Source organism: Oryx dammah, unplaced genomic scaffold (assembly GCF_014754425.2).
Source record: "Oryx dammah isolate SB20612 unplaced genomic scaffold, SCBI_Odam_1.1 HiC_scaffold_11056, whole genome shotgun sequence".
Lineage (NCBI taxonomy): Eukaryota > Metazoa > Chordata > Mammalia > Artiodactyla > Bovidae > Oryx > Oryx dammah.
This window is the reverse complement of record NW_024080450.1, coordinates 1846607-1989336: the sequence shown is the minus strand read 5'-3', so window position 1 is coordinate 1989336 and position 142730 is coordinate 1846607. Positions and strand designations below refer to the sequence as shown.

The 142730-nt window shown below is 43.9% G+C and overlaps 4 protein-coding genes and 1 long non-coding RNA gene across 13 annotated transcripts; 3 read left to right on the top strand and 2 right to left on the bottom strand.

The window, feature by feature from the left end:
• Positions 1 to 17710: 17710 nt before the first annotated feature.
• On the top strand, positions 17711 to 24450 carry LOC120860340 (serine protease inhibitor Kazal-type 4-like). The gene is made up of 4 exons (XM_040236149.1): positions 17711 to 17820; positions 21776 to 21816; positions 22627 to 22739; positions 24311 to 24450. The coding sequence occupies exons 1-4, from the start codon at positions 17760 to 17762 to the stop codon at positions 24354 to 24356; spliced, it is 261 nt and encodes an 86-aa protein (XP_040092083.1). The 5' UTR covers positions 17711 to 17759; the 3' UTR covers positions 24357 to 24450.
• Positions 24451 to 32858: 8408 nt separating this feature from the next.
• On the bottom strand, positions 32859 to 43784 carry LOC120860339 (BAG family molecular chaperone regulator 1). 2 transcript variants are annotated; one of them, XM_040236148.1, is made up of 8 exons: positions 43333 to 43729; positions 43206 to 43260; positions 41176 to 41304; positions 39827 to 39909; positions 38192 to 38305; positions 35503 to 35610; positions 34379 to 34441; positions 33609 to 33869 (listed from the first exon to the last, which is right to left on the bottom strand). In XM_040236148.1, exons 2-8 carry the CDS (start codon positions 43240 to 43242, stop codon positions 33780 to 33782), a joined length of 624 nt encoding a protein of 207 aa, XP_040092082.1. In that variant the 5' UTR covers positions 43243 to 43260; positions 43333 to 43729; the 3' UTR covers positions 33609 to 33779. The 2 variants fall into 2 exon arrangements, with proteins under 2 accessions (XP_040092081.1, XP_040092082.1); XM_040236147.1 differs by having other exon boundaries at positions 32859 to 33869; positions 43206 to 43784.
• Positions 43785 to 43912: 128 nt separating this feature from the next.
• LOC120860337 (charged multivesicular body protein 5) lies at positions 43913 to 57726 on the top strand. The gene is made up of 8 exons (XM_040236146.1): positions 43913 to 44144; positions 44952 to 45056; positions 46462 to 46508; positions 48832 to 48925; positions 49060 to 49131; positions 53895 to 54003; positions 55792 to 55904; positions 57033 to 57726. The coding sequence occupies exons 1-8, from the start codon at positions 44076 to 44078 to the stop codon at positions 57081 to 57083; spliced, it is 660 nt and encodes a 219-aa protein (XP_040092080.1). The 5' UTR covers positions 43913 to 44075; the 3' UTR covers positions 57084 to 57726.
• On the bottom strand, positions 53331 to 61925 carry LOC120860338. 2 transcript variants are annotated; one of them, XR_005720302.1, is made up of 2 exons: positions 61719 to 61925; positions 53331 to 53465 (listed from the first exon to the last, which is right to left on the bottom strand). It is a non-coding gene; the product is annotated as an uncharacterized LOC120860338 (long non-coding RNA). The 2 variants fall into 2 exon arrangements; XR_005720301.1 differs by lacking the exon at positions 61719 to 61925 and adding an exon at positions 55760 to 55847.
• A 5621-nt stretch (positions 61926 to 67546) lies between these two features.
• On the top strand, positions 67547 to 133040 carry LOC120860335 (transcriptional repressor NF-X1-like). Of its 7 annotated transcripts, none has more exons than XR_005720300.1 (24): positions 67547 to 67873; positions 70618 to 70698; positions 71374 to 72372; positions 82810 to 82968; positions 84320 to 84397; positions 88045 to 88150; positions 90871 to 90942; positions 92516 to 92655; positions 96222 to 96321; positions 96405 to 96622; positions 102017 to 102114; positions 105604 to 105676; positions 110017 to 110099; positions 111114 to 111222; positions 115818 to 115937; positions 118173 to 118252; positions 120481 to 121653; positions 122448 to 122549; positions 123253 to 123294; positions 128597 to 128695; positions 129288 to 129354; positions 130778 to 130923; positions 131608 to 131709; positions 132762 to 133040. XR_005720300.1 is itself a non-coding variant. In XM_040236145.1 (24 exons), the coding sequence occupies exons 1-24, from the start codon at positions 67849 to 67851 to the stop codon at positions 132832 to 132834; spliced, it is 3351 nt and encodes a 1116-aa protein (XP_040092079.1). In that variant the 5' UTR covers positions 67735 to 67848; the 3' UTR covers positions 132835 to 133040. The 7 variants fall into 7 exon arrangements, 5 of the variants coding, with proteins under 5 accessions (XP_040092078.1, XP_040092077.1, XP_040092079.1 ...); XR_005720299.1 differs by having other exon boundaries at positions 67690 to 67873; positions 120481 to 120711; positions 121580 to 121653; positions 129288 to 130923; XM_040236145.1 differs by lacking the exon at positions 70618 to 70698 and having other exon boundaries at positions 67735 to 67873; positions 105604 to 105634; positions 110020 to 110099; positions 120481 to 120711; positions 121580 to 121653.
• Positions 133041 to 142730: the final 9690 nt, after the last annotated feature.

The following is a 142730-nucleotide window of genomic DNA, read 5'->3' as shown; positions in this document are numbered from 1 at the left end:
CTTTCCTTTTTTAAGTTTGTTTTATTAAAGTATAGTCATATAGAATGTTGTTTTACCTTCTGGTGAACAGCAAAGTGATACATAATAGTTAGCATTTGCTAATCTCAGACTCCAATCCATCCTTTCCCCAGCTCTCTGTAGCTCAAAGCATCTCCATCACAATAGTTTATCAAAAGGATGGTGAGGTGCACCCTCTTAGGTTGGTTTCCCTTGTAACCAATGAGCCAATCTGTCTTCAATTCCCCCTCTAACTGGTAATCTCTCTCTCTTTCCTGGCGTGAAGACTGCTTGGTGACATGTCTTGCCCACTGTCTGCCACATTCACATTTGGGGTGTTGCTCCAGGACTTGGCTTCAGACATATAAGCTCTCCCTGTCCCTTAAACCATTGACATCTCTGTCACTGACTCCAGACTCTTTCCTCAGTCTTGATGCTGTAGGAAGATGGGATGTGAGAGGATGGTCACATCCCAGATCTTGGGTGAGTCCGCCAAGTGAGGATCCTTGGCTTCACACAGGAAAAATTTCAAGAGTGAGCCATAGTAAAGTGAAAGCAGGTTTATTTAGGAAGATACACAATCCATAGATGGAGTGTGGGCCTTCTCAGAAGACGAGAGGCAGCCCTGGGTTATGGGGTCAGCTTGGAAAGTGAGAACAGCCCCCAAATATGGGGTGGTTAGTTTTTATGGGTTGGGTAATTTCATATGCTAATGAGAGGGAGGGATATTCTAACTATCTTAGAGGAGGGTGGGGATTTCCAGGAGTTTGAGCACCACCAACTTTTTGTCCTTTGTGGTCAGCCTCAGAACTGTCATGGTGTCCATGGGTGTATCATTTAGCAGATGCTAATGTACTACAATGAGCGTATAATGAGACTCAAGGTCTACTGGAAGTCAAATCTTCTGCCACCTTGGGCCTAGTAGGTTTTAGCCAGTTTTTTTTTTTTTTTAATTGGAGTATAGTTGATTTGCAGTGTTGTGTTAGTTTCAGGTGTAGAGCAAAGTAAATCAGTTATACACATACATATGCCTACTCTTTTTTAGATTCTTTACCCATAAAGTCCATTACAGAGTTCCCTGTGCTATACAATAGGTCCTTATTAGTTATCTGCTTTTTTTTTCTTATGTAGACCATCTATTTGTCCTTATTGAATTTGTTACAATATTGCTTCTGTTTTATGGGGTTTTTTTTGCCCTGAAGCATTTAGCCCCCTGACCAAGGATTAAACCCTTACCCTCTGCATTGGAAAAATGAAATCTTAACCACTGGACTGCCAGGGAAGACCCTGATCATCTATTTTATGTACAGTAATGTGTATATGTCAATCCCAATCTTCCAGTTTATCTCTCCCTAAACTTAACCCCTGGTAACAAGAAGTTTGTTTCCTACATCTGTAGAAATAGAGATGTCTATTTCTGTTTTGTGTTTGTATCTTAATATAGATAAGTTTATTGGTACCTTTTTTTAGATTCCATATAGAAGCAATATAATATAATATTTGTCCTCTGTCTGACTTCACTCAGTATGACAATCTCTGGGTGCATCTATGTTGCTGCAAATGGAATTGTTTCATTCCTTTTTATGCCTGAGTAATACTCCATTGTGTATATATACCACATCTTTTTAATCCACTCCTCTGTTGATGGACATTTAGGTTTCTTCTGTGTCTTGGCTATTGTAAATGGTGCTGCAGTGAATATTAGGGTACAAGTATCTTTTTGAATTATGGTTTTCTCTGGCTGTATGCCCAGGAGTGGGATTGCTGGATCATATAGTAGCTCTATTTTTAGCCTTTTAAAGAACTTCCATACTGTTCTCCATGGTGGCTGCACCAACTTACATTATCACCAACAATAAGAGAGGATTCCTTTTCTCTACACCCTCTCTAGCATTTATTGTTTGTAGATTTTTTTGATGATGCCATTCCAGCCCATGTGAAGTGATGATATTTCACTATAGTTTTGAATTGCATTTCTGTAATAGTTACTGATGTTAAGCGTCTTTTCATGTGCTTTTTAGCTATCTGTATGTCTTCTTTGGAGAAAAGTCTATTTAGATCTCCCACCCATTTTTTTGATTGAGTTTTTTTTTTTTTAATTAAGCTGCATGTTGCTGCTGCTACTGCTAAGTCGCTTCAGTCGTGTCCGACTCTGTGCGACCCCATAGATGGCAGCCCACCAGGCTCCCCCGTCCCTGGGATTCTCCAGGCAAGAACACTGGAGTGGGTTGCCATTTCCTTCTCCAATGCATGAAAGTGAAATGTGAAAGTGAAGTCGCTCAGTCGTGGCTGAGTCTTAGTGATCCCATGGACTGCAGGCTACCAGGCTCCTCCATCCATGGAATTTTCCAGGCAAGAGTACTGGAGTGGGTTGCCATTGCCTTCTCCGTAAGCTGCACGAACTGTTTGTAATATTTTGGAGATTAATTCCTTGTCAGTTGGTTTATTTGCCAATATGTTCTCCCACTCTGAGAGTTGTCTTTTCATTCTGTTTATGATTTCCTTTGTTGTGCAAAAACTTTTCAGTTTAATCAGATCCCATTTGTTTATTTTTGTGTTTTATTTTCATTACTCTAGGAGATGGATTAGAGTTGACTCATTGGAAAAGACTCTGATGCTGGGAGGGATTGGGGGCAGGAGGAGAAGGGGACGACAGAGGATGAGATGGCTGGATGGCATCACCAACTCTATGGATGTGAGTCTGAGTGAACTCCGAGGGTTGGTGATGGACAGGGAGGCCTGGCGTGCTGAGATTCATGGGGTCACAAAGAGTTGGACATGACTGAGCGACTGAACTGAACTGAACTGAACTGAGGAGATGGATTGAAAAAGAGCTTGCTGTGGTTGGTATCAAAGAGTGTTCTGCCTGTGTTTTCCTCTAAGAGTTTTTTAGTTTCTGGTCTTACACTTAGGTCTTCAATCTGTTTTGAGTTTATTTTTGTGTACGATGTTAGGGAATATTCTAATTTCATTCTTTTACATGTAGCTGTCCAGTTTTCGCAGCACTACTTATTGAAGAGACTATCTTTTCTCCATTGTTATATTCTTGCCTACTTTGTCATAAGTCAGGTGACCATAGGTTTGTCTCTGGACTTTTTGTGCTGTTCCATTGATCTATATTTCTGTGTTTGTCTTGATTATCGTAGCTTCATAGTATAGTCTGAAGTCAGTTAGCCTAATTCCTCCAGCTCCATTTTTCTTTTTCAAGACTACTTTGGCTGTTTGGGATCTTTTGTGTTTCCATACAGATTGTAGAATTTTTGTCCTAATTCTGTGAAAAATGCAATTCATAATTTCATAAGGATTGCATTGAATCTATAGATTGCTTTAGATAGTATAGTCATTTTCACAATATTTATTCTTCCTGTCCAAGAACAAGGTAATTAGTTTGTCATATCCCATTCTCCTTAATGGCTATGTCATTTAATGGTTGTGCCCTGCCCACTTCCTTCCTGTCTCATCAAGGCTGGGTAAGTACAGGGCTTGCAGGCCTGTGGGGTACAGCCCAACACAGCTCCTGACTAGAAGTGAGCACACTGCCTCCAGAGGGTGTGCACCATCACCAGGGCCACTGGACATGGAAGATAAGGTCTCTCAAAGGAAAGGATTCCCAGGGGTCCCAGGATCCACATTGAGGACTTTAGCCATTTGGACTCAGCTCCTGGTGTTTTGCCAGGCCAAAAGATCTATTGCTAATGACTTTATCCCACTCCTTTGGCAAAAACCCAGTGCATGTGACCCCAGCCTGGACAATCTAAGAAGCCCAACCCCCTGGCTGCATTGATTGGTCCAAGAAAAAAGCTCATGACTTGTCCAGTCCAGTCAGAGTCTTCTCTTGGGTTTTTATAGATTAAAGGAGACTGTGCAGAGAGGCCCTCTCAATATTTTTAGTCCACAAAGTTGGATGATGTAAATTCACTGAAGTCTGACTATGTAAAGTAAGCCTGTCTATAGCAGGAGAGTATATGAATTTATATCTGGGGGTGAATGTAACCTCAGGAGAGCACGATTACAGCCCCCAAGTAGAAACATGGCAGTAGGAGATTGTAAGTGAAGCTCTGGAGTGCCCCAGCACGCTCCAGGGTCCTGGAGCTCCCTCCCCCTTCAGTGAGAATAACTGAGATGTGGGCCACACACTGTCCCAGCCATCCTGGGAGGATTGAGGCCTGGTTTCCCACGATGGAACCTCACCAGTGCACATTGCTGATTCCCTTCCTTATCATACCTTGCATATGCTCACACCCCTAACAGTGATTTCTAAGATCACCTCCCAGCTAACAACTTGGAATCTACAATCTCAGGGTGATAAACTTCTGAGTCCAACCTAAGACTCATGCTGTCTGGAAAATCCTTATTTTCTGGTCTGTTTCTGTGGCTTGCAACCCATGGACACTGTCAGAATTAATAGTGATCTGGAGTGGTCACATTGCACCTGGCCATAATAACCTGTGGTCTTCTTTCTAAAGATAATCAGAGCTCTGGAAGGGGAGGAGAGTCTCCTGAACCTTTGTTCTAAGTTCTTCTATATGTAAGCTCACAGGACTTGAGCTATGCCTGTGAATGGAACTGCTTGAAGTGACACCTGATCCCAGAACATCAGTCTCTTGTGACCCCCGGTCATCTTAGGGTGAGGCCTGGCCTAAAATTTATTCTAGGTGATGATGATCAAGCCAGGATTCCACATACCAGGAGAGAAGACACATACTGAAGCTGCTGTCTGTGAGCCCTGAAGATGAAGTTAGGAAGGCTTTTGAAATGAAGCACCACATCTCAGAATGGAGGAGATTCTGAGTTCTTAGGGGTCCAACTACCTGAGCCAAGAAGGAGAAAAATGTGGACCTTGGAATAGAGTGACACTTCAGTTCCCATATGGACATAGCATAGGGTGATCAGTGGCTAGAACCACTGGGCCAACTAGCGTTCAGCCTGGTCCTCAGAGCTCTCTGAAGCCCTCAAGTCCAGCTGATTGAGAATCTGGAGTTGGGATCCTTGTTGTCCTGAAGTTGTATATTCAGTCCTGGATGTATTCATATAGTCACATATGACATATTCATATGTCAGACCCCATACAGGGCATTGAGGATAGGAGGCAAATTAGATATCCTCTATTCCTAATATCTTAGGAGTTGTTGGAGACAGTCACATAAGCAAGAAAGGGCCAGGGAACATTACAAGTGCTACTGGGACAAATGTATAGATGAGGGGCCCAAGTTGGGGAGGGCTGTGAGCTTGGGTGTGAGGGGCCCAAGCTTGGGAGAGGTATCACAAGGGAGGTGATAGAGGGGCATCTGGGCAGAGGGTGCCGCATGAGCAAAGGCTTGGAGGCATTAAAAACTTGGTGGGTGGTTCTGTCTGATGCATAAAGGATTAAGTGGCCAGAGATGAAGTTGGAGAGGCCAGTAAACCTCAGTCATAGAGGAACATACATGCTATGCCAAAGGGTCTGGTTTCCATCCTCAAGTCAATAGAGATTGAATCATTTAAATTGAACTAACAATAATAATTGAATAATATCAAGAAAGAGATCATGTGCTCAATTTTGCATTTCAGAAAGATTGCTCAGGAAGCAGACTGGAGGGTGAGCTGAAGGAGGTAAGAATGGAAGCAGGGAGACAATATGAGTCATGAAGGCAAAATGTAGAGGAGGAAATGGATATGAGTGATGAGGAGGAGATAAAACTGGTAAGACCTGATTCCCTGATTTCAGAGGCAAGGAAACAGTTCAGGGTGATGCCCAGGTCTGCCTGGGGCACCTGGATGTTGTTGGTGCCCTCTACCCAGATTGGGGAAACTGGAGGTAGGACATCTCTGGATAGAGAGGAGATGGTAAGCGGACTTTTGGACAGATTGAGTGAGAGGTCCATGACATATCTCTCTCACTATTTTTATCAACGCCCTAACCACAGAATTTTATAAATACATGCTCTGGTGTCTACAGGTCCATTCCACTTATCCCCACTTTTGAATTGCAAGCCTTCTGAGCATAGCCAGCTATGTCCCACTTATCTCTGTGGCTCCAGGACCAGGCACAGCAACTGGTACCCAAACATAGGTGCTCAATAAGTATCCATTAAATGGCAGATTGGGTGTTCCCATGGAGAGATGAGTTCAGCCATTTCCCATCACTGAGTTCTCCTTGGAGTCAGATCCCAAACAAGTAGATGAAATACCTCCTTAAAGAATTAGAGGGGTCAGACTTTCCTGGCAGTCCAGTGGTTAAGACTCTGCACTCCCAATGCAGAGAGCATGGGTTTGATTCCTGGTTGGGCAACATCCTACATGTCTCATGATATGGCCAAAAATTGTTTTGAAATAAATAAAGGTAAAGAATCTGCCTGCAACGTGGGAGACATTGGTTCTATCCCTGGGCTGGGAAGATCCCCTGGAGGAGGACATGGCAACCCACCCCAGTATTCTTGCCTGAAGAACCCCCATGGGCAGAGGAGCCTGGAGGGCTACACTCCATGGGGTCACAAAGAGACTAACACTTTCGCTTTCAGAGGGGTTTGCTTTCCTCCCACTGCTGTCGTGTGAAGGCCCTGCAACTTTAGACCAGGCAAATGGGAAGTGGCCAGGCATGGAACAAGTTGGGTGGCTGAGGAGCCCATGATAAGACAGGCTGTGGAGCTAGCTGTGTGCTGACTGGGCCTCCCTGGAATACCTGCCCACACCCATTCCTGCTGCTCACAACAGCTAGATGGGCTGGTAGAGGCACTTGAGGTTGGTGAAGGGTGGAGCAGGATGTGGGCTGAGGGGCCAGGTAAGATGGCCCAGGGAAAGCTGGGTGGGTTAGCCATGCCATCTGGCAGGCCCAAGGCCTGACTGAGTTCGGTTTATTCACCTGAAGCCAAGCAAGGCATCTGTCCCCTCCACCCATGATCAGGGCTCATAACTCAGACCTAATGGATCCTGTGTCACCATCATCAAGGACAGGTTGTTGTCCTAGAAGAGCTGGGCGCCAGTCCATGTCTCATAGTTGGGGTGAAGTCTGCTGGGTGAGGCTGGGGAGTGTCTGTTGGCTCAGCCAGTGGACACATCCCAGGCCTTCACCCCGCCCTGGAGCAGGTGTTGGAGGAGTCACCAGCTCCCTGACCTGAGCCCAGATCTGTCCTTACCATGTCATTCCCAGCGCTTGTGTAGGTGCCTAGGTTTGAGGATTTGGGCTCTGTTCTGCTCCCAGGAATCCCCACTCAAGGTGCTTCCATGGCATCACAGTGGCCATACACATCTCAACTCACACTTTCCTCCTTGGGGCCCTCACAGCTGCACTGGGAGTCAGGCTGGTGGCAGTACATATCAGCGGGCCCATTTCTCAGATGGGAACACGTGCAAGCCCAAAGAGAAGAAGTGAGGCACCCAAGTTCACCCAACAAGTTAGTGGCTGGGCTGAGCCCCAAGTACAAGCTGGCCCTCGCCTCCGGGCACTCACTTCCTTGTTCACTCCTCTCCTGCCACAGTGTACTCCTGGGACTTCCTGAGTGTGCCAAGCTTATTCCCAGGACCTTTGCACTTGCTGCCGCTCCTCTTGGCAGGTTCTTCCCCCAGATCTGTACAGGACTCATTCTTTCTTGCTCACACGTCATTATCTCAAAGAGCTGCCTCCTTTCCTTCTGTCACTTTCTCCCCTCACACCATAATTTCTCTTCTATATAGCGTATCATGTGCTTATTGTGTATTTCTTTGTTTTCTGTCACTCCATTAATGTAAGCACCTGGAAGGCAGGGACTTTCTCCACCTTATTCACAGCTGAATCCCTAGTGGCGAGAATAGTGCATAAAATATACTAGGCACTTAATACATATTTGTTGAAGGAATGAACATTCTCAGATCACCTCCTTTCTAGTCCAGAACTTTCTCCTTGTACATCTCTGCACCCCAGAGAAGCCAGAACAGTGGACAATGAAGGAGGGGTTGGCTCAGGCTGGAGGGAGGCAGTATTGCCCCATTGCCAGAGACACACAAGAGCACTCTGACCCACCCAGGCTGTGCCTCCTGGGGTCTGACGTGTGTCAGCAGGCTTTCTAGAGTCCTCATGACCTCCCAGAAGCATGGAGGGACCAGTGGGGATAGCAATTGCCTTCACTGAAAACTGCTCCCTCTTTCTCAAACCTTGGACCATCTTAGTCCTTGGACCCACTGTCCTCTGCCCCTCTTGGAAGTGCCATTCAGTATTTACTGGGCACCTACTGTGTGTTGGGCTCAGGATTGGGCATTCAGAGAGCTTTATGAGTAAAATAGACAAGCAAAAGCAAACTTCACCAGAGCACCGAGCGGAGACTGATGAAGATGGGAGGAGCGGTGAGAGTAGGGTGTTCAGGGAGGATGGCAATGACCTTGCCTAGGCTGGTAGAGGGCAGCAGGAAAGTTTCAGAAGAGGGGGTATTTGAGCTGGTTTTTATAGGATGGGGGTGACAGGGATAGAGACAGGAGACCCGGCGTTGCTGGTAGAGAGGATAACCTGTGCAAAGGGTTCAGAAGATCTGAAGAAGTGTGGGTCCAGAGTGGGGCTGGGCAATGGTGAGGCTGAAAAGGTGGGCTGGAATCACATGTTGAAGGGCCTTGAACAGCAGGTGGAGGAGCTGGCTTCATCCTGCTGGCAGTGGGCACCATTACAGCATTTTGGGCAGGGATGACTTAGTGTGAGATGAGTGCAATGTGGGAGACCTGGGTTCGATCCTTGGGTTGGGTCTCACATGCTAGCAAACTAATGCTCAACATTCTCCAAGCCAGGCTTCAACAGTACTTGAACCAAGAACTTCCAGATGTTAAAGCTGGATTTAGAAAAGGTAGAAGAACCAGAGATCAAATTGCCAACATCCGTTGGATCACGGAAAAAGCAAGAGAGTTCCAGAGAAACATCTACATCTGCTTTATTGATTACACCAAAGCCTTTGACTATAGATAACAACAAACTGTGGAAAATTCTTAAACAGATGGGAATACCAGACCACCTGACCTGCCGCCTAGTATTCTGTATGCAGGTCAAGAAGCAACAGTTAGAACCGGCCATGGAACAATGGACTAATTCCAAACCAGGAAAGCAGTACATCAAGGCTGTATATTGTCACCCTGTTCATTTATGAAAAAGCTGGCTTAAAACTCAACATTCAAAAAACTAAGATCATGGCATCCGGTCCCATCACTTCATGGCAAATAGATAGGGAAACAATGGAAACAGTGACAGACTTTATTTTGTATATTTTTTAATATATTAAAAGAGATTTAATTATATATATTTAATATATTAAAAGAGACATTACTTTGCCAAAAAAGGTCCGTCTAGTCAAAGCTATGGTTTTTCCATTAGTCATGTATGGATGTGAGAGTTGGACTATAAAGAAAGCTGAGTGCCGAAGAATTGATGCTTGTGAACTGTGGTGTTGGAGAAGACTGTGAAAGTCCCTTGGACTGCATGGAGATCGAACCAGTCCATCCTAAAGGAAATCAGTCCTGAATATTCATTGGAAGGACTGATGCTGAAGCTGAAACTTCAATACTTTGGCCACCTGATGTGAAGAACTGACTCACTGGAAAAAACCCTGATGCTGGGAAAGATTGAAGTCAGGAGGAGAAGGAGATGGCAGAAAAGATGAGATGGTTGGATGGTATCACCAACTCAATGGACATGAGTTTGAGCAAGCTCCGGATGTTGGTGATGGCAGCCTGGTGTGCTGCACTCCATGGGGTCGCAAAGAGTCGGACACAAATGAGCAACTGAACTGAACTGACTTAGTCCAGTTTGCCTTTTAGGAAGCTTGTCCAGCTGCTATGTGCAGTGGTCTGGAGACAGACGAGGAGCCAGCGATGTGAGCTGGGAGAACGCTTGAAGTGGCCATAGATAGTCTAGGTGAGAGATGAGGGTGGTCCGAGTGTGGCAGGGGCAGAGAGGGACAGAGTCAAGAGCTGTTTGGGAGGGGACTCCCCTGGTAGTCCACTGCACTAACACTTTTTAGTGCAGGGGATGCAGGTTCAATCCCTGGTCAGGGAACTAAGATCCCACAAGCCTCAGAACTAAGCCTGTGAGTCACAACTAGAGAAAGCTGTGCATTACAATGAAGACCCAGCACAGCCCCACCTCCAAAAATTTTTTTAATTAAAAAAATTAGAGCTGTTTGGGAAGCTGAATCTATACACTCAGTGGGAAGGCAAAGAAGGCCACAGGCTTGGCTTCCAGAATCCACAGCTGGGAGGCTGTGGGATGTGGGATGGGGGGCAGTCTCAGGTGTGGGGTAGGGGGCAGTCATTTGCCCCCTGGTTCATTCTGGGCTGATCTCAGGCCCCTCTCTACTCACTGACCCCACCGTGACTGCACTAGCCTCTATGTTCCCTGCTAGTGCCAAGCTTCTTCCTGCCTCAGGGCTCTTTCACGTTCTGTTTCCTCTGCCTCCAACACTGCTCCAGTCTGTTACATCCTGCCCCACCCACTCACCCATGACCTCCTCTGACTTTCCAGAAGGATAGGTTAGTCTTGCTACTGCTGCTGCTGCTAAGTCGCTTCAGTCGTGTCCGACTCTGTGCGACCTCATAGACGGCAGCCCACCAGGCTCCCCTGTCCCTGGGATTCTCCAGGCAAAACACTGGAGTGGGTTGCCATTTCCTTCTCCAATGCATGAAAGTGAAAAGTGTTAAGTGAAGTCACTGAGTCATGTCCAACTCTCAGCAACCCCATGGACTGCAGCCTACCAGGCTCCTCCGTCCATGGCATTTTCCAGGCAAGATTACTGGAGGTTAGTCTTGGATCCCCGTAAAACACTGAGCATGTTTCATTCATGGGACTCCCCCCAATGGTGATAATACAGTTCTATTGCTCCGTTAGTACCAATCACTCACTCAATCACAAGCTGCTTGCAGCCATTCCTGCCCCATTCATAAAGGTCTAAGGTCCAAAACAAGGGAGGTGAGAAGCTCCTTTGCTCCATTCTGTCCCCTTTCCATTCTAACCTGGGACACTGGCAGACAGACCTAGGGACCAGGTGAGAAATGAAGAGAGGCCCAGGAGCTTCACCATATGCAAGGGTCGGGGGCAGGCAAGGAACTGGCCCTGCTCAGCCTGGAGATTCATTTGGGGTTCAGGCAGGTGCAGGAGGCTGGAGACAGGGAAGCACTCCTTCTGTGTGACAAAGGGCTCTGTTCAAAACCAAATGATGACAAATACTGTATGATTTCATTTATATGTGGAATCTAAAAAGTAAAAGAAGCTAATGAATATAACAAAACAGAAACAGACTCACAGATATAGAGAACAAACTAATGGTTATCAGTGGAGAGAGAGAAAGTGGGGGTAGGGGATTAAGGGGTACAAACCACTTGGATAAAATAAATAGGCTGTGAGGATATATTGTATAACACAGGGAAGATAGCCAACATTTTATAATAACTGTCAGTGAAGTATAGACTAAAAATTATGAATCACTATGTTTTACACCTGCAACTTATATAACATTCTACATCATCTATACCTCAATAAAAAAATAAATTTAAAAAATCAAACCTTAAAAAAAATCCAACAGTGAAACTTCTCCCCATCACTGGAGGATGAATGACTTCTTTGTAGGGCTGCTGAAGGAAGGCCTGAGTGGAAAAGGGGAGAGGACTCAGATGACCTTTAAAGTTTCCCTATTTTTACGAGATGACGTTCTTACATTAGGACAGGAAATCGTGGTTAAATATTTGCTCTGCCCAGCTAGTGATGGAAGGACAGCTGCCACCTGTCCCTCCATCTCCAAGAAATACCTGAGAAGGGACAGTAGGAGCTCAAAGCTGAGTTATGGACCTCGGGTTGGGCTTAGTTGCAGATGGAGGCTTCCATCAGTCTGTAGAGGTGACTCTCTGGCTGCCTGTGACGCCCAAAGGGGCTATTCTTGAACAAGAGTCCTTCGCATTGGTTCACGTAACTATTTTTTTCATCAGATTGGGTTAATTTTAATAGAAATACAATTAATAATACAAGAGTAGCCATTTTGAATTCATTTCTGAATTTATAGTACTACTATGTTAAGATGAAAATGAAAGACTATGGGCATAATAAATATGTTTGAAGCATCCCTACCATATCAGGCTTACTATGGGGAAATATTTCTTTACATTTGGATTCCTTCTTGGTATCTTCTCTCACAGGACTTGTTCTTTCATTGGAGTTACTTGCTCTAATTGAGAATTATAAGACAACACAGTGGGTATCATCACACTGAGATGAAAATGACTGAAGTTTTTATAGGCTTTTGTGTGGTAGGATGATGATGGCAGTTCAGTCACTCAGTCGTGTCCGACTCTTTGCGACCCCATGGATTGTAGCATGCCAGGCCTCCTTGTCCATCATCAACTCCCGAGTTCACTCAGACTCACGTCCATCGAGTCAGTGATGCCATCCAGCCATCTCATTCTTGGTCGTCCCCTTCTCCTCCTGCCCCCAATCCCTCCGGCCCCCAATCCCTCCCAGCATCAGAGTCTTTTCCAATGAGTCAACTCTTCTCATGAGGTGGCCAAAGTACTGGAGTTTCAGCTTTAGCATCATTCCTTCCAAAGAAATCCCAGAGCTGATCTCCTTCAGAATGGACTGGTTGGATCTCCTTGCTGTCCAAGGGACTCTCAAGAGTCTTCTCCAACACCACAGTTCAAAAGCATCAATTCTTCGGCGCTCAGCCTTCTTCACAGTCCAACTCTCACATCCATACATGACCACAGGAAAAACCATAGCCTTGACTAGATGGACCTTAGTTGGCAAAGTAATGTCTCTGCTTTTGAATATACTATCTAGGTTGGTCATAACTTTTCTTCCAAGGAGTAAGTGTCTTTTAATTTCCTGGCTGCAGTCACCATCTGCAGTGATTTTGGAGCCCAAAAAAATAAAGTCTGACACTGTTTCCACTGTTTCCCCATCTATTTCCCATGAAGTGATGGGACCAGATGCCATGATCTTCGTTTTCTGAATGTTGAGCTTTAGGCCAACTTTTTCACTCTCCACTTTCACTTTCATCAAGAGGCTTTTTAGTTCCTCTTCACTTTCTGCCATAAGGGTGGTGTCATCTGCATCAGTTCAGTTCAGTCGCTCAGTGGTGTCCAACACTTTGCGACCCCATGAATCGCAGCATGCTGGGCCTCCCTGTCCATCACCATCTCCCAGAGTTCACCCAGACTCACGTCCATCGAGTCCGTGATGCCACCTAGCCATCTCATCCTCGGTCGTCCCCTTCTCCTCCTGCCCCCAATCCCTCCCAGCATCAGAGTCTTTTCCAATGAGTCAACTCTTCTCATGAGGTGGCCAAAGTACTGGAGTTTCAGCTTTAGCATCATTCCCTCCAAAGAAATCCCAGGGTTGATCTCTTTCAGAATGGACTGGTTGGATCTCCTTGCAGTCCAAGGGACTCTCAAGAGTCTTCTCCAACACCACAGTTCAAAAGCATCAATTCTTCGGTGCTCAGCCTTCTTCAGAGTCCAACTCTCACATCCATACATGACCACAGGAAAAACCATAGCCTTGACTAGATGGACCTTAGTCGGCAAAGTAATGTCTCTGCTTTTGAATATGCTATCTAGGTTGATCATGACTTTTCTTCCAAGGAGTATGCGTCTTTTAATTTCATGGCTGCAGTCACCATCAGCAGTGATTCTGGGGTCCAAAAAAATAAAGTCTGACACTGTTTCCACTGTTTCCCCATCTATTGCCCATATCTGAGGTTATTGAAATTTCTCCTGGCAATCTTGATTCCAGCTTGTGCTTCTTCCAGTCCAGCATTTCTCATGATGTACGCTGCATAGAAGTTAAATAAGCAGAGTGACAATATACAGCCTTGGCATACTCCTTTTCCTATTTGGAACCAGTCTGTTGTTCCATGTCCAGTTCAACTGTTGCTTCCTCACCTGCATACAGATTTCTCAAGCTCTAGCTTAATTTAATAGATAAAACAGTTCTATTTCTTCATCATTTAATTTTTTGCAGCCTATCTGTAGGATTGAAACCATTCAAAGTAAAAGATCTTTAAAAAAAGAAAAAAAACACCTAAAACTTTGATTCATACATTTCAGGTTGGGGCTCCACATGCATAGTTTAAAGTTCTCCCCAGGGAAATTTATCTGGCAGATGGAGCTGAAATCACTGATCTAAATGAATTAGAGGAATGTATATGTAAATGAAATTCAGTTATTCTTTTTATAAATCAGAAATTCCTTGAAAACAGATAACCAAATATCTTATTCATATATCCTGTATTGGGCTGGCCAACAAGTCCCTTTGGTTTTTAAGTAAAAACAAAAGACACATTGTTCATTTCACCAAGAACTTTATCGAACAACATATTCACCATTTTGTTCCACTAGGTTCTGTCATTTTTTAGGCAACTTCATAATTCCATCTTCCCAAAACTTTTATCTTTTTGATCAAAGAACTGTTGCAGGTGCCTTTTACAATCTTTCAAGAAATTGACATTTTTTTCTATTAAAAGAATTTTGTAAAGACCAAAATAAATAGAAATTCAAAGTTGCAATGTCTGGTGAATATGGCAGATAAACCAGAACTTCTCCACCAGGCTGTAACAGTTTTTGCCTGGTCATCAAAGAGATGCAATCTTGCGGTACCCTGATGGAAGATTATGCTTTTTCTCCTGACGAATTGCAGATGCTTTCCATCCAGGGCTGCTTTCAGTTGGTCTAATTGTATGTGCTCAGTCTCTCAGTCGTGTCCAACTCTCTGTGCCCCTGTGGACTGTAGCCCACCAGGCTCCTCTGTCCATGGAATTTTCCAGGTAAGAAGACTGGAGTGGGGTGCCACTTCCTACTCCAGGGGATCTCCTTGACTCAGGGATCAAACCTGAGTCTCTTGCGTCTTCTGCAGTTGTTGGAATTAATCATTTGGTTTTCCGGAAGAAGCTCATTATAGAGGACTCCCTTCCAATCCCACCATATATACAACATCACCTGCTTTGAATGAAGACAGGCCTTTGGTGTGGTTGTTGGTGGTTCATTTCGCTTGCTGAATGGTCTCTTCCATTCCACATTATTGTACAGTATCCACTTTTAATTGCCTGTCACAATTTGTTTTAAAAACAGAACGTTTTCCTGATGTTTAAGTAAAGAGAGCTGCATGGAGAAATACTGTCAAGGTTTCTTCTCTTAACTAACGTATGTGGAACCCAAACATCAAAGCAGTTAACATAACCAAGCTGGTGCAAATTATTTTCATCACTTGATTTGGATATTTTGAGTATACTGGCTATCTCCCTTGTGGCACAAGATGACTTCAATTAATGTCTCGATTTAATTGCTATCAACTTCTACCCTTACTGTGGAGGTGTAAATTTCCAGTGGGAAATCTCCAGCATGGAACTTCCCAAACTACTTTTGTTTGATAAGTCAGAACACCCTCTCCATACAAATCTTTTTTGCATTTCAGTTGCATTTTTATCTTTCTTGAAATAATAAAGCAAATAGTATGCCAAAAATGTTCCTGTTTTTCTCCATCTTCAATATTAAAATGGCTGCACAAAAACTCACCTATTTGATGTTACTTTTTTAATGCAGGTTGATATGACAGCTGTCACAATACAATCTAACAAAATTGTTTTCAATGAAATTAAAGACAACTAGGCACTACTAAAGCTGGCTGGTGACTCAAGACGGTAAAGAATCTGCCTGCAATGCAGGAGACCCAGGTTCAATTCCTGGGTTGGGAAGATCCCCTGGAGAAGGGAATGGCAACCCACTCCAGTATTCTTGTCTGGAGAATTCAATGGACAGAAAAGCCTGGCAGGTTACAATCCATGCATGGGTCACGGAGAGTTGGACATGACTGAGTGACTAGCAGTGAAGTGAATGAAAGCCAGCTTAAGAGAAAACTGGAACAAATGTTTTGGCCAACCCAATATAAGTATGGAGAACTTATAGGGGAATTCCCTGGTGGCCCATTGGTTAGAAATGGGCTTCCTGGGAAGAATTCTCAGTGGTAAAGAATCTGCCTGCCAATGCAGAAGGCTTGGGTTTGATTCCTAGTCTGGGAAGATCCCCTGGGGAAAGAAATGCCAACCCACTCCGGTATTCTTGCTTGGGAAATCCCATGGACAGAGGAGGCTGGCAGGCTACATACAGTCCACGGGGTCACAAAAGCCTTAGCAACATGGACAACAACAACCAGTGGTTAGGACTCTGTGCTTTCACTGCCCAGGGTCTGGGTTCCATCCCAGGTTGGGGAACTAACATTCCATGGGTCACAGTCACACAGCCAAAGGAAAAAAGTATGGGGAACTTTTAGATATTGATTTTTCTTGAACAGAAGCTTATCTGATTTAAATGTAAATGTATGTAGACTACATGAGAAGCGTGAGGTCATTTTCCTTATGTTTTATTTTGTCTTTACCCCCCTGTCGGTTGTGCCCTCTTTATGGTGCAAAATAAATAAATAAAAAGAATAATTTCTATTTACATTTATTCCCCATTTCATACTCTACAAAATGGTTCCCCATCTGCTATCTCCAGTCTCATCTTCACAGCAGCCTGGGGAGGGAGACAGAGCCAGACTTATCATCCCCATTTTGCGGTGTGGCCCAGTTTAAGGAAAGTGTCTTTTCTGAGCTCACAAAGCTGGTTAGTGTTGACACTGGTGAAGGAACCCCTGACTCCAGCCCCTTTTCTCTGCCTCTGACCAACTTCCAGTTGCTGCTTTTTTTTTCATTAATTAACTTATTCATTTAGCTTCCCTGATAGCTCAGTTGGTAAAGAATCCGCCTGCAATGAAGGAGATCTCAGTTCAATCCCTGTGTCAGGAAGATCCTCTGGAGAAGGGATAGGCTACCCACTCCAGGATTCTTGGGCTTCCCTGGTGGCTCAGCTGGTAAAGAATCCACCTGCAATGTGGGAGACCTGGGTTCAATCTCTGGGTTGGGAAGATCTCCTGGAGAAAGGAAAGGCTACCCACTCCAGTATTCTGGCCTGGAGAATTCCATGAACTGTATAGTCCATGGGGTCACAAAGAGTCACACACGACTGAGCGACTTTCACAACTTATTTATTTGACTGCAACGCGTTTTAGTTGCAGCCATCGGGATCTTCAGTCTTCGTTGGGGCATACAGGATCTTTAGTTTAGACATATGGGACCTAGTTCTTGACCAGGGATTGAACCTGGACCCCCTGCACTGGGAATACAGACATTTAGCCACTGGACCTCCAGGGAAGTCCTGAGGATTTTTCATTCTCTTTTTTTGTTTTTTAAACAAATGAAATTTTTTTTTTTTTTGGCTGTTCTGAGTCTTCATTGCAGCACTTCTCTCATTGTGACACATAGACTTAGCTGCCCTGTGGCACGTGGGGTCTTAATTCCAAGACCAGGGATGGAACCTAGGCCCGCTGCATTGGGCACTCGGAGTCTCAGCCACTGGACCACTTTGGAAAGTCCCAAAGTTGCAGCTTTTTGTTTTCATTTTGATCTCTCTCTCTTTCAGTATTTCTGAATTAGTCTCTCTGTTTTCCTCTATTTCAATTTTCCTCTCCCTCTTGCCTCAGACTATAGTCAGCTTTGCAAGTCCAAACTTTTTCTCACTTCTAAAATCCACCATCAATAGCCCAACCCCTGCCCCAGGCCACTTGGAGCTCAGCGTCTCTGCAGAAAACAAACCCTTTCTTGATGCCAGAGTACAGATTACCTCCGGGTGACACCTCCAGCTCTCCACCTGGCCTCAGATAAGATAAGGGTGGGGATCGGCACTATAAACAGGCCCCCATCAATCCCTGGCCCAGGCCCCAGCTCCCTCAGGCCACACAGCCCAGGATCAGCATGGCTGCCCGCCTGTGGATAGTTGCCCTGGCCTTGGCTGTTCTCTTCCTTGTGGACAGGGGTGAGTAGACAGAGCCTGGATTCTCTGTGGCTTGGTGTTGGTAGGTGAGCTTGGAGTAGGGCAGAGGCAGGACTTGGGTCACCTTGTGAGGCCTTGGCTTTCTGCATAAACCTTCTTTCTGCACCCTGGGCTAGGAGAAAAGAAACCCGAGTTCCAATCTTACCTCTGGCTCAGGATTGCGAAAGTCCTCTCCCCTCATGGCTCAGATGGTAAAGAATCCACTTGCAATATGGGAAACCTGGGTTCCATCCCTGGATTGGGAAGGTCTCCTGGAGGAGGGCATGGCAACCCACTCCAGTATTCTTGATGGGAGACTCCCATGGACAGAGGAGCCTGGAGGGCTACAGCCCATAAAATTGCAAAGAGTTGGACATAACTGAGCAACTAAGCACACACAGACACACACCCCTCCTCACTTGGGACCTCTGTTTCTCCAGTTGTGACATAGGAGGTTGTTCTAGTTCAAAGCGACCCTGAGCAGCTACTAGGCTAGAGATTGGGGAGGCAGAGGGAGACAGCCTGTCTCTAGGGAGATTGACAAGTCTACTGGCTGCAGGGTGCTGGGTGCTGAAGGAAGCCTGGCCAGGTCGTCTGGGCTCTCATCTACTCTGATAGGCTGTGGCTGTGGGGCTGAGGCAGTCATGTGAGCACAAGGGAGCCCTCGCTCTGGGCTGAACATATGCTGCTGGAGTGGGGCCTGCTCAGAGGCTGGGTACCTCTGCAGTCTCACTTCTGCTGGGTATCAGGCCTTGTTCTGGGCCCTTAAAACTTATCAGCAAGCAAAACAGAAAAAGAGCTGCCCTGATAGATATTAAGTTTAATGGGGTAGGATGGGGAGAATCAACAACCAATAAGATAGGTGCAATGTATGTTAAACAATATATATTAAACAGTATTTAGATGGTGATAAAGGCTAAGAAAAAAAATATTGGGCAGGGTGATAGGGATTGAGAGGGGGTTGAAATGTTAATGCAGGGGACTTCTCTCTGAGAGGCTGATGTCTGAGCAATACTTGAAGGAGGTGGAGGTGTGAGCCATGGGTATATCTGAGAGAAGTGGTTTCCAGGCAGAGGCAAGAGGCAGTGCAAAGGCCCTGAGGTAGAAGCATGTGTGGAATATGTGGAGTATGGCAAGGAAGCCAGTGGGACTCGAAAGGAGTGAGGTGCAGAGAGGGCAAGGTGCAGAGAGACAGGAGATGAGATGATACAGGCAACTGTGAACTGTAATGGATAAAGCCTTGAAAGTCAATGTAAGAACTTGGATTTTCCTGTGAGTGAAATGGGAGGTACTAAAGGGTGATGAGCAGGGTCACATGTTAAAAGGATTGCTCAGGTTGCTACCCTGAGAACAGAGTCAAAGGAGAAGCAGGGAGACTCCTTAGGACATACCCAGACAAAGTCATGATGTTACAGGGTGGGTCTGAGCAGAACATCAGGAACACTGACATCAGAGTCAGTCTCACAACCACTTCCCTGGCTGGGGACATAGGCTAGAGACTGAAGCAATAGAGAATGGATCTGGAGACTCTGGCCCAGCAACAGCCAGGTTACTCCCAGCCTGGCATCAGTTCCCTGAGCAGTTCTGTTGTTGGGAACACTGAAGAGGCTGCCCTAAAGGGAGTCCTTTTGCCCATTTCAGATTCCTGCCTGGGCTATGAGGAAGGGAGAAGGAAACTTGGGCCAAGGTCAAGGGCAGTTGGGGGTAAATGCAACTTCCCACATCATCCAGAAAGAAACTGACACCACAGAGGGACCAGCATAAGCTGAGAGAGCCTGTTCCAGAAGAGTGAGCAGAGAGGAATGGCGGGGGCAGAGGGACAGAACAGGAGGTGGATGAGGAAGTGGCCCAGGGGAAGTTTGGGATCATCTCACACAGTGCCCGCAACATAAGATGAAGAGTCTTAGTGGTCATGACACGGAGCCCTGGAAGGGCTTTATTCATTTTTTTTAATGCTTTCCCCCACCAACAATTACATACCATGAAATGCACACATCTTATCACTCAGCAAATCCTATTCAATGAGTTTTGATGAGGCATATACCTGTGTAACCCAGACCCCTATCAACAAACAGAACATTTCCATCACTCCAGAAATTTCCCTCATGCCAGTTCATCCCTGCCCCCACCCCACTCCCACCCCAGAGGCAACCCTGGCTCTGACATTTTTCCACCATAGATTAGTTTGCCTCCTCTAGAATGTCGCACAGATGAAACCATACAGGATGCTGTCTTTTGTGTCTGGCTTCTTTGGCTCAGCGAGTTGTTGAGATTCAGCCATGTTGTTGCATGTTATCAGTTATTGCTTTGTTTTTACTGTTGAGTTGAGTCACACTGTATGTGTATATCAGGGTTCATTCACTCACCTGTTGGAGGACATTTGGACAATTTCCAGATTGGGTAATTATGACCTGGAGGCTTTTGAGCAGTGTGATGACAAGACTGGATTTGGATGTTGATGCCTAAACAGTGTACCAGTGGTCAATCTTGGTTCCCTTCTTCCTCTCCACCTTGGAAATCTCTTGTAATAGCATCTCCAGAAAAACCTAAAACCAAGGGATGGTCACCCACCTCCAGGGATGGAGAACTCTCCACTTCTGGAGACAGCTTCTTTCATTAATGCACAGCTCCCATTGAGAGAACATTCTGGAATCCACACCTGCCTCTTTGCAGCCTCTTAGTGCAGATGGGCTCTGCCTTGTGAAGTTAAGAAGAGTTCTCTCTCCTTGGGCCTCAGGACAGCCCTTTAGAGACTTCAGGAAGCAGCCTGCCCTTCTTGAGTTTTTATAGACTCTTTCCCTACACCTGTGGCCTTAGATCCAGCTCCATTCCATTCCCTCCTCCACCCGTCACGCTCACCAGTCACATCGAAATTTGCTGAGGTCTTGTAAACAGTTCATCCAGACCTCAAAGGGCTGTGGGGCACAACTGCATGTGTGGAGTGATAGAGCCATGGGAAAATCCCAGCTCTGCCCTTAACAAACTGTGTTGCCTTACCTATGAACCTTTTTCACAGATTGGCCGAGTTCTCCGGGAAGCAGACTCTGGGATCTGTGTGTAGTCTGCTGGAGAGTGCTCGGTGTGTGTGTGGGGGGGGGGGGGCCAACACCTGGGAGGGGAGAGGGACAGTGACTGCCCTGCAGAGGACCTGGGGTGGCCCTGGAGCATTGTTCTGAGACGAGGACTTCAGACCATTGTACCCAAATCACCCTGACATTGGATGTGGGTTGTTCCTGGGTAGGAAGGCCACTTTGGGCAAGGCAGCTCCATTCTCTGAGGGTAATTCCTAGGAAAGCACTCACTGTGAGCAGCCCATGCTCTTGGCAGCTGAGGAAATGTGTGCCTCAGTCCTGTGGTGGGATCCAGGTCATAGACCTCGGCCTCCTCTCCTCCCTGTTCCACAGCAGTGAGAAAGCTCTGAACAGTAGTCAAGATCATGTATTATCAAGGCCTGGTACATAGTAACTGAATTATTTTCTTTTTCTTCTTTTCAATATTTGTCCTTCGGTTAATTTATTTTTGGCTGTGCTGGGTTTTCATTGCTGTGCGTGGGTTTTCTCTAGGGAGGCCACCCTTCGTTGTGGTGGGCAGGCTTCTTGTTGCAGTAGCTTCTCTTGTTGCAGAGCACAGGCTCTAGGTGCGGAGCTCATTAGCATCAGCTTGCAGACTCTAGGGTGCACGGGCTTCAGTAGTTATGGTCCTCGGACAAGCCCATTGGGATCTTACTAATGAGAAACAGACTAGACTTTAATCTCCCTAATTCTAGGCTTTCTGTCCCAGTTCTGACAATGTCATGTGAGCTTTCTGGGAGCCCTGTCTGTGACTCACTCACTACCTTTCGCTGAGGAATTCCAGACTGGGTGGTGGCTGGGATAGGTCCCTGAAGAAAGTGTCCTCAGACTCTGGTACCTGGGGCCTAGAGCCAACATCCCCTAATTCTTGCTTCTTTGCCTTTCAGAGGTGTCCGTGTCGGCAGAAAAGTTGGTTTTCTGGAGAATGGTAAGGCAGCTGCTCTTTCTGGCCTCAGGGCTGCTGTCCCGGCCTTCCTTCTCAAAGGGGAGCCCTCTCATTCATACTGGGAGACAAGGGATTTTCTTCTTTACGCTCCTTCTCAGACACCTTCAATGGTGCCACAGTGGCCAGGGCGGCCTCCTGAGGCTGCATGCTCCCTAGCTTAGCTCTTCCAGGCTGAGCAGGCCCAGCCAAAGTCTACACAGCTAATCAGTGCAGAATGCACGTCTCTCGGGCCTGGGGCCTTCACTGCTGCACAGCACTGCCCCCCTCACTCCCCACCCCTACCCAGGCCCCCATCCTAGTCCTGACCCTCAGGGCTGGCCTGAAACCCTTTTAGACAGAGCCTCAATTAGGCCTCCAGCCTCCTCATACCAGGGGCCTGATAGTCATGCAGGCCAGGGTGAGTTCAGGAGCCTCCAGGGAGGCAGGCTTCCTAGGAATGATGGCTGGTTCTCTTCTCAGGTCCTCAATAAGACCAGAATTTCTGTTAGACCCTGTGAAGAGTTGTGAGCCCATGAAGACAGGTATTCACCTGGCAGCCTGCATACTTGGGCTCAGCAGATACAGGTACATCCTTATGCACACAGCCACAGGCACACATGATCAGGCACACACACACATACACACACAAGCAAGCATGCCATGGGGCCCTGCATGCTTGGTTTCATGTTCTTTGGACCCATACTGGGGCCTTCTTGAATCTGGCTCCTCCCTGGAGCCCCCTCAGCCCTGTTCCAAGCAGAACCCCTTGGTACTTCCTGCCTCCGAATCCCTGAGTGTTTCTCTCTCCCACAGCCCATCTGTGAACACATGGCAGAGTCTCCAGCCTGCCCCCAGACATATGACCCGGTCTGTGGCACTGATGGGGTCACGTATGAGAGTGAATGCAAGCTCTGCTTGGCTCGGATGTAAGTCCACCCCTGCATTCCCCTGGGCTATCTTGGGTGGGCTCCATCTGTGGTGCATGCGAGTATGAAAGGAGCAGGACCTGACTTGTCTCCTCCTTTACTCATGCTTGGCCTGGGACAAGTCCTCCAACACTTGCTCGTAACAGAATGAGTGCAAGTAAAATCAAAAGAAGGCACGTGGTTCCAAGCAGAAAGCCCACTAGTGGGGCATTGGGGTAAGGGCGGAAACCCTGGGTCCTTTTCCTTGTTCTGCCCCCTGACTAGGTGACCTCACTTGTTCATTTATTCCTCCAGCCAACAATTATTTATTGAACACTTATTCTGCTCTAGGCACTGGGGATACAATAGGATATAAAAAGCTAGACAGCATTACCAGCTCCTGGGGGCAATGGTCAGTCTAAGGCAGAAGCCAAGCTGACATTCAGCCAATCGCAGCACAGAATGCTAAAGGCTCAGATGGGGGTGCACAGGGTACTGTGGGTGCCAGGCCAAGGGCAGGGAAGACTTCCTAGGACAAGGGACATCTCAGCTTGCCCCTGAGGGATAAGTAGGAACTAGGTTGGAGAAAGAATAAACAAGGAAAGGTAATTCCAAGTAGAAAAATGAGTTTGGAAAGATCTAGAAGAAAGTTTATATTGGAGGAAAAATAAGAAGTTGGATACGCTAGAGTATAAAGTGTAAAGGAGAATGGGGAAGAGATAAGAAATGAGTCTAGAGTGAGAAGGCCAGAACATGACCTTGGTCATCAGATCTCCTATTTGGTTTCATTTCTTCATTCATTGGAGAAGGCAGCAGCAAACTACTCCAATATTCTTGCCTTGAGAATCCCATGGACAAAGCATCCTGGCCAGCTACAGTCCGTGGGGTTGCAAAGAGTCAGACACGACTGAGCGACTAACGCACTTCATTCATAAGATCTTGTGCTGTCCAGCACTAAGTGAGATCACAGAAGAGAAGTTGCTGACAGTTGCAACACTCTAGAGAGATGGGCAGGAGAGCAGCAAGGACACTGTCCTAACTTAGAAAAAGATCATGATAATTAAAGACTCATGCTACCATTGGGAGTAGAACCCACAGGCTGTGAGATTGGATGTGAGGGGTCAGGGTGGGTGGTGGGCAGGAAGGAAGCAAGAGCAACATGCTGGTTTCTAACTTGTAGGCTGGGGCAGCTGGGGATGCTATGTTGGTGGGGGCTGGGGGTGTGCAGCAGGCTTGTGGGGCAATGATGTTTGTGGACAGTGGAGCCTCTGGGACATCCCAGAGGTGATACACAGTCAACAATTGCATGAACAGGCCTGAAGTTGAAGACAGAGGTCCAGGCCAGACAAGATATGCAGTCAGCAGCACGTAGAGGTGGTTGAAAGCCCAGGCAGCTGAAACCTCCCAGGGGGAGGGTTTACAGAGTGAGAAACAGTAGAAGGATATGCCCAGGGAGACCTGGGATCTCCCCTGCACTGTACACTGAGTGGGCAGAGCTCAGCAGGGAGTCGGGACAGACTGGGCCGGGGTTCCTGAAGGGTATGTTACGCGTCCTGAGGAGCTGACCTCATTCTCGTCTGCTGTGACCCTAGAAAAAACAGACAGGACATCCAGATCCTGAAGAATGGGAAATGCTGACCCCTCCAGAGCCTCTTAAGCCGTGAAGCTTCAGGCTAGAGAACCGTGGTGGGTGTGCAGGATGAGACATGAAATAAAGATTCAGTTCAACCCAGCCAATGGCTCAGTGTTTTGGGGGAGTGTTTTGGGGGATTCTGGGGAGGCGGAATTCTGGGGATTCTGGGAAGGCGGATCCTGTCTTCCCTACTCTGAATCTGATGTCCTCTCTATCTCTGATGCTCCTCAACCTTGTCACATGTTCCCCTGGAAGTCCCAGGTATCTTCTGCCTTCTTGAGGGGGTCAGGACGGTGTACAGTGCTCCTGTGAGCCCACTCTGGCCTGTCACTTAGGTCAAGAACCTAACTGAAATCTGTACTCTCTGCCACTGCAAGGCCCAGCCTCAGCCTTTGAGAGGCTCCTACACCCCTCACAGCTTTCTCCCTGGGCTATACCAGCACCCCGAATCTTACTCACACACATACATACCGACCCACACATGTCAACACTACCATGGCTGACATTCAGGTGGTGTTCACCATACACCTGACTGCTTATTACAGTATTGATCTAGGTCTATAACTGATGACAACAGATGCTCCCCAAGCCCTGGAGTGTCCTCCTGCTCCCTGACCACCCACAGCAAGAGGACTTCCAGACCCTGTCTGCTCTCTTGGTCAACACCCACTCTGACTGGTTGTTAAATATGTTGACACTGGACACACTGCACACAGGGCTCACAGGGACACGCAGCTTTCAGGAATCCACCATAGACAGATCCCAGCCAGTGGGACATGTCAGGTACCCCCACTCTCTTGGCCAAAGCTTATAGGAGGAGCCTCTGGTAGAGGTGGTGGTGGTGGAAGAAGGGTCGAAAGGGGCTTGGTCAAGCAGGAGTAGCATCACACAGAACCTGATTCCTGCTCTAGGGTAGGCGGCAAGAGCAGGAAACGCTCAGTGGGAAATCCACACTGCGAGGAGAGTGGGGGCAGGGAAGACGGGACCCATCAATTCCTGGACCACTAAAATGGGCACCTAGGCAGGAATTGTTGATCGGTCTGCAGGGGCCGGGGCCCCAAGAGGCCATCTGTAAGGTCCTTCTACTGCTGGTAACATAAACTTATTTCCTACCTGCACAGGGATGGTATAGGATGAAGTTTGGCTGTGACAGACCAAAAAGCCAAAATAACAGTGGTTTCAACAGAGAGTTTTCTCTCACACACAGACCTAGGTAGTATGCTGATTTCATGTTGCTTGTATACTGTTACTCTGCCATCCGTATCAGTTTCCACCCCACTGCTCCAATTCCAGTAATCATGTCTACACACAGGCTGGAGAGGTGGGGAAGGGCACTCTATGCCTCTGACGATGCTTCCCATAAGATGCATGCTGGGGACTTCCCTGGTGGTCCAGTGGTTAAGACTCCACACTTCCAAAGCAGGCAGAGCAGGTTTGACCCCTGGTTGGCAAAATAAGATCCCTCATGTCAAGTGGTGCAGCCAAAACATCATTAAGAAAAAAAAAAAAAGATGCACACACTGTCTACAACCCACTGGGTCAAATGTACCCTCTTGGCCATACTAGTGCAAAAAAGACTGGGAAATACTATTTTCTCTGGTTGGCCATGTGCTAAGCTGAAAATTAGTTCCCTCAGTGTAGGAAGAGAGTGGATACTGTAAGTCTCTACCCTAAGTGACATGTAAGTCTCTACCCTAAGTGGGAAGCCCCTCTTACACTCAGGTGATGGATCTCAGCCAAGCTTCTCCCTAGTGACCCTCTCCTCCCTTAGGTTTCCACTCACAGGATGAGGAATCACAAAGGTTAAGCAATGTGCCAGGACATCACACAGAAAGACCTAACTCCCCGCTTTCAGTTCAGTTCAGTTCAGTCGCTCAGTCGTGTTTGACTCTTTGTGACCCCATGAATCGCAGCACGCCAGGCCTCCCTGTCCATCACCAACTCCCGGAGTTCACTCAGACTCATGTCCATTGAGTCAGTGATGCCATCCAGCTATCTCATCCTCGGTCGTCCCCTTCTCCTCCTGCCCCCAATCCCTCCCAGCATCAGAGTCTTTTCCAGTGAGTCAACTCTTCGCATGAGGTGGCCAAAGTATTGGAGTTTCAGCTTTAGCATCATTCCTTCCAAAGAAATCCTAGGGCTGATTTCCTTTAGAATGGACTGGTTGGATCTCCTTGCAGTCCAAGGGACTCTCAAGAGTCTTCTCCAACACCACAGTTCAAAAGCATCAGTTCTTCGGCGCTCAGCCTTCTTCACAGTCCAACTCTCACATCCATACATGACCACTGGAAAAACCATAGCCTTGACTAGATGGACCTTTGTTGGCAAAGTAATGTCTCTGTTTTTCAATGTGCCATCTAGGTTGGTCATAACTTTCCTTCCAAGGAGTAAGCGTCTTTTAATTTCATGGCCGCAGTCACCATCTGCAGTGATTTTGGAGCCCCCCAAAATAAAGTCTGACACTGTTTCCACTGTTTCCCCATTTATTTCCCATGAAGTGATGGGACCAGATGCCATGATCTTCGTTTTCTGAATGTTGAGCTTTAAGCCAACTTTTTCACTCTCCTCTTTCACTTTCATCAAGAGGCTTTTTAGTTCCTCTTCACTTTCTGCCATAAGGGTGGTGTCATCTGCATATCTGAGGTTATTGATATTTCTCCCGGCAATCTTGATTCCAGCTTGTGTTTCTTCCAGCCCAGCGTTTCTCATGATGTATTCTGCATATAAGTTAAATAAGCAGGGTGACAATATACAGCCTTGATGTACTCCTTTTCCTATTTGGAACCAGTCTGTTGTTCCATGTCCAGTTCTAACTGTTGCTTCCTGACCTGCATATAGGTTTCTCAAGAGGCAGGTCCGGTGCTCTGGTATTCCCATCTCTTTCAGAATTTTCCACAGTTTATTGTGATCCACACAGTCAAAGGCTTTGGCATAGTCAATAAAGCAGAATAGATGTTTTTCTGGAACTCTCTTGCTTTTTCCATGATCCAGCAGATGTTGGCAATTTGATCTCTGGTTCCTCTGCCTTTTCTAAAACAAGCTTGAACATCTGGAAGTTCATGGTTCACGTATTGCTGAAGTCTGGCTTGGAGAATTTTGAGCATTACTTTACTAGCATGTGAGATGAGTGCAATTGTGCGGTAGTTTGAGCATTCTTTGGCATTGCCTTTCTTTGGGATTGGAATGAAAACTGACCTTTTCCAGTCCTGTGCCCACTGCTGAGTTTTCCAAACTTGCTGGCATATTGAGTGCAGCACTTTCACAGCATCATCTTTCAGGATTTGAAAAATAGCTCAACTGGAATTCCATCACCTCCACTAGCTTTGTTTGTAGTGATGCTTTCTAAGGCCCACTTCACTTCACATTCCAGGATGTCTGGCTCTAGGTGAGTGATCACACCATCGTGAATATCTTGGTCATGAAGATCTTTTTTGTACAGTTCTTCTGTGTATTCTTGCCACCTCTTCTTAATATCTTCTGCTTCTGTTAGGTCCATACCATTTGTCCTTTATTGAGCCCATCTTTGCATGAAATGTTCCCTTGGTATCTCTAATTTTCTTGAAGAGATCTCCAGTCCTTCCCATTCTGTTGTTTTCCTCTATTTCTTTGTATTGATCGCTGAGGAGGGCTTTCTTATCTCTTTTTGCTATTCTCTGGAACTCTGCATTCAGATGCTTATATCTTTCCTTTTCTCCTTGGCTTTTCGCTTCTCTTCTTTTCACAGCTATTTGTAAGGCCTCCTCAGACAGCCGTTTTACTTTTTTTGCATTTCTTTTCCATGGGGACGGTCTTGATCCCTGTCTCCTGTACAATGTCACGAACCTCCATCCATAGTTCATCAGGCACTCTGCCTATCACCCTTAAATCTATTTCTCACTTCCACTGTATAATCATAAGGGATTTGATTTAGATCATACCTGAATGGTCTAGTGTTTTTCCCTACTTTCTTCAATTTAAGTCTGAATTTGGCAATAAGGAGTTCATGAGCTGAGCCACAGTCAGCTCCTGGTCTTGTTTTTGTTGACTGTATAGAGTTTCTCCAGCTTTGGCTGCAAAGAATATAATCAATCTGATTTCGGTGTTGACCATCTGGTGATGTCCATGTGTAGAGTCTTCTCTTGTGTTGTTGGAAGAGGGTGTTTGCTATGACCAGTGCATTTTCTTGGCAAAACTCTATTAGTCTTTGCCCTGCTTCATTCCGTACTCCAAGGCCAAATTTGCCTGTTACTCCAGGTGTTTCTTGATGTCCTACTTTTGCATTCCAGTCCCCTATGATGAAAAGGATATCTTTTGTGGGAGTTAGTTCTAAAAGGTGTTATAGGTCTTCACAGCACCGTTCAACTTCAGCTTCTTCAGTGTTACTGGTTGGGGCATAGACTTGGATAACTGTGATATTGAATGGTTTGCCTTGGAGACGAACAGAGATCATTCTGTCGTTTTTGAGATTGCATCCAAGTACTGCATTTTGGACTCTTTTGTTGACCATGATGGCTACTCCATTTCTTCTAAGGGATTCCTGCCTGCAGTAGTAGATATAATGGTCATCTGAGTTAAATTCACCCATTCCAGTCCATTTTAGTTCGCTGATTCCTAGAACGTCGACGTTCACTCTTGCCATCTCCTGTTTGACCACTGCCAATTTGCCTTGATTCATGGACCTGACATTACAGGTTCCTATGCAATATTGCTCTTTACAGCATTGGGACCTTGCTTCTATCACCAGTCACATCCACACCTGGGTATTGTTTTTGCTTTGGCTCCATCCCTTCATTCTTTCTGGAGTTATTTCTCCACTGATCTCCAGTAGCATATTGGGCACCTACTGACCTGGGGAGTTCCTCTTTCAGTATCCTATCATTTTGCCTTTTCATACTGTTCATGGGGTTCTCAAGGCAAGAGTACTGAAGTGGTTTGCCATTCCCTTCTCCAGTACACCACATTCTGTCAGACCTCTCCACCATGACCCGCCTGTCTTGGGTGGCCCCACATGGCATGGCTTAGTTTCATTGAGTTAGACAAGGCTGTGGTCCTAGTGTGATTAGACTAGTTTTCTGTGATTATGGTTTCAGTATGTCTGGCCTCTGATGCCCTCTTGCAACACCTACAGTCTCACTTCGGTTCCTCTTACCTTGGACGTGGGGTATCTCTTCGTGGCTGCTCCAGCAAAGTGCAGCTGTTGCTCCTTACCTTGGATGAGGGGTATCTCCTCACTGCCACCCCTCCCGACCTTGAAAGTGGAATAGCTCCTCTAGGCCCTCCGGCGCCCTCGCAGCCACTGCTCCTTGGACTGCTCCTTGGACGCTGGGTCGCTCCTCCCAGCCGCCGCCCCTGGCCTCAGGCGTGGGGCAGCTCCTCCTGGCTGCCGCCCCTGGCCTCGGATGAGGGGTATCTCCTCACCGCCCCCCCCCCCAGACCTTGAATGTGGAATAGCTCCTCTAGGCCCTCTGGCGGCCTTGCAGCCACCGCTCCTTGGACGTGGGGTCGCTCCTCCTGGCTGCCACCCTTGGCCTCGGGCGGGGGTAGCTCCTCTCAGCTGCTCCTGCGATGTCGCTGTCGCAGCCTGGCACTCTCGGCCGCCGGCCCTGACCTCGGACGCCGGATAATTCCTCTCAGCTGCTGCCCCTGACCTCGGACGTGGGGTAGCTCCTCTCGGCCGCCACCCCTCGGGCATGGGGTCCTCCTGGCTTCTGCTTTACAGGTGTGGAAACTGTGGGCCCGTCTCTGGGAACCACCCTGCAACCTAAGTGTGGACTCCTAAAGCCCCGTTTGCAGCATGTGACCCTGCTGCCCTGGCCACTGCTCACTGGCCAGATTCTTCTCTAGGTTTTTTAAGTCAGAAATCAGGGAACAGAGGCAGTTCCTCTCTGGTAGCGAAGTTGTAAAATACGCCAAGTGGGGACTGCTGGCAGCCATGTTTCCTACTTTGTGGGAGAAGCAGGACTGAGTGAATGATGCTGACGTGCAGAGAGATACAGACAGGGATTTCAGGCAGCATTTGTATTCCTGACGTCCAGCTGCCCTTGAATTTTCCAAAGTTACATGAGATAACATCCTAGCAACACATTTTCTATTTCGACAATCTCTTTGGAACAGGTTTCTGGTATTTTCAACTATGGCTTCCCTGTGGGCTCAGTCAAGAATCCACCCGCCAATGCCAGAGACCCAGGTTCGATCTCTGCATCGGGAAGATTCCCCTGGAGAAGGAAATGGCAATCCACTTCAGTATTCCCTGGTAGCTCAGTTGGTAAAGAACCCGCCTGCAATGCAGGAGACCCAGGTTCAATTCCTGAGTTGGGAAGATCTACTGGAGAAGGGAAAGACTACTCACTCTAGTATTCTGGCCTAGAGAATTTCATGGACTGTATAGTCCATGGGGTCGCAAAGAGTCGGACATGACTGACTGACTGAACAACAGTTTTCAACTAAAAGAGTCCTGACTACCAGATGAAGGGCTTCTCACAGGGAGTAGCCTTTAAGCTGTGCCTTAAAGGATAAGTAGAAATAACTGACTGAATAATGTACAGGAGAATCCTTCCAACTCTGTGAGGCTGAACAATGTCCATGGGATCACAGAGCTGCATCTGTTTCCCTATAGCAGGACTGATCATGTCCTGGGGAAATGGGCAACTGACAAGTACTCTCCCTGGGCAGCGATGCCCTGCAGATGTGCAGGTCTATGTGAGTGGGCCATGTCAGTACCCTGCATGTCTGCTGGGCAGCTCATCCTCAAAGAATACAAGGACTACCGGATGCTGTAAATCCCTGTGCTGATGGAGCCTCAGTGGGCGAGTGCAGCAGTGGAAATGTCACTATTAATATGTGTGGTTAACATTCATTCAGTCTCCAAATATTTACTGAGCACCTAATATAAGCCTTGGAGAAGTCAATGGCACCCCACTCTAGTACTCTTGCCTGGAAAATCCCATGGATGGAGGAGCCTGGTGGGCTGCAGTCCATGGGGTTGTTAAGAGTCAGACACGACTGAGCGACTTCCCTTTCACTTTTCCCTTTCACGCATTGGAGAAGGAAATGGCAACCCACTCCAGTGTTCTTGCCTGGAGAATCCCAGGGACTGGGGAGCCTGGTGGGCTGCTGTCTATGGGGTCGCACAGAGTCGGACACGACTGAAGCGACTTAGCAGCAATATAAACCTAACAATGTGCTTGAAATACACTGTGAACAAACAAAGAAGTTCCTTAATCCAAGGAACTAGAGTTAAAAGGCAAATATTAATCAAATAATCCCACAAATAAATCATCATAGACCATGATAAATGCTGTTTAAATAAATAGTCACAAGCTGTGAGAGGACATCACCTGGGGGCTTGACATTCTCAGACAGACTATCAGAAACATCAGTAGGTGAGGTTTCTCTATGGAAGAGAGATTTACATTCTGAAGGATAAACAGCAGTCGCCTAGGACAGCGGCAGGGGTAGGGGTAAGGGAAGGATGGTGGGGAAATGTCCAAGCAGAAGAAGAGCGTGTGTGAAGACCCCAGGGCGAGAGAGGGCTCAGAGCACCTGAGGACCTGAACTAGCCCAGAGTGGCTGATGGCACAGAGTGACAGGAGAGCGGGTCAAGATGAAAAGGGCAAGGATCTTGGCCTTTATCCTATGAGAATGGGGGCCACTGAGATTTTTAGGCACAGGACTGACATGACGAGATCATCATCATGATCACTCAGCTGCTCTATGGAGAATGAATAGAGAGGACCAGAGAGGAAGCACACAGGCCAACCCAGGAGATAAACAGAAAGAGAAGAGAAAATGAGAAGGTGTGAGCAACCCCATGTCAGTTGGGACAAAAATCAGTAAAGATTAAGAACATTGGCTTGGAATCAAGCCGCCTAGTTTGTGTCCTGGCTTTGTCACTTACTCTATGATCCTGAGCAAATCACCTAAGCTCATCTCTAAAACAGAGGGAGTATCTATCTACCTCCTGGACTGTGTGAGGATTAAATGACTAACACACCTGAAGAACTTAGAATGGTATCTGGCACACAGGAACTTGCTGTGGCCCAAGACCACACAGCTACTACATATAAACAGGTAAATACTGAACTACTCTGGTTCAAAGTTGGGGGTGGGCCAATGGGACCCTGAGCCTCGGCCACTTGCTACCACTTTGTCCTAGGCCCCATCCACACAGCCCTAAATTACTGGGGTTTCACCGACTCCTTCTCTGCCAGATAAGACGCCTCAGAGTGGCCTTTAGGAGTTATTCTCCTGGGCACTGTGTGAAAAAATGGGGGTAACATCAGCTGACCCATTTAGGAGGCCATTGAAGTACACAGACCACCCCTGACTTCTAGACTAGACTCTCAGAAGGCTTCTGTTTTTCATACTTGATCAACAAAAAAAAGTTTAAACACTCTTCTGGGATATCCCTGGTGGAGCAGTGGTTACAACTCCATGCAGGAGCATGGGTTAGATCCCTGGTCAGGAACTAAGATCCCACATGCTGTATGGTAAGTCCCAAAAAAAAAAAAAAAAAAGTTTTAACACTCTTCTGTTTGCTGATGTGTATATAAACTGCTTTATTTTTTAAATAATAAATGAAGGGGGAAAGGACCACAAAACAGACAAAAACAACCTCAAAGTAACTTGAAGAAAATGTAGATCTCAGAAGGGGATGGCTCGTAACGCCTTTGAAGGAACTCCTGAGAGGTTTATGGCTGCCCTCACTACCTGCCTGCTGCATTTACTCTGGCCCCCTCACTGCCCCTCATAAGCCAGGGTCTGACCTGGTTGCAAGCAGAGACTTAGTCAACTCTGGGTTCTAACCTTCTAGAGGTGTGCTTGGGAGCAAGGCAGTCCATATATCAACCACAGGCCCCACTCCAGGAATGAATCAGAGATCTCATGACCTATGGCTGATCAGGGTCACTGGGAGCTGAGGACAGGGTCATGAACCCACAACCAGCCAGCTGTTTCAGAATCAGGTCACATGAGAGACACTCGGGCTACCTCTTCTGACCCATTCCCGACTTTCCTCACCAGACACAGGCTCCTGGTGATTCTGGTTTACACAGATAGGTTTATGGGATCATAAGCACAAAAAGGCCTCATGGATCTGAAGACCAAAATGGCCGATAAACTCAGAACTACTTCAGGATACATAAGAGCTCTCACCAGCCCAAAGAAAGCATCCAAAGGTCCACAGCTGGGAAGACTTGGTCATGGGGGCTCTCTCCAGACAAGGTGGGCTGCTGGACAGCACAGATCCACAGAGACAGAACGAGAAGCTGACAGGAGGCTAAAGATTGTACGGACGACACTTGTTCATTGAGAGCGGGTTGTAAAGAGAAGGAAAAGGCAATGGGCCGATTGCCCCCAGCAGCCCTGGGGAAGGCAAGTAACTTCTGTTCCAGAGATGGCAGAGCTGGTGGGGCTGTTCTTCAGCGCAGCACGGCCTTCTCCCCCCCACCTCAGTCAGCGAGGGCCAAGTTTGTGGACTGCAGTCGCTCTGTCTCCTGACAGATGTTCTGCTCCACTGTGTCACACTCAGCTAAGAAGTCCTAAAAGATAAATGCAGAGTAGTGAGGGCCACTGGAGGCCAGCCAACCCATGCCAACCTTAGCCACAAGAGGTTCTCTGCCAAGCCACTCTGGGGAACCCCTGGGTGACTGACTCAGGCTAAACGGGTGTGTGGGGATGGAGACAGCTCAGGCCCCAGACTCAGGAGAGGGAAGTGACAGCGCTCTCGGTTAACAACCTCCAAAGGGTGCTGAGAGGAGAGGAAGCCCTGCCACTGAAACGGCACGATTTCAGAGGACCCTGTTCCACAGGAATGGCACCTCCTAGAACTGCATAACATGTCAGCCCTGTCTGCTCCCCAGCAAACTTCTTTCCCGATCAGGTTAATCCAAATTCAATTACAGGGACATGAAAGGAGCTCTTGTGTTCTGGGTTCATACTGAGAAATAACAACTGAACAGAACCCCCACCACACATGTACTCTGCCCTACTTTGAAGAGATACATGCACTTATGCACGACACTTTGTGATGCCCTACCACACAACTCACCTGAATCCTTTTCACCAAACCCTTCCTTTTCATTCTACTGTCTTTGAAATTTTCTGGCAGAATCTATGGAAGAATAAGTTGACATATAAATAATCTGAGTAAGTGAAAATGACATAGGAACACGTCAGAAACACCCATAGCACATCAAGCTGGCCACAGGTCACCAATGTGGATGAAAGGCATTTTCAGGAGTCACTTCCCTGGATCTCTGTCCTACACATCCCTTTCCATGGCTCTCACTCCATAAACTCTCCTTAGCTCTCAAGGTCTGGATCATAGACCTATAGCATGGACTTTGTCCTTTCATCGTTTTCTGTGCATGGATACTGTGTCCTGGCTGGGCCACAAGCTCACTGTGGCATGAAAAGCATAGTGCTTTTCTGCTCTTCTTTACCACCCCCTATACCACCTCCCCTCAAGAATCCCAAGCAAAATAGTTCACCCTAAGAATGAGGTATCAGGGGAGAGACATTATCTCTCAAAGGGAACATGGCATCAGTGATTCCTAACCTTACAGGAAACCTAATAGGAAACATCAATGATTCCTATTCCTAGCCTCCCAAGAGGTGGGTCTGACTGTTTTCTGTACAGGTAATGGGCCCAGTGGAATGTCAGACACAAGAGTGTCAGGAAAGTGACACCCTGTACTTCTCTGACCCTGAGACCATGGATCACTTCGGTCCCTGCTTTGGGAGGATTAGATGCTACTGTACGTGTGTGCTCAGTTATGCCCGGCTCTTTGTGTGCAACCCCATGGATTGTAGTCTACCAGGCTCCTCAGTCCATGGGAATTTCCAGGTAAGAATACTGGCATGGCTTGCTGTTTCCTAGAAAACTTGTCTCCTGCATTGGCAGGCAGATTCTTTACCACTGCACCACTTGGGAAGCCCCTTAGATGCTACTATTACACATAAATAAAAATGACAAAAGCCCCATGTCAGTGAGATAGGGGAAATCAGGAACTGTCTTATCTTTCTGCATATTCATCAAAGACTTAGCAGTGTCTGGTACACTGCCCAATAGGTGCCCAGTACCCTCAGGCAATGAGTGTGATACCGAGACAGTGAAACTGACTAAAAAGCCATCAAAGGAAATTAGCTCTTCTCAGCTGAGTATTTACTTACTAGTGTGTCAATCTCCTCCAAGATCTTCATAAACTGCTCGATCGTGGCTTTTACTCTCCTATCAAGTTTGCAGAGAGCTTCAGCTTGCAAATCCTTGGCCAGAAAACCCTGTGGAGGAATGATGCATTATTCCAAGTGTTTCTTTGAGGCTGACAGAAAACTCCAAGCCCAGGCACTGATGAAGCAGCCACACCCTGAGTCCACGTTCCCCAACAGGCTGGGCCAAATTGCAGGCCCATAACTCTACCTCTTGGGAAAACCGAAAAGCCAGCCCTGGGCCTCCTCAAGCACTGTAATAGGCTGCAGGCCCCTCTATCTCACGTGGCCTACTGGGGCCACAAATGCCTCCAGAGGCCTGGCTCTGCTAAAGCCCCCAGTCACCAGTGAATACCTGTACATAAGAGGCAGATATTAAGAGCACAGGGTTTAGAGTTTGATAGGCCTGGGCTTCAATTCTGACTGCTGTGTACTGGCTGGTAAGCTTGAGCAAGTTCCTTAACCTATCTGTGCCTTGCTGTCCTCATTTTTAAAATGGAGATCAAGGCATTTCCTTGGCAGTCCAGTAGTTAAGATTCCATGCTTCTGTGCAGGGGGCACGGGTTCCATCCCACATTGGGGAATAAGATCCCACATGCTGAGCAGGCTGGCCAAATTAAATAAATAAAATAATACAATGGAAGACTTCCCTGGCGGTCCAATGGTTAAGAATCTGCCTTGGGGAGGAAAAAAAAAAAAAAAAAGAATCCACCTTGGGCTTCCTTATTGGCTCAGTGGTAAAGAATCCACCTGCCAATGCAGGAGACACAGGTTTGATCCCTGATCCCAGAAGATCCCACATGCCAGGGAGCAACGAAGCCCATGGGCTACAACTATTGAGACTGTGCTCTAGAGCTCGGGAGCCACAACTACTGAAGCCTGTGCTCCCTAGAGCCTATGCTCTGCAGCAAGAGAAGCCACTGTAATGAGAAGCCCAAGTACCGCAGCTAGAGAGCCACCTCCAAGCACCCAACTAGACAAAAGCCCACACAGCAACGAAGACCCAGCACAGACAAAAATACATAAAAATAAATGTATATGTATATATAAAAAAGAATCCACCTTGCAATGCAGGGGACGAGGATTCCATTCCTGGTCAGGGAACTAAGATCCCACATGCTGCTGGGCAACAAAGCCCATGTGCTGTAACTACTGAGCCTTTGCACTCCAATTAGAGAGTCCATGCGCCCCAATGATAGATCCCACGTGATACAATGAGGATCCTGCGTGAGGCAACTAAGACCCAAATAAACAAGCAGCCAAATAAACAAAGGCAAAAAGAAAAAAGCAAAAAAAATAAAATAAAATGGAGACCATACATACACATCCCAAAGGGTTACCATGAGGATAAAGGGAAATATAAGACCTTTAATATGAGTCCTGACACAGACATATTGCTAACAAATGGCAGCACTTACTTAATTGTTTTTATTGAATTATCTGTTTATTCCTGTTACTTAGCCTAATGATCAGTTAGCTGGTGACAACAGGTGGACAGCAGGGATCTCTGAGGATGTTTTCATCAAAATCAAAAGCTACAGATGCAGATTTCACAACAAGTAATAAAATAAGCTACTGATTCCAACCGAAAGAATTTACTCTACCAAAAAATGAGAAATGGCCAAAAAAGATTTAAGAGGACATTCAAAGCAGCATTACGCATAATGTTAAATAACATTAGGTGATAAATAATAAATAATTGGTTAGGTAAACCATGATCCACTCATGTGATGCAATATTATACGAGTTTTGAAAAGGATGATCTTTTTTTTTTTCCAGTCAAGACATTTTTTCTTTATTGAAGTATAGTTGATTTATAATACTGTGTTAGTTTCAGGTATACTAAGTATGATCATTTTTAATGACATGGGAAAGTGTTCAATTCCTTAAACCAAAGAAAGAACTATTTACAAAGTATACCTAACATTATACCAATTTTTTTAAGATTAAAAAAAACAGATTCCAGGTTTTAGTAATGGTTATCTTTGAGTTAGAGGTCTTAAAGGTAATTATTATTTTTCATATTGGCGCCCACATGTCTTCTTAAAAATTGTGTACAATCAGTATGCAGTACTTTAGTAATTAAAACACAATCATACATCCATTAATGTTATAAAATGAAGAGATCAAAAATAAATACATGGTTTGAGCCCATAAGTAATTCTAATTTGGTTTCAGTACTATAAGGAATTGAATAGGATGACCCCTCGCCAATATCATGCTCAACTTGGACATGCTATGAATCAGTGTTCTTTGCCTTGCCAAATACATTATAACTGACTAGACTGAGAGAAGATATTTATTCTATTTAAGACAACACATTATCCTAGCATGGCAGGTGTTCTCATAGGAACACAAATGGATGCTGGCTGGGGTTTGTAAATAACAATGATGTGCTTACAAAGCACTTAGAATGTGTCAGCCTTAAACTATGTAATTGAATCCTCATAACAGCCCAAGAGGGAGTTACCATCATCACTCCCTTTTTTACAGAAGAACTTGAGACAAAGGCAAACTTGCCCAGTTACAGAATGGGAAGTCAGGGTCTGAACCCAGCGGGGGCTGAAAACAAAGTTTGCCCTCAAAACCACGCATTTGTGTCTCTAGAGAATTCTTACAGAAGGCAGAAAGTCAAGTCTACCAGGAGAGTTACCTGCTGGATTCCAGCAAGGTCTTTATTCAGTTCTTCCAGCTGGTCAGCTATCTTCTCCACAGATTTCTCCAAATCTTTCAGCTTCTTTAGTTCAGCTTCTTCCTCCAGACTGTTCTAAAATGTTAAGAATAAAAATAAGTGAATAATCACCAAAAATAGTAGCTTCTGTCAGGAAAAAAAAAAAAAAAATCTGACCATAAGTGGCCAAACCACTCCCCTAGGAAAACATCATCTTAAACTTGCTGCTTCTTGGAAAGCAAGCTGGAGGATTATACACTAACGTTTTCTATCTACAAAGACACTAGAGGAGATAGAAGGTACCAGGTACATGTTCTGGTGAGAGAGCCCGACAGCTTGGGTTCAGAGAACAAAGCTGATCCATGAGCCAGATCTGACCTTAGCCTGGGGCTGACTACCAACTGCCTCCAGACTGAAGCCCAGAGTGTTAACTAATTATAGTGAACACCTAGCATGTGAGGAGTCCAGAAAGGTGAGACAGGCGGAATTTTATCCTTTCCTTAAGTGGAATTCCTAAGCTCTCTCATTCAATATGACCATGATGACGATGCATACTCTCATTGAGCATCCTCTTTATGCCGGGCATCATCCTAAGCACTCTACCTGCATTATTATTTAAGCCTTACCACAATCCAATTATGAAATTGAGGTAACTGTAAAGTAACCTAAGGTCACACAGCCCAAAGAGGTAAAGCTGAGACCTGAATGGGATTTGGCTTCTCACACCCCAGGACAACTCCAGCTGAGGGTCCTAAAGTTTCCTCAAACTCAGCCCTTGGGTTGCGCTCATTTTTCCATCACCGTTCTTCCTGGCCCTTGAGCAAGAAATCTATACTATTTCCCCTTCTTTCAGCTTCATTGGTAGCTAGCAGCTTTCTGCTTTTACACTGTCTCCCATTGTTCCTGCTGTCTCGCCTTGGTGGCCATATCCTGAGTGCCAGTCTCCTGGCAGTTCTAAGTCTGCACTAGACTTTCCTTGCCTCCACATTACTAACCTGTGCCTTCTCTCCACTCCTGAATCAGCCACACCTAGCTTGAAGTAAGAGAACTTCATTTGACCAACAACTCCAATGTGTCACAATGTATTGCTGGCCCCAGGGTCTACTGTCAACAACCCTTTTTGTCACCAACTGACTCTTTTTCTCCCTCACTTCTAGTCTGAACCTTTCTTTCCAGCCAAAGAGGATTTAACCTCACGGGAGATTTTAGCAAAAAGAATGGTTAAAGGAAGAGAGGCTCCTGAAATTTGCAGAGTACTTATTTTTAAAATTTACAGGTCTGACAGTCTCTTGCAAATTCCTGTCCAAGTGAGCAGCGACTGCTTCAGACACCATTTTATCCAGACTGAAATTCCACCACCAGCACAAAACCCACATAATTGAGGCAATACAACCACTCCTAATTCCCAGGGTGAAAACCCTAAAGAACAGAAGCTGAAGGAAATGAGAACAATAAAACTGGTAACTCCACTAAACAAACAGTAACTACATTTGTGTGGCAAGCACTACTTCACCAGTGCCAAATCTGAGCCCCCAATTTGGCCTTCTAAACAGACACTCATGTATAACACCTTAGTCATTTGGCTCTGAGGTATTTCTTGTAGAAAAAGCAATCTACCTTTTTCCCAATTAACATAACCCGGCAACCATTTTGTATTCCAAGTGCTGACAATGGCATCTCCATTTCCTTCAGAGATTTTCCTGAAAAAAGAAGACAGTTATGTCAAATGTAACTTGTCTAACAGTGAAAATAGACTTCAGCAAGGGTATAGGAAATAGTATGTTCACTACTGAGAAGAGGATGAGTTGGTGTAACATTTTTAGAAGGTTTCTTGACCCAATAACTTCACTTCAGATATTGATCCTAACAAATAACTGGACATGTGCCTGAACAATAACTGTTACACAATTATTATTATTCATAACAGTGAGAAACTGGAAAGTCAAAAACTCAGGAATAGGGTACTGATTACTATACATCATAACAACGGAAGACTTTGTAGGCACTAAAGCTCATTTTTCAGGAAACTTCAAAGCCACAATATGTGCTGATGACCAAGTGTTATAAGAAGATCACAAGAAATGATCCTAGTTTTATCCACTACAGAGACAAAAAAAAGCCACAAATGAGAACCCACACTTCAGGATGCCAGGACAAACAAACAAAGGCTGGACAGAAATATACTGAATTGTTATGAGGGGTTTTATCCAGGAGAACATTTTCTTTTTTGTGTTTTCCTCTATTTAGAAACATGAATTTCTATTGCCTTTATAATTGTAAAATGAAATGCTTTTAAAAAGAAAAGACAAGGAATTACAATATGAAGTATAAAAGTAAATGCTTCCCATCACTAAATTCTTCATGATTGGTACCAAATGGGATGAATTTAGCTTCATCAGATACAAAATAATGGGTTCTCATGGGAATGAGAAGACCAGAGAATGGGGATGGGAGTAGGTGTGTCCTGGCAGAAATCACCATATTCCACTGGGCCTGCTACATCCAGGTCCTTTAAACTAGTCTGTTCAGTACCTTCTCTGTGTCAGAACTAGGCCAAGCACTGAAAACACAGAAGTATCTCTGCCCTCATGTATTGTACCAGAGAAACCAGATGTTTGGTGACTATGGAAATAATTATTTAATAGTAGTTTCAATACAAGCTATGCAGAAGTGGAGGGAGTGCCACAAGAATATACACTGGGAAGAGGATCTAACTTAGCCAGGGAAGACTGCCCGTGTGCCTCATCAAAAATGGTAAGGTTTCCGCCACCCTCATGTGACTTCAACTCTAATACCTGTGCATGTGTTTACAAGTGTCCACTGCATAGTAGGTACTCAACAAATATTTGTTGAAGGAATGACAGAATTAACAAGCAAATAACTGTCCTAGATTGAAAACCTAACCTTACTGTTAGGTAAGGTTAAATAGTTTTAAATAGGCTCAGAGCTGGAAGAGAAAGGCTTACCCTTAAATATGAGTTTCTGAAAAGGCAGCGGAACCCCTGTAGCCTCTTCAACAACCTGGGCCAGGTCTTGGACAATTGGCTCGCTATTGCCTTCTTGTGGGGTAACTTGAAGATCGTGCTTCTCATTGCCTGGGAAGAGAAAAGTGTTGAAGAAAACACAAACCAATAAACAGAAGCTGACACTTCATTTTCCCAGCCTTTAAGACCTGCTCAAGGATTTTTGTTTCCTTGGGAATTGTTATAGGAACTAACAATATCAGTGATATCAGCTAACATTTTAAGCATTTAACATGTGTAAGGGGCTGACTAGACTTATTTTGGAGAAGGAAATGGCAACCCACTCCAGTATTCTTGCCTAGAGAATCCTGTGGACGGAGGAACCTAGTGGGCTGTTGTCCATAGGGTCGCACAGATTCAGACACAACTGAAGCAACTTAGCGTGCATGCATGCATTGGAAAAGGGAATGGCAACCCACTGCAGTATTCTTGCCTGGAGAATCTCAGGGACAGAGGAGCCTGGTGGGCTCCTGTCTATGGGGTCGCACAGAGTCAGACATGACTGAAAGGACTTAGCAGTAGCAGCAGCAGCAGGCTTATTTTATGCATAATCTTAATTAATCCTCAGAACAACCCCATGAAGTACCCATGAAGCCGGTATTACCTATTATTCCCCATTTCACAAATAAGCAAAATGTGAGATCAGTCCAGTTAAGACTTGCCTAGTGATACCCATCTCTACAATCAGAACTTAACCTCAGATCTATCTGATTTCAAATTCTGTGCTTTTCTTTACAAGCCATCTGCCTCCTCTGACCTGACTGTCCTCCTCTGTGTTGTACTGGGCGAGGAACTGTTTCTATCTCCTTTGCTATAATGGGCAAGGAACTGCTTTTCTTCCAGGTCTCTCCCACTGGGCACACCTGGACACATATGGTTGGTGCCCAGAAAATAAATAAGGGGGACTTCCCTGGTGGTGCTGTGGATAAGAATCTACCTGCCAAGGCAGGGGACACAGGTCCAATCCCCGGTCCTACAGGTCCAATCCCCGGTCCTGGATGATTCCACATGCCATGGAGCAACTAAGCTCATGTCCACAACTACTGAGGCTGTATGCTGCAACTACTGATACCCGCATGCCTAGAGCCACCCCAGTGAGAAGCCCGCACATCTCAAGGAAGAGTAGCCCCTGCACGCTGCAACTAGAAAAAGCCCGAGCAAAGCAATGAAGACCTAGTGTGGCCAATAAATAAACAAATGAGTGAAAAAACTCAAACAGCAGAAATTTCTTTTTGGAGCAGAGGTGCCAACACTTTTCTGGACATGTGGACAGCAAGGGCGTGGCCTGTGTCCAGTGCATCACGCCAAGCCTTAAGCCTACTCAACAGCCATGAAGTCAGCGGGACAGGTGTTACCAACTCTATTTCGCATAGAAGAAACCAGATGCCTAGAAAGAAGACATCCCAAGGTCACCCAAATGTGCAGAATTCTGGTCTCCAGATTCTTGAGGCCCTGGGGTCTCCCCTAGTTGGTCCTGAGGAAACCTTATGGACTCAGCTCCCTGGAGAACCGTCTTTGCCTAGTTCTGTGTCAACTCCAACAGCAGACAGACCCCAGGGGTACCCAGAGTGTACGCTGGAACCCACGCCTCACTCAAACAGCACACATGAGTTTTGACTCCTGCACACAAGTAGATGTCCAGATACACAGCAGTCATAGACAACATGGCTAAATACAAGCCAGGCACAAAGGCCCACAACAACTGTGCAGGCACACCCTAAGACATACAACCAGGACCACGACGTGAAGCATCAAGGATCTAACAAATGGCCTGAGACAAAATACACCTGCCACGTGGAAAGGTGTGTTGACAGGAGACCAGCAAAAAAAAGAAAAAGCCGGTCCCACAAGATCCCACTCTTCTGGACTCCAAATACAAGGACATACACTTCGGGAGGGCACGCGACCAAACCCAGAGACCCCACCGGACTTTCGCGGCCCAGCACGGAGCCCACCCGGCAGCCCACGCTCACTGTGGGTGACGGTCACGCTGAGCCCGGCTGCCGCCATTTCCTCGCTCCGGGCCACCTCTTGGCTCCGGGCCACTTCTTCGCTCAGGACCACCTCTTCGCTCGGGGCCACTTCTTCGCTCAGGACCACCTCTTCGCTCGGGGCCACCTCTTCGCTCCGGGACACCTCTTCGCTCCGGGACACCTCTTCGCTCCGGGCCGAGCGAGGCCGTGCTTTCTTTTTCACCCGCGGCCTGCGAGCGCAGGCGGCGGCGCCTCTGGTGGATCCGGCATGCCCTCTGGTCACGCTCCGGACGGCTGATTTCTGGGAGGGAGGCGGACCTCGCTCGGCTGGGGGCACCGACTGGCGCGGCTCCCGGCCCGGCCGAGGCGCGCGCCGCCGGGGACCCAGCCGCTCCCGGTCGCCTCGCGGTCTTCGCGCGCCGCCGCGCTCCGCCAGACCCGCGCTTGTCGCCCGCCCAGCGATGGTAGCTAGCTTGGGGCCCTCCACCCCAGTTCGGCTACTTCCCCGCCCCTCCCGGGCCTACCGGCTCCGCCCCTTGGAGCAGCCCCGCTGCTGCCGGGCTCTATTCCTCTGAAGCCGCCCCCTACCCCACCCACTCAGCCGAGGCCCCGCCTGGCTTATCTGGGGCCACGCCCACGCCCGCCACCGGAGCCACGCCCCCTGCTGACTCTCTGTCCCTCACCTCCAACTTCCCGGAGCTCCCCTTCCCCGGAAGATCAGGCTGAAAATCCGGAAAAAGGATCGGGAAACGCCGATAGGCACATTGCGCTTGCGCATGGGGGGCCGGAAGTCAAGTCGGAGAGGGAGGTGACTCTGCTTCCGTTTCTGGTTTTGCTCCAGTGTTTAGGTTTTCTTAGTGGCCGCCCAAGATGAACCGATTCTTCGGGAAAGCGAAACCCAAGGCTCCGCCGCCCAGCTTGACTGACTGCATTGGCACGGTGGGCACTTAGACTTGCTAACTAGGCTCAGGAACCCTGACACCCCTTAACCCGTCCACCCCCGACTTCGGCGTCGACTCTTGGCTCCCGGGCCCATTACAGCTTAGCTCTCTCCCCCCGACTTTCGTTCCTGTTACCCAAGTCATTGCTGACGCCACAAACCAGGGACCCCTAACCCATCATTGTTTAACCCTACTTGCGCCCCACCCCCTCTGGTGCTCAGTGCCGCGTCCACTCGGCCTAGACACCCTTCCCACCTCATCCACCCCTACTCCTCCCTCCTCTTCCGTCCCTCATCCTTTTCCGACGTCAGGAATCTCGGCTTGATATCTTAGCTCAGTATATCTGTAACCCAATCCTGGATCTGTTACACAAAATTCAGAACTCTAGCCCCTGTCATTAGGCCACCACCTTCTAGCCAAGTGAATGGCGTTAGCTCTACAGCCCTAGCCGAGGTCCATTGGGCAGTAACTCATTTCACACACTTTCTGATTGAGCCCTCTGCTGGCCTAGTCTCCAATTCTTGGGAAATTGCGACTCAGTCGAGTGATTCTCAAATTCTTTTTCTGCTCAAACACTTGAAGACGCCCCTGGAATATTAGAATCTAGGGGGGTGGAATACAGTTTAAACCCCGCCCCCCCAGGATTTCTGAGAATCTCGCCTCCCCACAATTAGGAATTGCTGTTTTCAACCTTCACCATATGCTCTTTGTTTTTCCTTTCTTCCTCTATTCATTCCTCTCCTACCACTTTTCATGTCAATGTATTGCAATAACTTCCACTGCCTTTGATGTTTTTCCGCTGAAGGTGGACAGCAGAGCAGAATCCATTGACAAGAAGATTTCTCGGCTGGATGCTGAACTAGTGAAGTATAAGGATCAAATCAAGAAGATGAGGGAGGGACCTGCAAAGGTAAGGTAGACAGCTCCTGCAGAAGTTGTGACTCCTTGATTTGAGTACCTGTGGAAGTAGGGCCTGGTGGTAACAGCTGGTGAGAAATATAGAAGAGATGCTCACAGTCTGGTAAAGCGAAAACATATGTGATGGTGTGTCCTTCAGGGAGGAGAGTTTGCAGCCGGATATGAGAAGAAAACTGGGCCTTGACCTGGTGGAGAGATGTTGATCACACATCCAGAAACATGTATGTGGGAATTAGCATATTCTACTGAGAAGGTGGCAATCTGGACAGGACAGGCTGGGCCTGCTCAGGCTAATGAGTTGCTTGGCTGGTCAGGTTAGGTAAATATAATAGACTGGTTAAGGAATAGCATGTTGGGGAAAAGTACTAGTATTCTATTAATACCATCACTACCTACTAGCTGTGACCTTTATAAAGTCACTTAATTCCTTCCTTTCCTCTTCTGTTAGGAAGAAACATAGAGTGGTGTATGTATGTGCATGGATTTGAGCTGCTTTTTTTCTCCCACCCCATCTCTGTAACTTATTAGGCATTTAAGTGAGAGCAAGTTACTTAGCATCACTGAACCTCAGTTTTCCAATCTGTAAAATGATAATATCTACTTTATAGCGTGAGATTAAAGTAATTCATGCGACCTATGTCAAGGTAATTCATAGCACTATGTCTAGTACATAGAAGGAGTCAGTAAATGTTAGGTATTATTATCATCTGTGAAGTAATAATACCTGCTTTTCTGTCTTCATTGGAGGAGACAAAGTGATTTATGAAACAGTATAGAAAGCGAAGTGACCAGAGGATTTTCTCTGCCATCGTAGTTGGATGGCATGGAGTGAAGAGTGACCAGAGGCAGGACAGCCCACCTAGACTTGAGGAGATGAAAGCCTAAACCGTGGTGGTAGTCATGAGAATGACATGAGAGGAATCAATTTGAAAGTGAGTTCTGAAAATCTAACACGATGACAGTGCATGAGGAGACAACAGAGAGAGGAAAGGTAAGGTTGGTATAACAGTTTTCAGCCTAGAGAACTGAGAGACTGGTGGGGCCGTTGTTAGTCGTTTCCAAGGTGATAGCAGGTTGAAGAGATTGGGCATGTAAGTTTGAGTGGAGAGCAGACTGTCCAAATTTGGAATCTCTCTAAGGCACCTGAATATACAAAACTGGCCCTCTTGGAGTAGAAATAATATGCCCTAGAAAAGGAAATGTACTGAGATGTGGGATGAAAAGACAGACGGGCTGGAGCTTAGAGCCCGCTTGGGAGGTAAACCGTCCGGGAGCCACCATGTCTACTGCTTTGAAGATGAGAGGAAGTAGGTATGTGAGTTTGAGGATATGGGAGGTTTCTTTTACCATTTGTATATTTTCTACTTCCTTTCATTAAAATCTATTTTTCTTCCTAGAATATGGTCAAGCAGAAAGCCTTGAGGGTTTTAAAGCAAAAGCGGATGTAAGTTACATAAGTATAATCTCCTTTCCTCTAACAGGTTTAACCAAAAGGGAAATGGTCTTCCATTCCTTTAGATTTTCATACCGTTTTATAAGGGCTTCCCAAGTGGCACAGTAGTAAAGGACCCACCTGCCAGAGAGGTAAACATAAGAGATGGGGGTTCGATCACTGGGTTGCGAAGATCCCCTGGAGGAGGGCACAGCAACTCACTGCGGTATCCTTGTCTGGAGGATCCCAGGTACAGAGGAGCCTGGCAGGCTATAGTCCATAAGGTTGCAAAGAGTTGGACACAGCTGAAGCAACTTAGCACATATGCACCACTTTATAAGCATTCTTCAGTTAATTACAAATTTCATTTACACAGTTAACTAGAATTTCTCCCCCTGCATGTTCAGCAACATCTGTTGCACCACTGTCCATTTAAATAGAACTTTTTGCTGTGATAGGAGATGTTTTCTGTCTGTGCTCATCAGTACAATAGCTGTTAGCCATGTGTGCCTATTGAGCACTTGAAACGTGGCTAGTATGACTAAGGAACTCAAAGTCCAGTTTTATTTAATTTTAACAATTTAAGTAGCCATGTATGTCTAGTGACTTCCGTATAGACTTCCCAGATCTGTAGAGGTTGATTCTCCCATTTATGTAATTAGAATGTGCCTTTTAAAGTTTCATTTGTTTGCCTGTAAAATTGGGAAACTTAAATATTTGTTCCCTCCCTTCAGAAGATTTAGCAGTCCTTAATTTGTTTTAGGTGACTATGTCCCAGTGTTTGAGCAGAAATCCAGCATTATCTTTGGTTCTTAACCTTGTGGGCTCTCCAGCTGATGAGACCTTCTGCAGGAGTGCAGAGGTCAGGTGGAATCAGCTGATAAAGAGCAGAAAGATTGTTGGTATCTCTATTCTTGTTTACAAAATGACTTCATATAAAACATCAGATACCATCTTACTCCTTTCAGATTAGAAAATTATGATGCCTAGAGCAATGAGAGTGTGTAGTAAAACTGTTAACTCCTAAATTGGTAGCATCGCAATTTTTTAATTTAAAAATTTTTATTAAAAAAATAAAATTTATTTATTTTTGGCTGCACCAAAAATAAATAATAAAACAAACACCAGAAGGGTCTTTGTTACTTTGTGTGGGCTTTCTCTAGTTGCGGAGAGTGGGGGCTTCTTTTCCGTGCAGCGCGTGGGCTTCCCATTGCAGTGGCTTCTCTTGTTGTGGAGCACAGGCTCTAGGCATGAAGACTCAGTAGTTTCAGCTCACAGGTTCTATAGCAGTGGCTCAGTACTTGTGATGCATGGGCTTAGCTGCTCCACAGCATGTGGGATCTTCCTGGATCAGAGTTTAAACCCAAGTCCCCTGCATTGGCAGGTGGATTCTTATCCACTGGGCCACCAGGGAAGTCCAGCATTGCAATTTTTAAATAGCTTTTTTTTTTTTAAATAAAAGAATACATGTTCATTGTGGAAATTTGGCAAGTACATAAACCTGAGTAGAAGAGAAAATTCACCAAGATTCCTACTGCCAGAAATAACCACCTTTAAAATGCTAATGTCTTACAATTTCTTTCTCTGCTTGTGCATATAATCTTCTAGAAGAAAACAAATGGCATGTATTACATCAGTTATCCTTTTCTACTTAATGTTGTATCACAAGTATTTTTGTGTTTTTGGAAACAGATTTTTTTAATGGTGTGATAATATTCCACCACCATTTGCCTACATTATTGACCATTTTTCTTCTGGTTGAATGGTTAGATGGTTTTCAAAGATGGTATAAAGACTATTGTGATGTAAGTTTTTGAGACAGTATTATCAGTTGATATAAAACTTCATTAAAAAAAATAGTTGGAGTGCCAAACAACATATTAGTTTTAGATAAATTACCTATTTATGGATACAAGATTAATAAAATACCAGTCCTCAAGCAGTTCAGTCTACTGGAACAAGTTTCACCTTATATACAAAGAACCTTAAATAGAGTCTTGCTCCTTCCCCCTAAGAATTCTACTTCTGAGAATTTAGCATTGAAAATAATCTAAAACATAGAAACATATATTAAGACTTCTTAGCAATGTAGAAAACAGCAGTAATAATGTTAAGTGGAAAATAGTGTTATAGTTACAGTACATTCCAAGGAAGAAGATTGGAGGAACGTCAAATGGTATTTAAGATGGATTAAGTTGTTTTTCTCATTTTTTCTGTATATTTGTTAAGGTTTGTTGTTGTCTTTAAGAAGATTCTTTTATCTAGCATAAAAGATACTTTCTTCCTGAAGAGTTCTATCTGCTTCACATTACTGTTTTCATTTGACTGTGCAAAGGTACGAGCAACAGCGGGACAATCTTGCCCAACAGTCATTTAATATGGAGCAAGCCAACTACACCATCCAGTCATTGAAGGACACCAAGACCACGGTACTCCCAAAGCACTTTTTCCCATGGTTTCATTTTATTTTTGTACTCCTGTGCTCTTTTTCCTATAGTTTTTAAAAGACAGTTAAACTATCATGGCTTCTTAAGAAATGGTATGTTCTCTTTCCTTTTTTTAGGTTGATGCTATGAAATTGGGAGTAAAGGAAATGAAGAAAGCATACAAGCAAGTGAAAATTGACCAGATTGAGGTGAGATGTGTGCTGGTTTCTGTAAGGATGTACACTGGTTTCTCAAAGCATCCAAATGAATATGTATGTGATAGGAAGAGCCCAGGAAAGGGACAGAATCTTGGGCCTCCCGTTTACTAATGGAGCAACTTTGGGAAAGAGCATCAGAGGTCCTCACTGTTAACCTAAGGATCCTAATACCACATGCAGTTATTATGCTGCTGCTGCTAAGTTACTTCAGTCATGTCCAACTCTGTGCGACCCCATAGACGGCAGCCCACCAGGGTCCTCTGTCCCTGGGATTCTCCAGGCAAGAATACTGGAGTGGGTTGCCATTCCCTTCTCCAACGTATGCATGCATGCTAAGTCGCTTCAGTCGTGTCCGACTCTATGCGACCCTGTGGACAGCAGCCCACCAGGCTCCTCTTTCCACAGGATTCTCTAATCATTATGAGAGTGAAATAAATGAGCTGGTGTATCTAAATGCACAATGACTGGCACGTAATAAACACCCAATGAATAAACGCCCAGTTTCCTTTTACTACTAACTCATTTAATGATTTTTAGTCTTGTTGCCTCAATTATAAAGTAGTGATGTTGCTGCTCATCTCCCAGGATTGTCCCCAAGTAACACTTGGGACAATATATATATTGACAATATATGTAAAGTGCTTAGCATGGTTCCTGGTATAGAATTGGTTCCCTTTTCTAGTAATTCTCTCTAGATTCCCTGCCCACCCCCACCCCAAGTTTTATTGAGATACACTTGCTATAGAATATAGTGTAAGTTGAATGTGTACAGTGGGGTGATTTGAAATATATAGTGAAATGGTTACCACTGTAAAATCACCTCACATAATTACTATTACTTTTGTGATGAGAATATTTAAGGTTTACTCTCCTAGCAACTTTCAAGTATTATTAAAGATAGCCACCATACTGTACTTTAGATCCCCAGAACTTAGTCATCTTCTTTTTCAAGGTTATATTTCATTTATAGTTATTATAAAATATTGACTGTGTTCCCTGTGTTGTGCAATATATCCTGATAGCTTATTTATTTTATACATAGTAGTTTGTGCCTCTTGATCACCTCCCCCCAATCTCTTCAGGTTTTTAATAATAATGTCCCTAAAATTAACATTTCTTTTTTGAGATCATGTTTTAGCTGGGGTGGTGAACCCTAGGAGCTCGGCATCTCTTAACTCTGTCAGTTGAGCAGCCCAGATGGCAGACAGGATTAGCAGAGGGAGTGGTGATGGTCAGAGGAGAAGGCGTCTCTGCACATATGATAGTGGTCTTTCCCCCTAAACACTAAGTAGAATGTCTCTTTCTAAGAGGGCAGGGACTCAGTTTTGTTCACTATTCCCAAGTGCCCCAAACAGTACCTGGCCTTCAGTTTATTTAATGATTGGTGAACAAATGAAGGAGAGGCTATTCAGTGCCATAAAGCAGTTCTGCCCCATTTAATCAGGGTTTGTTAGTTGAGTTCTTAGTGTGTCTGCAGCATCTTACTGATTCTGCATGGTGTTCCCTGATAGTTCCTGTCTTCAGTAAGTGAAGGTGTTCTTCCCATCTTGCTGTTTTCCAGCACCCCTCCTTATACTGCTGGGACCCTCTCTAATCCTCCATCAGTTTCTGCTTCCAAGAATTCAGGCTTAGTGATAGAGATTCACTGAGAAAAATGTTCTGAGTATGCTTGCCTTATTTGTATCATATTATTTGATAATCAAACACAATGAACTGGATTTTATTTTCTACTTTCAGGGTTCCTTGTGTTTTAATTAGTGCTGTTTAATGAACAAAACAGAAATTTTGGTATTTCTAGTTTTCTCTATGTTTCTTCATCTTTCACTTGTGGTTGTCTGGCTGTTTTGCCACCTGATTTTCCTTCTCCTGTCCCCTAATACAGCAGTCCCCAACCTTTTTGGCACCAGGGACCGGTTTTGTGGAAGACAGTTTTTCCACAGACTGGGTGGTGGGCAGTGGTTTCAGGATGATACAAGCACATTACATTTATTGTGCACTTTATTTCTATTATTATTACATTGTGATGTATGATGAAATAATTATACAGCTCACCATAATGCAGAATCCATGGGAGCCCTGAGCTTGTTTTCTGCAACTAGATGGTCCCATCTGGGGGTTTTGATATGAGTCTGCAAGCAATTGATTTATTATGGTCTCTGGGCAGTCAAACTTCTCTGCTAATGATACTCTGTATTTGAAGCCACTTGCCAGCCCTAGCATCACCACCTTAGCTCTACCTCAGATCATCAGGCATTAGATTGTCATAAGGAGCATGCAACCTAGATCCCTTGCATGCACGGTTCACAGTAGGGTTCATGCTCCTATGAGAATCTAATGCTGCTGCCACTGATCTGACAGGAGGTGGAGCTCAGGCAATAAAGTGAGTGATGGGGAACAACTAAAAATACAGATGAAACGTCGCTTACTCACAGCTCACCTACTGTGAGGCCCAGTTCCTAACAGGCCATGGACCAGTACTAGTCTGTAGCCTGAGGGTTGGGGACCCCTGCCCTAATAGACTTGCTTGCATAATAGGTGGAGAGCCTATTTCTTTCTTAACTTTTTTGATGTGTATGGGTGTGTGTCTTTGACTGGGCTGGATAGTTTGAATCCCATTTGTTTTCCTAAAATATTTCACTTGAAAAGCATTTTTATTGTTTTCTAGTGCTCATTTTGGAGAAGGAAATGGCAACCCACTCCAGTATTCTTGCCGGGAGAATCCCAGGGATGGAGGAGCCTGGTGGGCTGCTGTCTATGGGGTCGCACAGTCGGACACGACTAACGCGACTTAGCAGCAGCAGCAGCAGTGCTCATTTTAAAACTTTGCCTCTACATGTGTGTTCTCCTATTTCTTTTTTATTTCCCAATTTCTGTGGTCCAGTCTAGTGCTTGTATTTGTTTTGTATTGCTTTTGTTTTTGCAGAATTGAACCTCCTAATTCGTTGTGATGATTTTTTTCCTGTGCCTATCCTGGAGTCTTGCTAGAAATCCTACTCTTTCTAATAGGATTATAAGATCCTATTAGATATAAAAAAATTTCAGATCACTCTGAAATTTTGGGTGACTTATCTCGATATGTAAAAGTCTAAATAAGTTCAACTTGATTAGTTGTGTTATTTTCACCCTCTTAATTATTGTTTCAGCCAGTGCTTCTCTGTGTAGCAGACTGTTAAAGTATATGCAATGTGGTAGTTTGGTACTTGGAAACAGAAAGCATTTTCTTTTTAAAAAAGTATTTTCCTCCATTTTATTTTCTATCCCTTATATGGAAAAACAAACCTCTAATTTGGGGGTGAAGGAGTTTTAAAAATGTTTTGCATTGCTCTGGAAATTCTGAAGAATAAGCAATGTTGATTTAGAACCTCTGCGTTATCAGCAAGAGTCCATTCCCCTCTGTGTGGAATTTTCAGCATATGAAAAAAAGATTGTTCTGCACATCCTAAACATAAGAGACAATATATAATATGAAGTGTTTAGTGTTTGACACATATTATGACATGTTATTACAATAAATCATTACCTATGAAGAATGACTATTAATAACCTCATTTTATAGATGAGCAAATTAAGCCTAAGAGACATTACTTTTTATTGCATATTAAATAAAACTTTTGAATATTGAATAAAACTTTAGCTTGGTTATGTTTAACCACAGTCTGCTCCTCTTACCATTGTACTAATTGTCCTTTATTACGTTGGACCACTTCTCAAATGGGTTTTACATTCTTTGTGGCCCTTTAGTTGGAGAAGGCAATGACACCCCACTCCAGTACTCTTGCCTGGAAAATCCCATGGACGGAGGAGCCTGGAAGGCTGCAGTCCATGGGGTCGCTGAGGGTCGGACATGACTGAGTGACTTCACTTTCACTTTTCACTTTCATGCATTGGAGAAGGAAATGGCAACCCACTCCAGTGTTCTTGCCTGGAGAATCCCAGGGATGGGGGAGCCTGGTGGGCTGCCGTCTCTGGGGTCGCACAGAATCGGACACAACTAAGTGACTTAGCAGCGGCCCTTTAGTAGTTTCCTAGTTAAGTACAGACAGATTATTCCCAGATGATTTATGCCCTCAGTTTTTTTCACCATCCTTGTCTCAGATACCAAGCCTATCCTGGCCCACTTTTGTTTCGCCACGTAGGGTGGGCCCAGCACAACTTGTTGCACTATCCAGTTGTTTCTGCTACTGATTCCCTACCCTCCACAGTGCAGTCAGTTTTTGGCTGACTCGAGAAGCATAATTTGCTTGTCTCAGTTACCTTCTTTTCTTTTAACTTGAAGATTTTTGATAATGTAAATGTGGCTTGATTTCCTGTTTCAAGCAAACTTTCTGTAAAGAGAGAGATGGGCATCTCTTCTTACAATAGCAGTTTGATTTTCCACGAAACATCTTAAATTCAAATGCAAGGTTAGTAATTCTGTTCTTTATTTTTCAAGTTTACACTTTTACCACCAAAAATAGGGGAAGATTATGTGGTCCCTGGCTTGTTTCTAAGATTCAGGGGAGAGAATAGAGACGGGGGTAGTTAGAGAAAAATGGTAATAGCAGTTTGATTTTCCACTAAACATCTTAAATTCAAATGCAAGGTTAGTAATTCTGTTCTTTATTTTTCAAGTTTACATTTTTACCACCAAAAATAGGGGAAGATTATGTGGTCCATGGCTTGTTTCTAAGATTCAGGGGAGAGAATAGAGACAGGGGTAGTTAGAGAAAAATGGTAAGAACTGAATAAAAATCTTGTCATCTATATTTTTGTAGGATCTACAAGACCAGCTAGAGGATATGATGGAAGATGCAAATGAAATCCAAGAAGCACTGAGTCGTAGTTACGGCACCCCAGAATTAGATGAAGATGACCTTGAAGCAGGTAAGTTACAGGAAAAGCAACGTATATGTAGCCTAGCATCTGAAAGGAACAACTGTCAGGGATTTTTTTCTCCCAAGCATTAGAGAAAATTTTTGTGAGGGTTCCCCGGAAGTTTGTCTGTGGTACAGGCTCTGGACACAGAGCTTGGGCGGCAGCCACATCAGACCGGCATACCTCACCAACTCTGAGGTGGACAAGCTCTGAAGGAACATCTGGGCAAAGGCCTCCGCTGACCTGGTGCTTGGTAACCAAACACTGTCATTCCCTGCCATTTTCCTTTTGATCTTTTTCTCTTCATTTTCCTGCTTGAGTCCTCTTCCTCCGAACAGTAAAGCCGATCAAGAAACAGTAGTTGGCAGATACTGATACTTAGTGTGCACCAGTTACTATATGCCAGGCCCTGTGTTAGATGCTGGGGATTCAGCATTGAAGAAAACAAACACCATCCCTGCACTCCTGAACCTTCTCCTCTAGTTTCTAGTAAGAAACTGCATGAGTTACAAGAGCACAGACTGACGGAAAGTAGTAGTATGGGGTACCATAGGAACATAGAGGAATCCAACCTAGTTGGGAGTCAGGGACAGGCATAGGACCCGAAGGATTAGCAGAGGTTAGCAAGATGAAATGGAAGGGGTTGTTAAGAAGTGGCCTCATGGAGAGTTGTTTAGAAACTGTTGCTGTAGTCCATTTAAGACATAATGGTGCCTGAGACTAAGGCGGTGGCAGCAAAGACAGGGAGAGGTGGACATACTGAAGAAATTTTAGAAGGTTGAATGGACCTAATGATTGATTGATTGGATGTGGAGAGAGAGGGAGATGTCAAAGATGTTTGTCAGTTTCTAGCACGAGTAACTGGGTTTTCTGTTGGATGATTGCCTGTCCCATTACTACCAATCTCCGTGTTCGTTTTGACTAGACCTCCCCTGCCCCTTCTCTCCCCCAATCCTGTTTATTTCTGTTTCCTTATTTCTCATCTTGGGTTTCCTCTGATGAGTTTCTGCCTGCTGTTGCTATTCCCCTGGTCACTTCCGACTTTGCCATGGACTTATTTTTAAAGCCTGATCTCATGGCATGGTCACTCCCTTTACAACAGTCTCATGCCTTCTCTCACTGGCTGTTTTCAAGTTCATCAGTAAATGGAAAAGAATTTTTTACATTTGTTATTGTCAGGATTTTCTAATTTGAATTGGCCTACTAATAACTATACAGTCTTCTCATGAATACTAGGGCCTTATAAACCTGTGGGAAATAGTTGTTTTATTTTTGTTTTTCATGGACTTTTACCATCCCAGTTTCCTTGAAATAGCCATCTTTTATTTTGAAAATAGAAATTAATAATCCCTTCTCTGTTTTTCCATTTTCATCTTATTTCCAATCATTTGGCTGACTTTCTTAACATTAACTGCCAATTTTCTTTTTTTCTTAAATTATTTATTTTTTTAATTAAAGAAATTTTTTTTTGGCTGCACTGTGTCTTCATTGCAGTGCACAGGCTCTTCATTGCTGAGCGTGGGCTTTCTCATTGTAGTGAACAGGAGCTACTCTGGTTGTGGTGCACGGGCTTCTCATCATGGGGGCTTCTCATTGCTGGCCACGTGGGCTCAGTGGTTGTGGCGCATTGGCTTAGTTGCCCTGTGGCGTGTGGACTCTTAGTTCTGAGACCAGGGATCAAACCCGCGTCCTCTGCATTGGCAGACGAATTCTTAACCACTGGGCCACCAAGGAAGTCATCCCTAGCCTCCAATTTTTTGCTTACATTTTTTTGAAATGTTGACTGTTTTAACTTAGAGTTGGATGCACTGGGCGATGAGCTTCTGGCTGATGAAGACAGTTCTTATTTGGATGAAGCAGCAGCTGCGCCTGCAATTCCAGAAGGTGTTCCCACTGACACGAAGAACAAGGTGAAAGCTTTTTCTGTTCATATTTTCTATGCAAAATGGTAAAGACCTTATGCTTAACCATCGGCCTGGGAATCTAAAAGGTATTTAGAACAAGGAAAGACTCTGTCATTATTTTGGGAACCCTTTAAAGCCCAGTTTTCTATGTTGGACTGTGGTTAGTCTTACCCTACTTTACCTACCGTTCCTCCTTGAGCCTGGAGTTGTCTTAATTTTTTTCTACTGCCCATGCCATCCACACCACTCTGACCACTTCAAGGTGCCAGGTGCATAGGTTGTTTTTTCTCAGCATTCCTGAAATAGTTTTTATTAACACTACCATAGTTCATTTTTTTAAATCCCTGGTAACAGGTTCCTGAAGCATGTATGTTATTTCCATGTTTAGAAGATCACAGATTCCTGATTTAAATGTGCTATTGAGCTGTGGTTTCTGAATTGATAGTCACTGCCTGTGGGTGCATGCTTAGTCGCTCAGTCATGTTTGATTCTTTGCGACCCCATGGACTATGGCCCACCAGGCTCCTCTGTCCATGGGATTCTCCAGGCAAGAATACTGGAGTGGGTTGCCATTCCCTTCTCCAGAGGATCTTCCTGACCTGGGGTCAAACCTGGGTCTCCTGCACTGTAGGCCGATTCTGTCTGAGCTACCAGGGATGCCCAGTCACTGCCTAGAAGTCTGTAGTAAAGTATGATATGGCAGTGACTCCTGTCCTAGGGCACTACTCCTTCAAGGATTGGTGAGGCTACAAAAGGTATTGGTTCACTTTAGGGACCAGAGTGAAAGTGGGACTCTGGAGGCAAGTGCTCACTCCTCAGGCTTTACTCTGGACACTCCTTAACTCCTGGATACTCGCAGCCCCCTCTCCCCTTTCAAGGTTTACTCTGAAGTTTCTCTCTCTCTTCCCTTACCCTGCAGAGTCATCCCTTTTGATCGCTTCCATTTCTTTTCCTGGTTTATCACTTGCCACTTTACCTCTCTTGAAAAAGAGGTTGTTCTCATCTTCTCAGTGAGATTTTTGTTTTCATTGATTAACCACTTGGAAATGAATTTTGACCACTAAATGTTTAAAATCAATTTTTTTTTAAGTCAGTTGGAAAGTAATGACACTGAACAGTTCTTTCTTTTCACAGGATGGAGTCCTGGTGGATGAATTTGGATTGCCACAGATCCCTGCTTCGTAGACTTGCATCATTCAAGTACATCGTGTAAAATAAACACGTATTCTGGGACTGGGGAATATTTATCTTTCCAAGTTTGCCATAACAGAGTTAGGTTTCTTTCCTTTCCTTGGAAGAAAAGTTAATTATTTTGCCTTTTTTTTTTCCTATAAAAGACTCATTGCTTGGAGGAGGCTTTCTTTATACTAAATTTTTATTCCTTTTCTCTTATGAAAGACTAACTTAAAATTATCATTGGATATGTCCGTCTTAATTCCTTAATAATAATTTTGAAATAAAACCAAGGAAATGGAAATCTTTTAAGTTCTATGACAGCATATCTCCACAATCTCAAACTGACCTGATAAATTGATGGCAAAGATGAGAATGATGGGACTGTCCATATTATGATTCAAAACCATTTTCTCTTGCGGTGTTATAGATTGGTTAAAGTGATGGCCTTTTTGGGTGAGTTTTGTTGTGTCTTGTGAGTAAATCGTTACTGTGTCCAGTATTGGAATGGAATTATCACTACTGTATCATGGGTGGATATTTTGATTCTGTGGTTCCTTCAGTATTACAGCTGACTTGTAATCAATAATGAATATTTCTTGATATTTAATGTATAGGACATTTATTTATACTCAATAAATATTTTTCAAAAGGATATTATTTTAATAATACTACCTTAGCTTGAAACCTCCACTACAGAAACCAAGTTTAATATAATTTTAATGTCAATTCAGCTTAAAAACTACAGAAATCAAATTTAACTGGCAGCATTGTGTTGCTGTGGTTGATCCCCAGCCTTTCTGACTCCAGGGGTTGGTTTGGTGGAAGACAGTTTTCCCATGGGGGCTGGGGTGCTGGGGTGGGGCGGTTTCAGGATGACTCAAGTGCTTTATATTTATTGTGCATGTGTACTCAGTCGTGTCTGACTCTTTGCAACCCCATGAACTGTAGCCCAACAGGTTCCTCTGTACAGAATTTTCCAGGCAAAGAATACTGGAATGAGTTGCCATTTCCTCCTACTCCAGGGGCTCTTCCACACCAGGATTTGAACCCGAGTCTCTAGCATCTCCTGCCTTAGCAGGTGGATTCTTTACCACTGCATCACCATTTATTGTGCCCTTCATTTTTATTATTAGTAAAGCAACTCCAGATCATCAAGCATTGGATCCCAGAGGTTGAGGACCCCTGGTGTAGAGGAAAGAGCAAGGAGCAATCCAGGCTTGGGCCTGGGGTCTGCATCTAATAACTCTAAGTAGCCTACTCACACCTCTCAACTTCTATTTCCTTACTAGTAAAATCATGCTTACTTCATGAGGCTTTTGTGAGTAATAATTTAGGTAATTGTCTTGAGTACTTTGTTAACTGCCAAAGATGTTATTAACAGTATGGGGAATTATTAATAATAATTATTAACATTAAAAAACAGGGGTTGGAAGTTCCCTGGTAGTCCAGTGGTTAGCACTCAGAGCTTTCACTACCACAGCCCTTGATACAGTCCCTGGTCAGAGAACTAAGATCCTGTGCAGCCAAAAAAAAAAAAACAAACCCAGGGGCCTCATTCCTTTTGGGGAGGTGCCTGGAGTGCTGCAGCAAGTCCAAATTCTCACCAGATTTCAGGATCTTAAATGACCCATCCTCCCTTCTGCCAGCCTCCCTGGGGGCCTCACAATGTCACTTGCACCAGCCTTTGGTGTGTCAGCAAATCAATAAACATTTCTTGAACACCAGCTCTGCAGAGTATACCAACCCAAGGGATGCCAAGAACAGTCACAGCTCCTTTCTCACAACTTCACTGTCTTGTTATAGGTGAGAATGAAACACGGATGTAACCTTTCCCACCCCCACCAACCTCACACTTGCAGAAAGCTTCCAGTGGCACAAACATTACACTATTCATCATTACCTTCTTGAAACCTTCCTTGGCTTCCTGACAAGTTCTCACTCAGCCCTTTAGATATTTCTTCCATTGTCGTTCCTGTCTTGGACTTCTTAGTCTTCATAGTTTCCCTGAGATACCTCATGCCCATGATTTTAACTATTACCTATGAACTAATGACTCAGAATAACTCACTAACCCAGACCCCTTTATTTATTCTTATTTTCAATTCCGGGTATTCCTAATTAAATGTCCTACCACTACCTAGAGTCTAACATCCAAGTTAAGCTCATTTCCTTGAGTTCACAGTCAGCATTCCTGCTGTGTTTCATATCTTGGTACTGTTCAATCTCTGACCCATATATTGCCAGTTTTAATAAGTGATATTTAGTCCTCCAGCTAGACTTCTTTAGTACATTGGATACCAGTGAACAATCATTCTATCAAAATCACTCTTCCCTTGGCTTTTGTGATGGTACTCTCTCTGGTTCTCCTGTTCTGACTATTCCACTATTCCTTCTAAGACTGCTGGCTGAAATCCTCATCTCTCCAGCCCTGTAATGTTAGTGTTCCTCAGGAGTCTAGCCTTTATCCACCATACTTCTTTGTTTGCTCACTTATATTTAATAATAATCTCAATTATTCTCATGGCTTTAACTGTGGACTTAGAAGGCTATACAAATCTATACTTGTATCCCTGGTCTTGCCCCAGAGTTTCAGAATCCTATTTATATCCAGCTATCGCCTGACAGTTATTTGGATGTTCTAGAAGCCCACAGACATTTTACATTCAAATAGCCAAGACACCCATTGTCTCTCCCCCCAGACCTGACTCTCCTGTTTTGTGTGCCTCAGCTAATGGAACCATTATTCTCCAGCATTCAAAACAGAAAGCTCTTGAGTTGTCCTTGATGCCTACATTTTGCCTCATCCTCATATTCGATTATAATTATTAAACCCTGCTTTTAACCCCTTAATGTTTCTCAAATCCAACTCCTCCTTTCCTCTCACAGCTGTCTTTGGCTTAGACACCCCTCACATAGTCTTCCCAGATAAATGACCTGCTTTCTCCTCTTGCATGATTTCACTTCCTTGAGTCCATTCATCACACATAGCTGTACTGATCTTTCTAAAATACAAATCTGACCATATCATTCTTACTTAAAGTCATGGTTCCTGACACCTCCAACAAGATGTAAAAAGCTGAGTTGGCCCCCGTCTCTCTGTAATGGTTTATTGCGTAATCTCTTCAGAACAGAATTCTCTTTCATATAGAGCAGCAGTCCCCAACCTTTTTGGCACCAGAAACCAGTTTCATGGAAGACTACATCAGCTCCACGTCAGATCATCAGGTGTTATATCCCAAAGGCTGGGGACCCCTGATTTAAAGAACTGCCTCCCTGATTACAAATGAGTGATTATTGTGAAAATACCAATTAGAGTAGCCCTACTTTTATTTCTCTCCTATGGGAGTGGGCTTGTAACCTATTGAAGTTCATATCCCAAATTTTATAAATGGAAACTAGGGAAAATGCTTCCTTTTAAATGTATATCTATCTACCTACCTACCTATACATATATCAATCTGATAAGTTTGAGATATTGAGTCTAGAGAGTAGCCAAGAGGCAGAATGAAAGAATCCTCATGCCACTGAGCCCTGACGACTTGAGATTCTCAGATGGCTCCAAGTCTCTGCAGCTCTTCCTTTAGCTCTGTGAGCTGAGAATTCTGCCAACAAACCCCCTTTTCTATTTAAACTGATTGGACATGGGTTCCTGTCACTTGCTAGTAAGAGCCCTGAAAATTTTCTCTGTAGCATCTGCTTGTTAGGCTATTAATAACTGTTTCTAGTTCCCCTGCATCTGCCATACAGTCATGATTCTCTGCCTCTTCTCAGTTTCCCCGCCCTGGAGCTGTACGTGAGCAATGGGCTCATGTGCCCTTGGCACAGAAAGTCAAACTGACAGCAGGTATTGGCAGCAAAATCAGGGTTTATTGCAGGGCCAAGCAAGGGAGTGGGAGACAAGTCTCAGATCCACTCCAGCTTGATCTTTGAGTTCCTTTTTAAAGGAGAAGAACAAAGGAGCTGGGGTTAGTCATCATTTTGTGACTTTTTTTGGCTGTGCTGCACAGCATGTGGGATCCAGGAAGCATGATCTTAAGCACTGGACCACCAGGGAAGTCCCTTGTGACAGGTCTTAACTGTAGTTTCAAAAGTCAGGATGCCTATGGTTTATGAGTCTCTGGTCTGGTGGTCCATGACCTGGGGGGTTGGGGCGGTTGGGGTCTATTAGCTCATTTCGCCCTGGAAAAACAACCTGAGTCTGTATGTTAATGATGTTTTCGACAACATCAATTTTAGTCATCTGACTCTGGTTGAATAGTGTTCAGTTAGCACGGGATTGAGGTCAGAGGGAACAATACAGAAATAAGGTTTTGGATAGAGAGGTTAATCATAAACTCAGTAGGAGAACTGGACTCGGTTTCAGAGGTTCCTTAACACCTTTGTCATTCTGCTAATTCTTGCAGTACTGGAAAAGACCAAAAGTGAGGCCCTGGTCTTTGTCAATCCCAGTGAATTTATCTAAGTGGAGAGGATAAATGCTGTGGTGAGAATCCCAGGGACGGGGGAGCCTGGTGGGCTGCCGTCTGTGGGGTCGCACAGAGTTGGACACGCCTGAAGCGACTTAGCAGCAGCAGCAGCAGCAGAGGGCCCTCTGGTGGTCACTGCTGTAGTTCCCACCAATTTGCATCGCTGTCAGTATCTTACCTGTTAACCTTTACAAGCAGAACTGAGGGCAGATGGTCTCCTTACATTGTAATCTAGCAGCTCTGGGAGTTTAACAATGGTGGAGGAGATTGGAAGATCCAATAGAGAGAAGTTTGGCTCTTCTACCTTTATTATCCGTATCCCTTAGTTTTCTTTTTCTACATTCTCGTATCACCTAAGGCAGGCTTCCACGGTGGCTCAGTGGTAAAGGGTCCGCTCAGCAAGCAGGAGACTCGGGTTCAGTCCTTGGGTTGGGAAGATCCCCAGGAGAAGGAAATGGCATCCCGCTCCAGTATTCTTGCCTGGAGAATTCCATGGACAGAGGAGCCTGGTGGGCTATAGTCTGTAGGGGTGCAAAGAATCAGACATAACAGTGAGTAAACAGCAGCAGCAGCATATCACCTACGGCAGCGGTCCCCAACTTTTCTGGCACCAGGGACTGGTTTTATGGGAGACAGTTTTTCTGGGGAGGGGGGTGGGGGGAGGTGGAATAGTTTTGGTTTTAACCTGCTGCTTACCTCCTGCTGTGTGGCCTGGTTCCTGACAGGCCATGGACCAGTGGTGACTGGGGACCCAACCTAGGGAGCTTGTCCGTATGTTTTTATAGAGTCTCATGTAATACATCTTAGATACAGTGTGGGCACCTGAAGTTTTAAAAGCTCCCCAGGTGTTCTCGTGTGTAGTCAGTGAACCACTGCCCAAGGGTGCCTGATTAGGCTGAACCTGTTTTCAGCAGTCTGATGCCATAAATTTCTGCAACAAAGAAAGTGAAGTCACTCAGTTGTGTCTGACTCTTTGAGACCCCCATGGACTGTAGCCTACCAGGCTTCTCGGTCCATCAGATTTTCCAGGCAAGGGTACTGGAGTGGGTTGCCATTTCCTTCTCCCAGGAGATCTTCCCAACCCAGGGATTGAACCCGGGTCTCCTGCATTGTAGGTAGAGGCTTTACCGTCTGAGCCACCAGGGAACTTGTTAACAAAGAGATAGCCAGTAAATGATTGCCTTAAGGCAGAGTTTTCATCCAGAGAATGAGTTGGGAAGTATTACGTTCTCCTCTGTTCTTTGGAAGTTTTTGAAGGATTGGTATCAATTTTTTGAACATTTGGTAGAATTTACCTGTGAAGCCATCCGGGGATAGCTTTTGTGGAACATTTTTAAAATTATTACCAACTCAATCTCTGTGTCTCTTTTGCTGTCTCGCATACAGGGTTATCATTACCATCTTTCTAAATTATATATATATGTGTTAGTATACTGTATTGGTGTTTTTCGTTCTGGCTTACTTCACTCTATAATAGGCTCCAGTTTCATCCACCTCATTAGAACTGATTCAAATGTATTCTTTTTAATGGCTGAGTAATACTCCATTGTGTATATGTACCACAGCTTTCTTATCCATTCATCTGCCGATGGACATCTAGGTTGTTTCCATGTCCTGGCTATTATAAACAGTGCTGTGATGAACACTGGGGTACACGTGTCTCTTTCAGTTCTGGTTTCCTCGGTGTGTATGCCCAGCAGTGGGATTGCTGGGTCATAAAGCAGTTCTATTTGCAATTTTTTAAGGAATCTCCAAGCTGTTCTCCATAGTGGCTGTACTAGTGTGCATTCCCACCAACAGTGTAAGAGGGTTCTATAGGTGTCTTTAGATTTTTTTATTTGAATCTGTTTTGATAGTTTGTGTATTTCTAGGAATTTTTCTGTTTCATCTAGGTGATCTGATTAGCTAGCATGTGTGCGTGTGTGTGTGTGTGTGTGAGTCACTCAAATCATGTTTCTGTCAGTGGGGTTTCCCAGGCAAGAATACTGGAGTGGGTAGCCATTCCCTTCTCCCGGGGTTCTTGCCTACCCAGGGACCAAACCTGGGTCTCCTGCATTGCAGGTGGATTCTTGACCATCTGAGCCACAAGGGAAGCCCATTAGCTAGCATAACACTTGTTCATAGTATTACCTATGCTTCTTTTTACTTTCTTAAGCTGGGGAATAATGTCCCTTCTTTCATGCCTAATTTTAGTAATTTGAATTTTCTTTTTTTGTTTTTCTTGGTCAGTCTAGCTAAAAGTTGATCAATTTCTATGTTTTTGGTTAATGAGTCAACTTTGTTGATTTTTTGCCATTGTTTTTTGTGTTTATTTCATTAATTCCTGCTCTTTTATTCTTTCCTTGTACTTGTTTTGGTTTAGTTTGCTCTTCTTTTTCTAGATCCTTAAGGTAGAAGATTAGGCTTCTGATTTGAGATCTAATTTATTAATAAATTTTTTCAGAGCAGTTTAGGTTCACAACAGAATTGAGCAGGGAGTATGGGCAGTTCCAGTATATGCCCCTGTCCCCCTACACACACAACCCCCCCACTATAGACATCCTGCACCAGAGTGGTTGGTACATTTGTCCACCCATGGACCTACATTGACTCCTCATCACCCTCAGTCCATGGTTTACATTAGAGTTTGCTTTTGGTGTCTACCCTCTGTTGGTTTTGATAACGTATCCACTATTATAGTACCATGCAGAATTATTTCTCTTCCCTAAACATTCTCTGTGCTCTGTCTCTTCATCCTTTCCTGCCCTCTAATCCCTGGAAACCACTGCTTTGTTTTTTTTCACTGTCTCCATAGTTTTGTCTTTTCCAGAATGTCATATGTAGTAGTGGAAAACATACAGTATATGCTTTTTCACATTGCCTTCTTTCACTTATTATTTGCATTTAAGTTTCCTCTATGTGTTTTTCATGGCGTGATTGCTCATTTCTATTTAGTGCAGAATAATTTCCCATTGTTTGGATTTCTTTTTTAATGTAAGTATTTATAGCTATAAATTTCCATCTGAGTACTGCTTTCGTTGCTTGTCCTAACTTTGTATGCTGTGTGAAGCAGTGCCTGTATAGGAAAGGCAAGATAAATGCTTGCTTACTTCCATTTGTTTACGAGTTTGGGGAATAATGAGTGGGTTCTCTAGTATGCCAGTTATGAATTATTGACCTTCAGTTCCAAATTTATCCTTTTTGCCTGCTCTGTGAAATGGATTTGGGCACTTTAAATATTTATCCTTTACCAGCTGGCAGGTATTAAGCTTTGTCAGTAGAGGGCAATAGAGAGATACTGCGGGAGGAAAGGCTTTCCCTTCCTGTTCTAGTGTTTGGGTTGGACAGGCTAAGGTGCTGTGGGCAGCTTCCCCAGCATCTGGTTCCTGTAACTGGTTTCTTCAGTGTATAGTGGCCAAAAGCCAGCAACTTCTCCTGGCACCCTCCTCAAGTGGTTTCTAGGAGAGTGCCTCTTGTGAGACACCTCCCCATGAATGGCTTTCCCCAGCACCATCTAAGGTAGATTTCCGACCACTTCCATGCAGCACCACAGCAGCTTCCCTATGTAGGCATCACAGGCACATCCCTTCTAACAAAGTCCGCACCTCAGCTCCAGGATGATCTTCACTGGACAAAGTCTTCAAAAAAATTAAATAAAACCTTCCCTGTTCAAATTACTGTATGATTCCTTTCTTCTACTTGATTCAGACTAATACAACTGGTAATTTCTGTAGGAGACAGTAAGGTTTTTTGTTTGATGAACTGTCAAAATTAAGGATTTATGTTCAATAAAGGAATAAATGGATGTAAGAGAAGACAACTGAAATGTCTAAAACTGACAAAACATACAAGTCTTGTATATCTACAAAGTACGGAAAACCATCAGCAAGAAAAATCGAGCAACCCCAACAGAGAAATGGCAAAGGATTGTGACTAAGCAACCTAAAAAGAGAAACTCAAAAAGTCACTAAGAAATGTTCGGACTCAGTAATCAGATAAACTCAAATTAACAAAACAATGAGATAGCACGTCATGCCTTTTGGTTTAGAAAACATTTGGAAGCTGGATAAAGGTTGTCTCAAATATATCTTAGATCTGCTCTCTCCTCTCAATCACATTTGCTGTCGCTCTAGTTCAAAGCCACCATCATCTTCCATATTAGCATAATAGAAAAATGTAAATTTTCTCCCCACTTCTATTTTTGCTCCCCTACAATTCACTCTTCCCCTGAGAGTATGAGAAATCTTTAAGGGTAATTTAGATACTGAAACTGAGTGCCCCTAAAACCAAGTTCCCTTACCCAGTTTATGATTAATCTCTCTATCCAAAACTTTAGTTTCTTGTGTCCCCTCTGACCTCAATCCTGTGCTAACTGAACACTAATTAGCCAGAATCAGAGGACTAAAATTGCTGTTATCAATAACATTGTTAATGAACTAAAATTGCTATTATATATCATTAACATACAAACTCAGGACAAGCTGAGCTCCCCAAGCCGTGGACCACCAAGCCAGACACTTGTAAACCACAAATGTCTTTGACTCTGGAAACTACGATTAAGAAATGTCACAAGATGATTAATTCCAGCCTCTCTTATCTTTCCCTTTAAAAAACAAAAACTAACTCAAAGACCAGGTTGGAGTGGGTCTAAGGCTTGTCTCTCACATTCTTGCTTGGCGCCCTGCAGTAAGCACTGTACTTCACCAAAGCCTGGTGTCAGTGGACCGACTTTGCTTTACATTGCATGAGCAGACCTGTGTTCAGTTTGTTAACTACCATTTCTTTGCTTAGAACCTTTTAACTTCCTGTTGCTCTTGGAATAAAATCCATTATCACGTGATCTAATTACCTACCTCCAGTTTCATATTGTGCCACTCTCCTTGCTCATTGCTCTCCAGCAAATATTTCAATAACTTTAACACTTAGAGCCCTTTCCTTCCTCCACAGCTTTCGCACCTGCTTCCTTCTGCTCTTCCCTCTGAATCTTCACATAGTTGATCATTCTCATCTATCCTTCTACTCAAAGAAGGCTGGCCACCTTTTACAGAGCAGATCCTAGTAAGTCACTGTTACCCTGCTTATTTCTTTGACAACTCAAATCACCAGTTTGTAAATAAACTTAGTTTTAAAATAATTTTTAGTTATTTTTGGCCACAGGGCGTCTTTCCTTTCTGCACCTTCCATTGCCACACCTGGGCTTTCTGTTTGGGGGAGGGTGGGGCTGCTCTCTTCATTTGCTTGGGCTTCTCATTGCAGTGGCTTCTCTAGTTGTGGAGCACAGGCGAGTAGGGCACACCAGCTTCAGTGGGTGCCAGCACTCTGGTTCAGTAGTTGTGGTGCATCCGCTTAGTAGCCCAGAAGCATGTGGGATCTTCCTAGACCAGGGATCAAACCCATGTCCCCTGTGTTGGCAGGTGGATACTTAAGCACTGAACCACCAGGGAAGTCCCACCTTACTTAGTTTTAACCTTCCCTACTAGTCAATGCACTTCACTGAAGGCAGGAACCTTGTTTGTCTTTTTCACCTTAACCTCCAGCAGTTAAAGCAATGCCTAAAAGTATGTGAATGAATGACTCTTATTTTGTGTTCTTGGGGAAGTCTGGAGCAGTGAATTACTTTACAAATGCAGATGCTTCACACTTAAGTAGTGTTCTCTTTAGCAGAGCAACAGCAAAACACACAAATGAAAAAATTCCACACACTCAAAACATTTTGTACTTTAAAAATGATCGGTGCCCCCAAACTTACCCCCTCTCACACTGAGTCCCTCTGTATCTACTTTAGTATTATCATCTGCCCTTTCAGGTCCTTTATCATTTCTAATAAATGGGTTTTTGTTTCTAAACTGATTTGTAAGAGCCTTTTATCGTTTGTTTTGCAGACTTTTTTTTTCCCCTTTCTGCCTTTTGACTACTTCGTCTTTGTTTTAATCCTAAATCTGATCCACTCTAGTAAGGAGGTGCGGTCTGACCTGACTCCAGAAAAATCAGGCAAGGCTGGTTGGGTGGGAGGGTTAAAGGACACGGTAGCAGGAGAGAACAGTGACTCTCAAAAAGAAAACAACTATTGATTGTGCAAGACCGAGCATGCTTACCCTCCCGGGATCTTGGCTACCTACAGCTACTAGTACCCTGCTTGAGCCCGCCGCCGGGCGCGTCTGTTTGACGTCACCGACGCTCCGCACAGTTGACTCAGGCCGCGCAAACTCCGTGGCCGTCTACGGCGCGCGCAGAAGCGAATTTTCTCGCGGCGCCGGAAGTCCAGAGCACATGACCGGGTGACAGCGCTCGCTGGCCTGCAGGGCTCGCTTTAGGTGTTGCGGCACGGGATGGCGGAGGCGCCTCCTGTCTCAGGTACTGTACTGGCCCTCGCAGGACTGGGCCCCTCTCGGGGAGCGGAAATTGAGTCAGTGACGAGTCCTAGGGCACTGGCCATTCGTATCGCGAGAGTGGCACGTACAGGGGTTGGGGATAGTGGCTCGGAAGGGCCAAGCCACGCGCGTCGTGCGTACCGAGGTCTTAACCATCCTTGGCTGGTGGCGAAGGCCGGCAGCTGGGTTTCCAAGAAGAGTCGGTTTGTCCCGCTGAGTCGATGCGGGTGTCCCGGCCTTTCCAGGGCTCATCCCGGCCTTTCTGGGGCAGTGATATCCGACAGGCGGGCGTCGGCCCGTGACGGTGGCTCGCTCTCGACGCGCGGCGGGATTGCTCGCTGCGCTTAAGATGTATTCGTGCGTCCTGGGGCAGCAGCGCGGGCGCGAGCCGAACACTCGTGGTTTCCAGTCTCAGCTTGCCATGAGCTCGCAATGTGAAGGCTCGTTTTCCTCATCTGTGACTTGGGAGTAAATAAATCAATTACTGTGAAGGTTCCCGCCGCTACTGTACGTGTTACACAATTGTTAGCTTACTTCCCCTCCCAGAGTTGTCTCTGTGTAGAGACAACTACACATAGAGACAGCCTCATCTGGCTGTTAATGTAACACGATTTCCAGTTACTTCAGGGTAACTTGGATGTTTGTTTTCCCAACTCTTTGGACAATGACGGAAAAGGAGCATTTTACATAGTGATCTCAGCGCACACAAATATAAAAACGAACCAAAAATTTCAGGAAGCAGTGGTTTTCCTTATTATCTCCAATACACTCTATACTACATATTTCGTTTGAAAAAATTCTTGTCACAACCCACTACATAATTTGATTTCATGATCCACTCTTTCTGAAAAACAGGGCAGCAGTTTGCAGCATGAGGTTCATGAACAGTCATTAATTTGAGTCTTAATTCTGCAACCTACCAGCTGTTGGGGCACCAAGAAGCCTATATATATATTTGTGTACTTGGTGGCAGGTAAAATGTATTTGTTACCGTGGATCTTGGTCAAAAACGTTGGCTAACACACTGCATTGGTGTACCCTAGTCCATTTTTTGTTTGTTTACCCTAGTCCTGATTTAGGTATTAATTCATCTTGGAGGGTAGGGACCACATTTTGTTTTTCTCCCACTCACTCTTCCCAGATCCCCTAAATTGGATCCCTTGATCTTCGTATCCTGCATCTGGCCCATTTCTGCACCATTCAGTGTTTGAAGCAGAAATAAGTGGGGCTAGTTGTGAATCTTATTTTTGGCCTCTCGTGTTGCTCTCCAGGTTACAACCTCTTGTCTCATCTATTGAGGCAAAGTCTGGTAATCCAAAGACCTCCCCACTTTGTCTCCTCTGCCTTAGTTTGCTTTGGCCTTAGTTCCTATTCCATGTTCTTATTTCAGCATTCTCTCTAGCCCACACCTCCATCCTCACTCCAGTGGAATTCTCTTACCTGCTGTTTTCGTGAAACACCAAGGGGTATCTTTTTACCCATGGATAGACTCTCCAGTGCCAACTTTGTCTCTGGACTTTATAATCTGCAGTGGGATTTTCCCTTACTCTGCTCCACCCACCTGTAGGTCACCCACCATGGTATTATCTTGGATCTCTAGTACCACTTGCACTATAGCCAAGCCTTGGGGATGAGATATCCTATTTAGTAACTTCAGCTGCTCAAAATAGTGAAAAAATAAAGGTGTCTCAGATTTTTGTGTCCAGTTTCCTGTGCCCTTTTCCCCTTCCTCATATCCCTGAGTGATCTGAGGGCTTTGTCCACTACTTCACATTTGGTGGAACACATACTTTATATGAATAGATGCTGCTCTGTCTAGATTCTCAAGTTGAGTCAACTCTTTGCTGGTTAACATGAAAACACCCTCTTCGTATCCTTTAACCTGGCTATTCTGGACCACTTTACTGACCTTTTTCTGCCCCTCTTACAACCTTGCTTCTTAGAGCAGGAGAAAACTACACAATACCTACTTGGTCTAATTTACCCATTCCCCCCTTAAGTTCTCTCTTACGTATCCGGAACACCTTCTCTGCTACCTTCTGAATTTGTCTAATCTTCTTGCCATTTTTTAAGGCTCTCCAACCCCATCCTCAGAATCCTGCCTGCGTGAAAGCTTTGCGGACAAATCCTGGATTGAGTGAGAGGTTACCTTTATGATCTCGCTCAGTTCTTAAGTATATGTTTCTATGATACCTGCTACCCAACTTCTGTCAATGGAGTGTAATTTAAGAGCGTGGTCTGTAGGGTCACATGGCCTGAATTCTGAATCTGCTCTGGAATACCCCTGTGGCCTTGGGGAAGTTACTCTTTACGAGTCTCAGTTTTCTCATCAGGAATGTAAGGATTAAATGAATTAACGTATGCAGAGTGCTTAGAATAGTGCAAGTACCTAATAAATGTTAGGGCTTATTATTAAACCTGAAACTTGCAGGCTGTGCACTGAAGCCTTTTGCGGTCAGGTCTATTTCAGATAGTCTGTAATCTTAACGGCAATAATAAAGCACTGTTTTAACCACTTTATACTTGTTACTAACCTTGCTTTAATCTTCATAGCAACTCTTTGATGTAGGGATTCTTACTATTCCATAACTGGGATTAAATAACTTGCATAAAAACACAAGTGATGGACAGGGACTTAAATCCATCTCCCAGGCCCTGCTGATTCAGAGAATATTCTATATACTAGGCATAGTCTGACTTTGCTACTATCTGGTTTTGTATCCTTAGGCAAATTGTTTCATCTTTGGACTTCAGGGACAAAATTGACTACAAGGAAGCATGTGGCCAGCGGAGGTGGGGGATGGATGAGTAGGTTGAAGGGGCATAGGCTTAATTTTTGAGACTCTGGGATTCTGACCGTATTAACAGAGGTTATGTATGGAAAACCTAAAATACATTCCAGGGGGGATGAGGTGGGATGTATTCTTCCTGCTAAGTACATCTATGTGAAATCTTCACTTAAATTCCACAATGACCCTTTGAAATAGTATTATCAGCTTTTGTCATGTATGTGGAAACTCAGGCTAAAAGCAAGCAAATGATTTTCCTGAGCTAATACTATATACTGGAGGGTCAGGCTTTAAACTGATTTTGGCTGACTCCAAAGCCTGTTAACTTAATATTATGCAATGCTACCTTAGAGTTTTGAAAGACCACATGGAACCTACCGATTGATGTCTCATCCCTGAACTGTTCGCTGACCTTACATTTCTCAACAGAAATAAACACATTTATAACTAATGCCTGATAGCCCAGGTGAACAGTTTTACTTAGCAGTTCAGCAGTGGCTGTTGGTAAGGCTGCCAATCAGTCTTCCACAAGCAACTTGAACCCACCACCTTCACAGAAAACACAAGCCTTGTGTGGAGACTATTTTATACAAAGTCCTTAGGAAGAGAACTGTTAGGTCTGGCTTTCAGTCTTTGGGGCTTCATGAGTGACCAATTAATTTCTTTACTTACGTGTCTATTTCTTACGTCCTAGGTGCTTTTAAATTCAATACGGATGCTGCTGAGTTCATTCCTCAGGAGAGAAAAAATTCTGGTCTGTACTGTGGGAGTCAAAGGAGACTAGATTCTAATAGAATTGGTAGAAGAAATTACAGTTCACCACCTCCCTGTCACCTTTCCAGGCAAATCTCTTATGATGACATCTCTGCTGTTCATCAGCACAGTTTTCATCCTTCGGGAAGCAAACCTAAGAGTCAGCAGACTTCTTTCCAGCCCTCTGTTACTAACAAATCTCTCAAGAACCATGGCCTTCAGAATCAACCTTGGCAGAAATTGAGGAGTGAAAAGCAGCATATCAGAGTCAAGAGAGCACAGGGCCTCACTGACCAGACCTCAGAGGCACCTGGCCTAGAAAGCGTGGCCAAGTCAGAGAGTGGGACAAACCTCAGAGAACACAGTCCTTCCGAGAGTGAGAAGGAAATTGTCGGTGCAGATCCAAGGGGAGCAAAACCCAAGAAAGCAACCCAATTTATATACAGCTATGGGAGAGGACCAAAAGTCAAGGGGAAACTCAAAAGTGAGTGGGGTCACAGAATGACTCCCAAACCTGAGGAGGCAGGACCTGAAAACACCAAACCAGCAGGGGTTATCCACCCTGAGTCTTCGGATGCTTCCTCTAGAAAAGTAGTAGCGGATGGGGCCAGACGCGGCGAGCAGAGAAGACACCCACAGAAAAGGTCTCCCTGGGAAGTGGAGGGAGCCAGGCCACGACCAGGCAGGAATCCACCAAAACAGGAGAGCCAACGACATACAAACGCAGGGTCCAGAGACAACATGGCCTCCGTTCCAAAGGATGATCTTAATGAAAGGCCAGCAGAGTCCGCCTGTGACAGTGGGAACTTGGCAGTCGTCAGCAGGTCTTCTAGAAGGGCTGACCCAGAGAAATGTGCTGTAAGGAGGCAAGATCCTCAGGTAGCATCTTTTCCCCGAGGCAGACAGAACCACATGCTAAAGAATGTGGAAACACACACAGGTAAGCCTACCTAAATGGGTGGAAATGTGTTCTTTCTTCCTTTTTTTTTTTAATTTTAATTTCTGAATTGGTAATACACTCATACAATTTAGAAACCAGAAAATATAAAAAGGTACACAGTAGAAAGTCTTTCTGTTCTTGTTCATCGTCTGCTTGGGTCCTGCCATCACCTGCTCCTCTTCCCAGGAGATAGCCACTTACTTAGTTTTTATATATCATAAAAGTGAAAGTGTTAGTTACTCCATTGTGTCCAATTCTTTGTGACCCCATGGATTGTAGCCCACCAGACTCCTCTGTCCATGGGATCGCCCAGGCAAGAATACTGGAGTGGATTACCATTTCTTTCTCCATTATATATTATAGCAAATACAAATAAGGAATGTTTTTCTTAATAAATAAGGAAATTAGTAAGGGTTTTAAAAAGCACAGATACGAGTGATATAGATGTTTGGCTACAAGATTTTTTTGAATTGTCAAAAAACACAGGTAGGGATGGTAATGTCTCTACTACTTCTAGTTCCAGCCTGTGCATCATCTCTTGTCTGCTCGGTCGCAACAGTTCCTGACTAATCTTGCCATCTCCAGTTTCTTTTAGTTCACTCTTTACATTAGCATCAGAAAGTGGTATTTCTGGGACTTTCCTGTTGGTCCAATGGCTAAGACTTTGAGTTTCCACTGCAAGGGGCATGGGTTTGCTCCCTGGTTGGGGAACTAAGATCCTGGATGCCATGCTACACAGTACGCCCCCAAAAGTGATATTTCTAAAACACTTACGGAGCTGTGTCACTCCCCTGCTTGATTCTGTTCACTTTTTCTCATCACCTGCAGATTCTGCCTTACACAACAGCCTCATCTGCTGCTGCTTCAGCCCCCACCACATTTTATTCCCTGGACTCTGGTACTATCATCTTTCCACACGGTTACATATGTGGTCCCTTCTGTCTACACTGGCTACTAACTACTCAACTCACTGGTGAATTCATACTCATTATCCCTTTATTTACTTATGGCTGTACTGGGTCTTTGTTGCTGCTCAGGCTTTTCTCTGGTTGTGGAGAGCTGGGGCTGCTCTCTAGTTGCAGTGCTCAGGCTTCTCATTCCGGTAGCTTCTCTTGTTGCAGATCACAGGCTCTAAGGTGTGCAGGCTTCAGTAATTGCAGCTTCTGAGCTCTAGAGCACAGGCTCAACAGTTGTGGCACCTGGGCTTAGTTGTTCCAAGGCATGTGATAGCTTCCCAGACCAGGGATTGAACCCACGTCTCTTGCATTGACAGGCGGATTCTTTACCACTGAGCCATCAGGGAAGCCCCATACTCATTTTTCAAAAGCTATAGTTTAGTCACATGTCCAGAAAACTTTTTCTCACCTCCGCAGATAGCACTGATCTTTGCTTGCCGGGTGACACGTCTTCCCCATCCACATACATGCTTCTGTTGGAGCACTTAGCTTCACCACTGGAAACCATCATTTGTTCACGTGTCAGTGCCCTCCACCAGTTGACATGTTCCTTGAAGGCAAAGACTAGCTTTCCTTTCATTGTTATATCTCTGTTGCCTAACACAGGTCTTAGAACACAGTAGTTACTCAGCTCTGGCTGTTAGAGAGTTCTTCTTTACATTAAATTGAAAACTTCTTTCTGGTAAATCCCCTCGTTCAGCTTCTGTCCTCTGGAGCTACACAGCAACTAGTCTCTCTCCTCTCAGCTTCCCTCCCACTCATGGCAAGTCAGTTCTTTGCAGTATTGAAGACACTTCTCATTTGCCCTGCGTATATATTTTATCCAGGATAAGTAGGTTCATTCCTCCAGCTCTTCCTCACGGACCATGCTGGTCTCCCTCCAGTTTAATGTAACATACAGCCTAACACACGAAGCCGCCACCTGCCCAGGCCTGTTTTTACACAAGCGTAGTGATCTAGTTCTCGTCTGCTTCACCAGGCACTCCTTCTTGGGACTTTGATGAGTGTGAACCAAGACAATATTATACCACATTTGTTTTTGAATTCTCAAGGCTGGTTAGCAGTTTCCTGTTGCTTCATAACGAGTTGCCACAAATGTCATGGCCTAAGGTAACACAACTTTACTGTGTCACAGTATCCATGGACCAGAAGTCTGGATGCAGGTTAGCTGAGTTTCTGCTCAGGGTCTTAGAGGACTGCAGTTTGGCTAGGGATGCAGTGTTTTCTGAAAGATGGGGTCTTCTTTGATGCTCACTGGTTGTTGATAGGATTTAGTTCTTTTCTTTTTAATATATTTTTTTAATTTATTTGACTGCATCATGTCTTGGTTGCAGCACATGGGATCTAGTTCCCTAAACAGGGATCAAACCCCAGACCCCTGCATTGGGAGTGTGGTATCTTAGCCACTGGACCATGAGGGAAGTCCCGATAGGATTTAGTTCTTTATGGGTACAGAATTGAGGTCCCCATTTCTTTTTTTTTTTGGCAGCACCACATGGCATGCAGGATCTTAGTTCCCTGACCAGGGATCAAATCTGTGTGCCCCCTTCAGTGGAAGTACAGAGTTTTAACGCTGGACTGCCAGGGAAGTCCCAAGGTTCCCATTTTCTTGCTGACTGTTGGCTGGGTGTCACTCTCAGCTCTGAGGGCCGACCTGCAGTTCCTTACCACGTGGTTCTTTTCACAACATGGTAGTTTATTTCTTCGGGGCCTGCAGGAAGCCATCTGCTCCAGATTCTTTACATGATTTCTGTCTTTGATCACTAGACTCTTTAAAAAGCACTCAGTTGATGAGATCAGCTCCTCCCGTGCTCAAGGGGAGATTATCCAGGGCACGCACACCAGGGCTGGGGGTCCTGGAGGCCGTGTCAGTTCTGCCTAACGAATCTCTTGTGGCATCACATACCGTCATTTTCTTGAGACCTCTTTATTCTTTTTTTTTTTTTGAGTAAATGCTTTGTGCCAAGCACTGTTCTAGGTACTAGGAATACAGCACTGATGGCATTTACATTCCTGGCAGGGAAGACAGGCAGAAAGCACTTAAATGTTTTAGTCAGTCAGGTGATGATAAGAACTAAAATACAAGGCAGATTAAGAGGACAGAGTAACAGGGGTGCCAGTTTACATAGGTTGGTCTCTTTGATGAGGAGGCATTTGAACAGAGACGGGAAGGAATTGCAGAAGTGTGCCACATGGCTTTCTCGAGAAGAACACTTTAAGTAGAGAGAGAAGCAAGTGTAAATCGGGGTGGGAGGGACAGTGTCATGAGCAGTGAAGAGGTGGGTAGGAGAGGAGGTCAGAGAGACTGCACAGGCAGGGTTGTGTAAGGCTCTTAGATTTGGTTCTGAGTCAGAAGATGAGAAGCAGCTAGGAGGCTGGGAGGCTTTGCGGGAAAGATGATCTAAAATGATCACCCAGCTTGATGTATAGGGAGTAGGCGCTAAGGATGCAAACGGATGAGTTAGGAGGCTTTTGCAGGAATTCAGGTACTTGATGGAGACATGGATTAAGGTAGTAGTGGTAGAAGAGGTAAGAATTGGTTAGAGTCTAGGTGTGTTTGGAAGATGAAGTGGACAGGATTTACAGATAGATTGGATGTTGGATGGAGAAAAACGAGAGGAGTCCAGGATGTTGTGCCTGAGCAGCTCAGAAGGCGAGATACCACTCACTGCAGTGGTAACGCTTGGGGAGAGAAAGCGGTGTTTTGTTTTTAAAGTTTTTAGTTTGGAATAATTATAGACCTACAGAAAGATTGCAAAAGTAGTACAGAGTATTCCCATATAGTCTTCACCTAGCTTCCTCTAATGTTAACATCTTTGTCGAAACAAGAAATTAACACTAGTACCATGGTGTTAACTAAACTTCACACTTTGTGGGTGGTGGGTTTTTTTTTTCTTTTTCTTTGCAAGGCTTGCAGGAGCTTAGTTCCCCAACCAGGGATTGAACCCAAGCCTTGGGCAGTGAAGGCACAGAGTCCTAACCATTGGACTGCCAGGGGTTCCCCCAAACTTTATTTGGATTTCACCAGTTTTTCCTTTAATATCCTTTTTCTGCTCCAGGATCCAATCCAGGATACCACATTGCATTTAATCAGCATGTGTCCTTAGCCTCCTCCAATCTATGACAATTTCTTGTTGGAAAAGGTGTTTTTGCATATCTTTTGCTTTGTCTCCTCCTTGTTCAGGAAAGATAAAGAATTTGGTTAAATTTGTTAGAATTCAGTTGTCTACTGGACAATAGATCTGTTAAGTAGAGAGTTGGATATAAAATTCAGGGAAGAGATATGGACTAGAGACTTAAATTTGGGCATTGTCAGTGTACAGATGGTGTTTAACAGACTAGAGGAGGTCACCTAAGGTGTGAGTGCAGTTAGAAAAAGAGTGAGGGTGGAGCCTACTTCATCCTGGCTGTAAAATGAGCATCCACTAAGGGAAGTGGAAAAAGAGTAAACTGAACTAGGAGGTGAAACGTTCTAAACACCAAAGAAAGAAACTCAGAGGAGGGAGTGATCAGTTGTGCCAAATGCTATTGATCAGCACAGAAGGGTGACTGCATACTGACCGTTGTATTTGGCAATCTGAAGGTTGTTGGTCTTGCTAAGAGCAGTTTTAGTGGAGTAGTAGAGATGAAAGCTTGATTGGAATGGAGAGAGGCTCACCCTAGATATGCCTCCATGGCTCTTTGAGAGCCGCCTTTGTTCACCCTCACTCTGTACTGAGGGACCAGCACTGCCTGGTCCTCCCAGCTGTCTGGATCCCTCATTCTGCGGTAACGAAATCCCCTACGTCCTTAAATTGTTTCAGCTGTGCCCCCTCTTAAATGACCTGTGGCCTCCTCTCGGGTCACCCCTTTCCTTACAACTTTAGAGCCTGCTCTTTTCACTTATCCCACTCACCTTAGTTTCTGGAAGATGGGAAGAGCACACTCCTTCCCCACGGTCATTTCTACACTATTTTTGTTCTACCATTGTGTCATTTGAAGCTAATGCTACAGAACCTTTTCTCTCCATCACCTTCCATGTCTCATCTTTGTCATCTGTTAGCCTCCAAACCTCCCAACCCTCATTTATTAATGCATCTAGCCTCTATCTTTTCTCTGCCCCATTGGTTTTCAGGGTATAGTCCAGATTAGCAGCCGTCAGCAACACCTGGGAACTTGTTAGAAATGCAATTTTTAGGCCTCACCTCAGACTTCATAAACAGAAATTGTGGGTGTGGGGCCCAATAATCTCTTCTCTTAAGAAGCCTCCAGGTGATTCTCATGCAGTTTCAAGTTTGAGAACTACTGATTTACCATAAATCCTGCGGTTGTTCTGGGTGACTGGAATGGTCATGTGGGTTTTTTGATCTTGTCAACTGCAGTGACCTGCACTTCCATTCCTCCACCACATCCACTACCAGGGAAATGACCCTGGGGATGCCCCATCTCTGCAATCCCAACGTCCTGTGTGCTGCCTTCTGACCACAGCCTACTGTCCTTTTGGCTCTCCCAGTCTCTTCTATCCACTGCCAGTTCTGTCAGTCTCTTCTCCTTCCCTTCTTCATTCCCTGCTTCAGGCTGGACCTTGCTGTATGTCATTTGAAGTGTTGACCCTTCTGCCAGGACATTTTGAGGAATCCCAACCCTGGATGGTTGCTGCATCCAGCTTTTCTACCCTGTCTGGGTGACAGAACGCCATTCCAGGAAATTGTGTAACAGTACAGACTCGGTGTTCATTCACCCTCTGAGGGAGGCCTTCCTGATCACCCTATTTCAAACTCTTAATACTTCCCCCACCCACCTCTCACTAATCTCTTTGCCTGGCTTATTTTTCTCCATAGCACTTGTCACTATTTGTTGATACTGCTTATTTTCAATATTTATTTGTTTATTGGCTACCTTCCACCATAAGATGGCAAACTTCCTAAGGGGAGAAGATTCTTTTCTGTTTTGTTCACTGTATATCCTTAGTGTCTAGTATTGGGTTGGCCAAAAAGTTCATTTGGTTTTTTCATAACATGTTACAGAAAAACCCAAGCAAACTTTTTGGCCACCCCAATACATCGTTGGTTCTCAGTGAATATTTTAAAATAGTGGTCTCCAGTTTGGGCTTCCCCCAGTGGCTTGGTGATAAAGAATTCATCTGCAGTGCGGCAGCCACAGGAGATGTGGGTTCCATCGCTGGCTCAGGAAGATCCCCTGTAGGAGGGCACGGCAACCCACTCCAGTATTCTTGCCTCGAGAATCCCATGGACAGAGGAACCTTGCGGGCTACAGTCCATTTGGTTGCAAAGAGTCAGACACCAGTGAAGTGAAGGAACGTGCATGTACGCTTGCTCACTCCATCCAGCTCAGTTGGCTTTCATTGCCCACTTTCCCTTAAATGACCTTGGGCAGCTGTCCTTCCCATTTTCATTTAAGACTACTACAAACCCTTCCCACACTTATTCAGACCTTCTTGACATTCACTGATCTTCCGACCTCAGCAGACCTCCTTGCCTTTTACTTTGCTGAGGAAGGGGAGGTCATCACTTAGAAAGGACATACTTTTCTCAACTTTTTGCAACTTCAGAGACATCTATGCCTGTTCTTCCTTTTCTTTCATTCTGAGATCTCCTTATTTCCTTTCATCAACCTTTTTACATCTGCTCCTCCATGTTCTCTGCCTGAAGCTCTTCCCGAGTCTGGGGAGATTCCCAGGGAATCTTCCTGACCCAGCAATCGAACCCACGTCTCCTGCATTAGCACACAGATTCTTTATCACTGAGCCACTTGGGAAGCCCACCTGTGTGCTGTACTGACTTAAAAACTTTTACCTGCAGCGCCTAAACTCTGCCACAAGCCTTAGACTGACACAAATAAACGTGATGCCTGACATATACCTCAGACTCAGCAAGACCATCGTAAACACATTGATCATGCTTACATTGCTTTTTAAAAACAGCTGCTTTAAATAAGGTGGCTTGCTAAAGTTGATAGGTAAGTAATCTTACCTCTCTTTCCACCATCCAGATGTAATCAGCTTTGACCTTTTAATCTGTTTCCTTAAAGAATTTTTCAGTGCTCAGTTTTACATAGTTGAAATCATATAATAATCATAAGTTTAATCCTTTTTTGCTTATTATAAATATTTCCCACTCATTAAGAAATTTTGGTAAACTTTAATGTATATATGCCATAAATAGATATGCATTAATATTTAAACAGTCTCCCCCCTTTTTTCTGATATATTTTAAATTAAATTCCAGATATCAGATTATTTCACCTTCATGTATTTTAGGTTACATCTGTTTTAATAGTGTGACCATTTTCTTACATAATCACAGTGCCATTATTGTGCTTAACAAAGTTAGTGATAATTCCTTGAAATCATCTAATACCCAGTCTACAACTGAATTTCCCTGTTTGCCTCAAAAAATGTCTTTTTACAATTGGATTTTTCAAGTTAGGATTGTTTTAGGTATTTTGTTTTTAATAATTTATTGGTGTATCTGAAAAGTTTGTAGTCACTTCTACAGAGAGGTCTCTAGTCACTTCTACAGAGAGGTCTCTGTTCTGATTATTTCACTGGGTTGTCCCTTTCTGTACTGGCGTGCTGTCAAAGTGTAAGTATAAAGTAGACAGCAGCCATGACTGAGGAATGGTGGAGGAGCCCTAGTGGGAGAGGGTTTGGGAGTGAAGTGCCAGTGTCAGGATAGGGCTACACCCAGCCCGGACAAGAGTCTTACACCTGAAATGTGATAGTTCACTGGCACAGAGCTATTCTTGGTTAGTGCCCTGTTTTACATATGTTACACATTTTGATAAAACTGAAATGTTGGTGAAAGAATTATACTGTCTCCCTTTCTAGTGTCTTTCTAGAACCTTTTACTGTCATTTATTACTTTCTTTTATTCATACAGCAAGTATTATTGAGTGCCTTCTATGTATAGTTAGGAAATAAGGTAAAATAAGTGAAATATATGATATTAGACCTAAGTGATAGGAAGGAAGACTAGAGAGATATGGAATGCTTAGGGGAGTGGGTTCCAGGTTTTAAAGTGTGGCCAGAGACTGTCCTGTTGAGAAGATCATATTCTGAGTAAACACCTGAAGGGGCTGAGTAGCTGAGTTGTGCAAATATCTAGGCAGAGGGAAGGACAAATTGTAAAAATCTCCATGCAGGAATCTGCCTGCCAGTTTGGGGCTAGGAAGGAGGCTGGTGTTGTCTCAGAGTAGTGGCCTAAGGAAAGAGGAGTCACAGGTGAGGCCTGGAAGATGGTGAAGGGCATTGTAAAGATTTTGGCTTCCAGAGGCACCTGATGGAGGAACCTTTGACAAGTTCTGAACAGAAGAGTGTATCTTCTAATTTTCATTTGATGGGCTCCCTCTGGTGGCTGTGGTGAGAATAGCCTGAAGTGGGCAAGGGCAGAAGTAGACTAGTTGGGAGGCCATTGTAATAATCCAGGTGAGTGGATAGTGGCTTAGACCAGAGTGTTAGCAGCAGAGGTTGGATTCTGGATCTGTTTTGAAGGTAGAACCAGCAGGATTTGTGAACATACTGAACATGGGATGAAAGAGACATGGGAAAGGCTGGAATTTGTAGGATATTCAAAGTTGACAACTGTCACCACTTAACTAAATGTATGTGCATCCTAGTGGTCAGATTTCACTGTGACTGGACTTAGAAGCATCACAGCAGTGATTTCTTAACAAGCAATAAATTTAATGAATAAGAGAAACAGTAAAATAAAAAGACAGTCTTCAGGGTAAAAATTGTAGTGTTCTCAGATATGTTCCATACTTCACTTAACCTTTCTGCGTGCTTTAATTCTAACTCAGTGCTGTTCTGGAATGGTCACTAGGCATTTTCTATAAAAATCACCCCAAGTATAAGTCTTACTGGCCATTCCTCTGCCCCAGTCAGCTTCATATATAAATGTCTCAAACTTAAATCTTGCTCTCTTATGGGCTTTCTCTTACCTCCAGAATCTTTCAGAATCTTCCAAATGTAGCATGGTAACTGGTAGGAAATATAATTAACTTTGTTATTCAGAAATGTTAACCTATGCAAGGTAGAGTATCCCTACTTTTAAGAAAGAATCTGATTCCTTGGTTTTTATAATAGAATTCAGTTTTATAATGTATCCATCTGTGTCTAGAGCAGATCAATTTCCCTTTCATCAGTCACTCGCAGTATTTTCATTCCAGGCTTTCTCCAGAGGAAAAGCACTACCTCAGAAACTTTACTAAAGCCTAAAACTTTGCAAGGAGAGAGGTTATGGAACAGACTGGATGATACTCATTCATTCTCTTGACTCGTTCATTGAGAGATATCCCTGAGCACCTGGCATGGTCCAGGCAGTGGGAGTAGTATAGTCATCAGGGCCCTGGTCCTGCCTCCGGAGCTGACAGCATTGTGTTCTGTATTTCTTTTGACACTGAACTGGACAAACAGAGTACTCTTAGGAAGCTAATATTATGGAATGATTAAAATGTGAACTTTCGAGTTCACATTAATAGTGATGATTTGAATTTTGATTCTTAAATTTCTAGTTATGTGATCTTAGGTAAACGGTTTAACCACTCTGAGCCTTGCTTTCTTCATCTAAAAAATGGTACCTCTGTTATATCTTTGTTAAGAGAATTAAATATGTATAAAGTGCTTTAGCACAATAATCAGCATGATGTATTTAAGGTTAGTTGTTTTACTTTTTTAACTTAATTTGGACCTGATAACAGATAAAGTAGTATTGTGAAATAAATGTTCAAAATAAGGACTTAAAATAAGGAATACACAAACACTATGTACTCTCAGGTCTGGCTACACTTGGGATTTAGAAAGATTTCACTGAAGTCGTGTTTGAGGCAAAAGTCTGGGAGTGGGTGAAGGTATTGAGGAGTAGATCTGGGAGGATTCTTATGACATCATACCCTGGTCTCTCTCATAGATGCTGAGCTTCTGGAACCAGAGACTGTGTCTCCTTCAGTCTAGTAACCCTACCATGAGGCTTGTGGTAGGCACCAAACCTGTCTTTGTTGAGTGAACAACCAAAGACTTCCAGGGTATCTACTAGAACCGTCTCATGACCATGGGTTGTTGAAACCTGTCTAGGCTTAGTTTTCTTGCACCCGACCACTGCAGCTTCACGAGCTCCTCCCTAACGTCAATTCACGGATATGGTAAATTCGAAGAGGGCAAGGCATGGTGCCATGAGTCTCTCCTATGAACTGTCTAGCCATGTGTTAGGAGGAGATACTGGTGGGATCCTGGGCAGTTTCTTGGGAATGTTTCCTCAGATGGGTGAATCCCTTCCTGAGTCCCAGACCTGCTTCCTGAGTCCTCCATCTCAGCATACCCCTGCCCCTTCCCAGCCTGACACTCTGAACAACCACCGTGCTCAGAGCCAGACATCCCTTAAAATCTGTGTGTTTGCATTCTTCTCTCAGATGCCTTGCTGATCCTTGGTTGACTAAGGAATGTTTTTCTGTGTTTGAGTTTCTCTGTTTTGTTTTTAAACAGGTTCTCTGATTGAACAGCTCACCACAGAAAACTACGAGTGCATGGTGTGCTGTGAGTCGGTCCGTGTCACAGCCCCGGTGTGGAGCTGTCAGAGCTGTTACCATGTGTTTCATTTGAGCTGCATAAAGAAATGGGCCCGGTCTCCAGCTTCTCAGGCAGGTCAGTCATTTCTCTCTTCTGAGTAGTTTTCCTCATCCATTTGGTATGTTCAGGTTTAATTCTCCTTGAGTATTTTATCTGCAGGGAGAGTATGGTGTCCTGAGCACATATTTTGGATGACCACTATTAAGCTATAAATCTTAAACCAGCTAAACATAACACATTAAAATATACTTAAGGTACAACATAATTAGTGACTTTTACTGAAAATGGTTGTTTTATCCAAATAGCAACTATAGAGAACAGCTTTTAAAAAATTGAGGTATAGTTTATATACAATGTTACATAACTTTCAGGTGTACAGCATAGCTATTTGCAATTTTTAAAGGTTATATTCCGTTTATAGTTACTATGAAATATTGGCTATATTTCTTGTGTTGTACTGTAGATCCTTGTGTTGTACTATAGATCCTTGTAGCTTATTCATTAGAAAAGATTTCTTGTATAGTTTGCTTTAGAAAATTTATAGAAAGCAATATTTAATTTACTCTTAGGATTTTGAATTTGCTATAGCTTTAAGAGATCTTCTCCATAGTATTTTGTGGGCTTTTCCTGAAGTTATAGTAATATTTAGGGATAATGCAAATATTATCAATTATATATGGTTTCTGAACTTTGGCTCTCCTAATTTAAAACATTTGGATTTTCCTGCATGTATGCAAGTTTTTTTTGGCTTCCCTGGTAGCTCAGCTGGTAAAGAATAACGGGCCATGCAGGAGATCCCAGTTTGATTCCTGGGTCGGGAAGATCCCCTGGAAAAGGGATAGGCTACCCACTCTAGTATTCTTGGGCAGGATAATGTGAGTATTATTAATAATATATGTTTTCTGAACTTTGGTGCTTCTAATTGAAAACATTTGGGTTTTCCTGCATGTACTCAAGTATTTTATCCTACCTTTTTTTTCAAACCAAGGTTCAGATGATTACTTTGATACTGAAAATAATAGAACATTCTCCCGCAGAATAAAAAGTTAATCTCATGAAATGCTGGAAATGTTAACTAAGACCATGGTGATAATCATACTGTAATATATAAATGTGTCACATCAATGCGCTGTGCACCTTAAACTCACACAGTGTTATGTGTTGATTCGATCTCAATTTTTAAAAGTAGGATGAAATGCATACCTACTTTATTCACAGTATTTGAAGTCCTTATAAATGTAAGCCTAAATCCAATATTTAAGCAAAGCATTCAGTATTGTGAATTTTTTCTTTAAAGTCTGATCCTTAACATGGAAACTGCTACCACTGATTAGGTATTAATGACTTTCTATAGATTTAAAATGTTTTAAATTACATGTGCTTTTGTAAGGAAATTATTTTGATTTCCTGTCATTTTTCTTGACAGATGGCCAGAGCGGTTGGAGGTGCCCTGCATGTCAGAATGTTTCTGCACATGTTCCTAATACCTATACTTGCTTCTGTGGTGAGTTTTTTTTTATTTTTTAACATACAGTGATGTGTTTTGCTTTCACTTTGTGCATTGTGCCTTATTTCCCAGCACAGGAGAGGCGGTGTGCTGGGCATGCTTTAGAAGTTACTAATGAGACTTCAGAGCTACGGCATCTATAAGACGTCACATGCATGTGATCTGTACACAGCTAGAGTCACAGGCCTTTGTATTCTTGGCAGACTGTTCTGGAGATAGGCCTTCTCATCATGCCCACCAGATCGCCTTGGTCTTCTCTTTAGATCAGAGCTGATCAGATGGCAGAAGTAGGTACAGGTTGCTTCTCACCTCTAACTGTAACTCACTTTGAAATTCCAGATTTGAATAACATGAGTGAAGAGTAGTGTGAAGTGTACTTTATGTAATCCAAGAAGTCAGTCATTGGCCTTTGTAATAAAGAGAGATTTTCTGTAAACCAGTATTACAAACTCTGTATCCTTTTGCTCTTTCTCTTTATGGAATACTTCTTCCTGTTTTGGAATAGCTTGGTTCTTCCATGTGTTAGGAAAAACACTTTTTGTGATCCAGATGCTTGTATCTGTTGCTAACATATTTCCTACATGTCTTTTCTCTCTCTCTCTTTCCTGCCTGTCTTTTAATGGCTAGACTTTACCACCTGATGGATAGGGAAGCCTGGTGTGCTACAGTCCATGGGGTCGCAAAGAGTCAGACACAACTGAGCGACTGAACTGAACTTACCATCTGGCTGTTGATTTCTCAGATTATATTTCTTAACCATTTTTCTCCCTCCTTAAACTACTTCATTTTTACTTCTGTCCTCATTACCTCTCTGAAACTGTATTCAGAAGTCATCGATGACTCCCTTCCTAATAAAATTCAGGGCTGATTTTATAAATTCTTAAATTTTTTGGCCCTTATTACTTTTGACCATTCGCTTCTTGAAATGACTAGCTCTGTTTCTTTTCTGCTTGCTCTCCTTTTTCTAACTAATTTGCTCACATTTCTCCTTTCTTATTGGTTAACTGCCAGCTTCCACCAAGAGTTGGTCACTGACCATCAACAGTTTTTAACTTCTAGACTCAACCTCTTTGTGAACTCAGCTATCTTCTTTTCTTTAAATCCTCATCCACTGTTTCATTCAAGATCTTACCCCAACCGTCCTCTTCCAAAGAAAACCTCCCTTTCTCATCTCCACTCCTACTTTGGCCACTCTTATCCAAACTCTGCTGGTCTCAATATGTTTCATTGTGAAAATCTGAGGCTCAGTAGATACTGAATTAGTATTAGTTGAAGGAATGAATATTCTTGAATGTACTACCAGAAAGGCAGCAAGAGATCAATTGTAAATTGGACAATTAAGACCAATACCAAGGCTTAATTATTTTAAAGGATTTTTGAACATGAAGCACCAGATGAAATTTAAAATCTTGTTAAAGCCTTCACTGACAAACTGTATATGAGAACCTAAGAAGGTAAAAGAATGTGAGGGTGAAGGTCAAGATGATCTGAGTGAGGTAGAATGATGTGGGAATGCAAATAATGTCCTTGTTGTACCTGAGGACTTTGCCCTACGCTGCTCTTCAGGGAGACCATCGGTTTAATGTACTTTATTGAGAACTTATTAACGTACCAGGCACCATGAAGAAGCAGAGGAATTAGACTATTAATTGACTTCCCAGAGGTTAGAGGCTAAGATTTAAGACACAATTAACTTGCTGTTCTACTTGAAGTACAGAGCCTGTGACTTCTGGCTGGATGATAAAAGGGGCCTTCATGAAGGAGGTGAAATTGAAATGGGCTTGGAAACTAGGTTTAAAACCAACAAGGCTTAGAGTCTGTTGTGAGGAGTCATCCAGTTATGGAGCCCAGGGTCTATGAAGGTGGAGGAGTAAGAGATGACTGGAAAGGTAGGGGTGACTTCTTCATGCCAGGCCTAGATGTTGGGACTTCATTTGTCAGGCTGTGGGAAGCCACTGAGGACATTAAAGTGATTCTTTATGAAGATCAGTCTGGCAGCAATGAGTAAAGTATTTTGGGACCTAAAGAGTTTGGGGACTTATAATAACTCAGGTGAAGAATGGTGAAAGTCTGGAATGGGTTTTAGAGTGGGACAGAAAGGAAAGAGTGTAAAATTTCAAAGGTAAACAGGAATTAATGACAGTGGGAAAGGAAGGAACCCAAATGTGGCTCCAGAGTTTCACGCTTTTGGAAATGGTGATACCAAGAACAGAAATGGGCAGGTCAAGAGAACCAGGTTTGGTGGAGACAAGTGAATTCAATTTAGAAATGTTGAGTTGGAGGAGTAAGACAAGCAGTGAAAGGTGTTCTACAGGAAGTGAGGAATATTTGAAGACAGATCAGCATTTAGGGATGATAGTCACACTTGAGAGCAATAGGTGAGACGCTAGCAGGTGAAAGGGTAACGAGGGAAAAGAAGTTGATAATGCAGAACCCTGGCAGGTGAAGGGGAAAGAACCACCTTTTAGAGTCAGGGAAGGAGGTTGGGGCCAGTGGAAGATGGTAGGAGAAAACCTGGGCACCATGTTGAAGCAAGAAAGCACAGAGTCAGGGAGGTTTTTCTGATGGTGTGGAGATGAGGTTCTGGCCAGTAGAGGAGGAGCGGGAGCTGAGGTGGAGGGAGACGCGGTGTGAGGTACACTGTGTAGGAAAATTGACAAGATTTGGTGATTAAACAGAAAATAGAAGAAAAAGGAGGATGACTCTAGTTTTTGAGTTTGTGAGACTCTTGACCGTGATGGTGTCACTAACAGAAGCAGGGAACCCTGAAGAGGTTGGGGCCTAAGAAGAAAGATGCCAACTTAGTAGATACATAGGCAGTTTGAAGTGACTGAAACCTCAAGCACGGATGTTCAGCAGACAGTTAGACATGTGGGGCTGAAACTGCGGATTCAGGGCAACATAGAAAATAAAGATTTAGGACTCATTGGCCTTGAGGTGTATTGAACCTCACAGAAATGAACAAGATTTCTGAAAGAGACAGGCAAGAGAGAAAAGCAGAGGCCAGGGATCAGGAATTGGCTTCATTTAGGGTGTAAATTGCCCAAGTGAGAATGAATTCCTCAAGGTCGCAGGGCAGTCCCATGCCTCTCAGTTTTACTCTTCCTGCCCATGCACTGAGTTCATGAAAGAGGCTTACTAAAGATTTTTTTGAGTGACTTGATTATAAAACTGTAACCCTTTTATGCCTATATTACAACTTTAGAATAGACAAGTTCCTACTATGCAGGGGAGCCTCCGTCCTTTCCATCACTGCTGCCTCCCCGCCAGTGCTGTCTTCGCCTGTTTCCTCTCTCTGGTTCTTAAAGTAGATACTCCCCTGTCAATTCAAAGACCCATTTATAGAAGGGCTTATTTTACAGGATTATTTTTAAAATCTTAGATTAAATTAGTGAAAGTGACATATTCGTAAGTAAAAATGACTAGTTTGTCTTTTCCAGGTAATCCCAACTTTATCATACTTGGTAAAGCTTTTGACAAGTAACATTACATTCAACTTTTTATTTGAGGATAATGTGTTTATTGAACTAATGAAAACCTCACTTATGTTTCATACTGTCTGGTTATATTGTATGATTTCACTGAAGTCTACAGGATAACAGTTGAAATTAATACCATTAACTCTCTGATCTGATATGTTTTAGGCAAGGTAAAGAATCCTGAATGGAGCAGAAATGAAATTCCACATAGTTGTGGTGAAGTCTGTAGAAAGAAACAGCCTGGCCAGGACTGCCCACATTCCTGTAACCTGTAAGTTGGAACTCTAGACTCCTGGGGATGAGCACTTGCTGTGTGCCAAGTACTCTACAAAAGTTGACTCGCTGAATCCTAACCACAGCCCAGTGATGTATAGATATTTATCATCTCCATTTTACAGATGAGGAAAGAAATGAACCATAATAAACAGTTGATCAGTTACAAATAAATTTCTACAGACTGACTTCAGATGTAGGTTTAATTCCTGTGTTCATCACTTACAGTTATGTGATATTGGACAAATTACTTCTCTGAGCCTCAGTGTCTGAACCTGCAAGGTAATAATGATATGATCAAAACTAATTGCAGAGTTCTACGAATATTAAATTAACACACTTAAGAGACTTGGCCCAGAGCCTGGCACATGGTAAGTGGTCAAAAATGGTAACACTTGCTTTTATTACCCAAACCTAAGAGTAATACAGACACCAGAGTGTTATAGTTGCTTCTGCTGTTATCTAGTTTCTGTTGCAGGAACAGGAGTTGGATCAGAGGTCTTGTGATCACCATGTGGGGGTGGTGCTGGGGACCGTCAGTGGGAGAGCTGTTCAGACTGGTCTAAACAGCATGGTCTGCCATCTGCTGGGCAGTCAGCCCCTCCTCTTCCTTTGACTGCTTTCCTAGATCAGAATCCAGAGACTCATCTATTCCTTCCCTCAATTGGCATTTTGAGTAAATTCAGTAATAAAAAATTAACCCTTGCATGAATTATCTTTCCGAAGCCTTCAATAGAAATGGGCCCCTGTTGTGACTATCAGAGGAGACCAGCTGTGATGCAGACCAGATGGTCAGTCACTGAAGGAGCATTTTAGAACACAAGCGCCCAGTCTCTGCCTCAGAGCAGTTAAATCAGAGTCTCCTGGGGTTGGGTCTAAGCTTTGTAGTGTTTTTTGTTTGTTTTTTTAAAAAATTTATTTAATTGAAGGATAATTGCTTTACAATATTGTGTTGGTTTCTGCCATACATCAACATGCATCAGTCACAGGTACACATATGTCCCCTCCCTCTTGAGCCTCCCTCCTGCCTCCCAACCCATCCGACCTCTCTAGATTGTCACAGAGCACTGGTGTGAGCTCCCTGGGTCATACAGCAAATTCCCGCTGGCTGGCCGTTTCTCTTGTGGTAGGGTAGGTATATATTTCCATGTTACCCTCTCTGTTTGTTCCACCCTCTCCTTCCCCCTCTGTCCACAAGTCTGGTCTCTGTCTGCATCTCCATTGCTGCCCTCTAAATAGGGTCATCAGTACCATCTTTCTAGATTCCATATATGCATTAATATACAGTATTTGTTTCTCTCTTTCTAACTTACTTCACTCTGTGTAATAGGCTCTGGGGTCATCCATCTCACTGGAACTGACTCAAATGCGTTCTAAGCATTGTAGTTGTAAAAGCTTTCCAAGTGATTCTAATACGTAGCAGTGTTGTGAACCATTACTCTTTAAGTCCAGGCCTCGGATGTTTGAAATAACCTGGAATCGTCCACACCTGACCAACAGTTTGTCTCTCAGTCTAAAGTTATGTAAATGTCCAGCCATGAAAATAATTTCATGAAAGTGTTGAGGCATATCATATGGAATGTAGCTATTGAATAATGATACTCATCCTTAAAGAAGCATGCTTAATCTTAGTCTTCTGTGGTTCAGTCTGTCCAAATGGGTCACCTTAGGAGACTGGGCACATGTTTCTAGATTGTTTTCAGTGTTTAAAACTGATTTAGTAATTATTATTACTGATTTAGGAGTTACATAAAAAAATCCACTCAGGCACACCTGATGTTTATAGCAAATTCTGGTACCTACTTGATGAATTCAACTCGTCTCTGATTGGCTTGTAACTCCCAAAGGATTGTGATTTGCCATCACGTAGATGCTACCTCCCCCCACCTCCCCTGCCAAGTTCCCAAAATGTTTTAAATAGTGATATTTCTGTGTAATTACCAGGGGTGTCTGCTTTGAAGAGGGTAGTATTTGTTTAAATATATCTATTTTGTTATTTTTTTCCTTTGGTCTCTTTTTATCATAGCTCCTATAAAAAAAAGTTCTGTTCGGAGGCCTGATTCTGACCTATAGCGTATCATTGAGCCCAGTCCTTTCCACGAGTTCCTCTCCCCTTTGTTACTCACCAGCAGGCCTCCCCTCACCCCCGCCTTCTTTTCACTGTTTGCATTGTTAGCCCATCACCTCTTAGCACTTCACTAGCGGATGAGAACATGTCTGTACTTCTCATGGACCTAGCAGATTTGAGGTCTGAACAGGGAAGCCTGCCATGCTGCAGTCCATGGGGCCGCAAAGAGTTGGACACGACTGAGTGACTAAACTGAATGGAACTGAACATTGATTGAGTTCTGATCTTCTAAAGGACTCTATTGACCATCCTGAGTGGCCACCTCTTTATCCCTACACACTGCACTAAGTGGGCCAAGACCATATTTAGAAATGCTTTCTTTGACTGGTCAGACCCAAATAAGACCAGTATTTTGACCTGGGCTTTTCTTTTCTGTTTAAATATTCTAAAATGGTTCTGCTATCAATCCTTTCTATATAAAAACATTGTTGGTGTCTTTGTTTAAATAGTTCATCAACTTTAGGTAAATACTAAAACATTTCATAGTAAGTTTATTTGCTGCCATATTCATGGTCAGGCTCAGTTGGGGCAGCTTTGTTCAGGGTTGGATACATAAATATGATTTATTCATCAAAACTTTTCTTTTTCAGTCTGTGCCATCCAGGACCTTGCCCACCCTGCCCTGCCTTTATGACTAAAACATGTGAATGTGGACGGACCAGGTAAAGTTAGACTTGTATTCCAAAAGAAGACTTCAGTTTCCACACTGATGGTTTATGTATGAATTTCTAAAATGAAAGATTAGTAGGTAGGTGCAAATAGTATTTATTTACTATCATTAATACATGGTAGGTGTAAATAGTACTTTTCTGTAAATAGTAAATCCTGTGCTGCCTTAATCCTGTTTTGCAGTCTTTTAAGTGATTAAAAAGTTATAAAAAGTGAGATTATCATTTTAAGTGAAATACTATGGGACTTTTTTCTTAATATCTTCAGTGGATGAAAGAACCAAGAGTTGAACCCCAGCCTGCTAAGGTTCAGGAGGCAAGGATCATTTATCTGTGCCTACTGTAGTATCTGGTGTCTAGGGGGTTTTCAGTGAATATTGTTGAAAGAAAGAATAAGTGGCCCCCAGAGCCCACCCTCTTTTCATTACAGTGCAAGTTATGCTCTATCAGAGCAGGGACCATTGGTAGCTGCATAGCTGCGGAGTGCCTCTGAGGTCCAGTGAAGACCAGACAGTGATTCCTGAACCATAAGATGAGATGGAAGAGTGCAGATTTTTCAATGATAAACATAAGTGTTTACTGAACTTACAAGAGTAGCAGTGTAGCCTGAGAGTCACATGCAAGGCCTTCTGGTCAGAAAGCCCAGGTCAGATTTGGGCTCTGCCACTAACTAGTTGTTGACCTGGGCAAGTTGCTTTCTCCTGCTGAGCCTCATTTTTCTTATCTTCTTATGGTAGAAATAATAATGTCTTCCTCAAGGGGTTGATATTAGCTGTGATGCTGAGCACTGGAAACTGACCATCTATGTATGTAACAGTGACTTTTTAAAACAAAATACATAGCTGAAGTGAGAGTAGTGGAATAGAGTAGAACTTTTTGTCGGAGAGTAGATTGCAAGCTCTAAACCATTGCCCTGAAAAGAAACCTGAAGACAATTGTGTAAGAGCAGTGGCCTCATATCCTTCTCTGGCTAATAGGTCAACGAAATCAGGATGTTTATTAGAACAAAGCCAGAATTATTTCCCTTCCTGAATCAGTCACATACAGTATGTTCTTAAGTACAATATTAACAGCTGCTGAAAATGCCAGAGTGCAAGGTCCCAGGAGAAGGCCATTGTGCTTGCATTCCAGGAATATTCGTTAGAACTACATCTTCCAACTTCTCCACCCAGATCTGTAAGATACTGTGGGAGTGCCAGGCTCTTTACCGTCTGCATGCTGCTTCAACTCAGAGGAGAAATCACAGTGTAACAAATACTTAGGCCCTCAATTCCTCTCTGGCCAGAAAATAGGGGACAGAGAAGCAAAGGAGGAAAAAGAAAAGTGGAGAAAGGAAGAGTAATTGAGGGAGTGATTGGAGGAGGGAAACATAGAAGTCGGAGAAATGGGGCCCAGAGAGGTTTAGTAGATTTTGGGGAAGGGTTAGTTTAGCTGTCGAACAGGACCTCAATGTCCAACATTAGGCTGCTGCTGCTGCTAAGTCACTTCAGTCGTGCCCGACTCTGTGCGACCCCATAGACAGCAGCCCACCAGGCTAATGCCGTCTTTATGTTTTCTCTTTTTATAGGCACACAGTTCGCTGTGGTCAGGCTGTCTCAGTTCACTGTTCTAACCCTTGTGACAATATTTTGAATTGTGGTCAGCACCACTGTGCTGAGCTGTGCCATGGGGGTCCATGCCAGCCTTGTCGGGTCATATTGAACCAGGGTAAGTGGTGAGCACACCAGTCAGCCCTACTTAGGGACTTTTTTGGAACCTTATTTACAGTTGTATTGATGACATGGATTTTTCTCAAGCCTGTATTCACAAAGACTCTATTAGGTCTGTTATCTTGGGTAGAAAGAACTGGAGATATATGAATGATTGGATGGTTTTCATTATTTTGGTCACATAATACCAGTATAGGTCATTGTCCTATAGAATTTGGACAGTAGGTTTTTTTTAATGCTGTTTAAAAGTAACTGCTTGGGAAATCTTTTTGCAGTAACTACTTGAAAAGGGCACAGAAAAGGCCAAAGAAATCTTGAAAGAGAACAAATTTGAAAGACCTGATTTTATGGCTGATAAAGTAATAGTAATAATGACATTGTGGTTATTGGTATAAAGGTAGGCTAGTAGATTCTAACAATAGAGTCCAGAAATAGACCTCAGTATATTATAGTCAGTTTATTTCAGCCAAGATATTAAGTTAATTCAGTGGGAAAAGGAGTCTTTTTACAAATGGTCCTAGAACAACTGGATGTTTATATGGGAAAAAAGTGATCCTCAACCCCTGTCTCACTCTTTACACAGACATTAATTCTATATGGATCTTGGACTTAAATGTAAAACCCAGGAACAGTTTCCAGAAGAAACTATAAAAGAATATTTTCATGACTTTGGGATCAGGCAGAGATTTTCTAGAGCAACAAAAAATGTTAAATTGAACTTTATCACATTAAGAAATTTCTGTTCAACAAAAGACAACATTAAGAAAATGAATAGATAAATCACAGATTGTATGCAGAATATTTAAAGTACCCCTTCTAAAGAAAAACAGAAAGATAGTCTCCTACAAATCAACTTGAAGAGGTACTTCACAAAAGAAAATAATTATAAATGGTCAATAAACACATAGAAGATGCTTAACACCTTTAAACACTAGGAAACTGTAAATTAAAGGCACAGTAAGAGTAGAATAGTATAACCACTTTAAAAAACAGTCTAAGGAATCTCCCCAGTGGCCTAGTGGTTAGGATTCTGCGCTTTCACTGCCGTGGCCCAGATTTAGTCCCTGGTCAGGGAACCTAGGTCTCACAAGCTGTGTGGTACAGCCGAAAGGAAAAAGAGAATAGTAGTTCCTTTAAAGGTTAAACATAGAGTTGCCATGTGACTGTAGTTCTACTCTTTGGCATATACCCAAGGGAAATGAAAATATATGTCTATACAAAACTTCTAAATGGATGTTCATAGCAGCATTATTCATAATAGTCAAAATGTGGCAATAACGCAAATACCTATCAACTGATAAATGGAATAATGTGATATATCCATAAAAAGGTGTATTATTCAGCCATGAAAAGGATTGAAATATTGATACATGCTATGAAGTGGATGAACCTCCAAAATATTATACTAAGTGAAAGAAGTGAATCTCAAAAGACCACTTACTCTATGCTTTCTCTGTTTTTATGGCTATCTTAAATCTGCAGAGATCCTGGGTTGCAATGCATTGGTCCTATAGTTTTAGTTCATTATATTTTACTTTGATGTGACGCTGTTGATCAGTGTTGGCACTTAAAATAAGAAACAGCCCTGTGAAATGTTTTGTACATCCCTGTGAAATGTTTTGTGGTATGTACTATAAGGACTTTACATAGGGAATTGTGCTGTATATTATTTAGTGTTTTGCTTATGGGTCCTCTGAGAAGAAGGTCCTGTTTGTTCTTAGTTCCAAGAATAGTTGTTTTTCCTCAAAGATAATATCTTGGGAAGCTGGTAAACTGACCTAATGTCCATCTTTATAAGTGTGTACTTTTTAGCTACGATTCATTCTGTATCTTTACCATTATTTTCCTTTTTACTTTCACATCTTTTATGTTCTCTTCATTTATCTCATATATCCTTATATGCTACATTAAACCTATTTTGAGATAAGGCAGGAGTAAATATATACTGGCAGTTTGGTCTTAGCAGTATAGATTGTCTTTGATCTGGACCATTTTTAGCTCTTGATTCATATTGGACTAAATGACACTTTTTTGTCAGATTTGTATGGATCCCAGTCTCTTCCTTCCTGTTTTTGTGTATGTAGCTGATTTTTTCAAACCCAGTTGAAGACTTTTTGTTTGTCCATATTATATATCTAGCAAAGTATGTAGGCCATCAGCATAGTGGCTGTATCAACTTATATTCCCAGCAACAGTGTAGATGCATTCCATTTTCTCCACACCCTCTCCAGTATTTATTTGTAGACTTTTTGTCTCAAGGTGTTTTTTAGTTTCTGTTTTGTTGAGGTTTAGTTCCCTAGTATTGTCATCAGTCCTAGAGAATGTTCATGTGTGCTTGAAAAGAATTGTCAGTTTTCTGACCCTTGATTCTCCGGTTCATAGCTATCTTATACCTCTGGAAAAAAAGAAGTCTGTTCTATTTGAGCAGACATTTAGCAAAAAAAAAAAAAAGCCTGCTTGCACAGTCTCCCTGTTGCTAGGGTTTTGTTTACCAATTTATTGATTCTGCCAATCTTGATTGCATATCCTGCACCTATAATTCATCTAATAAGTAAATCTTTATTTAATGAGTTTTAGAACAGGGAATGAAACTGCCCATGTATTTACTGGGAGAGTAAATATATATTTTAAAAATCAAGCATCTTGGTTAATATATTTATTGATAAAAAGTTTTCATTATAAACTAAAAATATAAAGTGACCCTTATCAGAAAAATTATATAAATTGATGAAATTTAGTCCTTACCAGACTTTGTTACATATTAGTTAGAAACCAACTCTTTTCTTGTGGTGCTTTGAAAATAACTCCTTAAGTGCAGCACATAAAGCAACCCATTATTTCTTCAACTGACAGAAAAATCTATAGATATTAGGCTGAGTTCTCTGTATAGTCAATAAAAGTCTCAAGTTCTTTGAAACACTTTTTACTCAGTGTCAGGACTCAGACATGATTACTTCAAATTTAACAATAGTAGAATACAGATTAGTAAGGATTTTATATTGTATCTATCTTAAAGTTTCTTTTTAGCAGCAGACACTTTTCCTAAGCACTTTATGTGAACCCCAAGATATGAAGTATTAAATCCATGCTGAAGACAGACTGAAAACCACAATCACAGAAAACTAACAAAAAAAAAAAAGAAAAAAAAAAAAAATCCCGTTGCTTTGGTTAAAAAGGGGGGGGAACCCCGCCATCAGTGCCTCCATAATTACCCCATTTAGCTTCCATCTTCTGTGACATCTCCATAGGACCCCAGGGAGCCTCATGATCCATGGTTTCCAACCATGGCCTTATGGACCAGTCTGTTTCACTTTAATGCTCATGTTGAGGTGTGCTACAGGTGTACCATGAGATGTGTTAAAATTAACAAAACCTTCTAAATTTGTTTCCTATGGTAGAGCTCTTAGATGGGGCTTAGAGCTGCTGTATAAGCCACATTTACTTCTGAGCCAGGTCTGATCAACAGTAGTGAGTAGGATTTTGTGTCTTCTTATAGATTGCTTAGAGTATTTTAAGCACTTGTGCAGATTACTAATCTTTCATTTTTGAAATTGTGTCTTCAAGTATGCTACTGTGGCAGCACCTCCCGAGATGTGTTATGTGGAACAGACATAGGAAAGTCTGATGGATTTGGGGACTTTGGCTGTTTAAAGATATGTGGCAAGTAAGGTTTTACGTTTTTCTCAGTTACAGTAAAGCTGTATTTAATGCAACAGTTCTGTAATAGTGTGTTATTTTTCTTAACAGGGACTTGAAATGTGGGAACCATACGTGTTCTCAAGTGTGTCACCCTCAGCCCTGCCAGCCGTGCCCACGGCTTCCCCACCTGGTGCGCTATTGCCCTTGTGGGCAAACTCCTCTCAGCCAGTTGCTTGAACTTGGAAGTAGTGGTCGGAAGACATGCATGGATCCTGTGCCTTCATGTGGAAAAGTGTGCGGCAAGCCTCTGCCTTGTGGTTCCCTAGGTAACTAGTGGGCGGAAAGTTGTCTTTAAAAATGTAAATGTAAATATTTGGCAGCAATGACTACTTAAAATAGTATTTAATTCCAGTTACAGTATCAGAGGTTTTTCTAAATAATATGATCAGATTTGTGTGGTTACTTTTTCTTTCCTTCTCAAAATATACTTGTGAAAGCTCACATTTGCCCGAATGATCTTTCTATTAATAATTCAGGTATTGCCAACTCAGGACAGTTGTGGTTAGTGACTGTTTTGTTGGGGGGGTGGGAGGGGGAGGTTGGGGTGTTTATGATTTCTCTTAGCAGCCTATATTAGTACGAATGCCAGGTATCCTTTTAGTAATTTAGGGTTCGGCAAGTATTTAGAAGCATTTTCGTATAATAGAAACACTTTAACTGGGTGAGGCGTTTTAAGAACTGAAATTTTAAGTGCACTTAAACTTTATTCATTTGAACCACTCAAGAAACATCTTTCTCTTCAGATAGATTTCCCATCTAACAGAATAACACCTCCTGAAACTCATTTTGAAGAGACATTTTTCTAAAATTTACATTACCTTCTTTCTTTGAATAGAGGTTACCGAAGATAATTTCTTTCCCCTTATTTGACTGAGTCATCATTTCCCTGAACCTCAGTTATTGTATTCTACTGAATACACTGATTCCCTCTGGGCTTGCTGAGTTTTTTCAGGTATTTCCCCATAGCAAGGTGCAGTTTGACTGTTTTACTTAATTGTTAAACCTTTTGGTTGTTTATTTTCTTGTGAATGCTTTCAGTATGCCCATCTGCCTACCGTTAGTGACTCTCCGTTTCTTCTGACTTGTGGGCTTCTGATTACTTGGATATAGAAACCAGAAAAGTTTTGTTGAGATTAGCTATAAAGCAGTAGTCTGAGCTTCTGACTGATACTTTCTGAGGCAGTCCTTGGGATGTCCTTGGGATATGTGCATGTACAGTTTTACAGTGAGTTGGCAAAAAGCTGCGTATTTAGAAAAATGAACCTGAGCCATTGGGTCTGTATAAAAGAGGTGTTCCTGTAACTATCTGTGGTAAAGATAGACTCTTCTAAGTTTGGCTTCCATTTTTCCAAGAAGAAAGATTTCACATTTCTTCCAAGTACCAGTAGGAGCACCCTCCCTAATTCCTTTTCTCAATCTGACTTTAAAATTACGTAGAGAGAAGAAATGCCCTTTTCTCTTATTTTAATACATTTCAACCTCGTCAGGAAAATCGGTTGTCTATTGCTTCTCTGTGCCTACCAGGAAAATGTATCTTCAGATAAGCCCTGTGAAACAGAGATCAAATGACTTGCAAATCCAGAGAGATGGTAAAGATCTTCCCATTTCAGAAAGCACATGGGTCAGTTTCGTAAGAGCTTCATATATGACTAGATATCCTGCCCTGATGCTCAGATAGCTCGTTGGCATGGAGAGAAAGAGGAAATGTGAAATGGGTACTGCAGAGGGCCTTGAGCAAGAGGAAGACGGTAACTGTCAGTATGAGCAGACCTGGGGGTGAGACAAGACCCGCTCATGAGTTTCAAGAGTAACTGCTAAACTTCAGGAGAGTTTTAATCATGGAAAGCTTTTAAGGAGCTAGGTGAGTTGGATTGAGAAGCTCAAAGAAAAGCCTATAACTAGCAGTAACAGTGGATCTCATGTTTATTCAGGCCTGGCTTATCTACAGAAATCTTGTTTAGGTCCATTAGTATCTCACCCAGTAGGAAATTTCCATCCTAGTCACATAGCTTTAGTACAAAAGACTAGGTGGTATTCTGCTTTCGGGATGGTAGCCTGAGGAGCAAAACAAGCAAAGCTGGGGAAAACTATTTTTTAAAAAAGCAAGCAACCATTTAAAGTCTCTGGAAACTGTCCTGCACACATAACTCCAATAAAGAAATTTATATTGAAGAAAACCTACTAAAACTGAGTTAAGAACAGCAAGAGTCTGTGTTGTTTGAATCACAACCTACTCCCTCCTTCCCTCCCCCTTCCCAAATCAGCTCAACTAAAGGATGGGTGTGCCCAAGAAATCAGGGCTTCATCCGCCCTCAGTTCCCAGTCAAGGGTTCCTTGCTAGGAGGAACAGACCATCAGCATTTCTTATCCCCCCAACTCCAAGTTGAAAAGGCTAAACTTCTGGTAAGCACAACTGCCAGGTTTGGGGTTCCCTTCCTCCATACTGGGCAATGGCACCCCACTCCAGTACTCTTGCCTGGAAAATCCCATGGACAGAGGAGCCTGGTAGGCTGCAGTCCATGGGGTCGCGAAGAGTCAGGCATGACTGAGCGACTTCATTTTCACTTTCACTCCTCCATACTGGTCACACATAGATTGGAGGCCCTGTTCCAGTCACAACAGGCAGGAGTACTGGGACCTCAGTCACCGTCACCCCCGTTCATTTGCAGGGCAGAGGTTTCACGAGCCAAGAAAACTAGAGGCTGTTGTCGCACCCAGCACCCAGTGACTGAGTGACCTTTTCCAGCGGGAGAGACAGTCCATAAGGAAAGAGAGCTCCAAAATATCCCCTAAAGGAACTCAGTTTAATTTGAAAGAGAGTGTGGAGAAGTCAGACCTAAAGGCCCTTTAGAAAACAGTAGTTCCTCTTAATTAAGAGCAACAAGCTCAACTATAGGCCACCTAGTTCACCAGAGAGAAGCAGGGAAGGAGGTACCAAGAGGAACCATCCTGGGGTCAGAACAAACTTCAAAGACTTGCCTCAAAGACTACCTCTGCCCAAATTTTATTGGGTCAGACTGGTGAGCAATTTATGCCCCGGGATGCTGCTGTCAGCCAGCAATTAGTGAAGCCTCAGAACTGAATGTGATACTAAGAGAGGCGGCCAGCTTATCAGAAGGATCAGGGAAAGAAATGGTCAAAGAGAGTCCTGCTGACACCATTGTCTTCCCAAGGTGACAGTACACATGCCTAGGATTGTGCCATCAAAAGAATGACACCAGTGTCTTTGTATTGTGATAGACATAGGCTTCACTAAAATAGCCTAGTGAGCAAGCAGACAGGCTGTGAAAAGAGGACGCAGTATCCAGAGTTACTGCAAACAGCAGATTGCCAAAAATGTTCAGTTTCCAACAAAAAAATCACAAAGTATGCAAACAGAAAAAAAAACCCACAGGTAACAGAAACTTTCAGTTTTCTGTGAGAGTGATCAGTGTCAGATTTAAAGCTGTCAGGGTAGCCGTTATGAATACATTCAAAGAACTAAAGGAAACCATGCTTGAAGAGTTAAAGGAAGGTACAAAGGCAGTGTTGCATCAAACAGAGTATCAGTAAAGAGATAGAAATTATAAAAATAGAACCCAAAGGAAAATCTGGAGTTGAAAAGTCCAGTAATTAAAATTAAAAATTCATCAAAGGTACTCAACAGTAAATTTGAGCTGGCAGAAGAAAGGATCAATAAATGTGAAGATAGATCTGTGTTATAGAGATAATATAATCCCAAAAACATAGAGAAAATGAATAAAAATGAATAGTGCCTCGGAGAAACATGGGACACCTTTAAGCACATCAGGAGAATGGTGAAGCACCAGGAGAGGAGAAAGGAGCAGACAGATATTCAAATACTGGTGGGAAACTTTTCACATTTATTGAAAGACATTAATTTGCACATCCAAGAAACTAAAAAACTCCATAGGATAAATTCCAAGGCACACAGTGAAAGTGCTGAAGGTCAAAGACAAGGACAAAAGGGAGGTTTGAAAGCAGCAAGAGAAAAATGACACATTACATACTAGGGAACCACTATAACATTCACAGGTGACTGCTCATCAGAAACAGTGGAGAACACTATCACAAGAGGGAGCCGGTGAGACGCCCCATTCAAAGTGCTGAAAGAAAAAAATTACCAACCAAGAATCTTATATGCAGCAAGTCTTTCAAAAATGAAAAAACCGAGAGTTCTCTGCTAGCAGATCTGCTTTACAGGAAACACTAAAGAGAGGTCTTCAGGCTGATACATGTAAATCCACAAGAAAAAACAAAGAGTAAAGTTAATTACATAATCATAAAAGAAAGTATAAGTGCATATTTCTTCTTTCTCAAGTGATTTTAAAAGCGATAGTATAAAATAATATATATATAATTGTGTCATTAGGCCTATAATGTATAGAAATATATCTGACAATAACAGCACAAAGGGAGTAGGTGGAATTAAGGTTGTATTGCAGTTAAAGAAGTGATATCAGATGGTAACTCAGATCTTCAGGAACAAATAAAACCAGTAGCAGTAAATAAGATAAATAGAACAAATTGTGTTATATACTTGCTCTCCTTTCTTTTTTCAGCTTCTTTAATAGGCATAACATTATAGAAAGCAATAATTTTAATATTGTACTGTTAAATTTGTAGCATATTTAGATGTAATATGTATAGCAGTAATAGCACAAGAGAGAAGAAAAAAGCTATATGGGTATAAGGCTTCTGTATCTCACAGGAATTAGGTTTGTACACATCTGAAGTCCACTCGGATGTGTACCACTGATAAGCTCTAGAGCAACCATTAAGAAGATAACTCAAAATATAGTGGAAAATGCCACTATTGGGGGAAAATGTTACAGTGGAGAATATTCACTTAATGTAAAAGAAAACAATGAAGGAAGATTATATTAACAAACAAGCCATGAGACATAAAACTAAAAGTAAAATGGCAGATATATATCCAACTATATCAATCATAACATTTATGTAAATGATTAAGCAATTAGACAAAAAGCAGAGATTATCAAAATGAATTATAAAAAGAAGCAACTATAATGCCATCTTCAGGAAACAGACTTTAGAATCAGAGATACAGTTAGGCTGAAGGTAAAGAGATGGAAAAAAAGCATCGTGTAAACAGCAGCCATGGAGAGAGACTATGGATGATCCCTGGGGAGTCCACAAAACAGGACTTGTTCTAAAGCCTAGCTTAACAGAACAAGTGGCAGGCCGCCTATCACCAGACATTCATAGAACTTAGTCAGTGAGATTATGGATTATGGTTTCTGGTTATTTATGATCCCTAGATGATTTTGACTCCCTAGAGTCAAGAGTACTTCAGCAAGTCACCCATGGCTACAATTTTAAGGAGATCCAAGTCTAATTTGGAGACTTGAGGCCTCAATAAAGAGTCAGAAGATCTTTTCTTTGACATACACAGAGTACCTTGTGTCCCAAAGCATATTCCTATGACTAATGCTGAGGCCTTTCCTTGCTGGAAAAGGCCGAGCTGGCCAGATGGGGGGAAGATAAGGCAAGAAACATTAACAGCATCCATCTTCCTTCAGCTCTGGTGATGCAGTTACAGGGCACAGAGGTGGAGAACCATTGTGGCTAGTGAATTTGGGAATCTGAAAATGAGCAGTTGCAATTTTCATCCCCAGCTCTTTTCATTTTTATTAAAGATTTCATTCATACCTGTGAAAAGCTCTGTCATGAAGGAGACTGTGGACCATGCTCTCGCACATCAGTTATTTCCTGCAGATGCTCTTTCAGAACAAAGGTAAATCCTACACGATGCTAGAGTTGTTGCCACCAGTGCTTTTTATTAATCAGTTGGTGATGATGGGAGGGAAGGAATCAAAATAACCTCAGGCTTATTCCTGTTACACTGTTTTTGATTCATTCAATCCAACCAGTATATACTGACATCTACTGTGGATCAGTTGTAGAATAGGTATGAAGGGGTCCAGCGTGCAAGACTCAGAGGCCACTGATAGGCTTAGGGCCCATATACAAGTAGCTCGACTAAATATAAGTGTGACAGTGCTAGATGCCAGAAGAGAAGAGCAGTAGCACCACTGAAAGCAATTAGCTCACGAAGAAGTTAGAGGGGACACAGTCCACAAGATCTCCCTCACTTCTGACTCATTGCAGGAGTTTAGACAATTGCCAAATTAGTCCACATGACCACCTTCACCTCTGATACCGGCTGCAGTCCAGTGGTCCCCAAGGCTACCCTCAAGGTTTATTTGCTGCAAGAAGTCACAGAACTCATTGAAAACTGGTATATGCTTGATTACAGTTTACTACAGGGAAAGATTACAGATTAACATCAATCAAAGGAAGAAGTATGTAGGGCTGAATGCAAGACAGCACCAAATATGAAGCTTCCAGTTGTCCTCTCCCTGTGGAGTTGGAACAGTGTTACTTTGTCACCACCAGTGTGTGACTGTATGTGTGGAGTATTGCCAACCAAGGAAGCTCACCCACCCAAGCATGGGTGTTCAGTTTTTATTGGGGCTCCATCGTGTATGTATGGTTGACCGTCCATGTAGCTAGTTTCAGCCTCCAGTCCCTCCAGAAGTCTGCTAACACTGTGTGACCCAAAGCCTACACCTGAAACCACATCATTGGTCTTATGGTATGGCCAGCCTACACCCTAACTCGTATCAGACTTTGTGGTGACCCAAGGCCCCAGGCAAACAGTGAGACTCCTGTCAAGCATGATATTCCAAGATTACCTCCCAGAAGCCAGTAGCAAAAGCCAAACCTCTCTTCAGGTAATGTTAATTCTTCACCATACAACTGTTTTGTCAGTTTCTGCTTTCTGCCTGGGGCAACCTTGATTGGACCATGTGTTATAAAAAAGTCATCTTGCCGTTTTGGAATTGATGGACATTTCTGTTTCTGTAACCAGAAGAGGCAGGAAACTTTCCTGTGGAAGTCTTTGGGTACTTTTACTCATGGAACATACTGAGTGTTGATCTGCCCGGCTCTCTGACATACTTCTGGTCATTTCAGTGCATAATTAGCACCTGTCCCAGCAGAGCACAGGCTGGAGTAGAGACAGAATTCTGAGTCATTGATACCATTTGTTAAATACAGCCCACGGTCTGGATAGCAGCTGACTTGCAAATTGATTCTGAGGATATTGTCCATAAATTAGGAGCTAGCTTAATAAGTAAGTTTCCGAATTAAAGGAAAGAATGTCAGAGTAATTAGTGCCATTTACATGAGACTAAAGTTGTGTGAAGATGCATGGGGTTTTCTTCTGAATGAAATCATATTATATATAGGATAGTAAAGATATGTTGAATGTCAGGTACAGGACCACTTTATGCTTTGTAGATACCAGCTTGAAGGCTGTGAGATACTTTGATTTAGGAATCATACATTTTCTAATGCCTTGAGGTGCTCTTTGTGACCAAGAATTACAAACAGGATGCAGATGCACGACCTAGACGTGACCCCTGTCAGTTTGCTTTTCTCCCAGCAATCTCTTTCTCTGTCTGTGTGCTTTTTAGCTTCTCATTCACTCTGTGACCTCACTCCCTCAAATAGTGGACCCCATGGCAGTGAGTGTACTTTTGAAAGTTATGTGTAAATTAAATTTTTGCAAATAAAAGTCTTATTTTAAAATTACTGGAGGAGCTCATCTGTTAAACAATTTGACAAAGTGAAAGATCTCTTTGAAACACTAATAATCACCTCATTGTTCAGCCAGATTTTTCCTGAAGTGTCTTTTGTAATGGAATGGGCTTTTCCATGGAAGTGAGTTTTCTAGGTAAATAAAAACTTAATTTCTTAAAGCTTCAAAGGTTGTTTTCTTTTAACCCCTTTGGTAGGAGTCTTTAAGAAACGTATGCTGTATCTTACTACCTCTTAAGAAAGAATGCTGTATATAAGTTTTTATTGAAATTCATACATATTATAGGGAATTATGGGAGCTCTGCTTTTCCCTACAGGTGTAGATACCACTCCAGCATATCATTTCTTTTTTTTTTCTCAGCTCTAAAGAGCCTCATATCTTGGGGCGGCTATCATCTGTCAGGGAGAATCCCTTCCCATTCCCTGGAATGAATGAGCTCTGGCAGCTGCTGGGGTCTCAGGGTGGGGGCTACCTCTGGCCAGGGTCATTGCGCACCAGCACAGACTCCTAGGCTGGCTTCACCAAAATTGTTACCAAACACAAATTCACGTACCTGAGGCACAATGAGACCAAACAAATGAAACTTCGCAGTTTGGAGCAGAGGGAGGTTTATTGTAGGGTCAAGCAAGAAGGATGGCCTGTGCTCAAAAATTCCTAGCGTGTCATTTCTTAGCGTTTTTCAGTGTTCATGTTAACTAAAGCACTCGCTCAAGCAGTTTCCTGAGTCATCTTTGCATTATATCTCTAGAGAGCGTATGAGGAGTTTCTTTTTATCTTAGAACCCAGCCAACTCACTAATTTACTGAAAACGTTTTTCTAGCCAAGAAGCTTCAGTTTCTTAGACAGCTTCATGTCTGTTATCAACTCTAGCAGCTGCTCCTTTTTTTCGGGGTCATTTTCACAAAGAAGAAATGTTTTTATCATGTAACTTATTTCTGAGTATATAGCAGCCTGTCCGTGACATCAAAGCCAAATTTGGACAGAGATGCTGGGCAACCAGCCAGACACCGTCTCTCCCAAGTGACTGACTTGCTCTTCACACAGCAGCCTCACCATGCATGTTATTCAGGAACATGCATAAGTAAAATTACATGTGATAGACTTTTGAGGCTGTTCACACATACTTCAAACCAGGGTAATAAAATTTTGAATGGCCAAGGAGTTCTGCGTTCCACTTTGTTACAGTTCAGCAGCATTGCTGTGGTACTCCTGAGTGTGTAGAGCTGTTTGCCCCTGCATCTTATGGTACTGATGGTTACATGTTTTCAATTCTTATATCTTCTTTTTCTGTCGATACCCTTGCCAGACAGTTATTTCTCTTTGCTCTGCATACCCTTAGTAGTTTTTGTTTCCATTCAGATTTTATAATATGTAATCTACTTGTGAGTTTGGAGGTCAGACCACAAAGAATTTTACAATTATATTTTCATGAAAAGTTGTTAGACCTGGGGACTTGTTGTGAGTAAAGAATACAGGGACTGGGCTGACCCAGCTCTAGACAGTGACTGCCGGAGAGGTCCTGGGTATTTGGGATATGCATGTTAGATTCAGCATTGTACTGCAGTTGTGTTGTTTCGTTTATTCCTAAAATAGTTACTATTCCCTTTTCTTTTTCTGTAGGAGCTTCCATGTACCAGTCTCAAAAGTGAAGGTATGACTGGGAAAGGGTGTGATGGAACTTCTTGGGGTGAAGGTAATTTTTGCATCTTGATAGGGAGATGGGTTATCTGTTTGTTAGAATTCAGTGAAGGTACTTTGTACATGTATGTAACTTGTAGTTATTGTTGTTGTTTAGTCACTAAATCTTGTGGGACTCTGCAACTCCATGGACTATAGCCCACCAGGCTTCTCTGTCCATGGGATTTCCCAGGCAAGAATACTGGGTTGAGTTGCCATTTCTTTCTCTAAGAGATCTTCCCAGCCCAGGGATTGAACCTGCATCTCCTGCTTGGCAGGGACATATCTTTGCCACTGAGCCACCAGAGAAGCCCGTAAAACTTAATCTCAAAAAAAACCCAACAACAAACAAACATGAGTTCTAGTTAAAGAAATGCTATAAAATATAAGGGAAATATATTCATGTATGTAGCTTGTTTTGAAAAACATCCAAAATTAAGATAAACTGATAGTTGAATAGAAGAATAAATGTGGAAAACTACGTGTAACTACTGGTAGAATCTAAGTAATAGGCATATATATAGGTGTTCACTATAAATTTGTTTCAACTTTCTTATATGTTTGAAAGTTTTCATAATAAAATGTTGGTATAGGAAGAGAAGGTAAATAGCACCTAATGAAGCAAGCTTTGTAAAAACTGACTCTGATGCTTGATCTTCTTGTGGTTTGATAGGCCTCTTGGATACTTAGAACAGGGTGACTCAGCCAGCAGCCTTCTCAGCCTTCAGACCTAGAATATTGTTTCTTCCTTTGTCTTTGATCCTGATATTCCACTTTATTATGGTTCTACTCTTGTTTTACTAACCATCATGTAATTTTTGTTTAAACCACCTTAGAACTGTTTTGGAAGTGATAGAAGATAAACTTACACAAAATAAAAGCTCTTTTTCTGGTCAAGAAGAAAGCTGTACTGGTTAGGGTGCTCCTGGCTATAGGTATCATAAAATCCAAGGAAAAATGACTTTAGCTCTAAAGAGGTTTTACTGTTTCTCGTAATAGGAAGTGTGGAGGCAGAACAAGTCCAAGGTTGGTTAATTCCAAACCCAATGATTCTAGGACTCTAGTTCAGCTTCTGATGATTTTCTTGGTTTTCCCCTCATAGGTATAAGTGAGCTACGGCAGTTTCACACATTGTGTCCTCTCCCAATGCATCTAAAGGAAAGAAAGAGAGATTCTTAACCTTCTTTTCCTTCTTGAGAGCAAAGAAGACAGCCCCAAAAGACCCTCAGTGTACTTTATCACATGTTTCTGCCTAAACCCTTCTGTCACAAAGGGAATGGAATTACCATGATAGGCTAGACTATTCAGTATAATGGAGGAACACATAGGTGCCTAGTTTCTGAACAAAATTAAGTATCTGTTAGCCTGGGGAAGGTGGGCAAGGGCTGAATATCTGCCTCAAATATCTGAATACTTGAAGTAACCAAAAGTAACTTCCTCAAAACCACAGTCAAAATTTTGGTGATTAAAAGGCATAATTTGAAAACTTACTATATTAGTACACTTTTTAGTAATTTAAAATATTTAATAAGATGTTAAATATATGAAGTCGGAATACACCCTCACCCCCATTTTCCCTTCCTAGTTCTGCTTCCCTGATAAAACTACCTCATTAATTTGTCAAGGATGGGTTCAGATCTTTTCTGTATTCATACCAATGTATACATGTGTTGGTATGGTTTTATTTTTCCCCTAAACTTAAGTTCTTAGTAAACATACTGTCTGGAACTTGCTCTTTTCCCCCTCCACAATATATCAAAGATATTCTTCCATGTCAGTATGTATAGCTCTCCCTCTTGAGGGCATTCTCTATGTGGATATGCCATTTAAAGAGTTGAGCGCCTGCAACATCTTTATTAAGATAAAATTCACAAAGCATACAATGAAACATTTTAAAGCGTATTATACAATTCAGTGGCATTTAGTGCCTTCACAGTGTTGTAAAACCATCACCTCTATCAATTCTAAAGTGTGTTCAGTATCCCAAACGGAAACCCTTTGTTTATTTTCACTCCCCCTTACCCCAACCCCAGCCCCAGGCAACTGCTAATCTGCTTCCTGAATCTGGATTTAATTCTGAATTTTTGATATAATATGTAACCTTTACATATTGTCTCTAGCTTCTTTCACTTAGCATGTTTTTTAGGTTCATCTGCCTTGTAGCGCATATCAATACTTCATTCCTCTTTATGACTGAATAATATTCTGTTGTATGTATATACCATAGTTTGTTTATCCATTCATCTGTTAATGGATGTTTAATTTTGTTTCCTTCTTTTGACTATTGCAACTAGTACTACTTTGCACATTTGTACATAAACTTTTATTTGAGTTGTTATTGTTGTTCAGTTACTAAGTCTTTGCGACCTCATGGACTGCAGCACGCCAGGCTCCTCTGTCCTCCACTCTCTCCCAGAGTTTGCTCAAATTCATGTTCATTGAGTCGGTGATGCTACCTAACCATTCGTTTCTCTGCTGCCCCCTTTACTTGAGTACCTGTTGTAAATTCTTTTGGGTATGTACCTAGGAGTGGAATTGCTGGATTATATGTTGATTAGAGGTAGAATTTTTAGAAGAACTGCCATCACACTATTTCACATTCCCACCAGTAATGTGTGAGGGTTTGTTTCTCCACATCCTCTCCAACACTTGGTATTTTCTGGTTGTTTTTTTTTTACTATTATTACTGTTACTGTCATCCTAAGTGCGTATGAAATGATAAATCATGGTGGTTCTGATTTGCATTCCCTAGTAGCTAATGATGTTGGACATCATTTCATGTATTTGGCCACTGGTATATCTTCTTTGGAAAAGTCTGTTCCTTTATTCCCTTTTTTATTGAGTTGTCTTTTTGTTATTCACTTGAAAGAGTTCTTGATACATTTTGGACCCTAGACCCTTGTGAGATAACTGATTTGCAAATATTTCCTCACATTATATTGTTGTCTTTCCTTGATGGTGTCTTTTGATGCACAGTAGCTTTTAATTTTGGTCACGTTTATTTTTCTTTTGTTGCTTGTGCTTTTGGTGCCCTAGCTACTTTCAGAAGTGTATCTGTAGGGAGGACTCCTTAAAGTGGAATTACCACTTAAATCTTTTTTTGGCTGCACCCAGCGGCCTGTGGGATCTGACCAGGAATTGAACCTGTGGCCCCTGCAGTGGAAGACAGAGTCTTAACCACTGGACCACCAGGGAAGTCCCACCATTTAAATTTTTGATAGATACATATGTAGTCCAAAAGTTTATCCTCCCATCCACTGCATGTACCTATTCTCTACACCTTCACCCAGTCTTCCTATTTCCTTTTTTCTTCCAATTTTATTAAGATATAATTGACATATAGCACTGTATAAATTTTAAGTATACAGCACAATAATTTGACTTACATACATCATGAAGTGATTATTATAATAAGTTTAGTGACTATTCATCATCTCATAGTTGCAAAATGAAAGAAATAGAAAACATTTTTTGTCTATGATGAGAACTCTTAGGATTTACTCTTTAACACCTTTTGTATATAATATACAGCAGTGTTAATTCTGTTTATCATGTTGTACATCACATCCCTAATCCTTAATGTGTCTTGTAACTGGCAGTTTGTACCTTTTGACTCCCTTCATCCAGTTCCACCTCCCTCACCTCCTGCCTCTGATAACCACAAATAGGATCTCTTCTATGAGTTTGTTTTTGAAATATAATTTACCTACAACACTATATTAGTGCCCATTACACACAACGTAGTGTTTTTTCTATACATTTCAAAATGACTGCCGCAAGAAGTTTAGTTTCAGTGTGCCCCCATACAAAGACATTACTTAGTTATTGACCGTATTCCCTACACTATACATTTAATACCCATGAATCATTGGTTTTGAAACTGGAAGTCTCTCTTAACCTCACTTGCCTGGTTTCTTTCTTCCCCCTACCCCTCTCTCGCAACCATCTGCTTTCTCTCTGTATCTAGACTATTCCTGTTTTGTTATGTTTGTCCATTAGTTTCCACATATAAGTGAAGTCATACAGCATTTGTCTTATTTCACTTAGTATAGCTATGTTCTAGAACCATCCATGTTGTCAAAAATGGCAAGATTTTTTTAATGACTGAGTAATATTCCACTGCATATATTCCACATCTTCTTTATCCATTCATCTATCAATGGACTCTTGAATAGTCTTCCTGTTTTCTATTTTTTTGACTGACAAGTGAAAAATTATCTTTTTTAAGTATGCACTTTCACCATAACTAATTGTTTACATTGTTACATTTGTATTTCTTCAGCTTGTAGTCACACAGATACTTGTTGAATGAATGTTCATATCCTTTAACTTTTTTTTATTCTTAATTGTTCATAGCAGATGCTACATTTATGTGCGACAAGAGGTGTAACAAGAAACGGTTATGTGGACGGCATAAATGTAATGAGATATGCTGTGTGGTAAGTGGATCAATCATTAGGTACAGTCAGATTGCATTCATCTAGGGACTGGGCTTCTGGAAGCCTCAGCCGTCTAAGAATGCAGCCCAGATTTGGAAATCACTGGGAGAGGCCCCTGAGCAGCAGTCAGAATGCTGCCAGAGAGACAGGCTGGGCCTTTTTGGTCCTCAGCCAGGTCAGGAAGTCAGCCTGTGGCACCATGGAGGAAGAAGAAGGAGGGCCTCAGGCCCCAGAGCCCAAGACCACTGGATGAGTGTGTAGGCATCTGCAAGAGACTGTGTACTGTTGCCGCACACAGACTCGCCTGGTCTTAGCAACTCAGGATTCAAGTTTTGTCTGTTCCTTGGGTCAGATCAGTGGGCACAATGAGAGTGGCAGTTTTTAAAGGAACAGGTTTCAGTTATCTGAAATATTCACGTCTGTGCAACTAAATAGAGGAAGCATTACCTGGCAGTGGGTGCTGTGTTATTTTGGGTGTGTGAACAAGGTAACACAGTATACTAATAGTAAAGTACATATAGACACACATATGTATATATATGTAATACATAATTGTTATTTTTGGCATTTATATTGACAGTGTAAAGAGTGATAAAGACCTGTTTATAAGCCAGTGTTTGAAAGTTTAAAGACTTCTTATTGAATACTTCAGACATATATAAAAGCTGAGGGAAGTATGTGTCATATATGCCCAACATCTATCTTCAGTAGTGATCAGCTTATGACTAATCTTGTTTCATCCACATCCCCACCTACTACCCCTCCCCTGATTATTTTGAAGCTAATTGCAGACCTCATGCAATCTGTAATTGTGGAGAGCTTCTTTGTTAATCTTGTTTATGGAAAATATAAAATGGAGATAATTTTGTAAGCAAATATAAATAAATCTTTTAGGAATTCCCTGGCAGTCTAGTGGTCAGGACTCCACTTCAGGGGGCACAGGTTCTATCCCTGGTCGAGGAACTAAGATTCCAGCGTGCAAAAAATAATATATGTATAAACCTCTCTTCCTAGGATAAGGAGCACAAGTGTCCTTTGATTTGTGGGAGGAAACTCCGCTGTGGCCTTCATAGATGTGAAGAACCTTGTCATCGTGGAAACTGCCAGACGTGCTGGCAAGCTAGTGAGTGTCTTCACTGTATACTGTATCATGAGAGTTTTCTAGAAAGTCAGGCATGATAGATCCTGGGCAGTTGACTTTCTTAGATTCCTGAATTAATAAGCCTTAGTATTTCAGGACCTTGGTTTTTTTTAAAAAGGAGTATTAAATCTTTTATTGATTGCTCATGATAATGGATGGTGCACAAGCTTCATTCCCATCTAGAACTATCTGGTGCCGTAATTCAGTTTAGACATATTACATTGGATGTGCCAACAATCATATTAATAACAAAAAAAGTCCATTACTAACTCCAGATCACAAAACAGTAACTGTCAGTTCACCTACACCAATGTTTCTGAAGATAATGGCTTCTCCATCCAAGCCAGTTGTAAATAAATTTCTAATGAAACCTGGCATCACCCTAAAGGAATTCTAACTTCATGCTGTTTGGGAAATTTACCAAAATGGCTTCAGAATAGACTAACTTTACACACAGCATATTTTTTCAAAAGACATTTATTCAGCATCACGATCAGACTGTTATATTTAGCAATCAACAGCATGGGTGCAAAAAAAAAAAAAAAAATCTGCATTAAAATCCTTTGTTGGGATGCTTTACAGTTTCCACAGAACAGAAACTAAAATAACCTGTTATGCAATTAGTCACAAATACAGTCCTTGGGGGGTTTTTGCCCATATACATGAGTAGTATCTAAAACATGTTTTCTTTGTTGCAGCTAGGCCCTGTCACCACTATGCTTGGCTGAGCTCACAAATCTGTTGTAACTTGTAGCTTTCCTATCACTTCTTTGGCTCTGGCTCTCCTCCCCTGCTAAGGTTTGTTTCCTGGCAGTAATTAATACCTCCTGCCACTGTTATAGCTCCTGCTGCTGTTGAAACCACCATAGCCACCTTGGTTTCATGGTTTGGCTAAGTATTGGCTGCCACCCTCCGCAGGAGCCAGAACTTCTGCCTCCAAAGTTTCCTTCTTTCATGGGTCCAGACTTTGAAGATTGATCCTTGTAACTGCCAAAATCACTGTAGCCTGTACCACCTCCAGAATTGCTTCCATCATTATCAAATCTATTATAGCCATCCCCACTGCCACCATATCCACCACCAACACAGTTGCCACCAAAGCCACCTCCACCACTAAAGTGTCCTCCATGACCAGAGTTGTTCCCACCAAAACTGCCTCCAAAACTACTACCAAAGGCTCCAGAACCACATCAACCTTTGACTGGATGAAACACTAGCCATCTCTTGCTTAGATAGGGCTTTCCATACTTCACAGATGTGACCATTCACAGTGTAGTATTTCTGAATGACTATCTTGTCTACAGAGTCATGGTTATCAAAGGTTATAAAAGCAAAGCCTCTCTTTTTGCCACTGCCTCGGTCAGTCATGATTTCAGTCACTTCAGTTTTCCCATACTGTTCAAAATAATCTCTCAGGTGATGTTCTTCAGTGTCTTCTTCAATGCCACCAACAAAAATCTTTTTCACAGTTGAGTGGGCGCCAGGTCTTTGAGAATCTTCTCTCGAGACGGCCCTCTTGGGTTCCACAGCTCATCCATCCACCTTGTGCAGCCTTGCACTCATGGCTGCATCCACCCCCTCCACAGGCAAATGTGACAAACCAAAGCCTCTGGAGCACTTGGTATTTGGATCCCTCATTACCACACAGTCTGTGAGCGTTCCCTGTTGCTCAGAATGGCTCCTCAGTCATTGGTTGTTTCAAAGCTCAAAGCTCCGATGAAGAGCTTCCACAGCCGTTCAGGCTCTTTGGGAGACTCTGACTGAGAGTGATGGCAGTAGAAGGGGAGACGTCAACAGTGCTGACTCGTGGAATCTATGGGCAGAGAAGCAATTGAGACTTTAAAACAAGTAATTGCTATGTTGTCCCTTAATCTTGGGTTGTAGGCAGTGATTCTAAGATGGGTCTGTTTGTGTTATATTAAAAACTCACATTCCTTAATATACTACCAATCTCATCAGAAAAGTCTTGGGAACAGTATTAGGAAGTTGTCAAGCTCTTAGTGGTAAGTGCATATTTTCCAAAATTATGTTTTCACTTGAAAGCTTGAACGTTACCATTGGCAACAAAGTTGGTTTTCTTGAAATGACAGGCTCACTGTTAATTTTTGATTAAGTATCTGCCAAAATAACCAAGTCTAAATAATCATAGTTTGTTGGTTACTTTTTCAGGCAAAATGGTGTCTTATGAAAAAAAGTTAATTCAGCTCAGAACTCAAAAAAGTGCAGTTCTTTAAAACGACCAGTGGTCAGACAGCTGTCTATCTGTGGGCTCCACGTCCATAGACTCAACCAACCATGGGTTGAAAACATTCAAGGGGAAGAAATTCTAGAATGTTCCAAAAACAAAACTTGAATTTGCTTTCTGCTGGCATCTGTTTACATAGCATTTATATTGTATTGGATATTATAAGTAACCTAGAGATGATTTAAAATATACAGGGGAGCCATTATGCAACCTAAAAACTTAAATGTGGATTTCATCTACCTGTTTACACTTGACTATCCCGTGCTTTCTCCTGGAAAAAACTGGTGGAACATTTAAGTAGCTTTATAGTAGTAGTTTCTACACTACTATAGAAAACCATATATGTCATTAATCTGACATGTGTGTAAGCCAATTGTGCTTATGTTGAAATCCATAAAAATAATTCTGTGTTTATCTAGTCTTATAGGACATTTCTATTCAAGATTATACTTTAAGATGCATCCATATTTTTGTAAATAGCTGGGTCTCATACATCTTCACTGCTTTGTAATATTTGATTCAGTAAATATAACATCATTTATTGATCTGTTCCTTTATCAAAGGACATTTGTGTAGTTTCCAGCATTTTTTTACTGTTAGTGTTGCTGTTAAGAACCTTTTACATGTGTCTTCTTGTACACTTACATAATAATTTTTCTAAAATTTGTTCATAAGGGTAGAATTTTTGCTTTTCAGGGCATGTAGGCATTTAACTTTACAAGATAATGTCAACAGCTTTTCTGAAATAAATCCAAAATTATAGCCCCCCAAAAAAAGTATACAGGAGGATGTGCATAGGTCGTATGCAAATACTACATCATATTATATAAGGGACTTCAGCATTCTTAGATTTTGGTATCCATGGGAGTCCTGGAACCAGCCCTCCTCCCCACCCAGGACACTGAGGGATGACTGTATTTTTGTGTGCAACAAAAGTGCTTTAAGCAGATATCCTACTTTGTTCCACAGAATATTAGAAAGACCTGTATATAAAGGTTAAGATTTTTTTACTTCTTCATCAAGGACTTAAGTGAACCTTGCATTTTTTATCTACTATAAAGTGGTTACAGTTTGGTGCTACTGCCTTGATTTGCATGAATGCCTTTGGCAGTATTTCCATCAGTTGCTTTCGTACCATCAATGCAAATGTCAGCACAGTGAAAAAACGCAAATAGTATCTAAGTATTATTATGAAAATAACTGACCTCCTGGACTCCCTGAAAGGATCTCAGGGAGTCCTAGGGGTCAACAGAACACACTTTGAGAACTGCTCCATTAAAAGATCAGCCTGGATCACGGTTCCCCAACATACCTTCTCTGGAAAATACTAGATCTACCATATTTCAAAAAGGAGTTGAGTCAGTGCTTTGTTATAAATCCCACACATGGAGTTCCATAAAGATAAGTTATGTAGCCTCTTACTCTTCACCTGTTTCACATATATTAGCCCTTGCCCACAATATGCTTTCCAAGTAGGTAGGTCAAAGGTTGGTATCCCCTTTTGACCAAAAGGAAGAAATCTCAGAGGTGTTAAGTTACCTGCCTACAGTCCTTGTGCAAGTGAGAAGTAGGTTCGGGTCTGCTGCTGCTGCTAAGTCACTTCAGTCGTGTCCGACTCTGTGTGACCCCATAGATGGCAGCCCACCAGGCTCCTCCATCCATGGGGTTTTCCAGGCAAGAGTACTGGAGTGGGGTGCCATCACCTTCTCCAGGTTCGGATCTAGAAGCCTCAATTTCCCATTGTATTTACAGAACCCTTTTCATCACATTATATAGCCTCTGTTTGTTGGAGGTATTGACTGGAGAAAAGCATTGAATGGAGGAGTCCTGGAGGGCCTGGGCTTCTGACTCTTGGTCTCTAGTTGAGAACTATGGCTAAAGACCCGGCCTCCAACTTGGACCAGAGGGTTAGGAGAGCTCGGGACACAGTCAGCTGCTTGTTGGCAGTCCCCTGTGAGTTTGCTGAACTTAACTAGTTATCTGTGGCTTTCATAATCTCTATCCATTTTCCTAACCAAAAAGTTAGGGGGGAAAAAGGATCTGTATCTCTAGTGGAAGTCTTCTGTTCTGTAGGTCATTTGTTTATAAAATACATGTAAAACTGTCTCGGATTACTCATGGACTTAAAAGTTTGCTGCAAGTAAAAATTGAATGCTTTGCTACCAGACAACTTTAATAAAATAAAAACTTTTTTTTTTTTTTTAAGAAAAGGCAGCCCCTAAAAATTAGCCTCTAAAAATACAAGCCTCCCCCCCCAAAAAAAGTGTGTTTGTAGTTATCTGTGTGCAAATCTCAAACTCATGAAGGTTTGTTTTACCTGCTGCTTCACCAGGTTTTGATGAATTAACCTGCCACTGTGGTGCATCGGTGATCTACCCTCCAGTTCCCTGTGGCACCAGGCCCCCTGAGTGTACCCGGACCTGTGCCAGAGTCCATGAATGTGACCACCCAGGTGGGTCCCATCTGCTTGCCTCCACACCTCACAGCCTGCCCACACTGTGTCACTTAGGGTATCGCATGGTGGTCTTCAGGGCTTCCCTGGTAGCTCAACAGCAAAGAATCTATCTGCAGTGCAGGAGCCACGGGTTCCATCCCCGGCTGGGGAAGATCCCCTGGAGGAGAGCATGGCAACCCACTCCAGTATTCTTGCCTGGAGAGGCCCACAGACAGAAAAGCCTGGCAGGCTACGGTCCCTGGGGTAACAGAGAGTCAGACACGACTGAGGGACTCAGCACAGCACAGGATAGCTTTCACTGCTTTCAGGTCACACCGTCGTGGCTGCTGCTTGTTCCCTGTGCTCAGGCTGCTTCTGTGAAGAGGGGTCTGTGATCTGGGCCACAGCTGGGAATGACAGTGCGTTTCATTGCTTTACCATGTGGGCGTCAAACACACCCAGAATGTCGGGAGAAGCCCCAGCTAGTCTTGTCTTCCTTTTTGTGGCCTCCACTTTCGGTGCATATTTCAAAGTGAAGCATCTTTTTATAAAATTAAAAGTAATTTCAGTTTTGTTGTAGATGCAACATATATAAAAAGAAAAAAGTAAAATCAAAGATTGAAATTAAATCTTATGTAACCTTTTAAGAATTATGCCTTCCTATGTATTTTTCGGACTTCCCTGGTGGCTCAGACGGTAAAGAATCTGCAATGCGGTAAATCCACCTGCAGTGCGGGAGACCTGGGTTCAGTCTCTGGGTCAGGAAGATCCCCTGGAGAAAGGGCATGGCAACCCACTCTAGTATTCTTGCCTGGTGATTTTTCAGGGCCTTTTTCCATGGGCAAAAATATATATTTGCATTTTTTCCCTAAAATAAAAGTGGAATTTTATTGAACTTATTTTAAGTAATAGATTTTTTTCTCTCTTATTACTGTAATTTTAATCTGTCTCCTTATCAATAAATATTTTTCTAGATGATAGTGGGGTGTGCCGTTACATGGATAGTCCATAACTGATTCAGTCAGTCTCATATTGCTGGACATTTGTTTCCAGTTTTCCTGTGATAGACTGCTGTAGACACCAGACCAGTAGCTACCTGACATCACCCACTTTCTTTCCAGTGTAGTCACTGGCTTTCCCCTCGGACTGTATCTGGCCCATCATTTCCTTTTTTGTCACGTCCCAGAGGCAAACCTGATATAACTTAAGTCATCAGATTTGATCCTTACAGTAAATCTGGCCATATGATTGAGACTGATGAAACAACCAGTTCTTAATTTTTTTAAGAGTGAAGAAGAATTAAGTAAATTCCTTATGAAGTGAGAAGTCCCTCCTTCCCTGGAGACCTTAAGATGACCCTCCCAGCTTAGCTTGTGAGTGGTGTCCATGCCACTGTGAAGTTAATATTCAAGCAGACGCTCAGCACACTCACTCACACTCACTTCTTTATAGTCACTTGTAGATGTTGAGATGAAGTCCAGATCCTGCTGATGAATGTCCATAGTGAGAACTTAGCCATTTGTGATTTGTTTTGTTTTAGCCTGCTTTCATTCAGCATTCACTTTTCTTGAGCATTTGTTGTATATGCAGCATGCTGTCAGACATAGAGGGAAGTTCAGAGGAAGAAAACAATAACCCAGGACCTGAAGGGGGCTCTGTTGTTTCTGGGAGGAAGAAGATGGTAGTTGAGTACATTTGCCACAACCAGCCATTGCATGAAGATGGGCAGATAGCATTGCAGCAAGCCATCTGCCTCAGAACCAAGAGGTCAGGGAGAGCAAGAGAGCTCAGGGCAGGGAGGGGTCAGCCACAGAAGGCTGCGTTGTAGGGGATGAGTTTGAATGAACTGCCTCTTTCAGGCAGTAAAGACATTGAAAGGAGTCAGAGGAAGCATGTTAGATGAGGTAAGTAACCAAGATGTCTGAACAGAGGGGAGCTGTGTACGGGAGGACCACAAGCATGACTGAGTAATGTGCACAGGCCATGTGGCCGTGCCTCAGGACATGGGGTGGGCCAGCTGCCCCCTTCTCTGCTTCTGTGTCTCTCCCCCCTCAGCTGGGTTTCTTTTTCCCATGCTCATCTTTCAGCCCTTTAATATAAAGCCAACTACTTTTACTTTCCAGTGACCATTTTAAAAAGTACTTTTAGCTCCTAAATATAAAAGTTCCATGTCAAATGCTATTATAATATGTATAATAGTTTGTGTGGTGTTATTTGAACATAATTCCCGATTTTACCTTTCTCTTTCTCCAGTGTATCATTCTTGCCATAGTGAGGACAAGTGCCCTCCTTGTACTTTCCTCACTCAGAAGTGGTGCATGGGTAAACATGAGGTAAGCTTTCTCTAAAGTGGTTCATTGTTCCAACCAGAGGTTTATTGTTGGATTTCGTTAAGAGGATTAGCCTCATTGTTTCTCAAAGTAAATAGGCTCCAAAGCAGCAGAGATTTGCTATTGCCACTTTTTTTTTTCTTTTTTTTTTTTTTATCATTGAGGTATAGTTTGCATAAAATAAAATTTACCCTTTTTTAGCATGCAGGTCTATGAGTTTTGACACAAGCAGTCATATAGTCATGTCACCACCACCACAGTCAAGATGTGGAACAGGTCATTCACCCCCACATACTCCTTCATGTCCCTTCAGAATTACTCTCCCCTTTCCTCCAGCGCCGGTAATCAGTTATCTGTTACCTGTCCTAACAAAGTCTGTTGCCTTTTCATGAGGTCACATAAATGGAACCATGCAGTCAGCATTCTTAGACTATTCTGCTCTCATTTTTAATCTGGTTACAGTGAAATGAGACTCAGCTAGTAGGCCCTGAGAACATGAGCTGTGTTCAGAGATAGCGTCCAGGTTAGCTAGCATGGGTAGGGGTTGCCAGTCTAGGGAAAAGTGTTACAGTGAGAACATCCCAAGAGTGCACGTGGGCTCCCTGCCAGTTACCACCAATCCTTCTCTCTACTCCTTTCACAAATTTCCATCCTGCTTACGGGCCAAATGCCTTCCTCCCCACTAACCTCCCCTTCCCCACTGCCACCACCATGAAGGATTGTCATGCTTATTCTTAGCATCTAAGCTGTATTTGGCACTGCTGACTATAGACCCTTTGAAACAATTTTTAAATTTCTTTAATTTTAAAAAGGCATATTCACTGTAGACTGTTAATATAGTTTTGCTACCCAGAAATACTCTTATTAAACATTCCGGTGTGTAGATTTCAGGCATGTGTATCACATATTATCCTCTACTGTATGAAGATTATACTGTTTTGTAACCTGCTTTTTTTACTTCATAACATGTTGGCCAACATTTCTTGAAACTCTTGACAACTGTGACAACATGCTTTCAGTATTCTTATCTTGATGGACATATTTTTCTCCACTTATTTCCTGTCAGAGGTTCTCAAGTCATAATCCTTAGTATTTATTCTTCCTCTGAAAAATCTTACTTCCTCTGAGAGTAACCATTCTGAGAGATCCATGTGTTACCATTGTGTTGTTGGACTTCAGTCAGCAAATATTTACTGCATGCCTGCTCTGTACTAGGCAGCTGGCTGGGTTCAGGTGAATGAGAAGTGAACCATGGGGGCTGGCCCTGCCCTGGTGGAGCCTTCATTGTGGGGCAGAAAGCAGATGAATGAGCAGTCGATTATAGGTACAGCCGTGTGGGAAGTACAGAGTACTGAAGGGACCCCTACCCAGGGAATGTCTTCCTGGAGGAAGTAACATAAGTAACCTGAAGGACGATGAGAAGATAGGCAGGTGATGTGGGCAGGAGCAGCACAGGGCACAGCGTGTGCGCGGATTAGCCCAGTGGTAAAGTAACGGAGCGTTTAGTGACTGGGAATACCTTCCGCCAAAATACCGAATCCACAGCAGGGATGTGCTAGGCTCTGGGGCCCTAAGACTTTGAGCGGATACATGAGAGTAATCTTTGGTCCCGCAGGAGTAAAATCCCAGCATCTTTCTCCTAGAGTGAGGAATCCTGGGTGGAAGGCAATTTCTCAAGAAAAAATGACTTGGTGGTTCCATGGCCTGTTGCCTCTAAATTTTTTTTAATGATGGAGCTATTTAAAACTATGGAGACCAGGAGTTGGGAGATGTGAGGAGAGCTGAGTATTTAATTACATAAAACTGCCCTCCAGCAGTCCGGAAACCATGAGCCAGGGTGCCCCCACCCCCAGGGTTTCTGTCAACTCAATACCCTAGCTGTTTACAGAGTTAGAAGATCCCTGACCCTCCCAGTGAGTCATAGCATTTTCAGATACTCCCTAGTTATCTGGTTGCACATGCTTGTTACTCACCTTGGGAAGTTTATGTTGCAAGTCACACACTCAGCTGCTAAAACAAATCCTTTCAAACCGTAACAAGCATTATTAAATAAAGCTCAGGTTTATTTTCTTTTCAAACTAACCTTTCAGACTTTGAAAATCAGCCTGATTTTAAAAAAAAATTTTTTTTTTAAATATACTGATTATGAACATTCAGAAATGTTTAAATAGGAAGTTAAAACCCACCCCAGATCCTGAATGGAGATGAGAACCCGGCTACTTCTCTCCTAGTTACGAAGCAACATTCCCTGTCACCTGGTTGATATCTCTTGTGGACTACCCTGCGGGGCCGCGCTGCCGTGTGGGATGCACAAGTGTCAGAGGCTCTGTCACAAAGGAGGATGCCTGGGGGACGAGATCTGCAAGCAGCCCTGCACCGCCTCCAGAGCCGACTGTGGCCACCCGTGCATGGCGCCCTGCCACCGCAGCCTGCCTTGCCCCGTCACCGCCTGCAAGGCCAAGGTGCGGAGTCCTGGCTCCAGTGGGGTGTTGGCTGTGGTCCTGGCGCTGCTAGTGAGTCTAGAACTGCCTGCAGAGGCACCTCGGCACACATCCTAATCGGGGGTCGTTGGTTACAAGGAACTGCAGGTTAACAAAGAGAAAGGTGGACTTCTGTCTCCCAAGCTTGAGATGGCCTTTTAGTTCAGAAAGTACCCACTGCCACCTGACCAGTCTCTGCCTCCCTTTGATCGAATTCTCAGGAGAGACTTTTGATTGCCCACTCCATTCATTCAGCAAGTATTTTAAGTGTCTGTTTTGTATAAGATGTTATGCTGTATAGATGCTGGAGCTCTACCAGTGAACAGGAGACACATGGTTCCATTAATCAGATGGACAGATACTAACTAGTTACTCAGGTAGTTACCCGTGACTCTGCTAAGGATTGTGAAATAGTTACACCCTTGCAGGGGTTGCACAGGAACATGTGAGTGGGGGACTTAACTGTTCTAAGGGATGAAGCAAGGTCTCCCCTGAGGAAGTGAAAGTGGAGGGATGAAGTGGAGTCGATCAGACGTCAGCTGGTCCTGGGTCAAGTGTCTACCTCTGCTTTGGTGGTAGAAGCTTCATTCTAGGCCTGCCCCTTCAGGCTGGATTAAGGACAGGAATAATCCCCAATAAGGGGCACTGTACACCTGGCGCTTCCTCCTAGCATGTCAGCCACCGCCTTGTTAGTTTGCATGTGTGGTTAGCGCCTCCATCCTGGAGAGGAGCCTTTCCCTGTCTCTCTGTTCTCTGCCAAGGTTTGATTCGAGAGAGGCTTTAAAAACAAACCTGCCCATTCACATGTTTTCCGTGGGCTGAAAGCTGCTCCATGTTCATCTTATTTCAGATAGAGCTGCAGTGTGAATGTGGACGAAGAAAAGAAATCATGGTTTGCTCAGAAGCATCCAGTACTTATCAAAGGTTAGTGCTACTTAAATGTTAACAATTGGTAGGCCTAGGTAAAGGATATACAGGAGTTTATTATAGGATCTTTGCAACTTTTAAGGAAAGTTTTTAAAATAAATTTTGAATCTAGTTTTTCAGGTTCAAAGAAAAAGTACTGGTTTTTGTACCTTATTACCTTCCCTAACCTTAATTTGTAAACCATTTTATTTCTCCTCCTCCTTCCTCTCTCTCTACCTCTGGTCTTATTTCACCATGAGATCAGAAGGGAAGATGTCCTGAGGTTGCATGAATTGCTTTCATGTCCCACCATTTGTGGTGGCACAGCCAGGCCCTGTGCTCCTACTGGAGTGTGGGGGTTTCTGGCTGTTCTGTGGGTTGTCTTTACAGCCTCCTGAAATCTTGGGATCTGTGTGGTCACATAGGGATCTGAATACAGGGGTGGAGATGATAGGATGGATGGATGAATAGGTGCAGAGATATCATCTTGGAGATGCAGAGATGCATAGATGTGTCATAGAGGTGGGACTTCAGGAGTATGCAACATGAGATTGACTGTGAATACCCACTGAGTGCCCGGATTGGCCCAGATGTTCAAGGGGGTGCTAAGGAATTGATTACCTCATTTCCTATGGAGCTGTTTAGACTGAGATACCACGTAAATGTGTGGATAGTTACAATAAATGGGCTTCCAAGGCTACACAGATTGTCAAGAGGCAGATTTTTCTTGAAAGACATATTTTGTGTTCCTGGTGTGAGGAGATTCTTGTGAAACTGCAGTGCCTTTCTTCCCTTTCTTTTTTGTACTTCAGAATAGCTGCTATTTCCATGGCCTCCAAAATAACAGACATGCAGCTTGGAGATTCAGTGGAGATCAGCAAGTTGATTACTAAGAAGGAAATTCACCAAGCCAGGTAATTTAAAAAATGTGTAGCTGTGCCTTCTTTCTCGCATTAGACTTAATTTCCAGAGGGCAGGAACCATTCACTTGTGTCAGTCCCTACAGTAAAGCCTTGTACACACAGTATTCAACAGACCTCTGACATTAAGAGGCCACACCCACTCCAGTGCAGTGAATCCTACTCAGGACACAGCTAAGACCAGAGGAAGCATTTCTGGGCCTCACTCCAGATAGTAGCCAGAGAAAGCAGAGACCTGGGCATGTACATTTTAACCTGCAAGAGAACAGAAAGGTGGCTGTGTCAAGAGAGGGAGAGGGGGCTGTCAGAGGGCTGCTGGGAGCATGTGGGGAGCTGAGCAGCCTCGGGACACTGAAGTCCTTCTAAGGCCTGCCCACCTGTCCTTGAGAGGGACCTCATCCAGCCATTGTTTGACCATCCAAGAGTTTATTGCTGAGTGGTGACAGTGGTTTAGTCACTAAGTCGCGTCCCACTCTTGTGACCCCATGGACTGTAGCCTGCCAGGCTTCTCTGTCCTTGGGATTCACCAGGCAAGAATACTGGAGTGGATTGCCATTTCCTTCTCCAGGGGATCTTTCTGACCCAGGAATCGAACCCCAGTCTCCTGCATTGCAGGCAGATTCTTTACCAGCTGAGCTACTCAGAGTAGGAGCTGTGAAACCTGCAGTCTCACTTAATTTTTTCTTTGTTTCTCAAGGCTGGAGTGTGATGAGGAATGTTCAGCCTTGGAAAGGAAAAAGTAAGTAGTTTGAACTACGATTTATCTAATTGTCTTTGAGCTCTGTGAAGTTAGTGGGAGGGAGGAACCCTTCAAGCATTCATTCAGCACCTGCTCTGAGTCTTTTGCTGCTATTGGGGAGCAGAAGAAATTCAATCATCAAGAATTGAAGTGCCTAAGGATAAACCAGTTGGGTGATCTCAGCATGTTTCTGAAACATGAGCTTAAGTGGTTTCGGGCAAGTATAAACATTACATGCCCCACAGCGTACTAATTCAGGGACTGGCAGACTTCCTGATTCCAATGGAGATAAGAGGCTTAAAATTTTTTAATGAACCTTTATGTTGAAGTATAACATACATATAGATCAAAACTATCCAGATCAGTGAGTCATCACAAATTGAATACATTGGTGTAATCAGCAATGAGGTCAAGATATAGAAAGTTTCCAGAAGCTGTTCTTACACTCCACTGAGATAGAACCTGTATCCTGACTTCTGACAGTTTAGATTATTTTGTCTGTTTTTGGACTTTAATGAAATCATGTGGGTGGTATTTTTGTCTGGTTTCTTTCATTATATTTGTGATATTTGTTGCATATAGCAGTATTTTGTTTGTTTTCATTCCTGAACAATATTTATTTTATTTTAATATATCATCACTTATCTATTCTATAGTTAATAGATTACATGTATTGTTATTGGTATTGGGCTCTGTAAAGAACATCCTTGTACTAGCTTTGCTGTATATATGTACTCATTCCTACTGGATAATAAACTCAGGAGTAGAATTGCTGATTAATAAGGTACATGTATTTTCAGCTTCTGTTGATTCAGCCAGTGTTAAAAATGGTTGTAACAAGTTACACTCCCATGAACAGGGTCGTATTTCCCATGGGTCTCTGCTTGTGTCAGCACTTGGAATTGTCAGTCTCTTAAACTTTAATCCATTTTTGTAGATGTATAACTGGATATCACTGAGCTTTTAATTTATGTTTCTCTGATGACTGGTGAGGTTGAACACCTTTTCGTATGTTTATTGGCCATTTGGATATCCTCTTTTGTGAAGTACCAGTTCAGGTCTTTGCTTATTTTTTAATTGTATCATCTGTCTTCTTCATATCGATTACTAGGAATTCTTTATATATTTTGGATATGAGTCCTTTGTTTTATTTGAGAAGGAAATGGTAACCCTCTCCAGTATTCTTGCTTGGGAAATCCCATGGACAGAGGAGCCTGGTGGGCTACAGTCCGTGGGGTCGCAAGAGTCAGTCGTGACTTAGCAACTAAACCACCACCTTTATATTTTTAAGACCCAGCACAACCAAAAATAAATAAATTTTTTAAAGGAGAATAAATTTATTTATTTTTGGTTGTGCTGGGTCTTCACTGTTGCTTGTGAGCTTTGAGCGGTGGCTAGCAGGGGCCACTCTACATTGAATAAGAATCAGTTTGTTGCAGTGCATGTATTTCTCATTGCACTAGCTTCTCTTACGGAACACAGGCTCTAGGCACGTGGCTTCAGTAGTTGCAGCTCACAGGCTTTAGAGCACAGGCTTGGTAATTGTGGCTCAAGGGCTTAGTTGCTCTGACGCATGTGGAATCTTCCTAGACCAAGGATTGAACCCATGTCCCCTGCATTATCAGGCAAATTCCTATCTTCTGTACCATCAGGGAAGTCCTGTTTTGTATATTGTTGTTTCTCACACTCTGTGCATTCACTTTTCACTCTCCAAATGGTGTCTTAATAAATAGAAATTTCTAATTTTAATGTAGTTCAGTTTATCAATCTTTTCCTTAGTTAATAGTACATTTTATAGCTTGTTCAAGAAGTATTTGTCTATCCTGAGGTCATATTGGTATTCTGTGTTATTGTCTAGGAACCTTATTTTACCTTTCACATTTAGAACTATAGTTGACTTGGACCAATTTTTTTTTTTTAATCATAGTATAAGGAGGGTTCATGATTCCATTATTTTTTTTTCAAACAAATGTTCACTTGACTAATATCATTTATCAAGAAATCCTTTTCTTAGTTTGCTGCAGTGCCACCTTTGTCTTAAAGCAAGTAGTCATGTTGCATATGGATTATTTCTGAGTTCATTCTGTTCCATTGTGTTAGTATCACATTATCTGAATTATTGTACCTTTATAACAAGTCTTAAAAAGTGGTAGCATGTCTCTTCAAACATGGTCCTTCTTCAAGATTGTCTTGGCTATTCTTGGCCATTTGCATTTCCATTTAAATTTTAGAAATAGGTTATCAATATCTGCAAAAAAAAAAAAAAAAAAAAAACTGGGATTTTAATTGAGCTGGTATTTATAGATCAGTCTGGGAAGATTTGGTACTTTTGTAATATTGAGGCCTCTCGTCCTTGAGCAAAGTATATCCTTATATTTAGTCATGTTTTCTTTTAATGATATTTTTATAGTGTTCTGTATATAGATTTTGTACATCTTTAAGTAGATTTGTTCTTTGCTGTTTGATGTTTTTTGACGCTATTATAAATGGTATTTTTTTCTTGTTATCACTTTAAAATTTTAATTCTCTAATTGCTTGTTGCTGGCATGTAGGAATACAGTTGATATTTGTTGACCAGTATTCACAACCTTGCTAAATTACTTATTTCTAATAGTTCATCTGTAGCTTCTTTTGGATTTTGCATGTGCACAATCATGTCCTCTTCTAATTTATTTCTGATTCTTAACTTTTTTCTTTTTCTTGGCATATCACACTGGCTAGGCCTCCAGTACAGTATTGAATAGAAGGTAGTGATAATAGATATTTCACTACTGTCTATAATGTTTGTTGTAAGTTATTTGAGTATATTCTTTATCAGATTAAGGGGCATTTATTCAGTGCCTGACAAACTTTCTAGTTCCAACAGAGATTAAAGGTATAGTTCTGTGAAAATGTTTATATTTGGAGAATTTAGGTGAAGAGTATGTAGGAGTTTATTGTAATTTTTTTTGGCTGCACTGGGTCTTTGTTGCTGTCTGTGGGCTTTCTCTAGTGTGGCAAGCAGTGGCCTCTCTTGTTGCAGAGCATGGACTCTATAAGTGTGCACGCTTCAGTAGTTGTGGTCCACAAGCTTAGTTGCCCCGCAGTGGCATCTTCCCAGACCAGATTCGAAGCTGCTCTGGACCACTAAGGAAGTCCCATTGTAATATTCTTGTAACTTAACCATTCTTTGAAATTTTTTCAAGATAGAGTTAAGCAGAAACAAATAAATGCAGACAAGTGCAGTCTTGTTTTACCTAGAAGTGCAACTTTGAACAATTGTTAACAATACCTTTTTAGATGACTAAATGTGTAGATGGTAATATGATTAATAGCACTGCCCACATTTCCTTTGGTTTGACCCTTATGGTAACTTTGTAATAATTTCTATTCACAACTCTTGTCCTTTAAGAACTGTCACATTGTTCTCTGCTGCAGTCCAGAGATTTCAAAAATGCTGTAGTGAATGCATAGAAGGCCTCCAAAACACAGAGATGCACCTTTGTGTAGTTGAGACAGTATTGTACAGCAGTTAGAGCAAACCATAGCTCTAGAGTTAGACTGCCCAGAATTGAATCTTAGCTTCACATACATAGCTGTGTGACTTTGGACAAAACACATTATCCCTCTAAGCTTTAATTTTCCCATGTATGTGTGAATAGTGAGTGATAATAATAGTATCTACCTCCCTGAGTTGTTATGAGGGTTAATACAGTAAAACTAATGATATACATAAAACTCTTGGCACAAGCCTAACACATAGTAGATGCTCAGTAAATGAAAGTTATTGATTAGAACTAGCTATTTCTGGAAGCCTTTTGAATTTCTCTTCAATCTTCGAACAATGACATAATGACCCTCACTATATAAGGATTCTTTCTTACTCACAGACCTGAAAAAAAAAAAAAGACATGTGGATTTGAAAAGGAAAATGCCATCTAAAGTTGCAAATACATGATCCATTGTAGAAATAGAAAACTGCCAGACCAAATTCATCCCACAGTTATGTTTTATTGGTGTATACGTTTGAATTAGTGGCCAACTAATCAAAACATTAAAAGATCTCCCCCTCTAGGAATTCTCTTGAAAATATGAAAACTAAACCACTGGTAAAAAATTAGAAAACCACCCCACTCCAGTACTCTTGCCTGGAAAATCCCATGGATGGAGGAGCCTGGTAGGCTGCAGTCCATGGGGTCGCTAAGAGTCGGACACGACTGAGCGACTTCACTTTCACTTTTCACTTTCATGCACTGGAGAAGGAAATGGCAACCCACTCCAGTGCTCTTGTCTGGAGAATCGCAGGGACCGGGGAGCCTGGTGGGCTGCCATCTATGGGGTCACACAGAGTTGGACACAACTGAAGCGACTTAGCAGCAGCAGCAACAATAAACCAAATTCTTATGGGCATTAAGCTTGTAAGAGATCCCTGTCTCCTTGTAAAGGAAAACTGTATAAATGCTAAACTGAATTTTAACTATCTTTAAAAAAAAAAAGGACATAACCAGGTGTTGGTGAGATGCCATAAGACTCATACAACTGCCGGTCAAAGCACAAACAGCGTTCTGGAACTCTTGGACCATGATGATCTGGGTCTCAGGTCCATACTATTAATGCAGTTATTGCCACACCTGGAAACATTTTCCAGAGAAATAATCTTAAAAGATTTTTGCTCAGAGATATTGTGTTACTTATCATATTGAAAAACTGGGGGAGTGTTCTAGGAACCTAAATGGGGAATGCTTATGTAAATTGTGGGACATATAAAATTAGAAGATTATGCAGCTGTTAATACAGGGAGTGTGAAAATCAAACAGTAATATGAGAAAAGCTAAAAAAGATTCAGAGTTTCATGTACTGCTTAAAATTATAGAAGAAAAGTATGAAAGGAAGTACATTAAAATTAACTTAGCGCTTATGTTGTTAATGGAATTCTTTATTTTGTAGACTTTCTGTAGAGTGATGTTAATTTTAGTATTCTCTTTCTACTTTATTCATCTGATGTTCAGGTGAAACCTCAGGAAATCTTTCCCACTGACCATCCCCAGTGCGCGCCCTCCCTCACCCTTCTCTTCACCAGACGATGAGTCTCCAGTGTCAGCCTACAGCTTGCTCAGAACCATCTAGATGTATCTTACTTACTTTGTTCTCTGAAGACAATTCAGTGTCTTGTCCCAAGTTGTTCTTATTCTCCTGAATAATCAGGTTTACTGAAATGAGATGATTAATGTATAAAAAACAGAACCTGGTGGGCACTCTGTTACTATGAGATAATTTTCCTCCCCCTCCTTTCCTTTCATTTATACACTTCACTCTCTTTCAGGAGGTTAGCAGAGGCATTTCATATCAGTGATGATTCTGATCCTTTCAACGTACGTTCTTCGGCGTCAAAATTCAGTGACAGTTTGAAAGAAGATGCTAGGTATGTGACTTGATACCTACTTTCTTAAGTGTGGCTTACCAGATGTTTGCTCTTTTAAGATATGCAGTCCTCTGTGGTTGAGCCAGTTTATATATTTATATATCTATTATAAGAAATTATATGGTACTTAATAAGTCATTCTCTTGGTTTCTCAAAATGTCCCATTGAAGAGTTGAACTCGGGAGGGGTGTGTGTGTGTGTGTTTGGCCCCTGTGATAGGAGCTGGGGCCCTTCAAGGGTTGGACTAGCTTGCAGTGAAGGGCCTCTGGGCACGTTCCACCTCTGCCCATCCAGGTCTCTGTCACGTGGGTGGTCCTCACTTGGGTGATAACAGGTCTTATTTTCCTCTTGTCTCCTGGCCCTCTGATGACTGTTTCTCTTTCTGTCTTCTCTCTTCTCATAATTGTTTTCTTATTACTTTCTCTTCCTTTGCTCCATCACATTCAGCCTTCTGTTATCTGACAGTTCCTGCCTGGCCTCTGCAATTTTCCTGCCCACATTGTCCATTTTCTGCACTGTATAGGCAGAGGGTGGATGGAAGGGATCTCAAAAGAGCAGAAACAAAATTAACTGTGACTATTTCTCATTTCAGGAAGGACTTAAAGTTTGTCAGCGACATTGAGAAGGAAATGGAAGCCCTCGTGGAGGCCGTGAATAAGGTTGAAATCAAAATATCCAGCTCTACATGTTTCTAAGGCCAACTTGATTAAAAAAAAAAAATCATTAAAAATAAATAAATAAATTAAAAAATAAAAAAAAAATAAAAAAAATCAAGTCCCAGAAACACTGTCAGTGTAAAGTAGTTGTAGGAAAAAGTCACAGCTGCCTTGAGGATCCTTACCTTTCTCCAAAGCCCAGCCATTATAGCATTCATGGAAGCTCTAGCCTGGTTCAGGAAAGATACTTGCAATAATATTAAATGTAAATACACATCCTAGCCCTGTGCCTAAGAATGGGAGGAGACACTCTGGATGAAGGGGATTCAGTAGGGATACTTAGGAAGACATGCTAACTCCTCAGATCTCTGATGAGCTTCCATGGTGGCTCAGTGGTAAAGAACCCGCCTGCCAGTGCAGGAGATGCAGGTTCTCCCTGGGTCGGGCAGAGCCCCTGGAGGAGGAAATGGCCACCCATTTTATTCTTGCCTGGGAAATCCTATGGACTGAGGATCCTGGTGGGCTACAGTCCATGGGGTTACAAGAGAGTCCGACGTGACTGAGTACGCACACACAGAGATCTCTGAAGGACTGTTGTATGATTGGACTCACTGGTTCTTATTACCCCAAAGGCAGGAAAGAATATGTTGGGCAAAGATATAAAGTTGAAGGAGTAGAGTTGAACAGTAATGGTATCAGTTCCTTCAAGAGAGGGAAGCCTGTCCTGGAGACAGCCGGAGATGTCGAGGAGGTGGCTTTAAGCGAAAAAGCCCCTCATGTAGTCAGCAGCAGCCAGCCCTGCGGTGACTGCCTCTTCATTCAGAGGGCATGTGAGTGAGGCAGAGATGGCTCCTTTGGCTCCACATCTAATGAAAATAGGTTTCCCTCCCGCTGTCTACTTGCCCTGTGCCCTGCCTCCCTTCTGTTCCCACTTCCCAGCAGGATACTAGCACAAGGGAGAAAATGGAATCATTGTTCCCCTCCTAATTAGGAAACCTGAGCAGATGCAGTTCTCTGCTAGCATGTCTCTGTAAATTCAGAATTTTTAGTGTGGAGTGTACAAGTGTTTTGTAACTCTTCGGTTTACTTAGTCGTTTCTTGAGAACATCACTCCCCAGTTAGAGGCCCTGTGGGAGCAACCATTGCGCTGCCCATGCTCAGTTCACTTGCCCGCTGTCCCCCCGGCTCCAGCCAGCTGCTGCCACGTGGCTCACAGAGGAGATGCAGGAGTACATCCCGTGCCCTTCCCCGCCCCTGACCCTTGCCCCGCAGGCAGTGAATTGCTGTGTGCCATGGGCCTCCCATCCCAAACTCAGTCACCTCTTTATTGACCCAGGCTGTTCCAGGACAGTGGGAAGGACCTCTGTAGGCATAGCCTGTTTTCAAAATGCTGTTTACCAGTCAGTCTTCTTTTCCCTCCATACAGGGGAAAAATAGTAAGAAGAGCCACTGCTTCCCTCCCATGAACAGAGACCACCGCCGGATCATCCACGACCTGGCCCAGGTGTACGGCCTGGAGAGCGTGAGCTATGACAGTGAGCCGAAGCGCAACGTTGTGGTCACTGCGGTCAGGTGGGTGGATCTCGCCGTCACGGGAAACTGCTCGGTGGGGCGCACTGGACCTGAGAAGCTGGGCTGGTCAGTGACGAGGGCAGGAGGGCTGCACTAGTCATTGGTGCCTCCTTGGTCCTGGCCTTGGGCTGTTGTTTTTCTTACTTCCTTCTTTGGAAGATTAGGTGAAAAGTCTGCTTCTGGGCAAGCCATTCTGACTGATCTAAGGCTCTGAACCAGAGAGTAAAGCCCATGCCTCAGACCTCAGAGCAGACATACCTAGAGCATATTTCACATCAGATCCATCCCTTGTTCCCTTGTATCCTCCTGGCATCGTGGAAACAGAAAGAGTACTGGCCTGGGACTCAGGGCATCCTCTGTGAAGAGTGTTTGCCATTAGAGGAGACTGAAGCAGGAGTGTGGGCAAGGAGGGGACTGCAGGACCTAGGATCACTGTCTGAATCTGGAGGAGTTGGAAGAACCTCCCAATAAAGAAGACTCAAGTGAGATTAGAAGAAGAAGGTAGTGGGCCCAGCAGAGGTAGATGAAAGGGATGAGGATTAATCAAAGGTGACAGGTCATATCAGAGAGAGCCCTGCAGCGTCACATTAAGAGTCATGGATTCAAGACAGCTGGATTTCTAGCTGTCTGCCTGTCTCTACAAACAGTTCTCACTTTTCAATACTTTGTGTTCTGACTTCACAGAGGGAAGTCCATTTGTCCTCCTACCACACTGACAGGTGTACTCGAAAAGGAGAATCAGTCACGGCCTCCACCACCGATTGCTCATCACAGACAGACAGACAAGTAAGGATTCTTTAGCTGCTTCCCCAAAGGGCCCTGTCTGTTCAGAGATGCCAGCGAGGAGTGAACTGCCCTGGGCTTCACTAGTCATTGGTGCCTCCTTGGGTCTGGCCTTGGGGTGTTGCATTCAGATATATGATGTTTGACTGGGATGCCAGACACATTTGTTCATGCCAGAGGGGTCCCAGGTTTGCTGTTGGTAATGCCTGCTTGCCCTCCAGGGAGCAAAGTCACTAGCCGTGATTTCCATGGTATAGATGGTGACACTGGGAAATGGATTCAGTCTGCCACACCAGGTGATGTGGGAACATCTCACAGTTCACAACAGTTACTCTGGAGATGGAAGTGGGATTCTAGGGGGCCATTGGCAGTGAAGGGGGAAACTTTCGTGTTTTGCTCTGCTTACATATGGTTTGAACCATTTTTCCATATGCTCGTGATTAAAGAGAAAAGAAAACCGCATGAGCAAGCAGCAGGTCTGGCAGGTGTTTTCTCAGCCAGGAGCAGAGAGGGGTCGTCATCCTGCCTTCCCTTCCCAGGAGGGGACCAGCTGCCCTACGGGACAAGGCCACCTAGCTGGCAGCTGTTGGGAACCCAGTGGGGTCTCTCCTCCTGCTCTGGCCTTCCACACAGAAGCTCTCCAGAGCCTCCTACACCTCTGGAAGGGTGGGTAGGGAAATGTACAAGGTCACCAGGAGGGTCCTAGCCATGTCTGTTCCCTTGGAACTGATCGGGACAGCTCAGTGTTGCCCACTGGGCACAGCGTCAGCCAGGAGCTCCTGGGGCCAAGTAGCTCTCAGGACCAGCCCCACTCCCACCCTGGGGAAAGACTTTATTATGGAAAAATTTTAGAATAGAAAGAATAGTGTTAATATATTAATATAAACTCCTGTGTACCCTTCACCAAATTCTAACAGTTACTTGTTCATATGGACCTCACTGTCTTAGCAGAGTCTCACACATGGTAAAGAAGCTGACCCTTCACTTACTGAAACCTGCCTGAATTGGTCTCCCTCAAGCAAGAAAAGATTGCTCATTCTGTGTTTGCTTTTCAGGAATCCTGGGAGCAGCAATTTACAGAAGATAGCGAAGGAGCCAGTAATTGACTACTTTGATGTCCAGGACTGAGGAGATCATGACACACTTAGGAAAAAAAAAATGATTGGGTGTGATGGAGATTTTTTCCCCGCAGATAAATCATGCTTGTTCCCAACTGCCTGGTGGACTCACACAGCTCACCTACTGTCTTGACCTTGATACATGCAAACCACGATTGTGTCAGAAATCCCCTTGTCCTCTCTGCTGTGTGTAAAGTGTCTCACTGTCTCACTATTGCCAGATCTCTGACTGGATGATCACTAGCGATTCAGCTGAATTTGCACAGGCTCCTCACACCATCACCGTAGTCAAACCGGAATTTTAACCTGAAAATGTCACTTAGTCATGGCCTCAGATGTCCATCCAGTTACCCATCCTCCTCCTGACAATGCCTTGCATTTTTAATCCAAAGTGATCACTATCTTCTGAAAGACAAAGGCTAACTTCTCAGTCCAAAATTCCAAAAAATGGCTTGGTACACCATATCTGAAGTCAGGTGTGCGGTTAAACCCAGCTGTCTTTTGCCAAAAGCTCTGCCTGGTCTACCTAGCTAAACTTATCTGAGCGGTGTTCAGTAGCATCAGTTCAGACCTAGGAGAGGGTTCGGGGGACCTGTCTTCCAGAATCTACAGGGGCCTCTTAGCATTGAGCCTGTGCAGTGACAGGTTCCCTCTCTACCATGATGATGGAGGACATAGCATGAGCTCTTCCTCCCACTGGTTCACACCGCGGCCTCTGTGCACTGACCTGTGCAGGCATAACCCCTCCTCTCTGGTTGAGAAGGAGTCTCCTGGGCACCTACCTTTCCCATGTCACTTTCTCCCAGGCCTGCAGCGACTGTATTGGTTTTCCCTATCTCTGAGCTCTGGACTTCTGTTTGCATATTCCAAAAACTATGTGAATGGTCCAGGGCTTATGCCAGCATGCCCCCAGAGGCATTCTTCAGGCTCCTATAAGGCAGGTGTGGCGACAGTCACATTAGTTCAGCCCTCTTTGCGTTGGTACATCTTCAACATGGAGGCCAGACTTCCAGCAGCTTCATTCTGCTCCAGAAAAGCCACAAACCCCGAGCAACAGAAGGAGAAATGAGAAGTGATGTCACAAAACTGGCACTTAGTTTTACCAGGAAAAGCAGGGCTGCCCTTTGGTGCTGACCCAGGCACTCTGCCTTGAAAGACATCAGGTCCAGCAGGAGGGGTGGGAGGGTGGGGACAGGTGACTGGAGGGAGGAGACAGGGCCACACCTCTCCTTGAGCCCGTTTAGCAGAGAGTCAGTGGCCCCACACCCAATAGGGGCCTCATAAGCATCTGTTTCATCTTGCAAGCAGTGGGTTGAGTGGCTGAGCTGTGCTGCGAGAGCATCTCCACACCTGCAGGAGGTGGAGACCTGATCTCAGCTCCAGCTCTGCCATGGGGCACCCTGCTGCTGCCTGATGGAGTCGAGCTACCGCCTTCCTCACCAGAGTCCTGAGGATCAAGTGAGATAATGTACATGGAGGTGCCTGAGCTGTTACACGTGCTGAAACTAGTATTTGGAAAATAGTTAGGCCTCTTTCTCCATCATTCCAGCCAAGTAAAGGATTAGAATGCTAGCCACCCACTTATGGTGAACACATGTGTCCCTGCCCATGCCGGGCTGTGCTTGGCTATGGGGAACAGACATGGCCTGCTCTTTTGCACTTAGTAATTCAGAGGGGCCCTCATACCAGAGGAAATAAGGTGAGAGTGTTTGGTCTGGCACAGATTGGTCATCTGTTTATTAAAAGCTGAGGAGCCGTGCAAGGAGTTTTTTGTGGCATGCTAGGAGGGAGTCAGCCCTCATGTCTGGGGGAGCGACCCCTGGATGGGGAAGGAAAACAGAAGAAAGCATTTGAGCTGAGTCTTGAGATGGCAGACTGCCATTTGGAGGAGAGAGGCATTCCAAGTGAAGGTAAAGGGCCTGAGACAAGCCCAGGGCTGTGGTTTGTGGGAGTTTTGAGGAAGGGTTGGTTGTCCAGAGTGGGCAGACGACTGGAGGGACAGGTGATGAAGCTGGAGAGGTGGACGGGAGTCAGTTTGTGGGGAGCCATTGAGGGATTCTCAGCAGAACATCACAGCTGGACTTAAAACTGAGGGCAGGAAGTGGCAGAGGTCTTTTGTAAAGGCCCGGATACTGTAGGCTTTGTGAGTTTCTGGTGTGGCTACCCCAAGTCTGCCTTGGTAGTGTGGACTAGCCCCAGACAGTAAGTATGGGCATGAGTGTGACCCTGGTCTTGACACTTCATAGACATTAAATCAGAACTTTATAGAATTCTAACATGTCAGAAAATAATATTTTTATATTTTTCCAACCATTTAGAAATGAAAGAACTATAACTCGTGGGTTGTATTCAGTATAGAAGTAGGCAGCAGGCTGGCTTTGGCCAGGACCTTAGTTTGTCTACTCTGTTCTGGAGCAGCCACTCAGAGGGTGTCAAAGGGTTTAGAGGGCTAATTGAGGCAAGAAAGCAGCCCAAAGCTGCCAGAGTGATGCAGATGAGGGGAGGAGGTGGTGGGAGCTGGTGCTGCAGAGGGGAGAAGTCAGGAGATCTAGGAGGGAGCACAGGCTGCTGGTTAGCAGGGAGCCAGACCCCCTCAGCATAGGGGGGCTGGTTCTCATGGGTTTGGTGGATTCCCCACTAAGCAGTGCCCTTAGACCAAATCTTGCAAATCTAAGTAAATTACGCTGTGTGGGCTAAAAGGAAAAACACCTCTACTTCTTACATGAAGGAGGGGACTGTGGGCACCAGGACCCCACTTTTGCTCCCTGAGAATCCAATGGTATCTTCCTGCCCCTCCAGCTCCAGTCTCCAATGGGAGTTTGCTCTTGGGATCAGAGCTTTCCAGAGGCCAAGTTCTTAACTCTAGAATTCGTCTGGCAGGGCTGGTTCCACTCAGCAGTGGTACCAATCTGGTGTGCTGTGAGAGGCTGTGTGCAGAATGGAGATGAAAGCAGTCCTCCTGATTGCAGGGTCTGGGATTGCTCCTGGCCGGGCCAGAGGGGGACAGGCCAGGGGAAAAAGGAATGTCAGTCTTAGGGGTGCTGCTGCTGCTAAGTTGCTTCAGTCGTGTCCAACTGTGCGACCCGATAGACTGGAGCCCACTAGGCTCCGCCGTCCCTGGGATTCTCCAAACACTGGAGTGGACTGCCATTTCCTTCTCCAATGCATGGGGGAGGCTGAAACAGTGGCCCTGAGGTTTAGGTTTGGGGGGTCCGTCCCAAGTGGTACCAGCGTTGCTTCATGCCTGGAGACCTTCTTCTCTAAGGAAGGCCTGCCAGTTTGCCCTCTCTCCCAGAACTGATGGGGCAAGGAAGGACAGGCCAGAACTGCTTCATTGTCACAGACCTGCCTTCCTTCCTCAGTCCCCTCAAGTGCCCTGCCACACCCATTGGGAAAGTTCCGCAGGTGTCCCATAGTGTCTCCCGTGGCCTTTTAGCGCTCACATATCCCAGGGTGTTCTCCAAGCCAGACCCACCCCAGTCTGAAAAGACCCAGCCAGAAGGGACAGGGCTCCAAGGGCTGGGTGCCAGACCAAAACAGGAATCCAGGCCTGGGGTTCCCAAGCTAGGCCAGCAGAGGGAGCTAGTCCTCAGAAGATCTGTCTTCCTGGAACAGAGTTCCCGTGGAGTCCTGCCCTCAGCCCCAGCTTCACGCGCACAGCCTCCCGGGACACCCAGTGCAGAGAACTCGGCTGGACCACCGGACCCAGTTGTCTTCCTCTGCTCACTCTGTTCCTGGGCAGTTTGCTTCCAGTGTCCAGGCACTGACTTTCCCACCTGTCAGCTGAGTAGTAGTAGTTCCTGCCTGTGTACTGCCCTGGGCCTTTGGGAGGAGAGTGGGTTGGCAGGGTCTGAGGGGTCGGGAGGGTCTCCCAGTGTCACGTGGCAGCTCAACAGGGTCAAGCCTCTGGAGCCTGTCCCGGGACTGTCTCTGGGCATAGGGAGGGAAGGGACAGCCATCATGAGGCTGCTCTGGCAAGGGCTGGGGTTTTCAGTCACCTGCCCCCTTATACCACTACCACCGCCTGCCACATGGGTGAGGGAATCGGGAGTCTTTACCCACCCATACTTTCCCAAGAGTCTCTTCTAATAGTGAAGAACTATTAGTTTCTAATAGCGGAAGCTTCTAAGTGAAAGCTGCTAATAGCTATTGAGCACTTGTAATAGCTTTCAAGCACTTTTGATACACCAGGCTCTATGCTCATATCTTTTACTCCTCAAAGCCCCATGAAGTGTGTATCGTTATTTTCTGTTTTACCTATGAGGAAACTGAAGGTTGGAAAAGTTAGAGGTCACTTGCCCAAGATCACTCAGTGAATTGGAGATCTGAAATTCCTACTAGCTCTGACTCCAAAACCTGTGTCTCCTGGTTCTACGGACAGAACAGCGGCTGTTCACACAGCTCACTCTGAAGTCCCTGAGACTGCACAGCCCAGCAGATCAGATCAAGTGGGAGGGATGAGGCCTTTTCATGGCCATGAGGGGGCAGTGTGTATCCCCAAACCTGGGCCAGGGGATTACTTACACTTTGCCTTAAGTGAAGTCGCTCAGTTGTGTCCGACTCTTTTCGACCCCATGGGCTGTAGCCTACCAGGCTCCTCTGTCCATGGGATTTTCCAGGCAATAGTCCTGGTGTGGGTTGCCATTTCCTTCTCCAGGGGATCTCCCCAACCCAGGGATCGAACCCGGGTCTCCCTCATTGTAGACAGACGCTTTACCGTCTGAGCCACCAGGGAAGTCTTTGCCTTAGGAAAACACTAAAACTTTTTAGATGAGTTTATAACTGGTATCTTTTAAGTTAATCACCTTTTCATTTCTTTTCTTTAAAATGCTGTTTCTCTCTGCTTATTGGTATACATAGTATAAGCACAGGAGAAAAAAACATGACTGTAGCCCGCCAGGCTCCTCGGTCCCTAGAAATTTCCAGGCAAGAGTACTGGAGTGGGCTGCCATTTCCTCCTCCAGGAGAATCTTCCTGACCCAGGGATTGAACGCATGTCTCTTGCGTCTCCTGCATTCGCATTGGGATTCTTCACCACCGCACCACCTGGGACTTGGAGAAGGCAACGGCACCCCACTCCAGTACTCTTGCCTGGAAAATCCCATGGATGGAGGAGCCTGGTGGGCTGCAGTCCATGGGGTCGCTAAGAGTCAGATACGACTGAGTGACTTCACTCTCAATTTTTACTTTCCTGCATTGGAGAAGGAAATGGCAACCCACTCCAGTATTCTTGCCTGGAGAATCCCAGGGACGCAGGAGCCTGTTGGGCTGCCGTCTATGGGGTCGCATAGAGTTGCACACGACTGAAGCAACTTAGCAGCAGGAGCAGCACCTGGGACTAGACTGTAGGGCTGAGTCAGAACCAGAGAAGGGGCTGGGAAAAGTCAGAAGGCCACTGCTGTAATCCAAGAGCAAGGTAACAGTGGCTCAAACCGAGGACTCAGAGAAGTGGTTGGATTCTAGACACAATTTGCAGGTCACACCTAAAGGATCTGTGGACAGATGGGATGTGGAGTATGAGAGGAGGAGCCGAGATGACTTCAAAGTTTGGGGCCTGAGAAATGGGAAGATTGAATGTGCCTTTTACTGGGATAGGAAAGTCTAGGAGGAGCAGGCTTATGAGAGGAAAATCTGACTGGGAGGCAGTTGTCCATAAGACTTTGAAATCTGGAGCAGGATTGAGCTGGAGATCTAATTTGGGGAGCTGTTGGCATCCAGTGGTATTTAAAAAGCCGGTGAAGTCATTTTGGGAGGGAAGGTGAAACAGAAGAGTCCAAGGATTTTGCCCTGGGCACTCTGTCATCTGGAGGGCAGGGAGCTGAGGACAGGGCGAGAAACAGAGACTGCCAGAGCCAGAGCTGGGCCCGAGCTGTGTGACTCAGTGCTACAGGGCAGTCCTGTAAGGCAAGCGTCTCTGGGGCATTTTTCCAGTTGCCCTGGAGGGTATGGGCTTCCCTCATTTGCCCTTACTTGTTTGAACTGCCTGAGGGAAGGGACTGGCCCCAAAGCACAAGTCGGGTAAGGCCCCATAGAGTTGAGGTTCCTGGAGTTAGGGGAGATCACAGACCTTGGCCACCTCCTCCCCTTCAGCCATCTCTGAAACACCATTTTCAGAGGGGCTCCACAGTCTCTCCCTGGGCCACCTCATCCACCTGCAAGCTCTTACCTGCCTGCCTAGGCTTAAAAGACCCTCTCTAGCCCGGGACCAGGCCTTTCCCTAGATATCCCACAAGTACCTCTAATTCAGCACACCCCACCTCCAGACTGCCCCCTGGTGTCTCCACCAACCGGTGTCTCCACCAACCGGTGTCTCCACCAACCAGTCTCCCCTGCCCTGGCGCTGGGCCTCCATTAGGAGTTCATCTTCTCGTTAATGTCCCCTGACCTGGGACCAGAGGAACCAGGGCATATGTGGAGGAAGGTGGGGGGCAGCAAGGGCAAGAACATGTCCTTCCAATAGGAGTCCCCTTCTGAGGAATCCTCTTTATCAGCCAGCAAGGGTTTTGCCGGGTCCCTGGAGGACTCAAAGGCTCAGCCTTGGACATATGACCTCAGCTATGTGCCTGGGTGTGCCTGCCTCTGAACTGTATGTCTCAGCCTCTGAGCCTCCACCACTCACTCAGGCGCTCCCCCACCCCTGAGCCAGAGCTTCCCCTCACACACCCTCTGGTATTCGCCCGCTGCCACCTTGGCTTCTGAACACAGACACAGGGGGAGACCATGAACTCTGATAAACTCTGCTCCAACAATGCCAATGGCAAACCTGAAACCTAAAGCACCTCACTCCTCTGGGCCACATGACCCCCACTTTGCAGATAAGGAAACTGAGACACAGAGAGTTTCAATAACCTGCCAGAGCTTGGTAAGGGCACTTGAATGTTTGGGCTTTTCGCTTATATACACTGTACTTGTTTGTGTTTTTTTTCAGTGCTTCACTGTTACTTTAACTGTGTTTTAAAAATAGTTTTATTTTTGGCTGTTCTGGGTCTTTGCTGCTCGGCTTTTCCCTAGTTGCAGTGAGTTGGGACTCACTCTGTAGTTGTGGTGGCGTGCTTCTCATTGTGGTGGCTTCTTTTGTGGCTCCTGGGCTCTCTAGAGCAGAGGAACTCAGTAGCTGGGGCTCACAGGCTTAGCTCCTATGCAGCATGTGGGATCTTCCCAGATCAGGCATCTAACCCTTGTTTCTTGCGTTGGCAGGCAGATTCTTGACCACTGAGCCACCAGGGAAGCCCTTAACTGTATGTTCTATTCACACATCTATAGAATATATTTCACAGTTTAAAGACCAAACAAAGCCCAGTAGAGATCATATCAACAAAGGACTGGAATCGCTACTCTGTGCCCCTTGCTGAGCCAGCCTCCCCAGGGCCCAGATTCCTCGGGTGTCAGATGGGTGTGATGACATGAGGACCGTGAGACAGTGTGGAGTGGTGACAGCATGCTCCCTCCCCACGTGCCAGGCTGAGCTCTTTCCATCATCCCAGCAGCCTGGGAGGTGAGTGCCATTACAACCTGTCCTACCTAAGCTCATACAGCCAGTGAGCGGCAGAGCAGCCATTTGGACCAGGAGGGCTGGCCTCATTGTCTGTGTTCTTAGATGCCATAGTTATGAGTCCTGCACATGGGAGGGTGGGTACAGAGCTCTAGACCCGCTCTGGGTTCCGCACAAGGGTGGGTACGGAGCCAGGGCAGGCTGTGTGGCCACAGTCTTCTCTCTCTGCAGTTGCCAGCATCAAGGTTCAGCCCAAGATGGCTCCTCCCACCTCTCCTAGATCTGCAGAACCTCATCTGAGGAGGAGACAGTGAGAGCAGGCAGACCGAGGTGCCACCTGAGTGCGAGTGGGAGAGCGGCAGGCCAGGCAAGGAGTAAGAAGAGCCTCTTCCCAAAGCCAGGCCCACCAAACTGAGGACCAGACCTTCATTGGCAAAGCCCTGGAGAAGCTTGGCCTGGAGCTGATGGCGCTGAGTGGGGGGCGGCGTTCCTTCTTGTCCCATCCCTATGCCCCTCTCAAACAGAGCCTCAGCCAGCCTGAGGCAGGGGCCAGTAACGGGGTTGTGATATGAAGCTTTAAGTGCTGTAAGAAGTCAGAGCAGGTAGGCTCCTCAGATGCCAGGAGGTCCCAGCCTCACTATACAGACAGGGAAGCTGAGGCCCAGAGCAGGGAAGGGTCCTGTGTGGGTCACACAGCCAGTCCACGCCGGCCTGGGACTGGAGGAACAGGAGAGGAGCTAGAGCTCCTGTAGCTCACGTCCCAGCCCGGCTCCCAGAGCTGAGCACATGTCCCTCGGGAGTCCAGCCAGGGAGTGCTTACAGGAGGGGCTGTGTGAGCAGAGCCAAGAGCAGGGATAAGGCACCATGACACCCGCCCCACCTCATCTTCCTGCTTCCCTCCCTCTCTTCCTTCTTTCCCTCCTGCCGCGTCACCTGCCTCTCTCCTCCAGAGACCTCCCACACCTCTGGCTCGAGTCTTGGCCTCACTTCTCTCCAGGCATGGGCTCCATTCAGCCTCCCCACTGACTTCTCTGGCCTTGTCTTCTGCTGCTCCCCGACTCTTGCCATCCCAGCAAAGGCCCTTCCATGCTCAAACCTTCAGACCTTGGCACTGGCCATTCCCTCAGCCTGGCACACTCTTCCCCAACATGTCCGCATGGCTCACTCCTTCACCATCTTCAAGTCTTTACTTTACCTCCAGTCTTCACACACACACACACTTCCTATCCTCTTCCGCTTTTCCTGCTTAGCATGTATCACAAACACATGTTTTGCACAGAATATCGGCTCCAGGAGAACAAAGACTTTTTTTTAATGTTTATATCCTTAGCTCTAGGATGGTATCTGGTTCTCTGCCAAGAGAACGAAGGGGTCTGCACCGTGTGCCCAGAAGTGCTGTGACCAGGAGGTTCCAGGCAGTGGGCCGAGTATAGGTCTAAGGCATAGCTCCAGACTGCTGGAGGGGTTCTGGGGGGACCCCCTAGCTGGCCTGCCTCCAAAGCCACCTCCCGGACACCTGAGGATGCCAGAAGGCTGCAGTGGTCAGTGGGGCAGAGGAGGGTCTGTATATGCCCCTCTCATCTGTGACTGAGGCCTTAGGGTCACACTGCTCGGAAGGAACACCAGGGAAGAAAGTGGCCACCCTCCTTGTGTTCACAGGGTCACCGAGGCTGAGAGGGGAAGAGACGGGTCCAGGGTCACAGAGGGAGGCAGCTGACTAACACTTCCAGCTGTGGGGCCCTCCCCAGACGCTCCCAGGCCCAGTCCCTGGCTCGGTTCCTCCCACGTGGGATGTCAGACTCACTCACGTCTCTCCTTCACCCTGTGCCCCCAGCCCGCTAATCTCAGTGACCCTCATACCTGGCACTCTTCCTATCACCTGTTCTCATGCTATTGCTATTTCTTCATCTTTTAAAATAAATGATACCTTTGAATGAATATGTATCACAGTTGTATAAGCACAATCACATAATGAACCCCCAAATTTACCCCAGCCCCAGAACTGGAAAATCATTACTAGCTTTCCCTACTCCCATGCTCCTCCCCATCTTGGCACTGTTTCTGTCTCCATGAAGGAAGTATGCCTTTTCTTTTTAGTGAAAAGTTGGTCCCTTCTCTCAAGGAGTTTACTATCTTTTTTAAAAAATCTTGGCTGTGCTGGGTCTTCGTTGCTGCGTGTAGGCTTCCTATAGTTGCGGCAAGCAGGACTACTCTTTAGTTGCCGTGTGCGGCCTTCTCTTTGCAATGGCTTCTCTTGTTGCGGAGCCTGAGCTTCAGGGCACTCGGGCTTCAGTGGTTGCACCTGCCTACGGGCTTAGTTGTCCCGCAGCATTTGGAATCTTCTTGGACCAGGGATTGAACCCATGTTCTTTGCATTGGCAGGTGGATTCTCAACCATTGGCCCACCAGGAAAG

Excerpts from the sequence above, each read along its gene's own strand:
- LOC120860340 (XM_040236149.1), top strand. The coding sequence starts at position 17,760 with ATGGCTGCCCGCCTGTGGATAGTTGCCCTGGCCTTGGCTGTTCTCTTC. Across the intron at positions 17,821-21,775 it reads TCTCTTCCTTGTGGACAGGG|AGGTGTCCGTGTCGGCAGAA; the intron begins GTGAGTAGACAG and ends TTTGCCTTTCAG. Across the intron at positions 21,817-22,626 it reads AGTTGGTTTTCTGGAGAATG|CCCATCTGTGAACACATGGC; the intron begins GTAAGGCAGCTG and ends TCTCTCCCACAG.
- LOC120860339 (XM_040236147.1), bottom strand. The coding sequence starts at position 43,242 with ATGGCGGCAGCCGGGCTCAGCGTGACCGTCACCCACA. Across the intron at positions 39,910-41,175 it reads TCAGAAACTCATATTTAAGG|GAAAATCTCTGAAGGAAATG; the intron begins GTAAGCCTTTCT and ends TTCTTTTTTCAG. Across the intron at positions 34,442-35,502 it reads TGGAGGAGATTGACACACTA|ATTCTGCCAGAAAATTTCAA; the intron begins GTAAGTAAATAC and ends ATTCTTCCATAG.
- LOC120860337 (XM_040236146.1), top strand. The coding sequence starts at position 44,076 with ATGAACCGATTCTTCGGGAAAGCGAAACCCAAGGCTCCGCCGCCCAGC. Across the intron at positions 46,509-48,831 it reads GTTTTAAAGCAAAAGCGGAT|GTACGAGCAACAGCGGGACA; the intron begins GTAAGTTACATA and ends GACTGTGCAAAG. Across the intron at positions 48,926-49,059 it reads TGAAGGACACCAAGACCACG|GTTGATGCTATGAAATTGGG; the intron begins GTACTCCCAAAG and ends TCCTTTTTTTAG.
- LOC120860335 (XM_040236141.1), top strand. The coding sequence starts at position 67,849 with ATGGCGGAGGCGCCTCCTGTCTCAG. Across the intron at positions 88,151-90,870 it reads TGCCCACATTCCTGTAACCT|TCTGTGCCATCCAGGACCTT; the intron begins GTAAGTTGGAAC and ends TTTCTTTTTCAG. Across the intron at positions 130,924-131,607 it reads GTTGTGGTCACTGCGGTCAG|AGGGAAGTCCATTTGTCCTC; the intron begins GTGGGTGGATCT and ends CTGACTTCACAG.